This window comes from Phocoena phocoena, chromosome 3, assembly GCF_963924675.1.
Source record: "Phocoena phocoena chromosome 3, mPhoPho1.1, whole genome shotgun sequence".
NCBI classification, from domain to species: Eukaryota; Metazoa; Chordata; class Mammalia; order Artiodactyla; family Phocoenidae; genus Phocoena; species Phocoena phocoena.
The window spans coordinates 32310223-32454401 of record NC_089221.1 but is presented as its reverse complement, the minus strand read 5'-3'; the positions used below and the strand labels follow the sequence as shown (position 1 = coordinate 32454401).

Genomic DNA, 144179 nt, shown 5'->3' with positions numbered 1-144179 from the left:
ATATTATAAACTTGTTAATAAGGAATTATGGTAGTGAAGCTTTCTTTTTTTGAGACATACATTTAATTGGGTAGTCTTTCTGAACTAGAGTTCTTTTTATTTTTTTTAATTTATTAAGATAAGCTTCAAAATGTATAAAGTATATGTGAATGTATGAATATAATAAATATAAGGAGCTCTTATATGTCCCCCATCATTTAGTTTCCTGGTGCCTCCACCCCAGCTGTGATCATTTTTTTCTTCCAGTTTTACTGAGACGTAATTGACATACAGCACTGTATAAGTTCTTGAATGTAACAACTGTAAAAAAAAAAAAAAAAAACTGTAACATTACCAGAATTAGGCCTAAGCAAGGAACAATCTATTATATGTACTTAAGAAAAAATGTGATATTTTCTTTAACAGAACCTTAGAATTTTTCTCCCAGACTCCAGAAAATTTCTTAGTAATAAGACATGGCCAGCCTTGCAAGCTTCTTTAAGCCCAGGAGAGGCTTAAGGTTCTTTGGTTTTCATATTGATGTTAGTGCTATGGTTTATACGAAAGTGCTTTAATTAAAAATTGTTTTTGGATTAATTTTGATCTAGTTCAGGAACTTCATTGTAGGAGATCCTGTAGTTGATATACTGGTGATTGTTGCTTTAAGTTTTGTTCAGATAGCTACTGTACTTAATCATGAAAGTCCCTGATACTTGCTATTGGTATCATTAAATACTCTCTCTGTTTTGCATACCAATTTATTTTGAAACCAAAATGCTTCCCTTAACCACTTCCACTGCAAGGATAGTCTGTTTTTTTTTTTATCACTCCACTAGTACATCTCTTCCTGGTACTGAATAACTTGAAGAGAGACAGAATATTCTTCCTGTGTAAGCCCTTCCTAGTATAATTTAATTATTGTGTTCAAGGTGAATTCCAGGGACATGGAAACGTGTATATTCAAATATAACTGTTAGAATATAATTTATTTTTAAGTATTGAGTTTTGTATTTTTTGACTGTCCAATCCTTTTACTTTTCCATTAGTAGGCATAAAAAGATTGACTGTCTTAGCTGCTGTTTAATAGCTAGGAAAGTAGGAAGGTTATCTGAATGATGCAGATTTGAACACTTAACTTTTTGTTTTGTGATTCCTTCTAGTCAAGAGATTGCTCATGTTGTTTAATCCCTTACTTCAGTTAGACAAAACAAACATTGACTGCTTTTTATATAAGAAATGCTGAATTAAGTGCTGGAGGAGTAAAGATGAGGAAGATGTTACTCCCTTTTTAGGAGTTTGCTGGAACAGACATAAAGAAGTGATTGCGATACGGAACAATAAACTGAGTAATCAAACTGTACAAGGAACAGAAGTAGCCTAGAGGAGAGAATGATTAACTCTGGTGGGTAGAGAATCAGGCAGCTTCACAGAGGGGTTGACGTCTTATAAGAATTGTGGATATAGTGGAAGGAAATGTGGGCTCTCAAGAGAATATACCACACCTTGGGAAAGGTAAAGTCTGTAGGAAGAGGAGCTGCTCTGGAGGTCCCTGGTAGAATCTAAGAGATCATGGGACACTAGACCAGGGTATTGGAGACAGAAATGAAGTTGAATATATATTGGAATAGAGGAACCAACTAATTTGTTTTCTCCAGATTCTAAACTGACTTTGGAATCCTCGTACTCTGCGCAGGGAACTGTTATTTCTTTATTAGGATGACAGAGGCTGTCTAATGTGAATCCCCTTGTCTTCTCCCCTTTGTATTTCACCTATACTTACCTTCTGTTTTCCCGAGTCGGAGGATAAATCATCTCTGTTCATTTCCAAGGCTAAACTGGAAAGGAATTTTTTGCTCCTAATTCTGTTTCCCCTAAGATTCTTTGTAGAACTAAGATTTCTTGCTTCTTCATTTCTTCCTTCTTTTGGCTCAGTTTTCTCGTATTCAGCATTTCTTGTTGTATTCATATGGAGCAGGTACTTTGCTAAGCATGGAATGATGGTGAGACGCGTGGAATGATAAGGACAAAGATTTCAAAACAGTTATTTTTTCGTAGGCTCTACACACAGTTTTCTTCCTTAACTCCTTTAGTCTTGTAAACACAGCTCTCCCCCTGTACTTAAAATAGTTTCTTAAGGGATGCTAGTAACCTCATGCAAAATTCATTGGTATTTTTAAGTTCCCCATTCTATTATTAGGACTACTTACTGTATTAGTAGTTTTGTTCCAGGCACTAAAACATTATTTTTCTTAATCTTCGATAACTCTTTGAGGTACTTCTATTATCCGTATTTTACAGTTGAAGGTATAGGCTTTCAAATTCTAACAGACTGAAACTCAGAAAGGTAAGTTATTCAGGCAGGGTCACAGGGCTAGTGAGTGACTAACTGCAGATCATGCACTTGTAGCTACTACACTATTGCTATTCTTAAAACTCCTGGTTCTTTTCCTACCTCTCCTTCTCTGTTTGCTGGCTGGACTTCCAGCTCCTTAAGCAAGTGTGCCCTAAGGTTCTGTCCTTGATTTTCTTGTCTGCTCTCTTATTGATGCTAGCTCCCTGAGCACCCTTTTCACTCATGGATTCAAGAATCCATGAATTGAGATGGTTACAGTAATTACGTTTTTATTCATACTTTCTCTTCTAAGCTTGCAAAACATATTAGCATGTATGTCTGGTAATCATCTCAGAGTTGTGGTTTATAAAATTTTGCACTCCAACACATACCCACTTTTCACTTTCTAGGTACCACCACCATCCTCTGTTATTCAAGCTAGAGACCTATTGCTCATCTTCTTGGTTCATTTGCCACGTTTCCCCAGTTTGCCTCTGAAATCTCTCTCTCCTTCTATTCTCATTGTCATTGGTCTGGTTCACATCCTCATTATCTCATTTGGATGACAGTAAAATTTTTTTTCTCTTTTTTTCACTCCCTCTGCTATATGATTGCCAGGATTATTTCCCTGAAATTTGGAACTGATCTCATTCCCTTATATAAAACAAAACAAAACCGACAACAACAAAAACAAACAAACAAAAAACTGTATACACACACTTTACAGGTTTCATTTTTTGCTCACAGAATAAAGTCCAAATTTCCTAGCTTGGCATTGAAGGCCTTTTATGATTTATTCTAGAAGTATTTTCTTCTGTACTATCTTAACCATACTATTCTAAATCAGTCTGCCTCTCCACATAGTTCACTTGTGTAACGCACTTCCTCCCTTCTTTTCACACTGATTTTCAAAGGGGGTTGGGGAGAATTTGCTAGCCTAAAGTACCTACCTCCCCATTCCTGTTCTTTTCCCCTTGGAGATTGTGTTATGCCTGTGATTGAGAGTCCCTGCTTTAGTCAAGGATGTCTGTTTGTTCTTCCTTGCACATGGCATGCAGTGTCTATTTACTTTTCTTTGCATAGGTTGTTTTCTCTGCCAAGAATTCCATTTTCAGCACTCTTTAGAGAAATCCTAATTCTTTAAGGTCTAGGTCATATGCCACTTCTGGGAAAATCCTTCCTTATCATCCCAGTGGGAATTCATTGCTTCCTCCTCTACTTTTCCACATTTTTGTTTATTACTTTGTAAATATCACTTACCATTGCCTATTTAAGTTCCTTGTTCACTACTTCTCTCACTAGAATTTAAGCATCTTCCCCAGCATATATCATATAATAATAACCGAGACATTAATTACAAGGAGGAATGGAGAGAGAGATGAGAAAAGGAGGACAGTATTAAGGAGAGTAGAAGTAAAAGTTTAAGCTTGCAAACTTGAGGGACAATGAAAGCGATGGTGCCAAGAAATGGAGAAATCATTTTGGAAGAGATGATAATGAGTTCAGCTTTTCACTTTGAGTTTCAGATGATTGACTCTGTCAGAGATGTGTAAGAGGTAGTGAATGCTGAAATGGATGTTTTTGTAGCTGTTCTTGTGATCAGATTGTTCTCTGCTTTAGGGCCTTGAGAGAGGGAAGAATGTAAATGGAGGAAGAGCTGGAGATCTGAATGTTAGAGGATAAGCTGATTAGAGTATATGTCAGAGCATAGGAATCAATAAGAAGGAAGGGGTGAAAAACAGAGAAGAAAGTTAAAAATTAGTAAGATTGTGATCTTTGAAGCCAAGTGGAGAATTCGGGGTTGAAGAGATTGAGAGGCGTAGCACTGAAGTTGGGTTTTGGAGAACTCAGTTCTTCTCTTCTTTAATCTGAGGATGATCTTGCCATGCTACTTTCTCTGGGCTTCAGTTTCCTGATCTCTGAAATGCGTACTACTTTCCATGCGTAGCACTTTCACCATCAGTCTTTGTGATTCTCAGATATCACGATGTTTCTGGGATATTGAAAGGTTAAAGAGAAAGCCTTGTTAAATCTCTTGTTAAGTTACTGTGAGAAGGATTCCCATAAACAGCAATGAATACATGTAGCAGTATGGTGTTTCATAGCACTTTAAATGTAAATTATAGTCAACTCTCAATTTCCTTGTAAGTGATCATCTGCAGTGACTTGCTACCTCCTCCCCCTCTCAGGTCTCAGGCTACTGAAATAGGGCTGTGAAAAGCACAGTGGGGTCAGTGACTGGTTTGCGTGCCTGTGTATCTGTACTTCTATTACAAGCTAAATACAGTCCACTCTCAGTTACCTACACTAAGAAAAAGGTGAATAATGGTGGAAGATTGCTAAATATAATCTCAATAGCATTATTTATATATGGTTTGGGAAGATTTTATATTTTTTCCTCCCCTACAGTAGATTGATGTATCTTTCATTTGAATTATTAGCATCAATTTTTATTTCCTAAGCAAATACTCTTAGAACAGTGGATGTAAACAGGCTAAAATATTTATTAGGTAATCCAAATATGAATAGTTGAGAGTTGACTGTTAATGCTTTTTGGATCATCCATTGTTTTGTATTATCTGTGCTTTTCTGTTAGTGTGGCCAGGTTAAAGCTGAATAGCTACTTTAAAATTATATCACTATGATGAATGTACTTACAAGATTATATAGATGCCAAACTAAATTGAAAATAATTGTGTAAAACTAGCTGAATATAACATTCATGTGTTCAGAGTCATAGGGTTGAAAGAGAACCTAAACCTAAGCACCTTCTTAAAATTCCTGTTACAAAGTCCTCTAGCCATACAGATTGCATAAACTGAGCAATGTGCCTGGTAATGATGAAATTTATATATAATATAATAAAATTGAGGGTGTGCCAGGGCTTCAAACATGCCTGTTCAAGGAGTCAGTTGAGTTCAGTAAGCAGTATAGAAGAGCTTTTTAACCTTAATTACCTGGATTTTAAAGAATCTGGCTCCTTCAATTACTCTGCCATTTTTTTAATCCCAAAATGTTGAAGAATTTGGATTTGTAGTGGTTTGTTAATATCAAGACAGCATATTTTTAGTATATTATCAGGTTAGTAAGTGTTAATGTGAATCAGGAAGGCATAATTCTTGGCTTTAAGGAGTTTTATATTATATTTGGGATATACATGTAACAGGGCATAGTATTTGAAGCACCTGCCAGTTATCTTTATAAAGGAATCATAAGCCAGAGGAATTCAGAAAAAAATGGGAGATAGGTAAGGAATGACCTAGAGGAGAGTCCTCATAGAAGTGTTGACATCTGTTAGGACCTTTGCATAAAAGTGTAGTATTTGAATAGTTAGAGCCCTGGATCAGTCAGTGTTTTAAATAAAAATCATGCTTAATTTTGTGAACTAACATGTTCCTGGCATATTATTCAGTATTTGAAGATAATGTTGAGAAAAGTTGATGATGAGTTCTGTATATAAATCTCTTAACTATTGAAGACTGATTGTATTTTGGGCTAGGGCTTTTCAAACCTTTGAAGGTAGTGCTGGACTGGACTGAGAGATTTTAATGCATATTGTGAAGTAATTGTGTGCTTCTGATTAAGAGTATATAGATGCTTGGCTGCATTCCAAACCCAAGCATAAATGATTTTTTTCTTTCATTGTTTTGTAGTATATGTGTCTCCTCTCCCCTTCATTAATACTGCATGTTCAAAGGGCTCTATAAATTTGTATCAAACTTATTTCTAGATGTGTGCAATTTGGAAATAGAGACTATAAGTGGGATGAGTAGTGTTTTTGTTATTTTCCATGCTAAAATGACCGTATTTTCTGATTTCAAAATTTAAACATGTGGCCTGACAGTTTATATTTGAGAGAGAATATTTGAAATTAAGCTTATCCTGAAAAACATGGACTGTTTCATTGCCAAATCCAGACACCCTACCCTCTAGTTACTTGGGTAAAGGATAAACAGTGTTTGGGGAAATTAACACTCTATTAAAGGAGCAAAACAAGAGTTGAATTGCCACTCGCAGGGATTTTAGTAATCTTGTTCAGAACCCAGTGTAATTTCACATGTTTCTTATAATGAATAAATAGTGAAGAAACACAGAAGCTGTAAACAAAGAAGATTGCCAAGTAATTTACTTTTAGTTGCTAAGAAGAAACAACTTGCCAGATGAAAGTGTATTTTAACTGTTTTTAGATGTGTGTACATATATATTTTTATCAATAGTTTCATACTTTGAGAAATCACATCTTAAAATAGTATTGCTAGTTATTTCCATGCTTAATGTTCATCCCTATAAAACTTTTAATTGCCCTGGTTTTTTTTCCACTCATAATTCTGTATAATACACTCCCTAACCTTCACCACACCACCATCACCACAACCCCTTCCCCCAAGAAAAATGAGAAAAAGAAAAACTGACGGGAATAGAGTTGCAGAAAAAGTGAGAAGACTCCAGGTTGCAGGTAGGTGAGCTGTGAACTCGAACCTTTAGCTATACAGCAGTATCTGGGGTGGCAAGTGGAATATTGTGGAAAGTTTTATTTAACACGTGTAGGTAAGATTTTAATCATATCTGTCACATAACATTCGTATAAAATCATGGTAATGGGATATTTGAATACAGATAGCTATTTCCTATCTTGTTTATTTAGAGTGACTTGTGGTTTTACTTTATATGTTGTAATTTCTAATGGTATTTTCGAATGTCATAACTTGGTATAAAGCAGGTCGGATTAATTCTTATGTTGTATAAGATTTCGTATGTCATGTAAGAATAATTCTTAACATAAGATTTTATAACTTTTTAATGAGTTAAAAAGTTATAATTTTAGATTAGTGTAGTCTTAAAAAAGTTTAAATCACTTTTTATTTTTAATAAACCTTAAAATAGACCTTTTCTCCTTTGTCACGGGAGAATTCAGTGTTGTGTGTTCATGTTTCAACATTGTTTTGAATATATAAGTGTATACTGTTTTACCTAGCGTAACGGAAGAAATTTTTCAAAATGCTGGTTAGTTTTCAAAAGGAAATAAAAAGATTAAGAGATTTGGATAAACTATGGCAGTTGCCTTTTGCTATGTTATTGTTTCTTGTAATAGTTATTTTGTTTTGTTAAAAAAGTTTAGATTTAATTTTTGAGTCCTAGGAAAAATTTTTTACTTATATCAGTGATTGTGTCTCTATTATAAAAGTACCACAGGAAGAAGTGTAACTATTTTTAAAGTAAGTAACAATATTACCACTAAATATTCACCGGGGGTACTTGAATATGAGTAGATTTGGGGCAGATGTGTATGTATAAATATTATTTCTATTTTTAAGCATATATGGAAGCTACTTAAAAATTTTTTTTTTTACTTTTACTGTGCTGTAAAATACAAACTATATAACTGGACTTATTAACATTATATGGAAAATAGGGATAATTAGGTTGTGATTATGAGGAATTAAGGGGCCCTGCTGTCAGTAACATATACTAACTGTAGTGAATAAACTTGGTGATGATACATACTTTGAATTTTTATTGGTATCTTTTGGAGTGCTTGATTTTGCATCCTGGTTGTTTTCCAGATAGGTAATTGCTTCATAGCATAGTTCAAGGTAGGTGAGGTGTGACTCGACAAAGTTGTTATATATGTCTACAATATGGATAGTAGCATTATATGTATAAAGATAGATAGTAGGATACTAATATGGACAAAATAACATTTAATAACATGCACAGTCTAACACTGTAACTAAGGGCCTGAGCTTTGGAACCAGATAGATCTGGATTTGAATCTGGATTTGAATCTTGACCTTGCCTCTTAGAATTTTTTGACTCTGGACAAGCTGCCTTTTCTAATTTATTTATTTATTTATGTTATTTTTGGCTGTGTTGGGTCTTTGTTGCTGCATGCGGGCTTTCTTTAGTTGCGGTGAGCGGGGGCTACTCTTCGTTGCGGTGCGTGGGCTTCTCATTGCGGTGGCTTCTCTTGTTGCAGAGCATGGGCTCTGGGCACGCAGGCTTCAGTAGTTGTGGCACGCGGGCTCAGTAGCTGTGCCTTGCGGGCTCTAGAGCGCAGGCTCGGTAGTTGTGGCACACGGGCTTAGTTGCTCCGTGGCATGTGGGGGTCTTCTGTGACCAGGGCTCAAACCCATGTCCCCTGCATTGGCAGGTGGGTTCTCAACCCCTGCGCCACCAGGGAAGCCCAAATTAAAGTTATTTTAATCCAAGTCTACTTATGTGTGTTAGGTATGTCATGATGTGTATGGATTTTTTTTTCATTTGGTTGGGCAGTGGATTTATATGAGTGGTTAGAGTTTGGAATAATTACACTAATTCCAGCTTAAAACATTTAAAATCATTTTCTGAATATCTCTGTTTTTTCCTCTTCAGCCTGACCTTTTAATGTTTTAGCCATGAAAACATCTAGATAGGTGAATTTTTTTCATAATGACTATTTAAAGAAAAATTATAGATAGTCAAATCACCGTAAAGAGTTCAAAGCTACCAGTTAGAAAGTTGGAAAAACTAGAATTCCAATCCGATAAAAGTTTTGTGTTGACCTAATTAAATTGGTGGAATGGTTACAGAAATTGGCTTAGTATTTCTGTGGAGAAAAAGGGAGGATGGTAAACAGTTCTTGGTCTTCACTGCAATAATCTCATGTGGAAGACATCATTAATAGTTTTAAAGTATCTTCGTGTGATTGTTTCTCCATCTTACCCTTGTTTTTTTCAATTTCTCTCATCAATTTGTATTTCTCTTATTCTATTTCTAGTCTTCTGGTGACTCTTCACATTTTTCTTTTCCCGTACTTGATAGTGTTTTATATTCCTTGATTTAAAATAAATTTTAATTGTCAAGTTTTTTTTTTTTTTTAAATTAATTCTTCATTGAATTTTAGGTTTTTGTCTCTGAGTTGGTGATGCTTTGTTAGAAAAAGATTCCACTGCCCATCTCTTGGTATGCATATCCCGAAGAACTTAGAACTGAGTATTGCATAGGAAATTGATTAAATACTTGACAGCAACTTGGCAACATGTGCTTAGCATAGATGAGTAAAATAAAGAGCATTTTACTTATTTCAATATGCAAAAGCAAGAGTAAATATGAAAGTGAAACAAAAATATTCAACTATACTGAAGGTGAAGAAGTTTTGATGAAGTGCATTTTCTAAATGTTGGTAATTTTAAAGATATTAGTATTCACTCCATTTAAAATATTTTTATGCATCTACTCTTTGGAATTATGGAAAACAATGACTGGAATTCCCTGAAGGTGGGAACATTTAATAACCTTGGAATATCCTTGCTGATTCTGAGTCTAGACTGTTCAGTTCACTGAACAGATCTAAACAGAGTGTGGATTATTAGCTCCCAAAAGAATACTTGTTTTGGGACTTCCCTGGTGGTTCAGTGCTGAAGAATCCGCCTGCCAATACACGGGACACGGGTTTGAGCCCTGGTCTGGGAAGATCCCACATGCTGCGGAGCAACTAAGCCTGTGCACCACAACTACTGAGCATACGCTCTAGAGCCCGTGAGCCACAACTCCTGAGCCCGTGTGCTGCAAATACTGAAGCCCGTGCACCTGGAGCCCGTGCTGTGCAATAAGAGAAGCCACCACAATGAGAAGCCTGCACACTGCAACAAAGCATAGCCCCCATTCTCCACAACTAGAGAAAGCCCATGCGTAGCAGCGAAGACCCAACACAGCCAAAAAAAAGAAAGAAAGAATACTTGTTTTTAGTGGTGAATTTTGAGTGAGGGCTTGTTTGATTGTATTAGGAATGGTAAAATGCAGTAAATCTATATTTTGAACCATCTTTTTCAGGATTATATTAGTTATTGCTCTTGTTACCTACTGGGACATGAATTTTTTTCCAAATTATTTTAAATGATTTTTTCCTAGCCTAGAGCTGAACTAGTGTGGTAATTTTTTGCTGTCTACTATGATCAGGACTTGGTCTAAAATGATATTTTGATTATCAGAACATTTCAAATTGTGTGAGGGATTTATCACATGATGTGTTGTTTTAGCAGGCAATCTAGAAATTACATACTTCGAAGTAAATGTTTTCCTTCTAAGCAGTCCTCTTGGAAGGGCATGTACTTGTTCTAGTGGTGATGTCACTGTTCAAAACATTTTAAAAATTCTGCTTCTGAAGATTATTAAAGCTTAAAATTTAGACTTTTAAATTGGTATTTGGTTTGTCCTTTGGGATGAATTGGAGTTCAGGAAACGGTTAAATATAAGTTGGACTCAAATGTAGTGGGAATTCATTAACTCAGTGATTTATTCACTCATTAATTTGAAAAGAATTCATCGAGCATTTGCTGTATTTTAGCACTGTACTGGAATATGTGTGAGAAGATAATTTTTCTAAAAAATATACAACCACTATATGTGATGACTGCCATTATAATCTAGTCCCTGGCTTCCTCACAACCGTTGTCATTTCCTAACTCTTTTCCTTTTGTTCACTATATTTGGCAAAACAGCCTCCTTTTTATTCATTCCTACTCTTATTCTCTTTTTAGGGCCTTCGTACTTCTGTTACATTCTGTCTAGATTATGCTTCCCCTAATCTTGGGAGGCTTGCTCCCTCACTTTATTTAACTCTGTTCAAATATCACTTTATCAGAGAGGCCTTCTCTGATCACCTTATCTAAAGTAGCCCTCATCTGCATCACTTTCTATTCTTTTTTTTTTTCTTTCCGTACGTGTGCCTCTCACTGTTGTGGCCTCTCCTGTTGCGGAGCACAGGCTCCGGACGCGCAGGCTCAGTGGCCATGGCTCATGGGCCCAGCCGCTTCGCGGCATGTGGGATCTTCCCGGACCGGGGCACGAACCCGTGTCCCCTGCATCAGCAGGCGGACTCTCAACCACTGCGCCACCAGGGAAGCCCACTTTCTATTCTTTTATATTGTTTTCTTCTGTAGCTCTTGTCACTGCTGCCAATTACAGTATCATTTGTCTGTCTCCCTGGAATGTAAGTTTTGTGAGGACAAGCACTTTGTGTTGTTCACCATTGTATCCCCAGAGCCTAGAAGAGCTCCAGCACATTATATGTGCTTGATAAGTCTTTATTGGCTGAATAAATGACCATCAAATTTGTGTTTAGCTTGAGGGCTCCAGGCCCATTTTTTCATGGCTTACTCAACATCTTAACAATGTAGTCATGTATTTCAAGCTTTCTGTGTTTCATACTTAACTAATTATCTTACTATTCTAAAAATCTTTCTATATTTTCCATTTGGGTTTTAAGAGAATTACTTTAATGGGGCCATGTCACCCAGGAGGACACCCAGGAGACATTCTAGCCTCATTCTTTGTCCTTATTCTACACATCAAATCTGTGACCAGATAATAATGATTTTATCTCTGAAATACTGGTAAAATCTTTTTTTCCATTTCTGTTGCCATGCCATTCTTGAGGCCTCATTTTCTTTCTTGGGTGATTGCATTGGCTTCATAACTACTATCCCTGTTCTAGTTCTATCCTTTCCCAATCTACTCTCTTCACTCTAGCCAGAAACACATTTTCTACAAAGTTAATCTTAATTTCCTCAGCTGGGTGGAATATCTTCCTTCTTTGGGCTTCTACAGTATATTGTATGTTACCTTTCTTGTAATATTGTAATAATTTGTTCACTCCTGCCTCCCTCAGTCATAGTTGACAAATATTTATTTACCTTAACTGTGTGCTGGGTACTGTTCTTTTGCTGGTGATTCAGTGGTGAAAAACATTGAATCTTTCCCCTGAGGAGTTTATGTTCTAGTAAGGAGAACACAGACAGTAAACAGGTGAACACAGAATTTTAAGTATGAATAAATGCTCTGAATAATGTAAAATTGGAGTATGTGAAAGAGAGTTGATAGGTGGTTAGGGGGTTGGTCAGAGAAAACTTCTCTGAGGCAGTGATATTTAGTTGATCCAGGACTAATGGGGAGGCACCAAGTGAAGAAGTAGGGGGAAAGTCTTCAACAAGTAGAAGGAACATAAAATATTGATCCAAAGGCCCAGAGATAGGAAAGAACCAGAGAAAGAAAGTGCTTGAGGAGAGGAAGAGTGGAAGATGTGAGACTAGAAGAGGTAGGCAAGAAATAGTATAGTTGAAGTATAAGTATTACATGAGAAAACTTGTTCAAAGACCCTAGTATAGTGTCTGGTAAGTGCTAGGGTGAAAACCCAGAAGGCAAATGTTATTAAATAAATAATAGTGATTTATCCATTCTTTTAATCATGGACATTTGGTTGTAGTTTTTTGCTCTTATAAACAATGATTTTATATATGGTCCTGTACATGAATCCTGGTACTCATACGTAAGTTACTCTAGGTTATATAACTTGGTGTAGAATTACTGCTTATATGAAAAAATATATGTATATCATAGTAGCAATATGTAAGAGTTGCTCTTGATCCATACTTTTGTCAACACTTGGGATTATCAGACTTTCATTAAAAATATTTTATTATGAAAAATTTCAAACATACACATACGCAGAGAAAAAAATGTAAGGAACCCTCATGTACGCCTTATCCTACTTCAACTATTGTAAACATATGGGGCAGTCTTACCTCATGTGTATATCTTCCTCCTCCCTTTGTGGATAATTTTAAAGCAAATCCTAGGCAAGTATTATTTAATTTGTAAATACATCAGTGTGTATTTCTAAGGGATAAGGACTTTTAAATATATAACTGTAATACTATTAGCACAACTAAGTAAATTAACAATGATTTCTTTATATCATCTAGTATTTAGTGTTCAAATTTTCCTGATTGTCTTACAGATATCATTTTGAGTCAGGATTCATACACAAGGTTCACACACTTTTAATTTAATTTTTTGAATATGTCTGTCACATTGCTTCTCTTTCTGCATAATCTGTCTTTTCAGTCTGTAGTATTTCTTTTGCTTTGGTCTGAAACATCTTGAATAAAATGTGTTTAGATGGTTATTTGTCCTACTTTGAAATTCATTGGGCATCCTGATTCTAAGTATTTTTCATGTTTTTGAACAATTTTGAAAAATTCTTAATCTGACTTTTTGAGTAGTGCATCTCCTGCATTTTTTCTTGTTTAGGAATTCTTATTAAATGCATGTTAGACTTTCTCATTATCTTTCTTGTTTTTTAAATTTTTTCATGTATTTTGTCTCCTTTTTTCTTGGGGATCATGTTATAATACCTTCAGATGTATCTTTCAGTTCATTAGTTCTCCCCACAGCTGTGTTTATTCTGTTTATCCCCCCATTGAGTTTTTTAAATTTCAATCATGCTATTTTTATTTCAAGAAGTTCTGCTTGGATGTTTGTAAATTTTGAATCATATTTTCAGTCCTTTCTTTCCTTTAAACCAGAAGCTTGCAAGTTATGGCCTGCAAATTTTGCAAGTAAGGCTTACAGATGCTGCATTTGTAAATAGTTTTATTGAGACATAGCTGTGCTCATTTAAGTATTGCCTACAGCTGCTTTGGTGCTACGGCTACTGAGTTTAGTTGCGAAAGAGACCTTATAGCTTTCAAAGCCTGAAATACTTAGTCTGACCCTTAATGGAACAAGTTTGCCAAACTCCCTGCTTTAGATATATAAAACATAATTATTTCATTGTTTGTATTATGTATGTGGTACTTCTAATATTTATAGTCTTTTAAGATTTTTTTGTTTGTTTCTGTTGATAGTGGCTTGTTTTCACGTTTCCTTCTGTGTTTGTGATTTTTGCTTGTGCACTTAAATTTTTTAGGTTACTCAGACTAAGGGTGGCTACCTAGTTGGGTGGGTGGGTGGGTGGGTGGGTTGAGGTGGTGGTTGATGGTTGAATTTGCTTCTGCTGCCCAGGAATATGGTATACCAATGGCTACTTTAAATTAAAATTCTCATTTTGAGATTTTTTTTTTTGGATCATGCAAAAGAATATATTCCAAAGACACCTGTGGTTGGCTTAGAATCTCAGGGAAGTCTCTTTTTATTTGTTTTGTTTTTGTTTTCAGCTTTACCCAGAGATACTTTTCTTTGTTCTCTGCCCCTTTTGCATGAGTGTTCTTCTCAGTGTATCAGATTTTATGGCTGATGAATTCCTTGTCTTGGGGTAAGCCCACACTCCTCAAGTCATGTACTTAAGCTCTACAGCAGTGGTCCTCAAGCTCTAGTCTTGTTTTCGAGGTCCCCACGACCTCAGTAATTTGCTAGGAAGACTCATTATGGCAAAAGGATGCAAAGCAAAATTAGCAAAGAGGAAAGGTACATTGGACGAAATCTCGGGGAATCCAGGCACAAGAGTCTTGTGTCTTCTCCCAGTGGGGTCACATAGGACATGCTTCATTCTCCCAGCAATGAATTGTGATAACATGTGAAATATTGTCCACCAGGGAGGTTTGTTAGAGACTCAGCCCCAGGGTTTTTATTGAGGACTTGAGAAGTAGGCAGCCTCTGCCTGGCAGGTAACAAAATTCCAGACTAACAGAATGAAAGCAGACGTTTGGCAAAAACCATATTGTTTGCATAAATGGTTTAGGCCCAGTGAGCCACTCTTAAACCAGTTAGGGCTGTAGGAAACCTCTGCAAGTATTTTTCCGGATGTAAGCCAGTGACTGAACTGGTAAGCAGACATTTTTAAGGAAAAGCAGTTAGGCCTGTTAGGTTAACGTTTTCTGCATAAATGTACAAATGAAGCACCTGGGGATGTTGATTTAATGAAGAGTCAGATTGGGTAGGTATGGGAGGGCCCAAGAGTCTGCATTTCTAACATGCTGCCAGGTAGTACCCATGTCGGTAGTTCACAGATGTACTTTAGTAGCCAGGTAGTTGCCCTGAAGGCCAGAAGTCCTTCTTTCCAATAGTATTTTTATCATAAACACTAAGTCTTTATTCTGAATTGGTAGAAAAGTTTTTTGTTGGGGGTTAAATTCTCTGTGCTGACAAACAAGTTTTTTTTCCTGGAGTGATATGGTTTATTTCGTATTAAACTTTATCCAACTTGAATAAGGAGATCTAAATTTATACTTCAATATTGGCATATTTTGTGTCATTGGGAGAATGGAAAAAGTGACTTTCAATGACTTTGTTGTAGAAAAGAATGAAGGATCTGGACTGCTGGTCATATTAATTGTACAGACCCACAATCTCTTATCCACAACTTTGAAAAACCAAAAACTCTGAAAATGAAAGCTGTTTTTCAGAAATAATGTGACCTGACAAAACGTAACCTGACCTAAACTCATTTGGCAGCAAAACCTGACCACAATTTATATTATCTCAGTGTGTCTCCTCACATGTTCATCTAAAAAATATTATTGTATGTGAATATGTAATACTGCCCCAAACCTTGTTGGGATTGTTAAATCTGTGGTATATTACCTTTAAAATAAAAAAAAAAATTTGAATTCCTAAACCTATCTAACCCCAGCATGTCCGATGAAGGATCATCTGAAGGTCGTATAGTAGAAGTATGGAAAGAATTATGTTTAAAAGCACTATCAGAATGCATAAATAAATATAAAAATATTAGCAGTTAGGGTGGATCATATTCAGACCTCCTGTTCATGCAAGATATAACCAAAGAAATGCATTATATTGTTATATTAATAATAGTTCAGAGCTTTTAAAGGTTAAAATTCAAACAGCATTTGTAAATTTACTTTTAGATTTTGATTATTGGTGTTAATGCAATTATTTATGCATGCCCAAGTGGAATGTACAGAAGAATAACAAGTAGTAAATTTGTAACTAGAGGACTTGTTTGCACTTGAATTACACAGATCAGTTGTATATTATGGCATTTTTGCACAGTTAAGATCACCATTGCCCAATGTTCATGAAAAAGCTTAATTTATCATGTGTTTCCCATATGCATGGGACTCCAGAGTAGTCAATATGTTTTTGTCTTGATAATTTTAGGTGAGGTCTTTGATGTATATAACCATAAAAACATAAACAATGCCAAATACGGCAATATCAGCAAGGCACTGATTCAGAACTTAGTAGTATTATAAAAATAAGATACTGTTGTGATATAGTCTGTAGAAGAGGTGCTGAAGATACATATGCTAAGATGTCTCAATGATATTTGTTGACTACCTGAATGTGATTTTCTAGTTCAGACAATATTACTATTGCCTAAAGAAGGAAATTTTGGAAAGCTTTTTTTTTTTCCCTTAAAGGATGAGTTAATTTGATCACAGGACATACTGAATTCGACGTAGACAGACCACCAAACATAAAAACAGAGATTTGTTTCTTTAATTGAAGATAAAATGTAGAATTGAAAATTTGAGGCATTGTATTGAATTTGTTAGAGTTATGGAGACAGTGGAAAGAGAAACCTGAGGGCAAATGATACAACTTTAGGTAATATTAAAGAGTATAAAATAGGAGGAGGGAATGCAGACCTTTGAGAGAAGTACACAAGGAACAGTGAAAAATAGGTATGAAGAAGACCAAGACAGTGAATTATAGCAACCAAGGGAGAGAAGGTGAATTTGGTTAGCATTGGCCAGTAGTTCTCTAATGGAAAAGTCAGGGAGTTTGAAAAGCTGAGAAAAAGCCTTTGTATTGGGTAAATAGTAAACTCGTAGAGAACAACTTTAGTGGAATGGTGGCCTAGATACCTGATGGGTAGAATTTAGAAGATGAGGTAAGAATTAATTAACTTGAGCTTCAGAGAGATTTGGTAGAAGAAAGGTGTAATGTCACTTCAAAAAATGGGAAACAGTGGGCAGAAGCATTTTTTTTTTTAAAGGTGGGTAAAAACTAGTGAGAGACTTAGGTCAATGAGAAATAGTGAATAATTAAATGATGGAAGTACTGGAATTAGGCAGTAAGATGTAGAACCAAGAATACAAATGGAAAGGTTAGAAAATAACATTGTAATAGCATTTTTCAGATTTCTAACCCACACTCAAATTGTGTCTTGCAGCCAAAGTGTATTTGTACTCTTTGCTCCTTTATTAGTTTCTAAGAGGGAAGTCCTTAATTACATTCATAGAAGCCACCTGTCAGACAAGTGATCTGAACTATAGTCATGTTTCATAAAAAAGTGAAAGTAGCTGTACAAGCAAAATGTACAACTAACTTTGTAAATAAATCTAATAGGCTGGGTGTATATAACAATTAATTGCCTCAGCTTTTAGGCACAGCTGTTCAGTTCTTTTACAGGGTTCATTTACATAGTGAATTGTTTCAGAGAGAAACAGAATTTTTCTCTTACAATAAAAGATTTCTAATTAGGGGACTGTGGAAACCTAATGATTTAATAGATTAAGACATAGAAGTTTTAGCAGAACATCCAGCGATTGTAATCTTTATATAGTAATTGCTTTTAGTTATTTTTACTAACATTAGAAAATGTTCTAATTGCAGACAGTACTTTTCATACTGTTTTTCTGCAGAAAAATAGCATTAAAATAAATGCCATGACAAAGATTCTTTGAATCTTTTCTGTAGCCTGGCGAATGTCCTTTGTGTATTCTTTGTATATACTTGTGTATACTTTGTACGTGTGTACAAAGTAAAAGTGCTTTGTGAATTTGGTTACAGTTCTGTACTACAGTTATCTCTAAGCCCAAGCATTCTACTGATCTCTAATTTTATTGTGAAAAAGGGAAAGAGATGAACTCTAAGAAAGCACTTCATATTTTTTTTCCTAACAAGCAGCTCTTCTTCATTTTCCACCACAAACATCTAAGCCATCTTTACCAGGAAAATCTTTAAAAATTCACAAATTACTTACCATTTAAAAACAGATAATGATGGAATGATTAGAAGATTATTAGGTAAATAGTTAGGCTTTAGTTCTTTATCTAACTAGTACAACCTGGGGACATGATTTCTAGTGCTGGTATGAATGTAAATATCGATATAATGCTTGGAGGGAGGGGGTGTGTAGACAAAGATCAGGAAGGTGATTTTCTGAAGGTAAATGGCAGGCTCAAATTTCTACCTTTTCTAGACATTGTCATTTAAAATTTTTATATTTGACAAATTTGAATGGGTCATGGCAGTTACATTGCTAATTATATTAAATAGGTATGTTCTTACCTTAGAAGGTGAGATTCCTTTTCAAAGCAATAGAAAGACGTTACTTACGGTTAGGTTTTGGGGGAGTAAATTTGTTTTGGTCCTCAGAATTTGAAAAATAGATCCATTAAAGCAGTGTGATCTTTCTTATTTGCTCCTCTTTTATATACATCTCTTCTACAGTTATTGTTATTATAATCATAAGACAGTATTTCCATTGTAAATTCTTGTGTTTTAATATTCACAGTGTGACCTGGGGCATTCAATAAAATTTTTGCGGGGTGGTTACTGTGTGTCAGACATCATTCTAGGTATTAGGATGACACCATAATGGTGAACCAAAGCTGACTTATGGGGAGATAAATGTCAACCAATCATACAAGTAAATGTATAATTGCAAACTGGTGTGTACACTGAAGGTACATTCTCCTTTGAAAGGCAGAACAGTATAATGAGGTAGACTGTAGGGCGATTGCATTTTGGGGAGTGAGAAAGACTCTAGAGTCGGATTGGTTAGGTTCAAATCTTATTACCATGTCTGGTATTTGTGTGACTTCAGGAAAGTGAATTAATGTCTCTAAGACTCTTTTTAGCATGAGGAGGATAATAGCATCTACCTTCTATGGTTCGTATGGGGATTAAAACAGATTTTTCATGTAAAAATATTAGTACAGTATATTGTAGCATATAATGTACTAATAGTTATTATTTTTGTGTCTGGATATTATTTCACATTGTAATATATTCTTATTTGAAAATGATACAGAAGCATATTTCATAGAGTAGCTCTTATCTGTTCTTCAAAAGTTCAGATCAGATAAATCCAAAGAGATATCAGAATCTAGTTACATGACATTGTGGTAGTCTTTATAGCATGTTTCAAATTTCAGTGTGCATAAGAATGACTGGGGTGCCTCCTACAAATAGTACAAATGTGGGTTACTTTAAAGGCATATTGATTCTGGAATCAGTATTTCTTATAATTCATGTATTTCTTAGAAACACACGTTTGAAAACCACTGGTCTGTAAGTCTGTTTCCGATGCAGGCCAAATAGTCAATTATTTTGTCTCATCATTTTAAGGTATAACATGTAAGGTGTTTTTTGTTATTTTTGGTGTATATGCTTACTACAAATGGTAAAAAAAAATTCCCCTAAATCTGTACTTGCTCTAGGATTACTTATTAGTAAACAGTGTCATACATCAGTATATCCAATCTAGAATCCTGGATTCATCCTTGATTCCTCCTCCTACCTTTCCTTCTAGCTCTAATCCATTACTGATGAAGTTTCTTACATGGAAGGTTTTTGTAACCTCTATTTAAACTTGACTTTCTTCTCCCCTACAGTCTTTCTAAAACACAGAGTTGATCATGCCATCCACTTGCATAAATGCCTTCCTTAATAATTATCCATTGCCCAAAGATGTCTAAATTTCTTAGTATATCTTATAAGGCCATTGGAATGAAGCTCCACTTTCCTATATTTCCTATCATCTTGTTTTCTTGGGAATATTGAATTTCTTGCCGTTCCTTGAGAAAATACCATATTTTTTTCATGTTTACTTGTTGTGTACATTCTGCTTTTTCCTGTTGTATATGCCTAGAAAACTTATTGCTTATAGTCAAGAATCAGTTCCCATGTCAATCCATCCCCAAATAACTGTCTCACTCTTTTGCTCAGTCTTTCTTACCCAGTGTTTATTGAGCACCCACCATGTGCCTGGCATTGTTTCCGGGCCGGGGATGCATGTGTGAACAAGACAGTTTTCCTGTCTTCACTTGTCATACAGTCTAAGTGAAGTCTCTATCAAACACCCTCCTTTTATCTTATTCCCATAGTATTACTATGAAGTGTTATATATACCTCTATTCCCATTTAATTTTGATCTCCAGGGCTGAGACCGTATCTTGTATTTATTAATATTCCTCACCTAAGCAGTTGGCACAGTATATGGCTTCTGGTGAGCCCTGAAATGTACAGTTGAATAAAACTTAGGAATCTAAATATAAAGCTACTCCCAGGATAGATCAAAACTATACATTGTAGGAGACATTTGTACTTTCAGTTATATAAGTAATAAAATGACTAAAGCTAGAGGGGAAACCTGTGTTCCCACTCTACTGTCCCCACTATATAATGTCATTGTTATTTTATTCTTTACAGAAAATATTTAAGGAAAATTGGGAGGAATATTCTGTCATTTGAAACTTAAAAGTATTTTAAGCCATTTATTTTGTGATTTATTCAAAATAATGATTTGAAATAAAGGTTATAGACAGTATTCTAATTATTGATATTATATATCCATACAACTTTTAATTGAAGTTCTGTTCAAGTGAATTATTAACTATTTCCAGCTGACTTTATTTTTAATGTTTTATGCCTAGGTCAGACCTGGTCTGTATCTTACAGTTATATAATGACATGCTTGTAATAAAGCAATTAAAGACATGGTTTTGTTCATATAATTTTTAAATGATCACATCAGTGAACTGGTAGATGTCACTTGTTTAATTTATCCAGCCAAAGGTACAAATGAGAAGCCTCAAGGAGGACATTTCTGCCACCCCCCTAGTGCTTTTATCTTTTTCCCTTGAAATCATTCAAAATGAGCAATTCTTTGGGATTATAGAAAAAAAGACATATTTTTGTAAAAATAGAAAGAGGAATGTATAAAATGAGGTAATTTTTAAATCCAAAATTGAAGTGGAGGAAAAGAGACCTGAACCCCTGGGTCACTGGGAAGACAATCTTAAAATGTTGCAGATCAGCGGAAGCTGCCTTTACCTCTTCTTACAAAATTGTATTGATAAGAGTAGGATACTGGAACAGGAACCCAAACAAAACTGTTCTCTTCCAGCCTCTGGGAAAAGGAGATAGAGAAGAGATCTAGTTGTAAGAAAATTTTACAAACAGTCGTTGAATTTTAACTGTCTACTCTTATGGTGGTCATGTCATTTATAATACAACCTGGGATACTTTGGGGAGTGAAAGGAGGTGGTATTAATAATTACACTGGCACAATAGGTATAAGTTAGAACCTAGGCAGTTGAGATATGTGTTCTGTCATAACTGCTGCAATAGTGGTATGAAGAATGTATCAGAACATAAAGAAGGGAGCTTGTAGGTTAAGGAAAATCTTTACACATCTGAGTAAGACTTCTGAAGAGTGAGGATTTCCTCCAAATTGGGTAGGGAAACAAAGGGCATGCCAGGCTGAAGAAACCTAGTGCCATCTTGCTGTCTGTGTAGTCTTGCCTCTGTACGCATCATTCACTCTCAAGAGGTGCTTCATGTCCATCATTCTTCTAAAGTACCCCTACGAAAGTGTTCAGTTTTTAGTATAATAAACCTAACATTTAAGAAAGTTAGAAGGGCTTCCCTGGTGGCGCAGTGGTTGAGAGTCCGTCTGCCGATGCAGGGGACATGGGTTTGTGCCCCGGTCCAGGAGGATCCCACATGCCGTGGAGCGGCTCGGCCCGTGAGCCGTGGCCGCTGAGCCCGCGTGTCCGGAGCCTGTGCTCCGCAACGGGAGAGGCCACAATAGTGAGAGGCCCACGTACCACACACACAAAAAAGTTATAACTAAACTGATTTACTTGCAGTAGTAATTGATAGGTTTTCCTTGCCTATCTCTACTACAGTATTGATATTTAAAATATACCAATGATTAAAAAGGTTATCTGCTACAGTTGCTTGAGAGGAAAAATTATTATTTTCAGTATGTGAGGGTAGATAATACTTGTTTTGCATTCCAGATTGTTAATCCAGAGCAAATCGATGAAAATTACAAAGGGACAGAGTTTGGCATCAGTATAAGAGACAATATTCGACTACTCTATCAAAGATGGAATAGGCTCTCTTAGGAAGTTTTGAGTTCCTCTGATTATAGGTAAAAGGAAGGCCCTTTTTCCAGGATGCTATCATTGGGATAGATCCTTTCCCTACTAAATTATATAACTCTTTGATATTAATAATTGTTAGAATTTCAGGAAATGTTAGAGAGTTTGAAGCGGTGCTTCCTCAACTTTTGGACCTGTGGGTAATGGTGAGAAGGTGTACTCCCAGTGTCCTTGCTGGTAGAGGAGACAGATTTGCTTCTGGCTTTTACAGAGGTAATACCAACTGTAGTTATGCCATATACTTTTTTTTTTTGCAGTACGCGGGCCTCTCGCTGTTGTGGCCTCTCCCGTTGCGGAGCACAGGCTCCGGACGCACAGGCTCAGCGGCCATTGGTCACAGGCCCAGCCGCTCCGCGGCATGTGGCATCTTCCCGGACTGGGGCACGAACCTGTGTCCCCTGCATCGGCAGGCAGACTCTCAACCACTGCGCCACCAGGGAAGCCCTGCCATATACTTCTTTTTTTTTTTTTCCTGCCATATACTTCTAATCCTTTATGTCTGCTCACAGTAATCATAGATAATATTAAATGTATAATTAAATACATATCCAATTTATGTAGTCGTGTTTAATTTTATTAAATTCTTATGCACCCACCTTTTCTAGCTTGTTGCTTATTAGCATTTGTTCATGTATATTCACAAATAAATCACAGAAAATATTGCTCAACTGTGCTCCCACTCCTAATTCCTCTGACATTTTCAAGAAGGCAAATAAGACAATAAAAGTTTTACTTCAAAAATGAGCAGATCTTGGATCATAAAAGTAATGCACGGGACTTCCCTGGTGGCACAGTGGTTAAGAATCCGCCTGCCAATGCAGGGGACACGGGTTCAATCGCTAGTCTGGGAAGATCCCACATGCTGCGGAGCAACTAAGCCCGTGCGCCAGAACTACTGAGCCTGCACTCTAGAGCCCACAAGCCACAACTATTGAAGCCCGCATGCCTAGAGCCCGCGCTACGCAACGAGAAGCCACCGCAATGAGAAGCCTGCGCACTGCAACCAAGAGTAGCCCCTGCGTGCTGCAACTAGAGAAAGCCCATGCACAGCAACAGACCCAATGCAGCCAAAAATAAATAAATAAAATAAATTTATTAAAAAAATAAAAGTAATGCACTAAAACATGTAACCAAAATTCATTAATTTAGACACACTAATATGTGAATTAAGCATTTGCCTGGGCTAGCCACATAACTTTCACATGATTGATCCATAAAAATTGTTTTTGCTAAGCAAATAATAACTAATTTTAGTTATAGTTGCTACTATTTATTGAATATCTCTTCTGGGCTAGGCACTGTGCTAAGTAAGTTGCACCTAACACCTTGTAACAATGCCTTCTAGGTTAGGTAATTAGTATATTCACTATAGGTATGAGAAAATGGATGCCTGTCAGGTTTAGTGACTTAGTCTAAGGTTACATGGTTTGTAGGTGATTAAGCTAGATTTGAATCCAGTTCTTTTTTATTTCAGAGTTCTTTCTATTATTCCCAAATAGATGTATGCGAGTAGTTTTTGGTCATTAATTTACTATGTGTACTTAAAACTAACTTTATTTAAAAATCAATTTTATGTTGTATATTTTTTGACAGGTAAAGCTATTAATATGATTTATTGCAGTATGTTACAAAGCAGTATATATTGAAAACATTTTAAAATAAATGCATGTTTACTCACATATATACATAGACGTGTGTGCGTGTGCATATGTGCACATACATGGAGAATTAAGCTAAAGGGGGAAAGAATATATTTATGTATGTGTGTATATGTCTGTAGATGTATAGAGATATAGATGAAAGGTTTCTTTACTGTAGTTTTCTCTTGGTGGTTTTCTGTATGTATATATGTATATATACATGTATGTGCTTATATAATATTAAATTGCTGGATATTGACTATAGTTATTCCATTACCTCCAGAAAGAGTCATTGGGAACACTCATAGGACTTACAAGTTACACAATAAGAGGAAAAGAGCAACTGTAATTTTAGCAGTTCTTTTGTGTTTTGCTTCCTTGCATTTGAATGGTTGGCCATCATAGCCAGCTAGCCACAACTTTTTTTTCTCTTTTTCCTAGCCACATCCCCCCCCCCACACCCCCTGCTTTTTTCCCTTAATGCAGCTCTGGGCTAAACTACTGGGCTTCAGAGAAATCCTAGCGGATTATCTCATTTGTGCTTTATATCAATACTTCTCACGTAGCACAGTTTTGGAGAGGCTGAACTGGAAACATTAAGTGAGAATGGGAAGAAATAGAGAGAGGTAAACCTCTCCTTAAAGTCTCTCCCCGTCCCCGCCCCCAGCCAATAAAAAGCACACTGATCTCAGCTTGCTCATATAGTTTAAGTTCTGACTGTCTAGCATGGGAGTTGGCAATCTACAACTCATGAGGCCAGGTCTGTTTTACTGAAACATAGCGACATTCATTTACTTATGTATTTTCTACTATTGCTTTCTTGGTTACAACAGTTATGTTACAACAGAAAAAGAGAGTTTATGGCATAAAATACTTACTGTCTGGGCCTTTTTTAATTAAAAAGTTTGTATACTCCTAATCTAGCATGTAGAAGAAACCAGGGACTTCTTATTTCATTACCAGGGGAACTTTACCCTAATATTTCAAGTTAGAGTTCCTCATAGGAACATTGTAGCACATGAGCATTACATAGTATTTCATGTCTAAAATGGCCCTGAATACTATTTTTGAATTGGTCTAGGAAGTAACATAGTTTCTGGGAGGAAACATGTTCTGTCTTTCAGGAAATATATTATGAAGAAACTTTGAAATTCTTCCATATTACAATTCTAGTTGGGTGTTCCTGGTAATTAATTATATAAAAGAGAAAGGGGTAAAGAGGGCAAAGAAGAAGAAAGGCTGATTCATTTTGATTTGGATTGACAACAACACCTGCATTGTATGTTAGGTTCATTATATGTCATTATTCATCAGGCAAAGATTTGACCCAATATTGGCTTCTCACAATCTGTCAATTTTCATATTGTGTGCATAGGGGTTTTTGTTGTTGTTGTTTATCAGTTTTCTTCCATTTGTATGTAAAGTCCAGTAAGGAACGATCTGTCTTGCTCGTTGATGTATTTTCCCAGTACCTAAAACAGTACCTGACCATATAGGTGTTCAATTAATGTTTCTGAACGAATGAACTCAGACTCGAGATTTCATTTTTGTCACAAAATTGTGGCTTTTCAAAAATGTCTGCAATCAGTTTGTACTTAGAAAATAGGCAATAATTAGAAATATGCAAGCCTTTGTGAAGAATATATCTTCAGACTAATCATCTTAGCTATTAGCCCTATCACATTGCATAGTAGTAACTGTGTCCTTACGTTAGCGAAACTGTTTGATGCCTGACAATTTAATTATAAATTGATGTAAAATGGTTAGGTTATATATTTCCATTAGGTGGATTTCACACTGGCTTTATAGATCCTTAACTCTGGTTTTGCAAACTACTGTAGGTTCTGATTTACTGTAAGGGTTGTTATAAAAATTGTATTAAGTTCGCAAGTATAGTTAAATCATTTAAAAATCATTGGCTTACTCATAATTTTTCTTCCTCAATGTCTCCAAACAGATACCATTTATAACAAAAAGATATTACTGAGTACTAGCAGTGATCTATTCATGGTCCCTTGCAGTTTTTTTAATGAGCTCTGATCCCACCCAATGGTGAGCTGTTTTCATTCCATATTTAAGACAACCTAAAAGAGTCACTAATTTTAAAGTCATACGCTAAACCATTTAAAAGTAGATAGAATTTCATTGGAGTTTAAAAAAAATGGGAAATTTGTAGGAAATGCTCTGAAATCAAATGAATGATCTGAGTATGTAGTAATTTCAAAGTGATTGGCAATAACTGGGTTATGTAATATGCTTAGTGGTTTGACACTAGCCAATTTATGGTTGTCACGGCTTACACTGAGTATAATAGAATGGCGGAATGTAGGCAATACAAGGTAAATTTATAGAACAATGTGACCACTTTCATTTGCTGAGGAAAAGACTGATTCAAAACAAATAGCCTCTTAGTTCTGTGTTAACATCTAAATATCTCAAAGGAAGGCATAATGGCTCTTAAACTAAAATACCTGTAATGTAACAGGTTCTTTTTCTTCTTTAGATTGTGCTTTTGTTTAAAGCAAATAGGATGCTGAATATATTAATAGAAAAATAGCTTCAGGAATATTGACACTCTATTCCAGGGGTTGGCAGACTACCAACCGCAGGGCAATTTCTGGCTTTGGCCTGTTTTTGTAAAACAAGTGAGCTAAGAATGGTTTTTACATTTTAAAAGCTTTTTTTTTTTCTTTCAGTATTTTTTTTTTTGAAATAATCTCACACAGGTCATTAATCACTGCATAGTGCCGTGTTATATAGATGAGCCTTTTTAAAAAAAATTATTTATTTATACCTGCTGCATTGAGTCTTAGTTGCGGCACGTGGGATCTTCATCGCATGCAGGCTTCAGGCTTCCCTGTAGTTGTGGCATGCGGGCTGTAGAGTCCGTGGGCTCTCTAGTTGTGGTGTGCGGGTTCTTCGTTGCGGTGCATGGTCTTCTATCTAGTTGCGGTGCACAGAGCTCTCTACTTGTGGTGCATGGGCTCTAGAGTGTGCAGGCTTAGTTGCCCTGTGGCATCTTAGTTCCCCAGGGAACCCAGGGACCAGGGATCGAACCCATGTCCCCTGCATTGGAAGGCGGATTCTTAACCACTAGACCACCAGGGAAGTCCCTCTTTCAGTATTTTAAAGATGTTGCTTCACTGTCTTCTCATTTGCCTGTTTTCCACGAGAAATTTGTCATTCTTAATCCTCTGTATGTAACTTGTCTTTTTTTATCTGGTGGCTTTTAAGACTTTTCTCTACCAGTGGTTTTGAGCAATTTGATTATGATGTGCCTTGGTCTAGTTTTGGTCCTGTTTCTTGTGCTTGGGGTTGATTGAGCTTCTTGGATTTATTGGCTTATTTTGATCAAATTTGGAAAGTTTTCATCTATTATTTCCTCAATTCTTCTATCGCCTAATTTTTTCCTTTGAGGACTCCAGTTACACATATTGTAATTGTGTTAGGCTGCTTGAAGTTCCGTAGTTCACTGATAGTCTTTTCGTTTATTTTTTGTTCCCTTTGTGTTACATTTTGGTTAGTTTTTATTGCTTTGTCTTCAAATTCACAATTCTTACTTTCTATAAAAACTGTTATGCTTTTATTCCCATCCAGTATATTTACATCTGAGACATTGTAGTTTTCATCTCCACAAATTCAGTTTGAGTGCTTTTTACACTTTTCATGACTCTCCCTAAGTTTTTGAACATACAGAATACAGTTATAAAAACTGTTTTAATGTCCTTTTCTGCTGATTCTAACAGTTCAGTTTTGGGTCATTTTCAGTTGATTAATTTTTCTGCTTACTATGAGTCATAGTATGACTTTGCTTCTTTGTATGTCTGATGATATTTGAATGCTAATCATTTTAAATGTTGCTTCATTAGGTGTTCCCTATTTTTTCTGTTCTTATGATTCTTCTTGAGCTTTGGTCTGAGACACATTTTAGTCACTTGGAAACAGTTTAATTCTTTCAAGTCTTGCTTTGGAGATTTGTTAGGTGGGATCAAAGAAATGTTTAGTCTATATCTGATTGTTCCCCACCACGAAGCCAAGACTTTTCTGAATACTGTAACCAATGCCCCATGCACTATTAAGGTTTTCAATATGGACATTAGGAACAAGCACTGCTCCCTGCGCTGTGTGAGCACAAGGTACTCATCCCTTTAATTCTTTCAAGTGGTAATTTCCTCACAAACATGCACCAATCATTGCTATATTGACTACATAAGGGATCCCTTTGCAGATGTCCAGTGTTCTCTCTCTGTGCAGTGCTCTCTTCTGTAACACTTTTTGGTCTACTGGGACTCTGAGCTCTGTCTCTTCAACTCAGACAGTTTGTCTGGGTTTCTCCTCTCAGCACCAAGGCCTGGAAACTCTAAAGACAGTAAGCTGGGGCAGTTGTAGAGCATGCTTGTTTATTTCTCATTTCTCAGGGATTATTTTTCTTTACTTCTTGATGTCCAGTGTCTTGAACTATCATTTTATATGTTTTGTTCAGTTTTTTGGTTGATTCAAATAGGACAGTATTTTTGGTGCCTGTTACTATTGTGTCAGTACATTGTGGCCAGAAGTGAAAATTGTGCTTGGGGTTGGGGTTGAAATTTAAGAATGAGTGGTTGAATAATTCCAGGTGATGATACACAGAGTTGCACCATAGGTATAAGTGGAGTAGAGATGTGAAGGTCATTCAGTGAGTCATCCACATGGACTTTGAAGTCTCCTAAGTAGATAGATTTCAGAGAGAGTGTAAGACTTTAAAGAAGCCAAGAGCCAAAGTTGTGAAGTTTTAATACTACACGGTTTGTGTGTTTGGTTAAGAAAATACTCTTTTAAAATTATGTTAAATTTCTTTTGTCTGTTCTAGAACCTTCTGATAACTTAAGGGAGATTCTCCAAAATGTGGCCAAATTGCAAGGAGTATCAAATATGAGAAAGCTAGGCCATCTGAATAACTTTACTAAGGTAAGTAACTTCATTCTTTGTATTACCATCTTAAATTCTTTTTTCCTTATTGTACTTTTTAGATGCTTCTTAACCACCATTAACAAGAAATTCTTGAGTATTCCTTCAGTATTAGTGCTTTCCTCTGCTGCTTCTCATGGATTTTTGTCATATGTTTTTAAATTTAAAAGTATATTTGAATAATGGGAAGCATTATATACTTGTTGTAAAAAATTTGGTAGGTTCAGAAGCGAATAAAGTAAAAAAAAACACTGAGAAGTCCATAATTCAATCTCCACTATTATTCACAGAATGATGTATTTCTTTTGCCTTTTTATATTCATTTTTATGTGATACTATAGGATAAATATGTTTGTACATAAGTATGTGTGTGTTGCTTTTCATAGGTGTAATAATTTCCAGAGAAGTATTACAACTTCCTCTCTCTTTCCCTAATACTCTATTCCCATTATCTGGATCTCAATTAGAGCTCAAGATAAACGTAGGGGCCCTTGTCCCAGATAAATATTGACTTGATCTCTGTTAGCAGCCAAGAATTCCCAAGTTTGATAGGTGGATTGGTGTGCTTTTGAGCCTGGTAATGCTGGACAGCCAACTCTTGGAAACACTAAAATGCCGTTATTTGAGGTGATGCCATAAATAGAGAGCAAAATGCCTTCTTTGGGAAAGTTTTTTTCCCTTTTTAGTTTACTAAATATAAACTGTTATACATTTTATTTTATTTTTTTATAATTTTTGTTGAAGTAGAGTTGATTTATAATGTCATGTTTCAGTATATATGCATACACATGTACATGTGTTCTTTTTCAGATTGCATATATATATGCATACACATGTACATGTGTTCTTTTTCAGATTGCATATATATATGCATACACATGTACATGTGTTCTTTTTCAGATTGCATATATATATGCATACACATGTACATGTGTTCTTTTTCAGATTGCATATATATATGCATACACATGTACATGTGTTCTTTTTCAGATTGCATATATATATGCATACACATGTACATGTGTTCTTTTTCAGATTGCATATATATATGCATACACATGTACATGTGTTCTTTTTCAGATTGCATATATATATGCATACACATGTACATGTGTTCTTTTTCAGATTGCATATATATATGCATACACATGTACATGTGTTCTTTTTCAGATTGCATATATATATGCATACACATGTACATGTATTCTTTTTCAGATTCTTTTCCCTTATAGGCTATTACAAAATACTGAGTATAGTTCCCTGTTGTACATTTTAAATGTAGGAATAATTGTTTGTTATAACCCCTTACTACTCAAAGTGTGATCCATATACCAGCAGCATTGGTGTTACCTTGGAGCTTGTTTGATATGTACAGTTTTTGACCCCACCCCAGACCTACTGAGCGAGAATCTACATTTTAATGAATATCTCAGGTGAATTTGGGTGTACATTAAAGTTTGAGCGGCACTGTTTTAATCCTTCCAAAATGTTTAATTCTCTGCTACCTGGTAGTTAGACTGTGGCTTGGATTTGATTTTATTTCATAGAAATAGAAGGGGATAAGAATATAGTCACTATGTAACCAAGTTGTTTTTTTCAGTATGGTGTTGTGTGATAAATATTTACAAAATAGATTAGTTTTTTTTTCTTTTCATAGTTAGGGAAACATAGATATGCATTTATTTTTTCTTAGTGAAACTTGGAAATATTCTGGCATTTTATTTTTATATAACAGATGAGAAAATTATTTTGTATGAGGGATGACAAAGTGATTTTTTTAAAAACAACTTTCAAAAACACTGAATGAGTGCTTGTGAAGGGGTTTTCAAAAATATCCCTGTGACGCAGACCTACTAGAGAGTGGACTTGAGGATACAGGGAGGGGGAAGGGGAAGCTGTGACAAAGTGAGAGAGTGCCATGGACATATATACACTACCAAACGTAAAATAGATAGCTAGTGGGAAGCAGCCTCATAGCACAGGGAGATCAGCTCGGTGGTTTGTGACCACCTAGAGGGGTGGAATAGGGAGGGTGGGAGGGAGGGAGACGCAAGAGGGAAGAGATATGGGAACACATGTATATGTATAACTGATTCACTTTGTTATAAAGCAGAAACTAACACCATTGTAAAGAAATTATACTCCAATAAAGATGTTTAAAAATATATCCCTGTGTATATTTTCATTTTTATCCATGTAATGAAAGTCTTCAAATACATTTCTTCAGTGTGCTAGTCAGATAATACCAAGTTTTTAAGACCTAGAGTCGTTCCACAGTTGCAAATGGCATCTCCTGGTTTCACTCCCTCTATTAAATTTCCCAGTTTTATGTCATCATTCTTCACCCAACCCTAATAATAATACGTCTTACCACTTGCCTAGATTTAACTGTTAAAAACAATTAGTAGAGGTTTTTGTCCTGTTTGAACTCATGGTTCCTGTCACAATCAGGTTGACATCTAGATATGTAGTTCCGAATCTCTTGACAACTGGGATTCTGAAAGTTGGGAGTGAATGTAAGAATGGCAGTGATTTCTGTTATTCCACTTTGGCACCAGAATGGGTACTAAAGCAATCTTAAAAATCTACAGTAGCACTATGCAGTAGACATATATGTGAGCCACATATGTAATTTTAAATTTCTAGTAGCCACACTAAAAAAAAGTAAAAGTGAAGTTATTTTTAATATATATTTTCTTTAGTCCAGTATATCCACATTATTATCATTTTATGTAAGGATAAAACATTAATGAGATATTTAATATTTTTTCATGCTAAATCTTTGAAATCAAGTGTGTATGTTATGCTTATAGCACGTCTCAGTTCAGGCTAGCCATATTTCCATGTTCACAGCCACCTGTGTATGGCTAGTAACTACTAACCATAATGGACATTGTACATACAGAACTTTTTGGAATGGGAGTGGTTTAAACATCTATTTCTAGGAATCTGTTGGACACCTTTCTTTTTCCCTTGTCTATTCTCCATTTATTTCTATCTAGATCCCCGTTTCTCTAGGGTTAAGGTCAGTTGCCTTCTCTCCCTTTTCCCCTGCTACATTTCTTTGTTTTTTTGAGTTTATCCCATAGTATTTCACTAAGTTGTTCCCTCCACTTGGTCTCTCCTTGATTTGTGTTCTCCCAGTCTCTTCTCCCGTTTCTCCTTCCCTCCACTCTCCTCCTCCCCTTTTTTGTTTTGCCATATCCTTTGTTTACAGTTTTCATATTTCTCTCTGAAAAGGGCTTGTAGCAGCCCTCTTATATGCTGTTTTAAATTATTTATGGATTTAAAAATCAGATAAACATACTTACTGGAATTTTTCTACAATATGAGGGACTAAACCTTGGGTCAGGGTGTGAGGGGGGCTGTTCAATTATTAAAATCCATGAACATGAGACTTGATAAAAACTCACTTGGCTGCCTGGTGATACAGTGAGGAAAGCATGAACTTCAGATCAAGTAAATGGGGTCTTACAGCCCAGCTCTGACCCTAACAAGGCAGTCTTGGGCAGATTTCTTTACTCAGAGATAATTTTGCTGCAGTTAGAAGCAAGGTGTCAGTACAGTGCCGGTACATAATATATACTCCATAACAGGTAATGCCTTACAATCTAGGGTTTGTTTTTTGTTTTCTTTTGCATTTTTTGCCACTTTTCAGGAATTTTTGTTGACTCTAAAAAGGTGAGTCTGCTTAATAGCTTGAGTTGCAGGTTGGTAAGCTGTTACTGTAACAGGGTTTTTCAACATGAGCAACATTGACATATTGGGCCAGATAATTATTTGTTTTGGGAAGCTGTCTTGTTCATTGTAGTGTGTTTAGCTGCATCCCTGGCCTCCACCCACTAGATACCAGTAGCGCACCTCCACTAGTTGTCACAAGCAGAAATGTCTCAAAGCATTGCTGAATGTTTCCTAGGGGACAGAGTCATCCCCTAGGTGATAAATAAAGGTCTGTAGGTTTTATTATAAAATTTCTCCAAACACCTAGCACAAAATAAATGCTTATTGAATTTAATCATAAAATAATGTGTCTTTGAATTCCATTTTGTTAGCGAGCTACGTTAATAAATATTTACAGAGCTGGTATTCTTTTAAAATCTGTAAGTTCGTTAATTTACAGAGTAAAATTTATAAATTCTTAGGAATCTCTAAGAATAGCTCTATAGAATAAGAAAATAAGAAACAGGATTATGATTCCAGGAGACTGGTTAGACAGGAGTTAGTTGGTCACCCTTCACTGTTCCTATAATAGGTTATATGTGTGTCTACTAAATTTTATCTGCTCTTTTGTTATCATTATTATTTATTGTGTGTGACTATCTTATTAAACTGAGTTTATTAAATACAAGAAATATGTATTTAATTTTTTACTCTTATATCCCTCTCCCCCAAATCCTGGCACATATCAAGTGTTTAATTAAAGGTATTGTATTACATTGGGATGATTTTGCAGTTTAAATAAGAGTTTTTGTTGTACTAGCATTTGTTTTGTTATTAAGTAACAAAACTAACTAGGATTAAGTTAATTTAGTAGATCAGTGGGGCTAAAATGTTTTAGAGGGTGGTCTTTATCTACAGAATTAAACCTCCTTTTAAGGTATGAAGAGAGGGTGCTAGTGTTGTGATCCTAGAACCATGTGAATGTCACACACCCATGCTTGCCTTCTGACATCATTTCACTAGATAAAGTAATGTGTGTAACAGGCTGCTGATGAATATAATCTTAGTATTCTATTTTTAAAACTGACAACATGCTCATAATCTAAAGACCTGTTTTTAAAGATGAAAATATTTTAGCTCTTTTACATTTTAATGTTCTCTTTTCCTATATTTCTCATATATTAAAAGCTCCAGAGGAATCTTTATTTTGTTCTGTTTTTAAAAACTTCAAAATTATATAAGTTAAATATAAAAATTTAAATGGTACTAAACAATATATGGTAAAAAGTGAAATTCCTCTTTCACATCTCCTTCCCATCCACCTCCTTACCCTGACAAAAATACCATTTCTCACAGGTAACCACTAGAAAGTATTTATTCTTCTCTGGTATAGTTATAAATATGTGTGTGTGTGTGTGTATTTCAGTGAGTTGTGAGAATTAAATAAGCTAAACAAAACGAAGTATCTAATATAATGCTCAGTTTATTTACCATTTATTATATGTATACATAAAGGTTTTTTTCAATGAGATCTTGAGATTTATTGATTTGTAGTTTGTGTCTTTTCCACTTTCCAATATATCATAGAGTCCTTTATTTTCTATAAATGTAGATCTACTTTTTAGTAGCTGCTTATGTGTGTTGATAGATGTATGTGTGTGTGCATATCCATCCGTATGTATGTATGTGTATGTGCATCCAAGTATACATACATATGCGTAATACATATACCGTAATTTATTTAATCATTCCATTAGAAAATAGAAGTTTTTCCTCCTTTTTGCATTTTAAATTAATGCATTCGTAACACTCTTGTGTAGAATAGAATTTTAAAAGTGTAATTATTTAGCCAAGAACATTTGTACTTTATATTTTAAAACCGACTTATAAATTGCCTTCTGAAAAGACTATGCTGTGGAATTCTAATTTGTGATAAGATTTTTTGAAGTTTGGATTATTCTTTCGGTTGCTCATTGAGGAGAACTGTTTAGTTAACCTTCAGAGCCATAAAAGTAAAATAGGAATAGCATTTAACTGCCCAGTTTTAACTGATCATTATATATTTTTTAAAGTTAATAATTTTAATAAGCAGCTCAGACATTTCTATTACCTAGAGACGGTTTAGACTTATATTTTAACTTTGTCAGAATATAATATTGTTGATAGCCCCCTTTGATTATTTTAGTATTTGTAAGAAAATTCTATGGATTAATGATAACAAATAGATTGATGTTGCACATGGATTCTAATAGGCAAAATATACCAGTGATATGTTATCAAAACCTTTACCTCATTCATTCATATTATTTTTTGGCCATGCTATGCGGCATGCAGGATCTTAGTTCCGCAACCAGGTATTGAACCAGTGCTCCCTGCAGTGGAAGCGTGGAGTCTTAACCACTGGACTTCCAGGGAAGCCCCATATCCCATTTAAAAATAAGATACTATGTAGCAGTATTTGTTTTGTTTATATTAAAAAAATTAAAATTAATAGTTATGCTCAAAATAATTGTGGACTTCTGATGATATTGAATACTTAAGTTGGTTTATAAGTAACAAATGTAACAAACCTAATTCAACTGAGCTAAAGTATCCATAAAAGGAAGTTATTTACTCTCATGATGAGGAAGACCACATGTCAGGTCTTAATTTCAGGCAGAATGACCTACAGGTTGAAAAAATGTTAATTACATTCTGTCTCTCCATTTCTCAGCTCTTTTCTTTTAGGTTAGCTTCATCCTCAAACACTTTCCATATGACTAAGATACATCATATTTATAGCTTTCAGTCATAAAAGGAGAGGGTAGCCCTCTCTTACAACTTCTACATGAACTCTGGTCCTATTTAGTGACATTAAGCTAGGTATTGTGACTGATAGTCATAAAAACACATGGGGTGGGGAGTGACTGAACTCCAGTGAAATATGTGATGTCTAATAATTTAGCATTTTAAGTGACTGTTAGGATGCTAATTCTTGCATTTTGAAAGGTCTTTAATGATTTCTAAGCATCAACAGTAATTTATTCTTAATATTAACAAACCTATGTGGTAGGGCAGGCATTGTTATAAGATAGAATTGAAGAAACTGCTACCTAATGATTGAAGGTTAATTAGTAATTCAGTCAGTAGTTGAGGCAGGATGAGATTCCCATTGTTTAAATTTACCAATTCAGCGTTCTTCTTACTATTTCTGCCTATCTCTTTCCCAGAGTTAAGAGTTGAAGGGTTTCAGCTCAATATCAAAAAAAACAAACAACCCAATCCAAAAATGGGCAGAAGACCTAAATAGACATTTCTCCAAAGAAGATATACAGATTGCCAATGAACACGTGAAAGGATGTTCAACATCATTAATCATTAGAGAAATGCAAATCAAAACTACAATGAGATATCATCTCACACCAGTCAGAATGGCCATCATCAAAAACTCTACAAACAGTAAATGCTGGAGAGGGTGTGGAGAAAAGGAAATCTTCTTGCACTGTTGGTGGGAATGTAAATTGATTAAGCCACTATGGAGAACAGTATGGAGGTTCCTTAAAAAACTAAAAATAGAACTACCATACGACCCAGCAATCCCACTACTGGGCATATACCCTGAGAAAACAATAATTCAAAAAGAATCATGTACCACAGTGTTCATTGCAGCTCCGTTTGCAATAGCCAGGTCATGGAAGCAAACTAAGTGTCCATCAACAGGTGAATGGATAAGGAAGATATGGCACATATATACAATGGAATATTACTGAGCCATAAAAAGAAATGAAATTGAGTTATTTGTAGTGAGGTGGATGGACCTAGAGTCTGTCATAGAGTGAAGTAAGTCAGAAAGAGAAAAACAAATACCGTATGTTAACACATATATATGGAATCTAAAAAACGAACAGAAATGGTCATGAAGAACCTAGGGGCAAGACGGGAATAAAGACGGAGACCTACTAGAGAATGGACTTGAGGACACGGGGAGGGGGAAGGGTAGGCTGGGACGAATTGAGAGGGTGGCATGGGCATATATACACTACGAAATGTAAAATAGATAGCTAGTGGGAAGCAGCCTCATAGCACAGGGAGATCAGCTTGGTGCTCTCTGACCACCTAGAGGGGTGGGAAAGGGAGAGTGGGAGGGAGACGCAAGAGGGAGTAGATATGGGGATGTATGTGTATGTATAGCTGATTCACTTTGTTATAAAGCAGAAACTAACACACCATTGTAAAGCAATTATACTCCAATAAAGATGTTAAAAAAAAAGAGTTAAAGGGTTTGATTTGTAGGGTTTGTTTATTTAAATCAGTAGATGAGTAAGGTAGTCCAGTCAGTCAGTACAAAAATTTTTTATTAAAATAATTTATTCTTATTCCTAATATTTTGAAACTTAACAATAGATGAACTGGTGATTAAAAGTGAAAGCGTAATGTGTCTTTTATAATCGAAAATTTAGAATCTTATCAATGTCTTCTCTGATTTCTTTAAATTAAATCTTTATTTATTTATTTTTGGCTGTGTTGGGTCTTCGTTTCTGCGCGAGGGCTTTCTCTAGTTGCGGCAAGCGGGGGCCACTCTTCATCGCGGTGCACGGGCCTCTCACTATCGCGGCCTCTCTTGTTGCGGAGCACAGGCTCCAGACGCGCAGGCTCAGTAGTTGTGGCTCACCGGCCTAGTTGCTCTGCGGCGTGTGTGATCTTCCCAGACCAGGGCTCGAACCCGTGTGCCCTGCTTTGGCAGGCAGATTCTCAAGCACTGCACCACCAGGGAAGCCCTTCTCTGATTTCTTATTCCTGATATATGTGAATTACTTACATACAGAAAATTTAGTCTCTACTTGGGATAATTCTAATTGAAAAGGGATATTTTCATTTAAGACTGATTAATAAGACCCCCTTCTATAATTCTGTAAACAATATGACAGCACAATTTAGCCACCATTGAAAGCATAGCCCTAATGTCTCTTACTGTCCCTGGAAAATAGGCAGATGATTATGACTAATATGCTGTGTTTCATTGCAAAGTGTTTTTTAGTTGTTACTGGTGATTTTCCAGTTTCCAACTGAGTGGACATTTTTCTCAGAAACGTTTCTTGCAGTTCAAATACATTTATATTGGGTAGCAGAAAATGAAACTCCTTTCTAAATAATTTCCAAATTGTGTGTGCTTGTTGGAAATCATAATAATAACTTTGAAAAAATTTTTACCTTTTCAACAAAACTGCTAATTATAGCAAATGTTAAATAGTGAACAGTTATACATTTTGTGGTTTGAGAAGGGGAGTAATTTTGAAATTATGTTTCTCTGAATCTGTAGTTTTCTGCAAGGATATCTAAGTGTGAAAAAGAAAATGCAGGAAAAGAGAACCAAGTGCATACTTAGGGGAGAAACTAACCCTTGACAGGGTAAGATTTTTTTATACTTCTACATTTCAAAGCATTTCATTTTATTAACAAACTGTAGCAGAAGAAAGGAAACACTGCCTTTTTAGAAATGGAGTTGTTTTAAGAAAACATTTCTCCCATTTTAAAAGCACAGTATCTTATATGTTAATAATAGAAAAATGAAGCTTAGAATTTTTTTTTTAAGTTTATGAATTAGAATACATCCAAGGTCTAAGTGATAACACCATGTTAAGGAGCCCTTTTATTTTTCTTTTTCATTAATATATGGTACCATATAGTGACAGTGCTAGTAATCTGAAATATCTGGGGAATCTCGAATACTAAATTATTTTTCGTAGTGTAGTGATAAGGTTCTTTTTGTGTGTGTTTTAATCCTTTGAAATGGGCAATATTTGTATGTGTGTTTTTAGTTAGCTGTTCTGGGAAAAAAATAATAAATTCACTTACTCATTTTATGTGTTCATAGCCAGAGTGTGATTCTCCAGACTCTTGATTCATACCATTTTTGAGGCTGGAGAAATGAAATAAGATGGTAATGTTCAGTTATTCTATTTTTAAATTCATCCCCTGCCCCCATGTAAATTTTTTTTGTTTTTTGTTTTTGTTTTTTCTTTTCCCATGTAGATAATTTTAGTACTAAAGTACAGTCACATTTCATTGGGCTCTGGACTTAGACTGGTTTGGTTTGATTTCTGGCTTTACCACTTGATAGCTTTGTGGTGTTTGGAAGTCATATTACCATCTCTAGCCTCAGTAGTCTTTATTTACCAAAATATTACTTACTTTCTAGGGTTGACAAGATTAATAGTCAATAAATGCTACTTCTGTTACTATTTATGAATACTGTACTGTATGTATAACCCTTCCCAGATTAGGTAAGTAATAGATATTCATTGTAAACATTTATAAAATACAGAAAAGCACAGAAAGGAAAATAAATCACCTATGATACTTCAAATTTTTTTCATTATTTATTTATTTTGAATTTTGTTTTTTTTATGCAGCAGGTCCTTATTAGTGTACTTTCATTTTTTGATGTTAAAATGTTGATGTATAGACTTCTTTAAAAATGTACTTTAAAAATGTATATATTTTTTAAAATGTATATCTTTTAGAATATTTTCCCTAACTCACCAATACATTATGCAGGTTATTTCTTGTGTTTCAGTATTATGTAATATTAACATCTGCATAAGGTTCCTCCTTTATGAACATTTTGTTTCTAGTTCCTTATTATTGTAAATTATGTCTTAAGGATCTTGTGCTTGAACCTACTTTATATTTTAAGTTATTAATATAAATCACCAAAAGCAGGTCCTGATTTTGGTGCATTTTTCCAATTTATTTTACAATATGTGTTTAGTTTATAATTCCATCAACAGTGCATTTTCTTATCTGGTATAATCATGTTAAAAAACAGTTTCTTGCCAGTTTGGTAAGCTTTATTTAAATGGCATTTTCCAATGTATTTGATTCAGATTTTAGGAAATAGGAAATATGTCATGTTTATTTATCAGTTTTATTTCTTCAGTAAATTCTCTGTGCATTTTATTTACCTCTTCTGATAAATCTTTCTGCAGTTTGTTTAGACCTTCACATTATAAGGTCCTGCCCATATTACTTTGCTGTGAGAGTGGAGTGTTACGAGCTGAATTGTGCTCCATCCTCCACCCCCTGCCCCCAAGTTTGTTTGTTGAAGCTCTATCCCAGTACCTCAGAATGTGTCTCTATTTGGAGATAATTCCATTAGAGAGGTAATTAAGGTAAAACGGAATTACATGGGTGGTCCCTAATCCAATATGACTGATGTACTGATAAGTAAAGATAAAGACACAGACACACATAGAGGAAAGATCATGTGAAGACACACAGAGAGATGATAACCATCTACAGGCCAAGGAATGAGGCCCTCAGAATAAAGAAACTCTGTCAAGACACCTTGATATTGGACTTCTAGCATCCAAAATCATGAAAAAATAAATTTCTGGGTGACAAGCCACCAGATTTGCTGTATTTGTCACAGCAGCCCTAGCAAACTAATATAGGGCCTAAACCTTTTGCCTATTATGTTTTTCCAATTTTTTTTTTTTTTTTTCTGCAGTATGTGGGCCTCTCACTGATGTGGCCTCTCCCATTGCGGAGCACAGGCTCCGGACGCGCAGGCTCAGCGGCCATGGCTCATGGGGCCCAGCCGCTCCGCGGCATGTGGGATCTTCCCGGACCGGGGCACGAACCCGTGTCCCCTGCATCAGCAGGCGGACTCTCAACCACTGTGGCACCAGGGAAGCCCTCCAAATATTTTTGACTAATATGTTATTTAACTTTTAATTTTAGGTATGCCATTGGTTTTCTAGAGATATAGAAATTTTCCTGTCTTGTCCCAAAGCTTAGGAAATCTTACATTATTATTATTTTTTAAACATCTTCATTGGAGTATAATTGCTTTACAATGGTGTGTTAGTTCTATTGATACACGTATGTATAAAAAGTCTCATCCTTCTCAGTATTTAAGTACTTACAACATTGTATAACAATACAATAAAAACAAATAAAAATTTTTTCATACTCTTTGACACTCTAAACCTTCTTTGTTTATCATATTGCAGAATTTTAAGGAATTTATAGGATACAGTATAATCATTTTGGATAAAGGCCTGTGAAGGAAAGCTTTTTAGCTTGTTTTGCCTATTTACCTATTTACACAGCAGTTTCCTGCCACATAAAGTGATCATTTTTATAGTCTTTTCCCCTGCTGTGAAAATGTTACAGTATCTGAGGGTTCCTGCATTCCTATCCCCTACCCTGTTCTATTTGCAACATCTTTCTTCTTTTTGTTTTTGCCTCTGAAGAAGAAATTGGACAGGAAGTTTTACAAGGATCCTACCAATAGAACAGTGAGTTTATATCATCAGTTTTTTTGCTACAATATTGTGCTTTTCACAGAGGCAGATGTGCTGGTCACTTTGGTTGGTTTTTAACTTCATAACTTCATACTGAGGAAGAGTAATAACAGCACTTGAAGACCCTTCTGATCCTTCATGTTAATGAAATGATCAACTTTCTCTTTAATCCTTTTCAGTTAGGCCCAATAAATAACTTGCGAAGCTTTATGTAACTTTTAGATAAAAGTCAGTTTTCAAAACTCACACTAGATCAACATGATATGTTGTTATCCAGGTGGGGTGCAAATAGCTAGTATTAGATCAGTATTCTTAATAAAAAAAAAAAAAAAAAGCCTGTTTGAAGGCATCAGGCAACTATTCTGGCTGTAAGTGGGATAGGAACCAAGACTTCAGAGAAGAGAGAATCTTGTGGAGATGATCTAACTTCTCCAGCAACATTTACCTGGGGGATACTGGCTAATGTGGAATGTGGACAGGAAGCTGAATATTTAGACTGTAGTCCCAGGAGTACTATTGCTGAAACATGGGAAAAACAGCACAGAACTTTTGATGGAGACCATCAAATGGGAGAAATCAAGTAAAAGGAGATTCTCCCCTCAGTACATTTATTTGTTGAATCCTGGGATGGGAAATATAAAATCCTAAGCAGAAAATCTTTGAAAATCAGGGTGGACTTTCTAGTGTTTTTATAAAACAAAAATGAGACATGTCATCCTCTTGAGATTGGTCCCCTGAACAACAAGCTTTCAGTTGAAACCTGGGGGAAAAACCAGAGGTAGACTGAGTATTACCAGGGCAGCAGCCTAATATGGACTCACCATTGTCTATTGGCCTGACAAAGAAAAGGATGAACGCTTTGTGGAGAAAGATAATGTAGTCAGGAATCTCAGTGCTTTGTGGAGAAAGATAACGTAGTCAGGAATCTCTGCAAGTTTTTATGTACAAAGATTATAGGATCCACCAAAAGACAGGACTACATGACCAGAACAAATGGAAAAACAGATAATAAAAACAAACTCAGAGATTATCTACATCATTCATTCCATTTAGATGATAAGCACTTTAAATATTTAAAATGTAGTTAATGTATCAAGAAAATAGAGGAAACTGGAGAAAATAGGTGAAAAAAGATTTTTTCATTATGATATTGGATGTGTACAAAGTTAAATGGAAACATGATAGGTAAAATTAAAAATTCACTAGGTAGGTATAATAGAAGATTAGACTTATCAGAAGATAAGTAAATAGGAAATACCCAGCTGAAGGACAGAAAAAAGAAAGGAGAAAACAGAAAAGAGGACTTAGAGATTTATGGTATACACAAAAAGATTGAACATTTGAATTATCAGAAAAAGAGGAGAGAGAATTGGGCAAAACTACTTTTGAAGAGATACAGAATTTTCTAAAACTGATAAAATATATCAACCTAGAGATTCGGAAATTTCTGTTTTCCCTAAGCAGGGATGCAAATAAAACCACCCTTGAACAGCAAGAGTGCTGAAACCAAAGATAAAAAAATCTTGAAAGGAGTCTGACAAAAAGGATAAGACCTTCAAAGGAGCCAACAGTAAGACTCATATCAGACTTCTCAACAAACAATGGAAGCCATCTTGAAATTGTTTTAAGAAAAGAGCAAACTTAACAATTTATATAAATCTAGCAAAATGTCCTCCATAAACATAAGTGGGAAAAAACCATTTCTGGACAAACAAAAACAAAAAAAATCCATTGCCAGCAACCTTGGCTATAAAACAAATGAAGATACCAATAAAACAGATCAACAACAATGAACTGAGGATTCTTTAGGCAGAAGAGAGAACATCCCATAAAGGTACCACTGGAGTGAAGAGTAATAGAAGTGGTGAATTTGAGAGTAAATATAAATTGATATTGACTAAATATTAACTAAAAATAAAAATAGTGTCTTGTGGGGCTTAAAAGATAGAAAAAACAAAAAGTGAAAGATGAGAGGAGTAAATGGAGTTGAAGTATTGGGGTCTCATATTATTGAGAACATGGTAAAGTAGTAATTTCTGTTAGACTGTAATAAGTCAAAAATGCATGTTGTAATCTCTATGGTAACCACTAAAAGAATATAGTTTTTTTTCATAGATTTATTATTTATTTTTGGCTGTGTCAGGTCTTAGTTGCAGCATGTGGGATCTTCATTGAGGCCTGCGGGATCTTTTGTTTCAGCACGCAGGCTTCTCTCTAGCTGTGGCGTGTGGGTTTTCTCTTCTGTGGTTGTGGTGCGTGGGCTCTGTAGTTTGCAGCATGTGGGCTCTAGTTGAGGTGCATGAGCTCAGTAGTTGTGTCGCGCAGGCTTAGTCGCCCCATGGCATGTGGGATCTTAGTCCCCTGACAAGGGATCGAACCCATGTCCCCTGCATTGCAAGGTAGATTCTTTACCACTGGATCACCAGGGAAGTCCCAGGAATAGTTTTTAAAACAGTAAGAGTATGGAGGGGGAAAAAAGAATAATAAAAAACAGCTGGTTAATTCAGACAAAGGCAAGAAACCTAGAACTGTCAGGTCAAATAAATGATAGGATGATAGAAATAAGTCATATTTAGACAGTAGACTCATATATTTTTCAAAATTTTATTAGAGAAAAACATCTTTTTATTGCAGTCTAAAAAGGTAATGTATGTAAATAAGCAAAAATACATGCTTATGTTTATGCATACTTGTTTTTCTGACAGCTGCTTTGTGATATTGGCCACAATGAAGAAAAACTGGGTTTTAACTATGAGGATATCATAATTTGGTAAGTATAGTTCAGTTGCCTTCCTCATCCCTTCTGGATTTTAGTAATTTCAGTTTTAGTAATTTTAAACTAAAAATAGATTATAACACCTTGTTTTGATTTTATAGAAACAGTTCTTTGAATGTTAGAAAAATTCAGGATCTCCAGCATTTTTAACTGTTATCCTATTATTCTTACTGATATTTTGTAATTGTCAAATATAAAGAACCAAAGCTAATGTTTTCGAAAAGTACCTGGACTTCTACAGTCTAAACTTCTAAGTTAAATCGCAGAATAAAAGTTCTCATATTATTTCTAAGAGCAAGAAGAACCTGTACAGTTATCTCTAGATCTCACCTAAGACACAGTGTGCTATGGCAAACTTGATTTGCTCAAGCCCACGAGAGGCTTAATGTTACAGTTTCATAGCCATCGTTTTGGCATCGTTTAAAATTGGTATAGGGCTTCCCTGGTGGCGCAGTGGTTGAGAGTCCGCCTGCCGATGCAGGGGACACGGGTTCGTGCCCCGGTCCGGGAAGATCCCACATGCCGCAGAGCGGCTGGGCCCGTGAGCCGTGGCTGCTGAGCCTGCGCGTCCGGAGCCTGTGCCCCGCAACTGGAGAGGCCACAACAGTGAGAGGCCTGTGTACCGCAAAAAAAATAAATAAATAATAAAATAAAATAAAATAAAATTGGTATAAGTAGTTTCTTCCTACTGTCATTTTAAAGTATTTTTATTTATTGGTTTAAACCAATGATTCTTTGGGAGAAGTGAAACAAGTAGGTAGAGGTGGATAGACTGTAGAGGCATATGTGATACAGCTTGAAAAAGGCATATTTAATTTCCCACTGTTTATATAAAATAAACTACAGAAGGTAGAACAAAACGCTTAACATTTTCTTGATTGGTAGGAATATACCAAGGAGACAAAAATTAAAAAATAACATTAGTGAAGTTCCATGGCTTACAGTGAATGATTTTTATATATGTAAAATGACAAGTAGCTTTGCTTATTTCAACTGAAGAAGGATTTGGTATCATAATTTTATGTGTATTTGAAACTCATGCAGCAAGAGTTTTTGTTTGTTTGTTTTCATATAGCTTGCGGTTAGCTTTATTGAATGAAGCAAAAGAAGTGCGGGCGGCAGGGCTACGAGCTCTTCGGTATCTCATCCAAGACTCCAGTATTCTGCAGAAGGTGCTAAAATTGAAAGTGGACTATTTAATAGCTAGGTAATTTTCTTAGAGCTCCCTATGTTTTTATATGTTTTTTAAAATTGTGTATTAAGTTTTAGCATACCTACCATAAAGTATACACATTTTTAGTGTAAAGCCTGATAATTTTTACAGGTAGATACAACCGATTACCCTATTATCCTGAGTAAGATATGGAACATTTTCAGCATCCCAGTCAAGTTCCCTTGTGTCCCCAGTCAGTAGGAAACATTACTCTGGCCTTTTTCATCCTAGACTAGTTTCTCCTATTCTTGAGTATCATATATTGGAAGTATACATTACTCTTTTCTTTCCTCAGTGTTATCTGTGAGATTTATCCATGTTGATTTAAAAATAAAATTTCTGTGTAGTATTTTATGTTGTGAATAGAGCACAATTTATTTAATCCATTCTGTTGATTTTTTCTTGGTTGTTTTCAGTGTTTGGCTATTTTGAATAAAGCTGCCCTGAACATTCTTGCACAAGTCTGTTGGTGGACGTGTGCACTCATTTCTCTTAGGTATATATGTAGGAGTGGAATTGCTGGGTGATAAGTTTTATGTTTAACTAACTTTAGTAGTTACTGCCTAACAGTTTTCCAAAGTGATTGTACTGATTTACACTCCTATCAGAAATGTTTGAGAGTTCCAGTCCCTCCACATCCTCATCAGCATTTGCTCTTTTCAGTTTTTAATTATACCTTTTTCTGCTGTGGTTTTCATTGTGAGTTTCATTGTGGTTTTAATTTCTGTTTCCCTTTCATTTGCTTGCTGACTATTTGGATATCCTCTTTATCTTTTGCTCATTTATAAATTGGATTGTCTATCTTTTTGCGTAGGAGTTCTTGGTATCTTCTGGATATGATTCCTTTCCAGTATATGTATTGAGAATATCTTCTCCAAGTCAGTCTACCTTGTCTTCTTACTCTTCTTAATTAATAAAATCCAATATAGCAGTCTTTTATTTTATAGTTAATGTTTTTGGTCTCTTTGGACGATAATATCCTATTTTTTCTTCTAAAGTTTTTATTCCGTATATGTTGAAATAGGTGTTAGGTCACAATTCATTTTTATCAATATCCAATAAATATTAGAGGCATTTAGTGAAAAGATTCTCCTTTCATGTCTAAACTAGTTTCATTTTTGTTGTAAGTCAGGTAAATGATAAGTATGTTTCTGTTTTTGCTTTCCCTATTCTCTTTGTTTGGTCTATTTGTCTATTCTTGCTCCGTTTTCTCCCTGTCTTAAATGACTGCATCTTAACAGTAAGTGTTGATATGTATTAGTATAAGTCCTCCAGCTTTTCCTCTATTTTGGGTTCAGTATTTCCATGTGAATTTTAGAAAATCAACTTGTCTATTTCCATAAAACTTTCCGGGATATCTATAGTAATTGCATTGAAGCTCTGTGTTAATTTGGGGTGAATTGATATCGTAATAATATCGAATCTTCCAAACCTTTATTTATTTGGAACTTTAATTTCTCTCAACATTTTGTAGTTTTCTATGCAGAGAGGTCTTGCACATATTTGTTAGGTTTATCATAAGGCATTTATTAGATATAGTATTAATGTAATTAAAATTTTTCTTTTTCATAGTTTTTGCTGCTAATATATAGAAAAATAATTGTAAGTTTTAATGTTTTGTTTTTGTATATTCTTATCTCGGTGATCTGACTAAATTCACTTTTTATTTCTAATTGTTTTTAAGGTTATTTTAGAGTTTCTGTGTACATTAGCATTAATTGCAAATGATGACCCTTTTATTTCTTCCTTCCCAATCCTTATATTTTTCTTTTCCTCACCATATCTCACTGGTTAGAATATTGCACTGACTAGAAATGGTAATTGGATAACTATGTTTTGCTCCTGAACTCAAGTTGAAAGTGTTCAGTATTTTGCCATTATTTATGATACTTGCTGTAGACTCTTAGTGGATTTCTTTATATTCCTTGTTTGCATTCCTGAAGTAAACACCACTTTTTAATGATGTCTTTTTATTTCACATATAACTGTATTGGGTTTGCTAATATTCTGTGGAAAAATTTTTGCAGTTATGTTTATGAGAGGTATTGGCCTATGTTTTTCCATTGTTCTAATATTCTTTTTGGTTTTGGTATCAAGAGTATGTTTATAAAACAACTAAGGAAATGTTACCCCCTTTTTATATTCTCTGGAAGAATTTATGTAAGAACTTATGTAAGATATTGCTGTTTACCTTACATGATTAGTAGAGTTCACTGGCGAATCTGTCTGGCCCTGGGGTTTTCTTTTTTAGGAAGTTTTAATATCATGGACTCAATTTTTTTTTTATTTTGGCTGCGTTGGGTCTTTGTTGCTCTGCGTGGGCTTTCTCTAGGTGCGGCGAGCGGGGGCTACTCTTCATTGCGGTGCGTGGGCTTCTCATTGCAGTAGCTTCTCTTGTTGCGGAGCATGGGCTTTAGGCACGTGGGCTTCAGTAGTTGCAGCACGTAGGCTCAGTAGTTGCAGTGCGTGGGCTCTAGGGCACGAGGGCTTCAGTAGTTGTGGCACATGGGTTTAGTTGCTCTGTGGCATGTGGGATCTTCCCGGACTAGAGCTCGAACCCGTGTCTCCTGCATTGGCAGGCGGATTCTTAACTACTGCGCCACCAGGGAAGTCCCCCTGTCAGTTCTTGCTTTATATATTTTGAAACCTTGTTACTGCATTCATATTTAGAATTGTTAAACCTTCTCATTGGCTAATCCTTTCCTGGTTATGAAATGTCTCTCTTTATTCCTAGTAATACTTCTTTTATGAGTGTTCATGTTATCTAATGTTAATATAGCTATACTAACTTTATTTTATTTAGGGTTTGCACAATATATCCTCTTCAGTCCTTTCACTTTCTTTTTTTTTGTTCTTACATTTAAGTTTCTCTTCCGTTAACATCATATAGATTTTTTAAAATCTAGTTTGACCATCTTTGTCTTCTAATTGGATTAGACTATGTCTAGTGGTTTTTTATATGCAGGGTCTATGTGCTTTATCTAATGTAATTATATTTATGAGTTTGTCATCTTGCCATTAGTTTTCTCATATATTTGACTTTGCTGTCTTGCTGTTCATATTCTATTTGTCACGTCTATTCTTTGGTCTTGCATTGCTCCTTTTTTGTTTCTTTGGGAATAATCAAGAATTTTTTTCCTCTTCTATTAATGTCTTGGTTTTAAAGCCTTTTCTTCTATTAGCAGTTGCCCTAGAGATTACATTTATCCTTGATATGTTAAGGTTTACCATTTTTATTACAACCAGAACAATGCAGGAAACCTCTTCCAGCTTGACCATCAGCTCCCCTCTGCCTTATTTCTACATATATTTGTAACCCCACAGGATAGTCCTGTTACTGTATTAAATTGGAACTAGAGATACTTACTTATGTTATTTACCCATTCCAATATTCTTCCTTCTTGCAATTCCACCCTTTTATCTTGGGTCACTTTCTTGAATTTCCTTTACTATTTTCTCATAGTGTAGGTATACTGGAGTTGAATTCTCTCATATTTTATTTGTCTATAAATCCTCTATTTCCCTTCCCATTTGAAGGGTATTTTTTTGACCAGTTACTATTTTTCAATGCTTTAAATAAGTTATTGTCTTCTGGATTTTGTTTTTTTTTTGTTGAACAGTAAGTTGTCTCTTCTTGTTGCTTCTTTTTCTCCTTTGGCTACTTTAAAGGTTTTTTTTCCTGTTACTTTCTCTCCTATCCCCTGGTACTCCAGCTGCAGAGTGTTGAATCTGTTCACTGTGCCACATGTCTCTAATGCCCTTACTGTATTTTCAATCTTTGTTGTTGTTAATCTTTGTGCTTCAGTGTTGTTACTTTCTACTTACCTGTTTTTGTTTTTTTTTTTTGCGGTACGCGGGCCTCTCACTGTTGTGGCCTCTCCCGTTGTGGAGCAGGCTCCGGACCACAGGCTCAGCGGCCATGGCTCACGAGCCCAGCCGCTCCGCGGCATGTGGGATCTTCCCAGACGGGGGCACGAACCCGTGTCCCCTGCGTCGGCAGGCGGACTCTCAACTACTGTGCCACCAGGGAAGCCCCCAGTCTCTTGAATTTTTAATTTCAGTTATTGTATTTCTGTGATTTATATTTTACTCTTACTTAAACATTCTAGGTCTCTGCTTTATTTTCTTGAGCATAATAATCATAGTTATTTATGACAGTTCCAGTATGTGAGTCACCTGTGTTCTGTTTCTATTATCATTTTCTTTTCTTGGTTTTTGGTTACTCAACCCTTTGTTTGTTTTAAAGCATACCTCATATTATATGTGATTGGATGTGAACATTGTATGTTAAAAGTTTTTGGCTCTGGATCATGTTATTTTTCTCTTAAAAGGGTTAAGCTTTATTCTGGAATGTTGGCTTATCACACTGATTGTGTTAAAATTTGTTTTTTTTTCCTTTGCCTTTGCTCTAGGAAGTGGCTATATGGAGTCTCAAGTGAAAATGTAGATATTTAGCAGAACCTCTTCATCCCGACCAGCCTTGAGCCCTAACATCTTTCTTAGAATATTATGTACCTGCTAAAATGTCTGCTCAGTTCCTTGGCTTCTCAGCAGTAGCTTTTTGCTTGGTTTCTTGGACTTTAACTCTGCATTTGTACAACATAGAAATTGGCAAGTGTGTTGGAAAGGGGATGGCATGCAGATTCTTGCTTATACTCCTGTTTTCTTTTCTTTGAGATTTTTTCCCCTCAAGTCCCAGCCACTTTGGTTGCCCTAAAGTTCAGTCTGTCTCTCCAGTACAGGAAGATTTTTGCTTTCTTTTAGGATTCTGTTCCCCTAAAACTGGGGATTGGCAGGTGTCCCCAGGGACAAAGCCTGAGTGGATATGGAGCTTGTGCTTCTCTTTCCAGGGAGTATTATCCATTGCCCTTTTAACAGTTGCTTTACAAAGTACTATGTTTAGCCTTTATAGTTATTTTTGGCAGGAGGATTGGTCTGATCTGTTGTGGCCAGAAATGAAATTATATGTCTATTTGCTTCTTATTAAAGTTGTTTTAGATTAATTATATTCAGATAGCAGAAATGCTTTTGAATAGCAAACTATCTATGTATTGATATATAAAGTATTAATTAGAATTGTGAACTGTCTAAACATAAGTAAAAATGAATTATTCTTCCACATATACCAAAGACTCTTTAGAAATTGAATAATTTAATAAATTTTATAGAGAAATGTCAGTTAAGTGATATATGAGCATTAATTTTTGAAGTACAGTCACATTTCAAATTATATTTTGGTAAAATAGAATTATTGTGGCTAATATAAGACTTTTAACTTAGTTATAACATGTAAAATTTAGGCTCTGGTTAAAATCACAATTAAACTAAAACATAGACTTTGAAATATTTCTCCTTCACAATTTTTATAAAGTATCTGTGAACTTTATCAAAGATAGGTGAATATTTTTTCAGTAGATTTCTGATATTTTGCTTTATAAATATGTTTATTATTTCTGTATAGATATATATAATTCTGTAAATTACGGTATTCTTCTTTCCTGGAGTTTTAAGTGAAATAGTTTTGAAATGTTTTATTACAATAAGTATTTATCACTAGAGATATTAAATAAATATTTGCTGGTACTGAAAAATAACTTGTATTAACATTTACAAATACTATATTGACATGAACATGGGTCTGATCATGGTATTATACAAAAAAATTGTTTAATAAGATTTTTATCAATAATTAAATATTTTATGTATTATTTAGGTGCATTGACATACAGCAGAGCAACGAGGTAGAGAGGACACAAGCACTTCGATTAGTCAGAAAGGTAGGCTCTGTGTCTGAGAATAAAGGCAGATTTATGATTTTCATGTTAAGCATTTTACATTTTTAGATTTAGACTGTGAAATCTTTCTGTTAAAATTGAAAGACTGAATTCTCATTAAACATTTTTATTTTGTTAAAATGAGTTAAATAAGTATTAAAACTTAAAGATAAGCATAAATATGTTGTGTAATTATTCTATGTGGGTATAGCTAGGGCAGTATTTTTTATAAAATGTTTATTGTAAAGAATATTTTTTCCTGCAGTAGGCATATAAATGAAATTACTGCTTTTATATGTTATTGGAGAAAGAGGATTACTTGCCCCCAACCCTTATTTTTTCTTAATTATATGCTTGGAGTTAATTCTATTAAATGAATGTCAAAAATAATTACAGGCTGATTGTTTTGAAGATGAATTTGGATACATCAGTAGGCACTTGCAATAAACAATTCAGGCCATTGTACAGGATAAAAGGTCAAAATCTAAACTCCCCAAGAGAGGGTGTTGAGGATAATCCATAATGCTTCTAATGAGAGAGGCCTTCCAGGAGTTTTTTTATTGTTATTTAATGTGATGTGATGCCCTAATGGCAGAGGAATAGAGTAAACTGAGAGTTAATTTGGTTAGGGTACAGTTTGTGTAAGAATTTTATCATGTTTCATCATAAAGTATCATGTTTCATCTTAAAAATTCATAAAACTGATGCAGTGTATGTTTGTTTTAATGTAAAAACATCTAAGATTATTTAACAGTTAACTTTTTTAGCTCTTCTCCTTTTTTCCCACCTTTGAATACAGTGCATGCTCCAGAATTGCAGACTGTTGAGTTTGTGCATTAACTAGATCTCCTTTTTCCTTTTTCTTCCAGTTGTTCAGCTTATGGTTAGTAATAGTACCCACAGGTGAGCATAGTAAGGAAGAAGTAAATGGATGAGTTGTCTTAAAAGAAGTTTGCAGTTCTAGTTAAGAGTGATATTGGAGATAGATTTAAAAAATGTTTGTTATAGGGTAAATTGTTATGTTGGCACCGTGATTTGACTCTTCATATTTAAATATAAAAATTAGGTTTATGATTTTTACTTATACGTACAACCTCTTCTACTGCATGATTTTGAGAATTCAAGATAAGAAAACAAAATTTGTTTCTGAAGAACCTAGAATAGCTCTTTGGTTATTTGAGTTATATAAATGTCAGTATTTATCATACTAGGAATTAAAAGTGAGAAATTAAAAAATATATTAACATATTAAAAAATAACAAACTCATTACAAGTAAACATAAGTAACATATTTTTATAAAAATAACTGTTTTCCAAAGATAAAGTTAATGAGTAGAGTGGCATTATTTTAGATTTATACAAATTTCTGTAGTGTTTGTCCTGATAGAAGATACCTGGATTGTCATATTTGCTTTTGTATTCAGTCTCTTGTGATTTCACATGCAGTGGAGCCTCTGGAAAACTTCCATATGTACTTGTGAGAGTAAAAAAGACAAATAATGTCTTTGAATTACTATGAAAATAGTTTTCACTTTGCAGAATCTGAAAATATCGTCAGGACCCTCAGTTTTCTGGACCACACTTTGAGAGTTGCTGCCTTAGAAACTGCGTTCAGATGAAAAAAGAACCCCAAATGGATTAAATTAAATTCAGCTTCTTTGAATTATTCACTAAATATTTTATTTCTGTTTTGTACAGTGTTTTGTACAAGTTACAGTGTAATTTATAAAATAGCCCGGTAAAAATAAACAGACCCTTGAAACAATTCAGAAATGCCATAACAAAAATGTAATTTTATTTTGTTATCTTTTGAAGAAGGCAGATATCATTTGTGGATTCAAGGGCGGGAAAACTGCTTGTACCTGGTGGTAAAATACAGGCTCAAAGGTAGAGTTATGTCACAGGATTCCTCCTTGGGTTAGCTAAAAACAGAGTAAAAGGGAAAGCAAGGTTGCTGAATGAACAGTGGCCTCTATTGGCCAGAGGAACTATAATTTCACTAATACTTTTAACAATTGAAGCACATATTTCTTTTTTTCCAGCAACATTTTGGCAACTGAGCTAGTAGAAATTAATGTTAATAATATAATTGCTAGGTCACTGTGGGTTCTTTGTATGCGTTCAGAACAGTTTTAAAATTTTCTGTGAAAGTAATAATGTTTTTTAAAGGAAAAGCAAAAACATTTGTTGCTTTAGGATAACTTGCTTTATGAATAATTAAGGAATACTATGTTACTTTTTCTTCTCTTTCACCTATTTCATTCATTTAGGAGATTTTGTTTGTTTGCTTGGTTTTTTTTCAGTGTCTCTGATTTTTTCATGTCTCTTTCTTGCTCTAATCCAGGCAGTCCTTCCTAATTCTTGTCTCTCTCATTATCTGTATTATTTTCACACTAGTCAGCTCTTGCTACTCTTTATCCAACTTAAAGTTTTCTTACTGCCTGCCTAATTAAGCCATTATTTTCTTCATATATCATTTCTATATTCATGCAATATGAGATTAATATATCACAGATTTTTTTTTTTTTTATAGCTGAAAGGGATTCATTTAAAGGAATCACTTGCCCTTGATACACAGCAAGATATTGTCAAAGCCAGTGTGAAAAGCCCAGTTCTCCAAATTTCCAAACCTACACTGGCCCACAAATCCTTTTGGTATTAAGCACAACCTGCTTATCTTGGCATTCAGAGCCCACTTTTGGGGCAACCAATTATGACCCATCTCATTATGCCATTATATGTGTAGACAAGCTGCCCTCCACCACTGCTGTGATCACTGCTTCTATCCTATTCTTCTCATTTCCACCCCTTTCTATATTATATTCATCTTGCAGTCCCAGCTGAAATTTTAAATATTTCCCTTAGAGAACTCAATATTTCTCTCATTCTTTTATAGCAGTTCTACAAATTTATTACCTACTTATGATCTTTGATTTGTTTTATATATGTCCTATCATGCAAAAAAGATGATTAAACTTTTATTTCAGCAGAGACTAAATTCTATGACTTTTCCCTCATTGATTACTCACTGATTTACAAGAAAAGTATTCTGATTTACACAGAATTTAAGAGTTTCTTTGTGTATATTTTCCCTGAAAAATAACAAGAGTGATTTCACTTGTAAAAACTTTAAATTACTGTTATCCATTTCATAGCTCTACACTTGAGATTCATAGAATAGAATTTTATACTTGAGATTCTAGAAATCATCGGATCCTATACATCCTCATTTACAAATGAGGAAACTAAGGCACAGAGAGGATTGGTTTGCCAAGGTAACAGTTTATTAATGGCAGATTTGGCCCTGGAAGCCGGTTGGTCTGGCTTCTAGCCAACTCTTTTAAAAATACATTACATACGTCTTATTGTCTTGGGAATTTTTCTTACAAGCCCCTTGTAAGTATAGTAATAGATCAATAAGTATTAAAATATAAATTAATATCATAAGAAGTTAGAATTTTCTCACTGAGGAAGATCAGTTTCTTATACCTCTTTTCCCTTTCCTCTTCTTTCTTCTCCAACATTTTTGATTAATGAAAAATACTGTTTAGAAACAAATGTGAAAGGTTTTGTAGATTCTAAGGTTATTAGACATCTATTTTATGGTTGTGGAACAGTATTCTATAATTTCATTTGAAACTTGTCATATCACATAATGCGGCTTAAATGATGTAAACCATTTACAAGTACTCTATCCAATATAGATCTCTCCTTTGAACCTCTATAGGATTTAACTGGATATTAGTTTAGTTATATTGTGTCCCCTAATTTTGTCAGAGTGTAAGTCTTATTTTTCAACAGGATTATAAATAGTAACACCCAGGACAGATTAATTATCCCCAGTATTTATCACTACCCAAACAGAATAAAACATTTTCTTCTACTCCCACTCCAAGGACCTGCTATTTTGAAATACTTCATCTACCAAATAGTCTTTTATTTATTAAAGAGTAATTAACTACATAATTTTTCCTTCTGTTTTCCAAACTGAAGATACATGTTATCTGTTTTCAGTATTCCAAATATGTTATTGCCAATTAAACTTTTCATTTAAAATGAGATTCAACAAAAGTTTTTGTCACCAGAGACATACTGTTTCCATCACAGTGTTTGAAATATTAAAAATAGATTATGGAGAGACTGCTGCCTGTCTTGAAGTAGCAAATAACCATGAGTGAGCTGCCCATGACAGGGACCTGAGGGCAACCTCTAAGAGCTGAGGGCAGTCCCCATTACAACCAAAAAGAAAATGGGGACTTCAAAAAAAATAGATTATGGATTCTTAAGTTTGCCTTTCAGTATAGCAACAAGTGAGAGACATAGGGAGATGATGAGACATCAGTTGCAGCAATCAAAGTAAGAATGAGGACCCAAGTCAGAGTTTGATGGTGGAAAGAGTTGAGTTAATGAAGTAAATTGATAGGATGTAGTGGTGATAATAAATGGGGAAGGAGTCAGGAATGTAGTAGTACAGTAGTATGTTTGCAGCTGTTGTCACCACTGATTTACTTTGTCTAGTTACTGAAAAGTTGTTTAAAATAGAGTTCCTATCCTAAAGGAGCTTAGAATCTCAGAAACGTTATATCTTGGTAGTCAACTAATTTATAGTCTGGACTATTAGGGAAAAAAAGCCAACACTTTTTTCCATCGTAATGATTATTAACATTTATTGCATCAGTTATTAGTTATATTAGTCCTTTGACATGTTCATTTGAAGGAGAAGATTAAAATTAGTGCCTGGATCTTATAAATATTCTACGGTCTTAAACACTTAAGTCTGAATAAAATAGGTTTGAAAAATGCATTATGAAGTAACTTCTTTTTCTGATTTCTCCCTGTTACAGATGATTACTGTGAATGCTTCCTTGTTTCCTAGCTCTGTGGCCAACTCATTAATAGCAGTTGGAAACGATGGACTCCAAGAAAGAGACAGAATGGTTCGAGCATGCATCGCCATTATCTGTGAACTAGGTCAGAATTTTCTTTGAGTAATGAAAATGTAGTATTTTAGAAAGAATATATAACACTTCTTAATGCCTTTAATACATTAATTCTTTAGGTATTGGTAAAAAGATATGAAAAAGTAGGACATTCCTGATAAGGAAGTAGTGGACTTGTTTAACAAATCATTTCAAAGTGACATTAAAATTCTATAAATTTTAAAGTTTTACTCATCATGAAATTTAATATATAGGAATTGTCCAGATTCCAGTAATTAGAATAAAATCTCTTAAAGTCTGGCTCTCAGACATTAATTAACCACATTGTATCTTGATGTGAGTGCAAAACAACAATTCACTCTACATTAAAAAAGAATTCTAAATGAAAAAGGATTTAAGAGTTAAATGGGGAAAATATGGGGGGGAATGGATGACTATCTGATCACGTAAGGAAAAGGAATTTTGAATTATCAAAAGAAATCAAACAGATTTCAGCAGCTGTAGATTTTATTATAAGGAGGTAAGAAAACATGTAGTACCAGAACAAAGGAAAAAATAAATGTAATAAATAAGTTCTTTACCATGACAGGTAAAGAACTTACTTATATACAGATCAGTAGGAAAAATAAGTAATTCTCAAAGAAATGCATGGCTAGTCAAAGTATTTTAAAAGTTCAACCTCACTTATAACCAAAGAAATATAATTTTTAATGACAAGAGAAGATAATATTTTTCCCCACCAAAAGCAGAAGTGGTATAGGTTACATTCACTCTTGATATAATAAATAAATGAATAACAAAAGTTTAAAGAAACAAAAGAGCCAAGCCTTATCATTGAGAGTGTAAAAATACTGTCCACAATACCTGTTGATTTAGAGAAAAAGTCAGAAATTTGATTAAGGAAATTCTGAAAAATAATAAAAATTTGACTACATGTCAATGTATGAGATGCTTGGAAAGTTATATACTCGAGTTAACTTCTCACTATAAGATGCTTTTATAATTAAGCAAAAAGTAATGAAAATAAGTGAGCGAACCCAAAAAATAGAAAAAGAAGAAAAAAAATAAATTTTAACATAAGCAGGAGGAAAGCAATAATGATTCTGAGTCTTAGAGAACAAGATAGATTATTTAATCTAATCTGTGTTAATGGAAGAAGAAAAAAATGATACACAGGCAAACATACACTATTGTTTGAAAAATGCAAAAGTCAGAGAAAAGATTAATAGAATGAGAAAGAGAATTAATAGTTTTAAAAATTATGAGATAATTTTTTTATATATTTGAAAATCTTATTGAAATGAATGGGTTTTCAGAGAAAATTTTAATATCCATTTGACTCAAAAGAGTAGAACACGTGATGGATCAAAAACCATAGAAGTACTTGATGAATTAATTGCCTCCAAAGAGTCATTTAGTTAGTTTTGTCTTAAAAAAATTGTTTCAAGGAACAAATAATTCTCATATAGTATAATCTAATTGAGAGCATTAAAAATATGGAAATTTACCAATTTTAATTTAAATGAAACTAGCATTTTATATACATAAACACACAGATATGCACATACACACAAATACACGCATACATAAAATGGAATAATTAGAATGCTACTATGTTAACATTGTAGAATATTCATCTCAAATCACCACTCATACTCTTTTTTAATAAATTTGTTTATTTATTTATTTATGATTGCGTTGGGTCTTCGTTGCTGAGCGCAGGTTTTCTCTAGGTGCGACGAGTGGGGGCTACTCTTCCTTGCAGTGCGTGGGCTTCTCATTGCAGTGGCTTCTCTTGTTGCGGAGCATGGGCTCTAGGCACATGGACTTCGGTAGTTGTGGCATGCGAGCCCAGTAGTTGTGGCTCACGGGCTCTAGAGCACAGGCTCAGTAGTTGTGGCGCATGGGCTTAGTTGCTCGGTGGCATGTGGGACCTTCCCAGACCAGGGCTCGAACCCATGTCCCCTGCATTGGCAGGCGGATTCTTAACTACTGTTAAGCCACCAGGGAAGTCCACCAATCATATTCTTAATAGTGGATCTCTACAAATACTACATCATTTTAAAAGCTCTTAATTAGCGTTTTAACCAGGTTAGCAAGACAAAATAATAAATGAGTTTTACATATTGGAAAGAAGGCATCATACATAGTAGATGATATATCTAGAAAACTCTGAATCAACTGAAGAACAACTTCAGTAATTCAGTACAGCGGAAACCTGAAAATATAGATTTAATAGATTTATTTTGTGTTTCAGCAATAATCAGTAAATATAATGGAAAAAAATGATACTATTTCCAAAGTAGACAAGAAAACTATATATAACAAATAAAAATAAGAAATGTGGAAGACGTGTGTGTGTTTAGGGGGTACTTTTCAATTTGTTTAATTGATTTTCAAGAAGGCAGAGCTAATCTATAGGTAGAAATGAGAATATTTGTTGCCTTTGTTGTGGAGGGAGACTGATTGAAAAGTGGTGTGAAGGAACTTTCTAGGATGATGAAAGTGCTATACCTTGATTGAGGTATTGGTTACAGGGGTATAGATATTGTTCAGAATTTATTGAACTGTACCATTAAAATCTGTGTATTTTACTGTAAGTAATTATACCTCAATTTAGAAAAAATGGAGAAGAAACCTAAATCTAAAGTTCAACCAGAATAAACAGGAAAAATTCAACTATGAAAAAAACATTTTTGAAAAAGATTAAATGGAGGAGAAAGCAAAGATTTTTTTCTCATATTTTAAAAAAGTTAAGCTGGCTTATTAAGAGAGAAAAAAATGAAAAAGAATCAAGGGTTGCAGACCCTGATACATAGAAGACTTCAGTATATCAAAAGTATGAAAATCAGTTGGGAAAGCATGCTGGGATAGTTGAATAAACATTTGGGAAAAAATGAGCTTATCAATATTAAGCCAAAGTCTGTTTCCTGACAGATTGAAAACTGAAATGTTAATCATGAACTCATTTAAAACACACACTTGGGTGTGCGTGCATACAGAGAAAATGCCTGATATTTGAAGTAAGGGAGGAGTTTCTGAGCTTAAAATCTAAAGTTAAGTTACAAATCAGATAAAAGATTTGAAACAGATAAAAGGCTAATATTCCCATTATATAAAGAACTCCTTGCAATTGATAGGAAAGAAGAACCATTCAGTAAAACATGAACAAAAGATATGAAAAAATTCAGAGACATTAAGAAACAAATCAGAGTTTTGGAAAGTATATTCAGTGACTCTTATTAGGTAATTTATCCACGTGTCCTTTTAAATGTCATTGACTGGAAAGTTTTTCAAGTCAGAAAGCAAATTAAGTATTAAAATCCCAGATTTCTGATTACATTTTATTAATTATCCCCTATATAATATATTAAGTTTTTCTTTTTTATTTTAGCACTTCAGAATCCAGAGGTGGTGGCCCTTCGAGGTGGACTAAACACCATCTTGAAAAATGTGATCGATTGCCAATTAAGTCGAATAAATGAGGCTCTCATTACTACAATTTTACACCTCCTTAATCATCCAAAGACCCGACAGTATGTACGAGCTGATGTAGAATTAGAGGTAGGAACTTTAATATTCTTTCTAGTTTTAAAATATGACTTTAAATACATACTCTTACTTTGAAATTTTAAAGTTAATATGCAGCACAGCATTAATTATTAAACCTAAATTAACTAATAAGCTTGGCTTATCCCAGCAGTATTTTATAGCTCATTCAATTTGGACTGAATTGAAAAAATTCTCAAGTATATTTCATCAACATGTAAAGTGAAGTTTATTTTTTTTTTATAATCTATGAAAACTTGACTGAGCAAATTAGAGCACAAGTAAGGTTTCACAGACATTTACGTATTTATTTAAGAAGACCATTTCTTTTTAAGGACTATAGTATGTTAATTGTGTGTGAATAGCTCCTGCTAATTATATACTATTTATTTATTAAACCATGCTAAAACTCTCTGAACTTGGAGACACTTGTTGGCAACTAAAGACCATATATAATTGAAAGAAATAGAATACATATCTTTTTTAAAATACTCTACAATTTCTTTTTTATTTTTACTAATTCAGTTTTTTTTTTTTTTACAGTTGGTCTAAAATAGTAAGGCTACCATATGCCCTTTTCTATAATAAGTATGTAGTAGAGGTTGGAACAGAATTTTCACAAACTGTATTCTTTTTTTTTTTCCCCCTCATTTTTGGCCATGCCCCGTGGCTTGTGGGATCTTAGTTCCCCTGACCAGGGATTAAACCTGGGCCCTCGGCAGTAAGAGCATGGAGTCCTAACCTCTGGACCACCAGGGAGTTACCACAAAATGTACTGTTATAGTTTATTTGTGTGAATGTATTACATTGTTGTCCATTGCAGATATCATTCAGAGTAAGTTTAAACCAAGGCTTTATTTGGGTATGAAATTATGCAAATTATAAAAGATTTATTGTTCCCTACTTTGCCTGTTTAAATCATTTTATGAAACTTGTCTTAAATGTTATAGTTCTGGTTTTATTAGGGCTACTAGAAATATTTTGAGATTACAAAATTGACATTAGCCTGTATCATTAACTAACAAATTTATGTACAATATTCTCCTTAATAAGTGATTTTAAATACATTATTCATGGGAATCCAGTGGGAATAAGCTGGCATTTTTGATATTTCACAGTGTATTTCGATTTAACTTTTTTATTTATCAAGTGGAGAAAATGATATTTTAAGATTGGAGAGATGATTGCAATAAAGGAAGATATTGTGTATAGGCCTGGTTTTTATTCCTATATAATTGTGCAGCAGATTAGTAAAGCCTTTGTGTAAATGAAAAAAACTCAAAAAGAGTATGGTAGATATTTAAGTACACGACTATATTTGCATAAGTTCTTTAAAGCCACAAATGTTCTTTTTTTCCTTAACAAGATCCCCCTAAAGTATCATAGTGATTGAGAGCATAGACTTCGGGCTATACAGATCTGGTTTTGGTTTTTTGTTCTGTAACCTACTAGCTTTATGATTTGGGGCAAGTTATTAGCCTCTCTTGGATCCATTTTTTCCTAGGTAAAATAAAAGTCATGATTTTTACCTTAAAGAATTATTGTAAAGAATAAATACTATAATAATAATAGTAGTAGTAGTAATAGCAGCAACTAACACTCTTGTAAAGCTTATAATGAGTTAGGCAATATTTCCAGGTGCTTTACACATATTCATTCTAATCTACATAGATGTTTTATTTAGTACCTGGCACATAATAAGTATTCAATAAATACTGATTGCCTTGGATATTAATCATTATCATCTTCTACTTTATCATTATCTTCATCCTAGAGTCTGCTGTTACAAGAATATTGTCCTCAGTTTTATTAATTATATTTATAAATTTTCACTCTAACTTGATAACTTTGGTTTTTCTTTTCCACATACAAAGGAGCTATTTTCATTGCTACTGTCTCATTAGGCCCAAATCTTTCTTCTGTTAAAAAAAAAAAATCCCTTTTAAAATTTACCCTGGCTTCTATTTCTATAAACTGTAATATATTTTGACCTCACACAGGAAAAAAAAAAGGTACATTTAATATGATAATGTTATTAGAATAGGCAGTCAGTAAGGATTGTAAAATTGTAATTTTAATTTTTTATAGCAAATTTTAAAAACAACGTATTTTTTAAACTTCAGAGTAGGATAGTGTAGTTCATAGCATCTGCTATGGAAAACTAGAAAAGTTGAATAATTATGGAAATCATATATTTAAAGCAGTATAGAGCTGTGAAAGCAATAAGGACCAGAGGGAGTGAAAAATCTAGAGATGCCATTGGGGGCACTATAGATTTAGGCCACAGACTAGAGGTTAAGAATATGACCTAGACCTAGGTAGAAGACCAGACTATTTGGCAAGCATATGTGTATGTGAGTGACAAGCCTAGAGATGTGAGAAGCCCCCAGATCAAGTCTGATTTACCCTTCTAGAAGTTTGCTGAGATAAGAATCTGTGGAGAGCAGAAGTTAAAATGTTTCCACTGAGGAAAACACAGTGGAATAGGCTATGGTCTCCTGTGCATAGGACACAGAGGCCTCCCAGGAAGGGGGGTCATGGGCAGAAGTGGAAAGGCCTCTAAGAACTAGTGAATTTACACTGATTATATGCAGTTGCTTTTTTTCCCTGGGGTCACTTACTGATCAGGACATAATTAGAAGCTGAAAATCCAGGTACGCTTTTCCTAGGACCTGAAAAATCAGAACAGCTTTTGGCAATTATGTAGTATTCAAGTAACGAACTGGGTATTTCATAGCTGATTTCCTGTTCTTGACATGTCCCAAATTCTGAAGTAATTGTGGATGAGTGCCTAAAGATCTAAGTTCAAAACTTATGAAGTGTGTAGAAAAAAATCCCCAATTTCTCACTGCTAAGGAGAAAAAAAAAAAACTTGCTAAAGTCTCTTGAAAGTTTTGGAGATCCATACTTTAGAAACACAAGAAAACCAGAGGTACACTCAAATCTTAACAAAATTGCAGCATAGTCTCAATTTAACTCAGTTGGTGACTAGGATAAGCTCATCAGTCCCGTTAATCTACCTGACTAAAAGAGGAAAGGATAAACCGTCTCTGATGGAGATAACATCACTTGGAACCTTTAATAAAATTTACAGTGTCTGACATTCAGTCAGAAATATGATTGAGTGTCATACAAAAAGACATGACTATGTAACTGAAAACTCAGAAGAAAAGAAATTCCATAGAAGCATGTCTACAGGTGATCCAGATATTACAGCTAGAGGGAAAAGACTTTAAAACAAGCATGATTAACTTATTAAGGAAAATGGAGAAGAAGAAGAAAATAGATGAAATAATGGAGAATTTCACCATATAATTGCAGTGTGCAAAATGAATCAAATGGAACTAGTACAGAAAAATATAAAACCTGAAATTCTGAACTCAGTGAAATTAAAAATCCATTTTGGATGAGACGCTATCATTAGTAAATTGAAATAAAAATCAATAAAAATATCAAGTAAAACATTGGGGGCAGGGGAAGAGAAAGGAAATGAACATAACAAAAGGGATAAAACATAATTGTTGTCTTTGGAGAAGAGAGAGAAAATGAGCAGAAGCAGATATCCAAAGAAGCAGTGGTCAAAACTTTTGTTTCTAAAACTGATGAAACTTCATAAAGCTCAGAAAACTCAAGATAATACAAAGAAAACAACATGTACACACATCATGGTAAGGTTGTCAAAAACCAAGATAAATAAAAATCTTAAAATCAGCTTGAGATAAAAGACTCTACTTTCAAAGGAACAACTCTGACAGCTGATTTCCCAACAGAAATAATGGAAGCAGAAGACAGTAGAATGGCATATTTAGAGTGCAGAAAGAAAATAATGTCAACCTACCTAGAGAAAATGTCTTTCAAAAACAAAGGTAAAATAAAGATTTTATAGACTAAAGAAAAACAACCCAAGGAAATTTAAAGAAACACTATTCTTTCTTCGATTCCTTGCCTTTATGTCATGAAGACAGTAAAGCAGCCTATGGTGAGGCACACGTGGGAAGGAACTGAGACCTTTTGCCAACAACTAGCACGTTGTGAGTAAACCATCCTGAAGCAGATTCTACAGCTTCAGTCAAGTCTTGAGATGACTGCAGCCCTGATCAATATTTTGACTACAATTTTATGAGGCACCCTGAGCCATAACTGCACAATTAAACTCTTCTAGATTCCTGACTCACAGAAACATTGTGAGATAATAAATATTTATTGTTTTTTAAAAAATGAGACAGAGTACAGGAAGATGGCGGAAGAGTAAAACATGGAGATCACCTTCCTCAGCACAGATACACCAGAAATATATCTACACGTGGAACAACTCCTACAGAACACTACTGAACGCGGGCAGAAGATCTCAGTCCTCCCAAAAGGCAAGAAGCTCCCCACGTACCTGGGTAGGGCAAAAGAAAAAAGAATAAACAGAGACAAAAGAATAGGGACGGGACCAACACCAGTGGGAGGGAGCTGTGAAGGAGGAAAAGTTTTCACACACTAGGAAGCCCCTTCGCAGGCGGAGACTGTGTGTGGCGGAGGCGGGGAGCTTCAGGGCCGCGGAGGACAGCACAGCAACAGGGGTGCTGAGGGCAAAGCTGAGAGATTCCTGCACAGAGGATCAGTGCCGACCGGCACTCACCAGCCTGAGAGGCTTGTCTGCTCACCCGCCGGGGCGGGCTGGGCTGGGAGCTGAGGCTTGGGCTTTGGTCGGAGCGCAGGGAGAGGACTGGGGTTGGCGGCGTGAACATAGCCTGCAGGGAGTTAGTGCACCATGGCTAGTCAGGAGGGAGTCCGGGAAAAAGTCTGGACGTGCCGAAGAGGCAAGAGACTTTTTCTTCCATCTTTGTTTCCTGGTGCGTGAGGAGAGGGGATTAAGAGCGCTGCTTAAAGGAGCTCCAGAGACAGGCGCGAGCCGCGGTTAGCAGCGCGGACCCCAGAGACGGGCATGAGACGCTAAGTCTGCTGCTGCCGCCAACAAGAAGCCTGTGTGCGAGCACAGGTCACTCTCCACACCTCCCTTCCGGGGAGCCTGTGCAGCCCGCCACTGCCAGGGTCCCGGGATCCAGGGACAAATTCCCTGGGAGAACTCACGGCGCGCCTCAGGCTGGTGCAACGTCCCGCTGGCCTCTGCCACTGCAGGCTGGCCCCGCATCCGCACCCTTCCCTCCACCCGGCCTGAGTGAGCCAGAGCCCCCGAAGCAGCTGCTCCTTTAACCCCGTCCTGAGTAAAGAACACATGCGTTCCGGCAACCTACATGCAGAGGCAGGGCCAAACCCAAAGCTGAACCCTGGGAGCTGTACAAACAAAGAAGAGAAAGGGAAATCTCTCCCAGCAGCCTCAGAAGCAGCGGATTAAAGCTCCACAATCAACTGGATGTACCCTGCATCTGTGGAATATATGAATAGGCAACGAATCATCCCAAATTGAGGAGGTGGACTTTGAGAGCAAGATACATTATTTTTCCCCGTTTTCCCTCTTTTTGTGAGTGTGTATATGCATGCTTCTGTGTTAGATTTTGGCTGTGTAGCCTTGCTTTCCCCAGTTGTCCTAGGGTTCTATCTTTTTTTTTTTCTTTTTAAAAACATTTCTTTTCTTTTTAAAAGCATTTTTTTTTTCTTTTTAAAAACATTTTTTCTTAATAATTATTTTTTATTTTAATAGCTTTATTTTATTTTATCCTTTCTTTCTTTCTCTTTCTTTTTTCTTTTCTTTCTTTCTTTCTTCCTTTCTTTCTTTCTTTCTCTTTCTTTCTTTCTTTTCTTTCTTTCTTTCTTTCTTTTTCTTTCTTTCTTTTTCTTTCTTTCCTTCCTTCCTTCCTTCTTTCCTTCCTTCCTTCCTTCCTTCCTTCTTTCCTTCCTTCCTTCCTTCTTTCTTTCCTTTTCTTTTCTTTTTTTCTTTTCTTTTCTTTTCTTTTCTTTTCTTCTTCTCCCTTTTATTCTGAGCCATGTGGATGAAAGGCTCTTGGTGCTGCAGCCAGGAGTCAGTGCTGTGCCTCTGAGGTGGGAGAGCCAACTTCAGGACACTGGTCCACAAGAGACCTCCCAGCTCCACATAATATCAAATGGCGAAAATCTCCCAGAGATCTCCATCTCAACACCAGCACCCAGCTTCACTCAACGACGAGCGAGCTACAGTGCTGGACACCCTATGCCCAACAGCTAACAAGACAGGAACACAACCCCACCCATTAGTAGAGAGGCTGTCTAAAATCGTAAGTCCACAGACACCCCAAAACACACCACCAGACGTGAACCTGCCCACCAGAAAGACAAGATCCAGCCTCATCCACCAGAACACAGGCACTAGGCCCCTCCACTAGGAAGCCTACACAACCCACTGAACCAACTTTAGCCACTGGGGACAGACACCGAAAACAACGGGAACTACGAACCTGCAGCCTGCAAAAAGGAGACCCCAAAGACAGTAAGATAAGCAAAATGAGAAGACAGAAAAACACACAGCAGATGAAGGAGCAAGATAAAAACCCACCAGACCTAACAAATGAAGAGGAAATAGGCAGTCTACTTGAAAAAGAATTCAGAATAATGATAGTAAAGATGATCCAAAATCTTGGAAACAGAATAGAGAAAATGCAAGAAACATTTAACAAGGACCTAGAAGAACTAAAGATGAAACAGGCAACGATGAACAACACAATAAATGAAATTAAAAATACTCTAGATGGGAAAAATAGCAGAATAACTGAAGCAGAACGGGTACGTGACCTGGAAGATAAAACAGTGGAAATAACTACTGCAGAGCAGAATAAAGAAAAAAGAATGGAAAGAACAGAGGACAGTCTCAGAGACCTCTGGGACAACATTAAACGTACCAATATTCGAATTATAGGGGCTCCAGAAGACAAAGAGAAAAAGAAAGGGACTGAGAAAATATTTGAAGAGATTATAGTTGAAAACTTCCCTAATATGGGAAAGGAAATAGTTAATCAAGTCCAGGAAGCACAGAGTCCCATACAGGATAAATCCAAGGAGAAACACACCAAGACACATATTAATCAAACTGTTAGAAGTTAAATACAAAGAAAACATATGAAAAGCAGCAAGGGAAAACAAGAAATAACACACAAGGGAATCCCCATAAGATTAACAGCTGATCTTTCAGCAGAAACTCTGCAAGCCAGAAGGGACTGGCAGGACATATTTAAAGTGATGAAGGAGAAGAACCTGCAACCAAGATTACTCTACCCAGCAAGGATCTCATTCAGATTTGATGGAGAAATTAAAACCTTTGCAGACAAGCAAAAGCTGAGAGGGTCCAGCACCACCAAACCAGCTTTGCAACAAATGCTAAAGGATGTTCTCTAGTAGGCAAGAAACACAAGAGAAGGAAAAGACCTACAATAACAAACCCAAAATAATTAAGAAAATGGGAATAGGAACATACATATTGATAATTACCTTAAATGTAAATGGATTAAATGCTCCCACCAAAAGACACAGACTGGCTGAATGGATACAAAAACAAGACCCATATATATGCTGTCTACAAGAGACCCACTTCAGACCTAGAGACACATACAGACTGAAAGTAAGGGGATGGAAAAAGATACTCCATGCAAATGGAAACCAAAAGAAAGCTGGAGTAGCAATTCTCATATCAGACAAAATAGACTTTAAAATAAAGGGTATTACGAGAGACAAAGAAGGAGAGTACATAATGATCAAGGGATCGATCCAAGAAGAAGATATAACAATTGTAAATATTTATGCACTCAACATAGGATCCCCTCAATACATAAGGCAAATACTAACAGCCATAAAAGGGGAAATCGACAGTAACACATTCATAGTAGGGGACTTTAACACCCCACTTTCACCAATGGAAATATGATCATCCAAAATGAAAATAAATAAGGAAACACAGCTTTAAATGATACATTAAACTAGATGGACTTAATTGATATTTATAGGACATTCCATCCAAAAACAACAGAATACACATTTTTCTCAAGTGCTCATGGAACATTCTCCAGGATAGATCATATCTTGGGTCACAAATCAAGCCTTGGTAAATTTTAGAAAATTGAAATTGTATCAAGTATCTTTTCTGACCACAGCACTATGAAACTAGATATCATTTACAGGAAAAGATCTGTAAAAAGTACAAACACATGGAGGCTAAATAATACACTACTTAATAACGAAGTGATCACTGAAGAAATCAAAGAGGAAATTAAAAAATACTTAGAAACAAATGGCAATGGAGACACGACAACCCAAAACCTATGGGGTGCAGCAAAAGCAGTTTTAAGAGGGAAGTTTATAGCAATACAATCCTCCCTTCCGAAACATCCCGAATATACAACCTAACCTTGCACCTAAGCAATTAGAGACGGAAGAACAAAAATACCCCAAAGTTAGCAGAAGGAAAGAAATCGTAAAGATCAGATCAGAAATGAATGAAAAAGAAATGAAGGAAACGATAGCTAAGATCAATAAAACTAAAAACTGGTTCTTTGAGAAGATAAACAAAATTGATTATTAGCCAGACTCATCAAGAAAAAAAGGGAGAAGAGTCAAATCAATAGAATTAGAAATGAAAAAGGAGAAGTAACAGCTGACACTGCAGAAATACAAAAGATCATGAGAGATTACTATAAGCAACTCTATGCCAATAAAATGGACAACCTGGAAGAAATGGACAAATTCTTAGAAATGCACAACGTACCAATACTGAATCAGGAAGAAATAGAAAATATGAACAGACCAATCACAAGCACTGAAATTGAAAGTGTGATTAAAAATTTTCCAACAAACAAAAGCCCAGGCCTAGAAGCCTTCCCAGGCGAATTCTATCAAATATTTAAAGAAGAGTTAACACCTATCCTTCTCAAAATCTTCCAAAATATAGCAGAGGGAGGAACACTCCCAATCTCATTCTACGAGGCCACCATTACCCTGATACGAAAACCAGACAAGGATGTGACAAAGAAAACTACAGACCAATATCACTGATGAACATAGATGCAAAGATCCTCAACAAAATACTAGCAAACAGAATCCAACAGCACATTAAAAGGATCATACACCACGATCAAGTGGGGTTTATTCCAGGAATGCAAGGATTCTTCAATATATGCAAGTCAATCACTGTGATACACCATATTAACAAATTGAAGGAAAAAAACCATATGATCTTCTCAGTAGATGCAGGGGAAGCTTTCGACAAAATTCAACACCCATTTATGATAAAATCCCTGCAGAAAGTAGACATAGAGGGAACTTTCCTCAACATAATAAAGGCAGTATATGACAAACCCACAGCCAATATTGTCCTCAATGGTGAAAAACTGAAAGCATTTCCACTAAGAACAGGAACAAGACAAGGTTGCCCACTCTCACCACTCCTATTCAACATAGTTTTGGAAGTTTTAGCCACAGCAATCAGAGAAGAAAAGGAAATGAAAGGAATCCAAATCGGAAAAGAAGAAGTAAAGCTGTCACTGTTTGCAGATGACATGATACTATACATAGAGAATCCTAAAGATGCTACCAGAAAACTACTAGAGCTAATCAATGAATTTGGTAAAGTAGCAGGATACAAAATTAATGCACAGGAATCACTTGCATTCCTATACACTAATGATGAAAATCTGAAAGTGAAATCAAGAAAACACTCCCATTTACCATTGCAACAAAAAGAATAAAATATCTAGGAATAAACCTACCTAAGGAGACAAACGACCTGTATGCAGAAAATTATAAGACACTGATGAAAGAAATTAAAGATGATACAAATAGATGTAGAGATATACCATGTTCTTGGATTGGAAGAGTCAACATTGTGAAAATGACTCTACTACCCAAAGCAATCTACAGATTCAATGCAATCCCTATCAAACTACCACTGGCATTTTTCACAGAAGTAGAAAAATAAATTTCACAGCTTGTATGGAAACACAAAAGATTCCGAATAGCCAAAGCAATCTTGAGAACGAAAAACAGAGCTTGAGGAATCAGGCTCCCTGACTTCAGACTATACTACAAAGCTACAGGAATGAAGACATAATGGTACTGGCACAAAAACAGAAATATAGATCAATGGAACAGGATAGAAAGCCCAGAGATAAACCCACGCACATATGGTCACCTTATCTTTGATAAAGGGAGGCAGGAATGTACAGTGGAGAAAGGACAGCCTCTTCAATAAGTGGTGCTGGGAAAACTGGACAGGTACATGTAAAAGTATGAGATAAGATCACTCCCTAACACCATATGCAAAAATAAGCTCAAAATGGTTTAAAGACCTAAATGTAAGGCTAGAAGCTATCAAACTCTTAGAGGAAAACATAGGCAGAACACTCTATGACATAAATCACAGCAACATCCTTTTTGATCCACCTCCTAGAGAAATGGAAATAAAACCAAAAATAAACAAATGGGACCTAATGAAACTTAAAAGCTTTTGCACAGCAAAGGAAACCATAAACAATACCAAAAGACAACCCTCAGAACAGGAGAAAATATTTGCAAATGAAGCAACTGACAAAGGATTAATCTCCAAATTTGCAAGCAGCTCATGCAGCTCAGTAACAAAAAAACCAAACAACCCAATCCAAAAATGGGCAGGAGACCTAAATAGACATTTCTCCAAAGAAGATATACAGACTGCCAACAAACACATGAAAGAATGCTCAACATCATTAATCATTAGAGAAATGCAAATCAAAACCACAATGAGATATCATCTCACACCAGTCAGAATGCAAAAAATCTAGAAACAATAAATGCTGGAGAGGGTGTGGAGAAAAGGGAACACTCTTGCGCTGCTGGTGGGAATGTGAATTTGTACAGCCACTATAGAGAACAGTATGGAGGTTCCTTAAAAAACTACAAATAGAACTACTATATTACCCAGGAATCCCACTGCTGGGCATATACCCTGAGAAAACCATAATTCAAAAAGATTCATGTACCAAGATGTTCATTGCAGCTCTATTTACAATAGCCAGGAGATGGAAACAACCTAAGTGTCCATCATTGGATGAATGGATAAAGAAGATGTGGCACATATATACAATGGAATATTACTCAGCCATGAAAAGAAACAAAATTGAGCTATTTGTAATGAGTTGGATAGACCTAGAGTTTGTTATACAGAGCAAAGTAAGTCAGAAAGAGAAAGACAAATCCCATATGCTAACACATATATATGGAATTTAAGCAAAAAAAATGTCATGAAGAACCTAGGGGTAAGACAGGAATAAAGACGCAGACCTACTGGAGAACGGACTAGAGGATATGGGGAGTGGGAAGGGTAAGCTGTGACAAAGTGAGAGAGTGGCATGGATATATATACACTACCAAACGTAAAATAGAAAGCTAGTGGGAAGCAGCCGCATAGCACAGGGAGATCAACTCGGTGCTTTGTGACCACCTAGAGGGGTGGCAGGGAGGGACACGCAAGAGGGAATAGATATGGGAACATATGTGTATGTATAACTGATTCACTTTGTTATAAAGCAGAAACTAACACACCATTGTAAAGCAATTATACTCCAATAAAGATAATAAAAAAAAAATGAGACAGACTCAGAGGAAGGTTAAAGTGAATCCTTAAAAGGAAAATGATCCGAGACAAATGAGGAAATGCAGGAAGGAATGAAGCGTGGCAAAAAACGTACACATGACAAAATATAAAAGACTACTGATTGTCTAAAACAATATTTGTAATGTCTTAGGTATTTTAAATCATTTTAAAATTAAAATTCAGGCCACAGTAATGCAGTCAGCACAAGGCTGGGCCAGGGGGGTTGGTAAATGAGATACAGTGGTTTAAGTTCTAAAATGAGTGAGCCTAACTGGGTTGCTATATACAAGGACAATACACAAAAATAATTTGGATTTCCTTATACTAGTAACAAAATGAACATAATTTATAAAGTAAAAATAATTAAATAATGTTCAAAAATATGCAAAACAAGTCATAGTGTTAGAAATCAGGATAGTAGTCCTGTGGTGAGAATGAAGGGGAAAATAAGGAGGCTTTGAGGATTATAGGGAACGTGCTTAGTTTGAGAAAAATCCATCAAACCTCACATTCATGATTTGTGCACTGCTTAATATGTATGTTAAACGTCAGTTTAGAAATTCAGTTTGTACATTTAAAAAAATCACTCAAATATATTCCTTGATGATGAGTTTGAAGAAATAAGTCTCTCAAGCAGTGTACCCAGTTAGAGATACAGAGAAGTGGAATTAATTTTAGCTTGTTACAGGAAGAATACATTTTATAATAAGGACTCTTTTTCTTCTTCTTTTTTTGCCTTTTCTTTTTATTAGCGAATTTTAGCACCCTATACTGATTTTCACTACAGACATAGTCCAGATACAGCTGAAGGACAGCTTAAGTAAGTACCATGCGTGTTACTGTTAAAACGTTTAGATTTGCCTGATTGTACGTAGAGCCAGAGAAAAATGAGTTTAAGTAAATTTCCTATTTCATGGAGTTATAGTTCTCTCATAATTAGCTATGGTTTAAAAAATTAAAAGTAAGCATCGGGAAATTTAAAGACTTGGAATTAGTTTCTTATTTTAAAAAATGTAAGATAGGTAGGAGTAGAAACCTAGATCTTTAATAATTTTTCTATTGTACATGTTTTTAGCGCAATTACATTGAGAGACTAAAAGAATTAATTGTGAGTAGAATGAAGAGTGGCCTAAATTGAGTAAGCAGAAAAATATACTGTGTAGAATTTTGAGAGTAAGGTTCATAGGGAAGTAAGAGGAGATAAAGATTATTTTCTAGAAATGAGGCAGGATAATTTTCAATTTTTCTGGAGAGAAATGAACATGTTCACTAGGTATTCTGGAATAACTATATTTAAATTGATTTATGGATCAAATAATGAACTTGTCTGTGAAGATTTTGCCGCTGACACAGTTCCAATAAATATGCTATCAGGTGTAGCATAGTAGGATTGTTGGATTGTAGACACACTTATTTTGAGAGATAGTATGTTTTAAAAATTCCTCACTAAGTTTGGGAACATTGTGAAATGGGCAGATTTTTGTTGTTTTTCATTTTTCTCCTGAATTAAAAATAGTGGTTTCATATCTTTAATCGCCTCCGTCACTGTGGACTCATTGCATGTTAACATATCATGACCTGAGCTAAGAAATTAGAATAGTCGTTCTCTGTTTAAGACTTCTCAGACCTTATTCTTGCTAACTAAGTTATGAATTGGGATTCTTAAGCCCCTTTCTTGGCTTCTCCTATCACACTTGGGCATGCTCTTTATTGATGAAGAATGTATGCATTTTCTATTGCTGCATGACAAATGACTACAAATATAGCAGCTTAAAATAACATCAGTTTATTAGTTCACAGTTCAGTAGGTCAGAGGTCTGGCATAGTTCTTATCTGGAAGTTCTGGTGAAGAAGCCATTTATTTCTAGGCTCACTCAGATTGTTGGCAGAATTCACTTCCTTGCTATTGTACAACTGAAGTTCCTGTTTTCTTGCTGACTGTCAACTGGGGCCTACTCTCAGCTTCTAATGGCCACCCTCTTTTCCTGGCACATGGTACTCTCCATCTTCAAACACAGCAGGAATTCCTTGAATCTTTGTGCTTTGAATCTCTCTGACCTTTTTCTTCTGCCTCCAGCTAGAGAAAGCTCTCCAGTTCGATCAAGCCTACCAGTTGATCTCCCTATCTTAAGGTCTGCCGGGCTATATAACATAAACATAATCACAGTCATGGCAATGATATCATATTCACAGGGATCCAGGGATTAAGACCTAGAATCTTGAGAGGATAGGGGCATTTTTAGAATTCTGCCTACCAGAATAAGCAAGAGACAAACCTGGATATTTTTTAGAGTTGAGGAGGGGGGAGTACATTCCACCAAAATCCTTTCTTTTCTGTGTGGTTCAATACTTTGCTTTCCTTAAGTTTCTGGAGTATGGGCAGTTTCTGGAGCATGAGTACATTATAGCTAGGGAATAAGGAAATGGGTGGTTTTTTTTTTTTTTTTTTTTTTTTTACAATACTACTAATTTATCAAATAGGTTAGAGATTGGATTACCAGGCAATCAGTATAAGTATGTCACAAACATTTTTAAGAGAAGGAGCACCAAAAGCTTAATCACACAGTTGTCTGATTCTCATTTCTTCCACCAACCCCCCTCCCCATTTTAGTTTCTGTTATAGTGTCATGTTGATTAGTACCACAGAGCTTAGTGTGGTTGGTTTGTATGTGTGGGGGATGTTTTTAACTTTCATTTCTCTTTTGTAAACTATCTGCTTGCTTACCATTCTTTAATTTGATTTTCTGTCATTGTTCTTTATCCCTTCTGTTTTTTTCTTTCCCAGTTCTCTGGATTTCTGTATTCTCACAACTGTTAAGAACTTTAACATTAGGGAAGTAAAAAAGATGGCACAGAAAAAAAAATGGACTGTTTACAGGGTAGAGATGGTTGAGGTGGCATAAATAAAGAGTACAAGGTTGCTATTAAGTATTAAAACTGGCCGTAGACCATATATGGAATATGTTTAACAATGTAAGTAATACTGTTGGTTAATTAATTGTCATAAACTATTACGTAGAAGGGAACAAGTGAGATGATTGGATACCAGTTATAAAAGAAGAAAGTAGCTGGTAGTAGGCCCCAGCTGACAGAAAGAAAACAGAAACCTCAGTTGTATAACACCAAGGAAGTGAATTCTGCCAACAACCTGAATGAGCTTAGAAATGGATCAATAATAATATCTAGTTATTTAGTAATACCTCGATGAATATCTGAGTTGTTGAGCTTGCTTGGTAGAAATGCTCAAATAAATTTGGGACAAGATTTTTGAAGTAAAGAGAATACATGTGGTAAAAGTAAGAGGTTTATGTGGTAATTTTCTTTGCTAAGGGGCAGTATTTTGACAGAGATGCTTATTAAGCAGGCTGGTGTTATCTCTAATGCTCAATTAAAGGTGTTAATGAGCTACCTAAGAATAGTTTTCAGAAAGAGCAGGAAAAGTAGAACTCAGTGGGAAAGCGGAATTTATAATTTGTTTTAAAAGATGTTGTGAATTTTAAATGGGGGGACGCGTGATCAGTACATAATTGGGTAATTTGCTTTGAGGTAGATCTGATCTTTATTTTCTTTTAATATATTGTTGAATTTCCTATGTAAATATTTAAATGTTAAGTAATGATAGCTCTTATTCTGATACAGTGGTAGGAAAAACTCACTTTTTATTTTAACATTTAATTTCTTTGACCCCCCCCCCCTCCCCCCACCTCACCCAACAGAGAAGACAGAGAAGCAAGGTTTCTAGCAAGTAAAATGGGAATCATAGCAACATTCCGGTCATGGGCAGGTAAGTTCCTCTGTGCTGCTTTATAACATCCAATAAGAAAAGCTTGGCTATTTTTTCAAATGTTAAATTATTATTGTAGCATCTGCTTTAGATGTTAACCTAGTCTTTCTTTATATGTTATCATTAGAACCAAGAGGGGTTTGTACACAAGTCTTAAAATTGACCATTTGTAAGTCAATATGCTAATGATAACCTGGGCATTAAAATAAACTTAAATAAGATCTATACCAAAAAAAATTTTTAAGAGTGTTAGTTGAATATGTAACTAAAGTTTGTTCCTAAAAATGTAATGTAGAATGTCATAAATACCAAATAAGCAAGATAGGCCATTAGTAATCCCAAATTACATTCTTTTTCATTATGGTTTATTACAGGATGTTGAATATAGTTCCCTGTACTATACAGTAGGACCTTGTTGTTTATTTTATATATAGTAGTGTGTATCTGTAAATCCCAAACTCCTAATTTATCACTCCCCCACTCCCTTTCCCCTTTGGTAACCATACGTTTGTTTTCCCTGTCTGTGAGTCTGTTTCTGTTTCACAAATAAGTCCATTTGTATCATATTTTAGATTCCACATATAAGTGATATTGTATGGTATTTGTCTTTCTGTCTGACTTACTTCACTTAGTATGATGATAATCTCTAGGTCCATCATGTTGCTGCATATGGCATTATTTCATTCTTTTTTATGGCTGAGTAATATTTCATTGTGTGTGTGTGTGTGTGTGTGTGTGTGTGTATCTCACATCTTTATCCATTCATCTGTTGATGGACATTTAGATTGCTTCCATGTCCTGGCTATTGTAAATAGTGCTTCAGTGAACATTGGGGTGCATACATCTTTTATTTATTTATTTAAATTTATTTATTTTCATGTTTTCTTTTTTTTGAATTTTATTTTATTTTTTTATATAGCAGGTTCTTATTAGTTATCTATTTTATACATATTAGTGTATATATGTCAGTCCCTCTTGCAATTCATCCCCTCCCCACCCCACTTTTACCCCCTTGGTATCCGTACGTTTGTTCTCTACATCTGGGTCTCTGTTTCTGCCTTGCAGACTGGTTCATCTATACCATTTTTCTAGATTCCACATATATGCATTAATATACAATGTTTGTTTTTCTCTTTCTGACTGACTTCACTCTGTATGAGAGTCTGCATGTATCTTTTCAAATTAGAGTTTTCTCTGGTTATATACCCAGGCATGGGATTGCAGGATCATGTGGTAACTATTTTTAGTTTTTCAAAAAACCTCCATACTGTTTTCCATAAGGGCTGCACCAATTTACATTCCCACAAACAGTGTAGGAGGGTTCCTCTTTCTCCACAACCTCTCCAGCATTTATTATTTGTAGACTTTTTAATGATGGCCATTCTGACTGGTGTGGGGTGATAACTCATTGTAGTTTTGATTTGCATTTCTCTAATAATTAGTGATGTTGAACATCTTTTCATGTGCCTATTGGCTATCTGTATGCCTTCTTGGGAGAAATGTCTATTTAGGTCTTCTGTCCATTTTTTGATTGGGTTGCTTGTTTTTTTGTTATGAATTGTATGAGCTGTTTGTATATTTTAGAAATTAATCCCTTGTTGGTTGCCTAATTTGCAAATATTTTCTCCCACTCCATAGGTTGTCTTTTCATTTTGTTTATGGTTTTCCTTTGCTGTGCAAAAGCTTATAAGTTTCATTAGGTCCCATTTGTTTATTTTTGCTTTCCTTTTTTTTCTTTTTTTAAAATTTTTATTGGAGAATAGTTGATTTACAGTATTGCATTAGTTTCAGGTGTACAGCAAAGTGAATCAGCTATACATATATCCACTTTTTTTTTTTTTGCGGTACACGGGCCTCTCACTGTTGTGGCCTCTCCCATTGCGGAGCACAGGCTCCGGACGCACAGGCTCAGCGGCCATGGCTCACGGGCCCAGCTGCTCCGCGGCATGTGGGATCTTCCTAGACCGGGGCACGAACCCGTGTCCCCTGCATCGGCAGGCGGACTCTCAACCACTGCGCCACCAGGGAAGCCCTTTTTTTTTTTTTTAGATTCTTTTCCCATGTAGGCAATTACAGAGTATTGAGTAGAATTCCCTGTGCTATATGGCAGATTATTATTAGTTATGTATTTTATAGGTAGTTGTGTGTATATGTCAGTCCCAATCTCCCGGTTTATCCCTCCCCCACTCTTATCCCCTTGCAACCGTAAGTTTGTTTCCTACATCCATGACTGTACTTCTGTTTTTGTAAGTTCATTTGTAACCCCCCTTTTTTTTCTAGATTCCACATATAAGCGATATCATATATTTGTCTTTCTGTGTCTGACTTACTTCACTCAGTATGATAATCTCTGGATCTCTGTTGCTGCAAATGGCATTACTTTGTTCTTTTTTTATTGCCGGTAATATTCCACTGTATATATGTACCATGTTTTCTTTATCCATTCCTCTGTTGTTGGACATTTAGGTTGCTTCCATGTTCTGACTATTGGAAATAGTGCTGCAGTGAGCATTGGGGTGCATTCCTTTACACTAACAATGAAAGATCAGAAAGAGAAATTAAGGAAACAATCCCATTTACCATCGCAACATAAAGAATAAAATACCTAAGAATAAACCTACCTAAAGAGGCAAAAGACCTGTACTCAGAAAACTGTAAGATATTGATGAAAGAAATCAAAGACGACACAAACAGATGGGAAGATATACCATGTTCTTGGATTGGAAGAATCAATATTGTGAAAATAACTATACTCCCCAAAGCAATCTACAGATTCAGTGCAATCCCTATCAGATTACCAATGACATTTTTCATGTAACTAGAACACAAAATCCATATGAAAACATAAAAGACCCGAATAGCCAAAGCAATCTTGAGAAAGAAAAATGGAGCTGGAGGAGTCAGGCTCCCTGACTTCAGACTGTACTACAAAGCTACAGTTATCAAAACAGTATGGGACTGGCATAAAAACAGAAATATAGATCAGTGGAACAGGATAGAAAGCCCAGAAATAAACCCACTCACCTATGGTCAATTAATCTATGACAAAGGAGGCAAGACTATACAGTGGAGACAAGACAGTCTCTTCAATAAGTGGTGCTGGGAAAACTGGACAGCTACATGTAAAAGAATGAAATTAGAACACTCCCTAACACCATACACAAAAATAAACTCCAAATGGATTAAAGACTTAAATGTAATGCTGGACACTATAAAACTCTTAGAGGAAAACATAGGCAGAACACTCTTTGACATAAATCACAGCAAGATCTTTTTTGATCCACCTCCTAGAGTAATGAAAATAAAAACAAAAATAAATGCGATCTAATTAAACTTAAAAGTGCACAGCAAAGGAAACCATAAACAAAACAAAAAGACAATCCTCAGAATGGGGGAAGATATTTGCAAATGAAGCAAACGACAAGGGATTAATCTCCAAAATGTATAAACAGCTCATGCAGTTAAGTATCAGAAAACCAGATAACCCAATCAGAAAATGGGCAAAAGATCTAAATAGACATTTCTCCAAAGAAGGCATACAGATGACCAAAAAGCACATGAAAAGATGCTCAGTATCACTAATTATTGGAGAAATGCAAATCAGAACTACAGTGAGGTATCACCTCACACCGATCAGAATAGCCCTCATTAAAAAGTCTACAAATAGGGCTTCCCTGGTGGCGCAGTGGCTAGGAGTCCGCCTGCCAGTGCAGGGGACGTGGGTTTGGGCCCTGGTCCAGGAGGATCCCACATGCCGTGGAGCAACTGAGCCCGTGCGCCACGGCTACTGAGCCTGTGCTCTAGAGCCCGCAAGCCACGACTCCTGAAGCCCACGCACCTGGAGCCAGTGCTCTGCAACTAGAGAGGCCACCGCGATGAGAAGCCCTTGCACCGCCACCAGAGAAGGCCCGCGCGCAGCAATGAAGACCCAACGCAGCCAAAAATAAATAAATAAAAAAATAAATAAAATAAAAAAAAAAAAAGTCTACAAATAATAAAGGCTAGAGAGGGTGTGGAGGAAAGGGAACCCTCTTGCACTGTTGGTGGGAATGTAAATTGGTACAGCCACTGTGGAGAATGGTATGGAGGTTCCTTAAAAAACTAAAAATAGAACTACCATATGACCCAGCAATCTCATTCCTGGGCATATACCCGGAGAAAACCATATTTTTTCTTTTATTTCTATTGCCTAGTAGTCCAATATTTCTTGAAAAGAGGGATTATACATGTTTTACCTTTCCATGGAATAAAAAGCAAACATTTTTCTTAAAATAATACCAGCACTAAATGTGTTATTTTGTATTAATGATTACCTCTTCTTTTTTAAAAAAAAATTTTATTATTTAATTTTTGGCTGCATTGTCTTCGTTGCTGCATGCAGGTTTTCTCTAGTTGTGGCGAGCAGGGGCTACTCTTTGTTGTAGTGCACGGGCTTCTCATTGTGGTGGCTTCTTTTGTTGCAGAGCACGGGCTCTAGGCGCCCAAGCCTCAGTAGTTGTGGCACGTGGGCTCAGTAGTTGTGGCTTGTAGAGCGCAGGCTCAGTAGTTGTGGTGCATGGGCTTAGTTGCTACGCAGCGTGGGAGATCTTCCCAGACCAGGGCTCGAACCCGTGTCCCCTGCTTTGGCAGGTGGATTCTTAACCACTTCACCACAAGGGAAGCCAACCTTTTCCTTCTTGACTTTGCAGAATAATTTAAGGGATAGCATACAAAGGAGTATAGCAATAAATAGAACAGGAAAATTTACTTGAACATTTCTGAAAACTTAAGTAACCAGTTAACATCTTTTCCATAAAAATGACTATCCCAGCCCTAGCCAATATATGTACAAGGACTTCCTCTGGCCTCTCACATTTTGGTAAAAATCCCAACCTTGCTATACCTCATGACTGCCTTTTTCCCCTTATCCTCATGGACAACCTAGGATTCTATGAGGGCTCAACCATCACACATCGTTTTTTATACTTTACTAGCCTCCACACACTCTTTCGACATAGAAAACCAACACAGTCCTCCTGCCAGGGTTAACCGTCAGTGCCCTTGCCTTAGAAATCACGTATAACTTTATTTTCTGTAGCTACAGCTACCGTCCTTCACCATTCTTCATCTTCCTTGCCGTTAAAGTTTCTTTCTTCCCCCCAAGAATGAATTCTATCCAACTCTGACCACCAGTACAGCCTAGCTACTGTCTTTTCATTCTCCCTACTGTAGACTCTGCTCTCCAGTCACTGTACCTCTAATCTCTGCCAGTCTCTTGTTTCTCTTAAACGTTTTTCTGCTGTGCTTCAGTTTGTCCTAGAGTCCTTTAATGCACTGATCCATCATTAGAAACTTAAAAGGTCAGAGTGTTCTTCCCTTCTATTGAAGTAAGAACTGGAATATTATTCAAGTTAGAATTCTGAAAACATTTTCTCACAAAAATAATTTCCTAAATAGTATTAGATTCTGTGATACTGTGTTTGGGTTAAATGAGCTTTTGTATGTTTGTAATGTTATTTCTATCATATATTTCAAAATCCAAAAAACTGACTGAAAAATGAACTTTTAGAACACAGTTTCTTCTTGAGTTGCAGAAGCCTGTTTTCCCTATTAGTGCAGACTATGATTGCAGATTATTGTATCTTAATCTATAATCTCTCAATTTACTGTCAGACATCAAAGTTTGAGAAACACTATTTTGGTATTTTAAGTAAGTCTGTCTATTATGTTTTAATTTGAACCTAAGTGCAAAGAGAAGATACATATTATTCATAGATATAAGTACATGTGCTTAAGTAGAAGTAACGGAACTTCAGAATCCTATATGACTTTTTAAAAATGTTTTCCTTTACCTTTAAAAAATGTTTTCCCTAACATTTTATTATCAAAAATTTCAACTATACAGAAAAATTATACAGTGAACACCATATACTCCTACCACTTAGATTTTGCTCTATTTGCTTTATTACATATCTACCCATCTGCATAGTCCTCTGAGAATTCATCAGTCCTCATGTTATTCTAATGCATTTTAAAGAAGTTGCAAAATTAAGTTCTGATTCCTAAACACTCCAGCATGCACATTATTACCTAAAGTTCACTATTTGTTTAGGGTTCTTATTTGGTTATTTTTGTTTGTTTCTGAGGTTATTTGGGGGGGGCACTTTGAGGTAAAATTTACCCCTTACAGTGAAATGCACAAATCTTGAGTCTGCAATTTGATGAGTTTTGACAAATGCTTATACCTGTGTATCCAAACTCTTTTTAGGATGTAGAACATTACCATCATCGCAGAAAGTTCTCTCATGTCCCTTCCTAGTTAATCCCTGACCCCACTCCTGTAAGAAGCAACCACTGCTCTGTTTATTTTTTATCACAAATCATTTTTGCCTGTTCTGAAACTTCATTTAAGTGGAATCATAGTATATGTATACTTTTGTGTGTAGGCTTTTTTCACTCAACTTAATGATTCTGATTTCACTCAGCATAATGCTACTGATTCATGTTGTATATATCAATAATATGTTCCTTTTTATTGCTGAGTAGTATTCCACTGGGTAAATATATCACTGTTTTTAGCCTTCCTCCTGTTAGTGAATACCTGACCTGTTTCCAGTTTTTTGTTTTTTGTTTTTTGTTTTTTGTTTTTTTTTTTTGCGGTACACGGGCCTCTCACTGTTGTGGCCTCTCCCATTGCGGAGCACAGGCTCTGGACGTGCAGGCTCAGCGGGCATGGCTCATGGGCCCAGCTGCTCCGTGGCATGTGGGATCTTCCCGGACCGGGGCACGAAGCCGTGTCCCCTGCATCGGCAGGCGGACTCTCAACAACTGCGCCACCAGGGAAGCCCCTGTTTCCAGTTTTGATTGTTCTAAATAGAGCTACTATGAGCAGCATTGTAAAATTTTTTTTCAGATATAAGCTTTGTTTCCTTTTGGGTAAATACCAAATAGAATTGCTGAGTCACAGGGTGGATATATGGGGGTTTTTTGGCTGTGTTGGGTCTTCGTTGCTACACGCGGGCTTTCTCTAGTTGTGGCGAGCAGGGGCTACTCTTCTTTGCAGTGCGCGGGCTTCTCATTGCAGTGGCTTCTCTTGTTGCAGGGCACAGGCTCTAGGTGCATGGGCTTCATTAGTTGCAGCACGCAGACTTAGTAGTTGCAGTGCTCAGGCTTCAGTAGTTGTGACGCAGGCTCTAGGGTGCGTGGGCTTCAGTAGTTGTGGCACGTGGGCTCAGTAGTTGTGGCACGTGAGCTCAGTAGTTGTGTTGCGGGCTTTAGAACACAGGCTCAGTAGTTGTGGCGCACGGGCTTAGTTGATCCACAGCATGTGGGATCTTCCCATACCAGAGCTCGAACCCCTGTCCCCTGCATTGGCAGGCGGATTCTTAACCACTGCACCACCAGGGAAGTCCCGATACATGTTTAGTTGTATGAGAAACTGCAAGACTTTTTCTCAAAATACTGAAGCACTATTTTATACTCCTATCATGTAGGTATGTGAGTTCCAGTTGCTCTACATCCTTGCCAGCATCTGGTGTTACCAGTTTTTAATTTCAGCCACTCTAGTGGGTGTGTGACAGTATCTTATTTTGACTGTAATTTGCATTTCCCCAGTGACTAATGATATTGAACACTTTTGTGTTTATTGGCTACTTACTGATACATATCTTCTTTTGTGACATGGTGTTAATATGTTTAAAATTGTTTGAGTAAATTCTCTCACTTAATATTTTGATCCATTCAGTTTATTTGAAGACTGTTGGTTATACTCGTCTGTGCATTCGTTAAGTTTTAGACTTAAACTTTTAAAAGGCAAATGCCAAGCAAAGTTTATCAGTTTAGGTTGAGAAAGTGTTAAATAAACAAGACATTGTCTTATTCTCTCCAATATCCCTGAGAATCACTCATCAGCAAATGGGAATAATAGGCAGTCAGATTCATGAAAACTTTTTGGGTATGAAACAAATAGAAGAAGTAATTTAAAGGATAAAATTATTGATATGCTCTAATTAGTTGGCAAATTCAGAGAATGTTTGAAATATACTATCAATTATGATAATCAAATAATGTAATAGTGTAATTTAGCATGGAAAAATGTCACATTTTGTATTATGGATACATTACTATAGAAAATTTTTTTGAAATTCAAATCAGTTATTTTTTTTTCTTTATCTTTTTTAGGTATTATTAATTTATGTAAGCCTGGAAATTCTGGGATTCAGTCTCTAATTGGAGTCCTTTGCATTCCAAATATGGAAATAAGGGTAGGTAAAAGTTATGATTATTTCATTCATGGAGTTTTAGTGGAGGAAATTAATTGGAAAAAATTTATTTCAGGTAATGCTTTTTCCTCATGAATTGTTAATCTGTATCACAGAGCATTTTAAAAATACATGAATAAATATTTACTACTTAGTTGAACCCTAAGAATATAATATGAATCATTTGAAACACTGCTGTTGTTAGGAACTAGGGCTGTATTAAAATTAGATTAAAAATGTGAAATTAATTATGCTTTATTCAATAAAAAGTGCAAATAATACACAGGGGCATTCTCATTGTAAAAGGTTCAAGCAATATAGAAAAATATACTTAAAAAGTAAATATAGTATTTATGCAACTTATGCCTTCTAACTTGTGTTTTTATATGTTATGAGTAGTGGTTCTGATTAAAATTGGGGTATTTATATCCTTCTTTTAGACATAGTCCTAAGTTATTAGTGTATAGGAATTGTATTAAACAACTAAAACAAATTGAAATTAGAGGAAAAAAATGAACTCTTCATGTGGTTCTTCCTTTTCCTCTTTAATGTTTTTGTTTTAATTTTGTTCAAAGGGACAAAATTTGCCCCTTTGTTTCTTATTATTAGTAGTAAATATTAGCTAGAGGTGCCTTGCTTAAAATGTGAACTAAAAATAAAAGCATTTAGACCATGGAAGGATGTAATTATAGATGGAAAGGTTCCAATTCAGTTGACTTCTTACTCAGCAAATGGTGAAAGAACATGGTCCTTTGAGTCTGGCCGACCGAGGTTTGACTCCTTTTTTTATTATTTATAGCTCCATGACCTTGGGCAAATTATTTTTAACCTTTAAATGTATTTCTTCATGTGTACAGTGGGGATAATAAAAGATTTATTGACAAGATTACATCATGTATATGTAGTAAGCATTCAGTAGTTATCTCTTCTGTAATATAGGCCTGATAATGGTAGTTTTCTAAAATACAGTAGTTCTGTTTTTATCGATTTTTTAATCTGTGAATAGGACATTTAAAAAATTGCAAACAAAGATTTATTCCATAAAAACAAACGAACTGTATTTATTTGTACTTGCAGCGAGGTCTCCTTGAAGTGCTTTATGATATATTTCGTCTTCCTCTACCTGTTGTGACTGAAGAGTTCATAGAAGCACTGCTCAGTGTAGGTAAGTATTGAAGTGCATTCACTACTCATATATTGTAATTTTTTAAATGGATTATCTAATGGAGACAGAGTTCCTCAAAGGAAAAATACTGAACTAAATATCATTTTCTTACTGCCTATTTGTGGCCTGAAATCAATATAAAAATAAAATCTCAGATAAATTTCTTCTCCATCACCCTAGCTTCTGAAACGAGCAGTGAAATTAATAGAAGGATGGACTAAGAAAGGAAGAGAGGAGTTAATAAGAAACCTTATGTGATTCTCACAGTGGATTATTTGATTCTTATTTTATTTTAGCCCAAATGACTCTGAGTCCCTCAGTGAAGGAAGTTAAATCTGTGTTCATTTACATAAATCGTTTTTTTCTGTATGCCTTCTTGAGTCTGTTTTTTTTTTTTTTTTGCGTTACGCGGGCCTCTCACTGTTGTGGCCTCTCCTGTTGCGGAGCACAGGCTCCAGACGCTCAGGCTCAGCGGCCATGGCTCACGGGCCCAGCCGCTCTGCGGCATGTGGGATCTTCCCGGACCGGGGCACGAACCTGTGTCCCCTGCATTGGCAGGCGGACTCTCAACCACTGCGCCACCAGGGAAGCCCTCTTTTTTTTTTTTTTAACGAACGTTTAAGAAAATTATCTGTAGCCTGCTTAGCTGATGGTTATTTGAAGTGTTTCATTGGTATATTATTTTCTTCTAACTATCTAAATTTAACTATTTTAGATCCAGGTAGATTCCAAGACAGTTGGAGGCTTTCAGATGGTTTTGTAGCAGCTGAGGCAAAAACTATTCTTCCTCATCGTGCCAGATCCAGGTAGACTTTAGATATAGAAATAGTTCACATTTATTACAATTACTATTTTTATGTTAAATTTTGTAGTGTATGGAACAATATTTAAATTTTTCTGTGCCGTGCTTATTTCCAGGCCAGACCTCATGGATAATTATTTGGCACTGATACTATCAGCATTTATTCGTAATGGGCTTTTAGAGGTAAGAGTTATAAACCTTATTTTATTTATTTTATTTTCTCTAACAGAATTCTTTCAGAGCAACAAACATATATGATGCATAATTGTATTCATATATAATATTTTGCAACTATGATATTTTCTTCTTATTTTCAAAGGGTTTGGTTGAGGTGATAACAAACAGCGATGACCATATCTCAGTTAGAGCTACCATCCTTTTAGGAGAGCTTTTACATATGGTAAGTTTAACAACTTCTGATTATGTTTCATACTATTAATGTTTTAATTTATGAAACAGGCTATTTTAACGATGTTACTTTGTATTATCTCAAAAAATAAGTTTGCATTTATTTGAATGTTTATCTTTGCATTACAAAGAACCCTTGATACTTTGTATCTTATATATATAGGCTAGATTTTTAAATGGAACAAATATAAAAAATACAGAGAACTGAATATTGCCTTTTTATACTCACTTTTGATGCTGACATTTTGAGTCCTAAAAGTCTTTCTCTTAGAATGACTTCCTACCTAAAAAGCATGAAATTACAAAACTATAGGTATTACTTCAGTCAGCTAAATAGAATTGATATATAATAGTCAGTGCCTGAATTTTAGAAAACTTTGTGGAAAAAAATCTAAATATAACTGCCTCATTAGAACACATACTTCTCTGTAAACTTGTAGGTTTAGGTTTAGAGGGTGGGAATCTGTTTTTTTGGCCACGATTTTATGACATCAGTAACTTCTGGAAACAAGGAGCTAGCAAAGTAATCTGATCATTCTCTACTCCCAGCAGATCAAGCAGTGAGGGTACTCTGATTATTTGCAAATTAGAAATTTATATTTCTGTCACCAATTAGTTAATAAACACTAAATAAAAAGAACCACTTTAAACTCGTTAAGTAAACTTATGGCAAATCTTTTAAAATTATGTTATGGTTTATTATTGGCAGAATATTTTTTGTTTTTGTCGTTGTTTTTGGTCCCCTCCATCACCAGGGTTTTTTTCTACATAGCAGTTGGGCTTTGTGAGTGAGCAAAAGAGAATTAAACAGAGTTTAATGATAACTGTCTTGTTTATCAGTGAATTGTTTAGCCACTTGCTCTGTTTTCCTTCAGTCTGTCTATGAGATAATTAAGTAATCTTGCAGAATCTCAGGTGTGATTATTTTTATTTTAATTAAGATATCATTTCTGTAAGGATATCAATATCTAGAATTATTTGCCTTTATGTGAAGGAATCTCTTTAATAAATTTCATCCATTCCCTTCCCCCATACACCAGAATTCTGTGATTCCCTTGAAATATAAAAGCTAGTCATTTTGAGTATAGCAGTGTTAGTTCATTGCTTGTTATTCTTACATCTTCTGGCTTCCACATTTAATGAATTTATCTTTATTGGTAGAAAGCAGATTGGTTGGTAGGACTTCATTTGGAAAGCAGAAGACAAGTTTCTTATTTAAAGATTGTTGGACTATGAGACAAACCTGTTTTGAGAAGGTGGTTTTTAAACCTAAGAAGTCAACTCATAAGTTAGGATATTGCATCCAGCATTTTAAATGCTACTTTTTTTTTTTTTTTGCGGTACACGGGCCTCTCCCTGCTGTGGCCTCTCCCGTTGCGGAGCACAGGCTCCGGACGCGCAGGCTCAGCGGCCATGGCTCACGTTCCCAGCCGCTCCGCGGCATGTGGGATCTTCCTGGACCGGGACACGAACCCATGTCCCCTGCATCGGCAGGTGGACTCTCAACCACTGCGCCACCAGGGAAGCCCTAAATGCTACTTTTAACATAACATTATAACACTGGATCCAAGTTTTGACATATAGTCCTTTTAGATTATTTAAGTGAGTTTAATTGGGTACCACTTAAAATTATAATTTAATGTTATAATAAAGGATGTATGAAATTTAGAGTTCTATTAACATAATATGAGCCTGTATCTTTGTATTTGTGATAGCTCATCCTTGTTGAAAGTAGATGAGATAAAAGTTAGCTATAAGTATATATTAGAAAATGAATAATTCATGAGTAAAACCTTTTAGCATTATATCTGTGGATAATCTGTAACATAAAATAATCAATTTTTCAAAAATATTATGGTTCATTTTAGGCAAACACAATTCTTCCTCATTCACATAGCCATCATTTGCACTGCCTGCCAACCCTAATGAATATGGCTGCATCCTTTGATATCCCTAAGGAAAAGAGACTGTAAGTATCAGAGCTCTAGCAAAGCTTGTGCCTATATATTTAATACCCACTTAGATGACCTTATATTCTTTATAAGGAAGTAGTATATATAGGTTATGCCTGGGAATTATTTAGGGAAGCCTTTGGATAAGAGGAAAATTAACAGTTTTTAAAAATAATTTGTATTTTAGGCTACAGAGTATTTTACTTTAGTAAAATCAACCTTTTCTAGCATGTTTCTGGACAAGGACATAAACTTTCTACCAGATCAGTAAAAATATTGGGATTGAGAGTTTTTTGGACTGTTTTATGTTTTGAGCAACAGTTCAGTCTCTTTTTCAATGTCTGAATTATTTCAAATTAAAGCACAAAGACTAACAGTGTATTCTTTTGTATGTGTGGTTAAAAATGTTGGAAAAAGAAAGTTGGAATTTATATATTTAGGCTTCATTATTTTTTTGTAATGTTTTGAAATGTAGTTCATTAGCTATTTAGAACTAGGAATTTTTGTTAAGTTATAATATATTTCTCAAAAGTTTAGTTAGCTTTATTAATTCAAAAGTACACATAAGGGCCTCACTATAAATAAATAATACTCTTTTTATTAGCTTTAAATCTGTCAGTGAAAATACTATTATTTAACAGACTGAAGTTGTATTATAAACTGAGGGCATTAAGGACCATCAGTTCTGACTCTTAAGCTAACATCGGTAGTGGTGGCATTCAACTTTTATTTTAGTAGTTTCTTGATGGGAAAATGTACTTTCCCAAAGCCTGGTAGACCTGAACTCTCTGGGTCAGATTATGGCCATGTTATTTAGTGTTCATCAGGAATTCAAATTTACCTTCAAAATTCCAGTAATAATCTAAGAATGATTTTTTTAGCTCGGTATGCTGTTTACTAATAAGTACTTGCTAATCTGGACACATCCCAAGGTTTTTAAATTTTAAATCTGATTTGTATTTACCAGAATTTCTTAAGTTGAGACTTGATTGCTACCAAATTCTAGAAAACTGTATTTTATGCACCACAAAAAGGGAATTTAAAATAATTTCTAGAGACTTCCTGGTGGCACAGTGGTTAAGAATCCACCTGCCAATGCAGGAGACACGGGTTCGATCCCTGGTCCGGGAAGATCCCACATGCCACGGAGCAACTAAGCCCATGCACTTCGACTACTGAGCCTGCTCTCTAGAGCCCAGAAGCCACAACTACTCAGCCCGCATGCTGCAACTACTGAAGCCCGTGCACTTAGAGCCCATGCTCTAAGGGAAGCCACAGCAGTAAGAGGCCTGTGCACCGTAATGAGCAGTAGCCCTCACTCGCTGCAACTAGAGAATGCCCGTGCACAGCAACGAAGACCCAACACAGCCAAAATAAATAAATAATTAATTTTCAAAATAAAATAATTTTTAAAAGGATCCCATTTACAGTTGCAGATTAGTGGGGAAAATAGAGAATGTTCAGTTGATACTGGAATCATTGGTTATCCAACCTCATATCACAAACAAAAATCAATTTCATATGGATTAAGGACTTAAATGTGAAAAGCAGAGTTTTAAAACTTTAATAAGAAAGTAAGGTCACTAGGTTCTGACCTTGAGGAAGGAGTTCTTAAAACTAACATACCAAAAGTACCCACCACCATAGAAGAAAAGATTAGTAAGTACGTTTTGTTGAATCTAAATAATTAGTGTTTCTTCATACAAATCAGCAGTGTTCTTGTTGTTTTTCTTTGTGGTTCCAAATTTGGTTAAATAATTTACTTTTTAGTAACACTCTCTAGCATAGATTTATGTAAGTTTTAATAGAATAATTTACCAAAGTGGTCTCTTTAAAATTACGCTAGCCTTGTATTAATTGTACTAATTTTTTTCTCATTAGGCGAGCCAGTGCAGCCTTGAACTGTTTAAAACGCTTCCATGAAATGAAGAAACGAGGACCTAAGCCTTATAGCCTTCATTTAGATCACATTATTCAGAAAGCAATTGCAACACACCAGAAACGGGATCAATATCTCCGAGTTCAGAAAGATATATTTGTTCTTAAGGTACTGATGTGAAGATGCAATTTTCAATTTAATTTCCTAATTCTTAACCACTGTATTTTAGTAGGCATACATGCTTGAGTTTGCAGTTTTATTCATGCATATGGATTTTCAGAAGGCTTCTAAGTTTTATAATGACTAGGCAGTGGAGCTGAGTTTTTATAACTTTTTCAAGTTAGAAAATCTTGATAATCTTCCTTAAATGAAAAACCTTCCATTTTGTTTTTAATATTTGAAGTTAGTTTTTTGACGTGAGGCCAATTTGTCTTAATTTTTCATATTTCTGGTGATTTTAGGATACAGAGGAAGCTCTTTTAATGAACCTTAGAGATAGCCAAGTCCTTCAACATAAAGAGAATCTTGAATGGAATTGGAATCTTATAGGGACCATTCTTAAGGTATGATAGGATACATCTTGGTGATGGCTTGATTGTTTTCATTTTCTTATTCATTGTACTTCATCATAATTATATGTTTAGGAATTGATAAATACATAATATAACGTATTATGTTTTTCTAGTGGCCAAATGTAAATCTAAGAAACTATAAAGATGAACAGTTGCACAGGTATGTAAGAACTGTTTTGCATTTAAAGAACTTAGATTTGAATTATATTATGCCTGATACCTACTAAAAGTAATAATTGATATTTTAAAGATACATACATACATTTTAATAGTTGGTATTCAGTAGGTACATATATATTTTTTTTATACATAGTTTGTATTTTACAACCAAAAAGCATCAGCGAATTCTTTTTCTGGTTATTTACATTCTGGTTTTAGTTTTGGAACAAAGAAATACTTGAGATTAAAGTTTCTCAAATCGAGGAATATCAGCCGTGTACTTATCTTAGCCCTAATGTATGAGAATGACATAAGGGCATAGTGTTTCCCTTTCAAAATGATGGCCATTTAAAATATTCCAATTCTACTTTCTTTTGAATCTGACTTTGAAGGGTTATTCATTCTTGTTTTTACACTCCTTGTAACCAACCACACCTTCCATAAAACATGCTAATGTTTATAGCATATACAGTACTTCAGGGTATTGTGCTCTTTTCTAGTACCCCATGCATTTTTACTCCTTCTGAGTTTAGACTAACCAACCACCAGTGTTGATCTCATTGGATAAGAGGGGCTTTACTTCATGTTTTTGAGAAGTTCATATCATTGGCATTATAATTGATTGAATTCATCTACTCAGTGATATTTAACTTAATATCTGTATTAAGTTTTGAGAAATATATAGAACATAAGAATTACATTGGGGTAAAGAAGCATAGCACTAACTTTTCAGACTCCTTGAGAACAGAGGTGACGTCTCATTCAACTTTGTTTCTCCAACTCCTGGATCTGGCACCTTTATTAGATTGGATTGTAGTGCTCGAAATTAAATTGAACTAAATTCCATGGAAGCTTAGAAGATAATGTTGAAAATTATAACATTGAAATATAATCCATTGCTTTATAAATTCAGTTGCTTAAATTTTACCTGGAACTTTTATGGTTGACTTTTTTGCCTAATTGTGAAAAACTGATAAAATCATAGTGTGGTAACATTTGCTTACAGTTTAGTATAAGATTATTTTATAGAGCCATGGGACAAAGTTCTTGATAAAGTACAGTAGAAAAGAATTTATATACTCTGGATTAAAAGAGAGTTGAAAAGAAAAAAAGACCTGATAGTAAAATAAAATGTGTGCATTTCAAAAGAAAAAAAAAAAAGAATGAAAATTTATATCCAGGTGGCTTCCTCATATTTCTCCAGCTGTATCTTCTAGCTATGTTATATATGCATTTTTCCTGCTAGCATCTTTCTTCTCCACTATTTATGTCAGGCATCTCACCATAAAATTCTTATTTCACAAAGATCTTTTTATAATGAAGGGGATTTTTTGTTGTTTTTTATGGTTGGTTTGTGTGTGGAATGTACCAAATGTGTTTATTAAATTTCTTGCCATTTAGCTCAATGGTTTAAACCCAAAACATATTCAAAACCTTATTACATCATAAGTTGTGGTTAAGATTCTAAAAGAATTATTTGGTTTATTACTTTGTTGCTGATTTTTTATTTTGATCTTAGGTTTGTACGAAGACTACTTTATTTTTACAAGCCCAGCAGTAAATTATATGCCAATCTGGATCTGGATTTTGCCAAGTCCAAGCAGCTCACCGTTGTGGGTTGCCAGTTTACAGAATTTCTTCTTGAGTCTGAAGAGGTAATAAGCACTTTGTATATTTTCCAGAGTAAACGTTTTTCACTGAATTTGCCCCCTTCCTTTTATTTCTGAAGAGGCATAAGCTATATTTAGAAACATCGAGAATGAGACCAAACCTAGATTTTTATCCTGACTTAGTCACTAGCTATTTATGTGACTTTGGACAATTAATTTACCTTCTAGAAGACCTGGTTTTCTCCTTGTAAGATGGAAAATAATACCATCTCATGCAGCACTGTGTTGAATGGGATTAAAAACAACAGATACTCAGTGATTGATATCTGTTATTAGTAACTTCATCATTATCATTAAATTTTTTGGACTTTATTAGAGTTGATTTTTCTAATTGTAGGCACTAAGTCCTTTTCTAGCAATATCATAATGTATTTGCTTTCAGGATGGGCAAGGATACTTAGAAGATCTAGTAAAGGATATTGTTCAGTGGCTCAATGCCTCATCTGGCATGAAACCTGAAAGAAGTCTTCAAAATAATGGTTTATTGACTACTCTTAGTCAACACTACTTTTTATTTATTGGAACACTTTCTTGCCACCCTCATGGAGTCAAAATGCTGGAAAAATGCAGTGTATTTCAATGGTGAGCATTCCTAAATTCTGTTTCAGTATATACCTAAACTATTTTTAATGTGATCAGAAAGGGCATGCTTTGTAGTCTGTGTACCTGTGTTTGGTAAGTTTTTATTAAAATACAAAAAATATTTAATTAGAGATGTCTTGATGCTCTACTCCGATGCTTTTTTTTAAAATGTGATATTTATTAAGTGCTTTCTTTTAGAAATGCTTGTTTATTAGGGATTTAAAAATATTTGTTGAATTAATGAATCAATACAGTAATTTCTAGTAACCTTCATTATTTTCAATCCTTATTTTAGTTTACTTAACCTTTGCTCCTTGAAAAACCAAGATCACTTGCTGAAACTGACTGTTTCGAGCTTGGACTATAGCAGAGATGGATTGGCTAGGGTCATACTTTCCAAAATCTTAACAGCAGCCACTGATGTGAGTATAACATAGGCAATAAAACTATATATTTCATAACCAGTTAATTCAGTATTTTATAAATTTTGGCATTATAAATTCTAAGACTATGGGATGGAAGTTTAGTTTACTTTAAAATTTTAGTTCCTCCAAAGAACTTGATACAGTACACATATTTTTATATAAAGGGAAAGAAGCAGCTAGATTGAAACAGAAGTATTTTACTTTACTCGGAATAAGGAAATATTCATATCAAGGGCTATACCATCAATTCCAGTCTTTCTGCCCTTTTCAAGTAGCAGAACTGTCCCAAAACAAAGTCGAATAGACTGTCCATAGTGAAGTTTGGGTGGTGGTTTCTTTCTTTCTTTTTTTTTTTTTAATGTTCTTATTTATCTTTATAGGCCTGCAGGCTGTATGCAACAAAACATTTAAGAGTATTATTGAGAGCTAATGTTGAATTCTTCAATAATTGGGGAATTGAATTACTAGTGACCCAGCTGCATGATAAAAACAAAACGATTTCTTCTGAAGCTCTTGATATTCTCGATGAAGCATGTGAAGACAAGGTAAAGTTTCATTATTTTATAATAAAACCCTTAGACATGAATTTTTATTAAAACATTCAAATTTGATAGAAAATTATGTGAAATTATAATGTATATAATATAGTGGTTTTAGAAATAGAGAATTTACTATCTTCATGCAGTTATTAATTTGCCTGATAATTATTTCTTTTAGGCCAATCTCCATGCTCTTATTCAGATGAAGCCAGCTTTATCTCACCTTGGGGACAAGGGTTTGCTTCTCCTCCTGAGGTAAATTTGAAGAAAATTTTTCTTATAGTTATGTTTTCTGTTGTGTTCTCTCTGGCAGTGTGTATTAAAGCTGGATTCAAATCTGTAAAGGAAGCACTCTAAAGAGTTTAGCTGTTAACTTCTGAAAGAGGCCTATTTTAGAATATTGGACATCCTTTACTACTGAAACTCTGTCTTTTCATTGTTTTTCTTAATGTTTCTTTTACATTTCCATGTGTCCTCATTCTTTTCATGACATTTTCTTTACTGTGGTTGGATTCATGTGTTTTTGCAAAGATTATGAAAATTTATTTGTATTTGAAATTACAATGAATAAAAATTGACCTTTTAGTTTTAGGAAGGAGCTGTTCTTAAAGTCTTTTACCTCCTTAAACATATTTTGTTTGAGATGTTTTAGCTCCTTAAACATTTTTTGTGAGACTTAATGTTAAAGTATTGCCTGTTTTAATTTACAGATTTCTCTCCATTCCAAAAGGGTTTTCCTATTTGAATGAAAGGGGTTATGTAGCAAAACAGTTGGAAAAGTGGCACAAGGTAACTTACTATTGAATAAGTTTCAATTTGTATCTTTTTATCTTGGGAAATAGATTGTGAATTTAGAGGATTTTTAAAATATTGTCAGTATTTTGAAACTAAAAAAGTTAAATATTTAAACATTCATGTGAAGTCAAGTCTTAAAATTCTGTATAATTATTTGTATTTATATTTGTCCACTTTTTAAACTATAGTTATTTTAGAGAGAACTATTGATTTTGTGTAAATTCTGTTGAAATTTTGCTTTCAATTTAATTGATATAATCTATTGGTATCGTTTGTCAACCCTACTTACCATCATTTCTTTTATTCTTGGGTTCCTTTCACACCCCTTTTAAGCTGAAACTAAAACAATTTTCCTAAATGAAGATTAAAAAACAGTTCTACCAAGCAGATATAATCATCTAATTAAACTTCATTTTAAGGTGTACTTTTCATAAATCTGAGAGCAAACTTCTTGCTGTTGTATATAATAGGGAAATCTAGGAAGAAGGGAGTAGTTTGAAGGTATTAGTTAACTTCCTAGCTTTTCTTTAGGTGGTCATCACTGTGACTTCAGTTTCATTTGACGCATTGTAAATTGTCAAAGCATCTTAGAAACTCATGGATTAATCAATCCTAATGTAAATGATTTTCAGATTTTCCATTATTTCAGATCATTATTTATATTGTCTATATTGAACCATGTTTCATAAGATATTCTCATTTTTAAAAAATACTATAGCTATAGTTATAGTTACCAGAGGTGGGGTGTGGGGAGAGAGGGAATTGGATGAAGGCAGTCAAATGATACAAACTTCCAGTTATAAATAAGTACTAGGGATATAATGTACATAATAAATATAATTAACACAGCTGTATGTTATATATGAAAGTTGTCGAGAGAGTAAATCCTAGGAGTTCTTATCACAAGGGAAAATTTTTTTTTTATTTCTTTAATTTTGTATCTGTATGAGATGATGGATGTTCACTAAACTTATTTTGATGATCCTTTCACGATGTGTGTAAGTCACATCATTATGCTTTACTCCTTAGACTTATACCGTGCTGTATGTCAATTACATCTCAATAAAATTGGAAGAAAAAAAGGGAAGAAAATACTATAACTATAAAGTGTACAACTTCAGGCCTGAAGTCTTTCAGTAATTGGTGAATTAGAAAACTAAAATAAAGATGTGATAGTTTTGAACTTCCCTGGTGGTCCAGTGGTTAAGAATCCATCTGTCAATGCAGGGGACATGGGTTCGATACCTGGTCCGTGAAGAGCCCACATGCTGTGGGGCAACTAGGCCCGTGCGCCACAACTACTGAGCCCACACGCCGCAACTACTGAAGCTTGTGCACTCTGGGGCCCGCATGCTGCAACTACTGAAGCCTGCGTGCCTAGAGCCTATCCTTCTCACCGTAATGAGAAGCCCCGCACACTGCAATGAAGAGTAGCCCCCGCTGGCTACAACTAGAGAAGGCCCACGTGCAGCAGTGAAGCTCAGTGCAGCCAAAAAAAAAAGAGAGAGAGATATGATGGTTTTATTTTCTAAATAGAAGATGTTTAAGCTAGTTACCGTAATAAGATTGGTCACTTTATTATACAAATTATATTAGGAAATTGCTTAGCAAATCTGGTACAGCACTTTCAGATAGTAGGTACAAAATATTAACTGATATAACAAAATCATGTGTCGTGTATAAGGAAACAGAAGAAGGGTTAATGATTCCGCCTCAGGGATTAGCAAAAAAAATGTTGGGCTGAGGAGAGGATGTGATATTTGAAGTGGTCTTGAGGAGTAAATAGTCAAATTGGAAGAAGGATGTTCAAGGATGAGGGGGCAGAACAATAAATCTGTATAGGTTATTGAAACTTCACAGACTTGTGAGGAAAGCCATATTCCAGTGCGGTTGGGGCTAGGATAAGTGGGGTGTGGCAAGATGAGGATGGAATGGTGAATTAGAACTAGATTGAATTAGAATTAGAACTAGGCTTTTATAAGCCACATTATGTCATACTAAGGGATTTCAATTTTGTAGGAAGTAGGGGGAATCTTTACAAGTGTAAAGAATATTCATAGTCAGAACTATACTTTAGAAAAAGATCACAGTGTAGTAGCAGAAGTATGGTCATCAAGGTAAAGAAATCTAGGAATACTGAGACCAGTTTAGAAGCAAAATTGATAAGAGCATGGACTTTAGTGGTGGTTAGGTTCCATAGTCAGGGACACATTTTCTGGACATTTTTGAAATAAGATGGACAGGATTTGTGAACTGATTGGATGTAATGAATGAGGGGTCCCACTTGACCCTTAAGGTTTCTGATTTGAATGACTGAATACATAATGGCTTACCATTAAAAGATTGTGATTACAAAAGGTGGTTTGCAGCAATGAGGATAATGAATTTTGAATAAGTTGAACTGGTATTGCCTGTTGTATGGCAAGTGAGAGTATCCAGAAAATATTTGGAAATGTGCATCTGGAGCTCAGATATGAGCTGAAGATAGAAGTTTGGGAGTTGTCAGTGAATAGTAGTAGTTGAAATTTGAATTGAGTGAGATCACCAAGGAAAATGTAAAGAACAAAGAAATAAAACTGGAAATTGCTCCCTAGAGAACACTCTGCTTTTTTTTTTTTATCTTTATGCTTTCTTTAATATATAACTTTATTTATTTTTAATTTTTGGCTGCATTGGGTCTTCACTGTTGTGTGCAGCTTTTCTCTAGTTGCAGAGAGCGGGGGCTACTTTTCGTTGCAGTGCGCGGGCTTCTCATTGTGGCGGCTTCTCTTGTTGCAGAGCATGGGCTTTAGGTGTGCGGGCTTCAGTAGTTGTGGTACACGGGCTCAGTAGTTGTGGCTCACGGGCTCTAGAGCACAGGCTCAGTAGTTGTGGCGCACAGGCTTAGTTGCTCTGCGGCATGTGGGATCATGCCAGACCGGGGTTCGAACTCGTGTCAGGTGGATTCTTAACCACTGTGCCACCAGGGAAGCACAAACACTCTGCCTTCATGAGGGGAATAAAAGGACAGGGACATTGAGGAAAAAATTATCAGCATGGCTTCACTAAAGGATGCTTCAGGAAGGAGAGGCCAGTGGTATATATTCTTGAGAGAGGTCAGGTAAGGTGAACACTAGAAAAAAAGCCTGTTGAAGTTGACCAGTCATTGGTGAATTTTGCTAGTGCAATTTCAGTAACAAGTTATAAACAGATGCTGAATTGCAGTTAGTTAGGCAGTAAATGCGAGATGTAAAAATAAAGACAGTATAGTCTACTCTCTCAAATTAGAGAAAGGGAGGGGAACTAACTTAGTGATTGCCTACAGTTAAACTTAGTGCCTTTCAAGTATTACCTCACTTAATCCTCACAGCAACCCTGTGAAGTGTTTTTGTATTATTTCTATGTTGTGAATGAAAATGTGGAAGCTAAGATGAGTAAACTAATTTATCCTAGGTCACAGAGCTTGAAAATAACAGAGCAGGGGCACTTTTTGATTCCAAAGCCCATGCTCTTTCCACTATATTTGATTTCCTCCCAGTAGCTTGCAGCATGCCAAGATGAAGTTGAGACTGTCGCTTTTTCTAGGTAATAAAGCATCCAGGCCTGAATAATATTGAAAATTCACTCATTCAATTTAAAACTTTCATCCCTAGCCCAGGCTTGGTATAGACTTAGAAACCTGCAATGGAGGGAGGATATGGTTCGTTTCATCACTCTGTTATTTATCTCCTCTCCATTTACCAGGTGCAAATTTGGAGCCTCTCCAGCTTTAGAGCAGGAGGAGGAGGGGGTACAGGGTCATGGACAGTCTTACTCAACTGATGCAACTGTTATCTGAGGTTGTTAGCTTTGAGCGGGGCAGATTTCAGATGTTGATTCTTTTACTCGAGGGTTATGTTCATGAATTCCTCAAAGACCTCATTCTGGGGATCTCTCATTTGCAGTTCCCTTGACTGGATCAATGGCTCCTCTGGCTGCCTACTTACAATACCTCCTAGTAGCTAGAGGTTCACCCTCATTTGGGGTCTTCTTGCTCCTCCAGTAGGTCCTTTTTGGGCAGAATCCTCAAGATGATCCACATCAGAAACTCAGTGCATTTCATAGCTATAAACCATACCCCTCAACTTTGCTAGTGTTTTCCACATGGATGCCACTGGTCAAAAGACTAACCAAGCAATACCATGTGAATGTAACTATTCCTGCATAAAGCTCAAAATACTTTCCTTAATTAGAATTTTTGTACTGAGATGTTCATGTATAGGGAGATTATGGTAGTATAGTATATAGAGTAATATAGTGGTTGTAGTAGCAGTAGTAGAAATTTGGTATGCTGATAATGTAATTAAAATCTTGTATTACTTTTGCAAAGTAAAGAAGCTAAAAGAAAAGCAGGAAAAGTAAGTTTTTAGAGTCTCTAAGTAGGGAGTTAAGGTAACCCACCAAATTTAAGTAGTCTAAAATGGTTTAAAATGAAAAATGTCTCCTTGCCCCCTTTTTCTATCTTTTCTGAAGATAATGTCTGTTAATATTTTGTATGCACTGAAAGATGTTTTATACATCTATAAGTATATATTCTTCATATAAAAATACAAATGAATCCATTCACAGCTGTAAATAAAATTGTATTTAATTTTTTTGTTTAGCAGTGTATCTAAGAGATCTTTTCAGAGCTGTGCATTTAGAGCTGTCTAATTCTCTTTAATGGCTGCATAGTAAATTATAGCAATGTACCCTAATTTTTATAATCACACCTGTATTATGGGCATTTAGACTGTTTCCAACTTTTTTAGTTTTGTAAACAGTGTTTGCTGGATATTCTTGCATGTATATCTTTGCATACTTGTGCAGGTATATCTTTTGAACAAATTTCTAAAGTATAATTGTTGAGTCAGAAAGTATGTGAATGTAAAGTTTTGATAAATACTGCCAAATTGCTTTTCAGAGTTTCTACCAATTCCTTCTAAACAGTTTAAAGTGGAGATCTTTGCAATAAAGATGGTGGTGTGATTGACTGTCTCGGTTTAAAGAATTTAACTAGAAAATTTCCAAGTTTTAGTTGGAAGTATTTTTTACATTTGACCTGATTTAAAGGGAGAGAGATTGTTTCTTACCAAACGGTGCTAAAATGGTAGAACTCAGTTAATTTCCTTTTAAAATTTCTGGTGAATATCTTCAGGGTTTAATATTAAGAAGCTAGTTTTGGGACTTCCCTGGTGGCACAGTGGTTAAGAATCTGCCTGCCAATGCAGGGGACACGGGTTTGAGCCCTGGTCCGGGAATATTCCACATGCCGTGGAGCAACTAAGCCCGTGCACCACAACTGCTGAGCCTGTGCTTTAGAGCCTGTGAGCCACAACTACCGAGGCTGCATGTCACACCTACTGAGGCCGCATGCCACAACTACGGAAGCCCTCACAACTAGAGCCCCTGCTCTGCAACAAGAGAAGCCACGGCAATGAGAAGCCTGCGCGCTGCAACGACGAGTAGTCCCCACTCGCCACAACTAGAGAAAGCCTGTGTACAGCAACGAAAACCCAACACAGCCAAAAATAAATAAACAAACAAATAAATAAAAAGCTGTTATTTTTATTTTTTAATGGGGACAGGAATTCAAATATGACAAAAAAATTTTTAGCTTACTTGTATGGACCCTAAAATATTAATTGAAAATGAGGAAAAGCGTATAAGCAGAAAGCTTATAGGTATGGATGTGATAGAACATTTGCATTCATAATACCTTGTTCTATCTACTCTTTTCAAAAATTTCTTAAATTTCCTGAACAGATGTTCATTTTTCTCATATTTATGCTTCCAAAGATTTGTTAGGTACCTAACATATTAGAAATTTAGTGAATGTTGTTATGATATATATAATTAAAACAATATTATCTTCTAGGAATATAATTCAAAATATGTTGACTTAATTGAAGAACAACTTAATGAAGCACTTACTACTTACCGAAAGCCAATTGATGGTGACAACTATGTTCGTCGGAGTAACCAAAGGTATATAGTCCAGTTAATGGAATAATTTATTGCTAGTCCTCAAACATAAAATTTAAAATCAAATTATTGTAAATCATTACTTTTTAAAGTTTTCTGAGTTGTTATTTTGTTTCTTACACTGACATAGGAAAAGTCTTTTTAAAGCACAGCATTGAATGTTCAAAAATTCAGTGGCATTCATAACTTGAATACCCTGACTAATATAGCATAGTGTTCAGATCCCTCCATGTCCTTACCCTAGTGTGTATTTCTTGTCTTAGTTCTCTTAGCATTACTAAGAGACCAGCTAAACTATTATTTTTCTAGAGGAATTCTCATGCCTTTCCACCTCCGTATTTTTATTTATGCTGAGTGATTATGTCTAATTTTGTTTATCTAGTACTTTATTATAAGTCATTTTTTAAAATTAGCTTATTTAGAATGAACCAATAGGTATATCAATCATTTTTATTATACTAGATTACAGCGTCCTCATGTCTACCTACCTGTACACCTTTACGGACAACTGGTACACCACAAAACAGGCTGTCATTTGTTGGAAGTACAGGTAAAAACATAATTTGCTTATTTTAAATAGCTACAGTAGTAGAAAAAACTTAGTATTGCTAAAGTATTATCTTTTCAAAAACTTCTCAAAAGCCTTCAGAAAGTCAGTGGCATAGTTGCTTTTAAAGCCATCCATCTTGTAATTGACTTAGCATTCTTTGTTTGCAGTGCTTAGAGATATTACTGGCATGCATGCATTTCCCTGACTTGCATATGACTATTTGCATAGCTAATTTGTTATGTAGAGTAAGTAATCCAGTGAAGGTCTGAGTTCTTTCCTTTCTAGTTCATTGGGGAAGTTCATCTCCTTAGTGAAAACATACTGAAAAACTGAGTTTCTTCATTCCTCTTGTTGGGAAGTTAAACTGAACCTGAAACATATTCAGTTACCTTTGGTGAGCAAAAACAAAGTATCAGTTGCTGTTTGTTAGTGCCTCACTGTTTTCATATATTTCATGTAATGTAAGGCTTAGACAAGCAGTTGTTCTTTGAGTATAGTATGCACGCCAGATTTTGGCTGGGAATATGTCTTGCTACTAGGTGTTTTCAATAAATGTAACCCTTATTTTAAGAATGGTATTTGTATTTGTGTTTCTGAACAATAGTAACCTAGCAGTTTAGTTCCTTTTCATATCAGTGTTCATTTCAGGAGCAAAAGTTTTGCATAAATATACTCCACAGTTTCATGTATTTTTATATTGTCTGTGAAGACTATTGAGACTATATTTTTTTAATTCACTGAAAATTTAAATGATTTTCTCAGTATCATTACCTACATAGTATGATAAAGTCTAGGTGTTAATTTGTTATTTTCTATCTAAAAGAAATAATGATCGTTAATGGCTAACATTTTTCTAATACTAAGTCCCAAGTACTTTGTTACACTTATGTAATAATTCATTAAATCATTAAACTTTATGAAACAGAGTTTAGGAAATCAAGACATGGGGAGATTAAGTAACTTGCTCAAGGCCACTTAGCTAATAAGTTCTAACTCTAGTATATGAATTCAGAGCCCATGTCCTAATGCTGCTTCTTAAGAAATTCGACATAAAATTATTTTAGGATTTTAAATATGCAGAAATTACTAAATACAAACCTTAAATTGGTTTTAAGATACAATAAGAAAATATGTTAAAGACATACTGTTAATCATATGGTATTTTTTTCCTCTCTCCAGAATATTATTACAGAACTCTGTCACAGTGTCCGCACACCAGATTTGGATAAATGGGAAGAAATTAAAAAACTGAAAGCATCTCTATGGGCCTTGGTTTGTAATAAACACTTCTGTAAGATCTTCTTAATTTTTAGATTTTACTCATTTTCCTGTTAATATTAAATAAATAAAAATAATTTTATTTGGAACGTGTTCTTAGTATTCTAAAGCAAAGATTGTTCCTGCCCATTTAAATATTATTTTATGTTGGAAAATAAATGATTAAACTGTTAGTTTTCTTGCTGAGACAGATGGAACTTTAATTCCTAAAGTTCCTTATGTGAGGTTTTTTTCACAGTTCTTTCTCTCTTATAGACGTGGTTAAATTTTTTGGTTTTTTGGGTAGCTTTCCAAATCTCTTGAAGGAGTTAGTCTTGTAAATATATTTGATATGTGATTTCTTTTCTTTTAGGGAAATATTGGCTCATCAAATTGGGGTCTCAATTTGCTACAGGAAGAAAATGTGATTCCAGATATACTAAAACTTGCAAAACAGTGTGAAGTTCTTTCCATTAGAGGGTGTGTCATTTAACTCACATCTTTCTGAAGTATATATTTTTGTTCACAGATGAGTATGAGGGAAGAGTATTTTATGATTGCAGTTTTTCAGTGCATCAGGTTAAACATCTTAAGGAACTCCTTGTTTATTAATATTATTGATATTTTATTCTTATCATTGTAATATTGACATTTACCTTGCAGATAAACAGAGTATAGTGTGTCCAAATAATCTAGTAGTGCAAATATTCCAAATTTATTTCATAAAAGCTAATGTATATATATTTTTTCCCTGATCACAATATGTTCTTTTAGATTTTTTCCTTGTAATTAATATTTTTATTATGAAGGTTTTCATGTTATTTTTAATGGCTATTAAAGAAAGCGCAAATGTACATATAGCAAACTAATATTTTATGGTTGCTTTAAGAAATCTCAGTTTGGAATTATAAACTGTCATTACTGTATCTTTTACTTACAGGACCTGTGTATATGTGCTTGGGCTCATAGCCAAAACCAAACAAGGCTGTGATATTCTAAAATGTCACAACTGGGATGCTGTAAGGCACAGTCGCAAACATCTGTGGCCAGTGGTTCCAGATGATGTAGAACAACTCTGTAATGAACTCTCATCTGTTCCAAGCACTCTGAGTTTGAACTCAGAGTCAACCAGCTCTAGACATAATAGTGAAAGTGAATCTGCGCCATCAAGTGAGTATTGTGACAGGGTCATAATAAAGTTAGCCGAAACTAACACTTGTGATATCGAAATTTAAATGAATTTTACATTCTTAATTTACTTTTCTCTGAGATAATTTGGCAGTAATAGTGTCTTGGAGAATGCATATCTTTTCACAACAGGGAATATAGTTACCAGCCTACATTGTTCTCTCCCTTTGCTTTCTAAATAGGCCTTGGAAAAGGCTTATAGAGTTTACTTACAGAGTTAAATAATAAGCCATGTCCCAGAAGACCCATTCCCCTTTTTTGCAATTTCTAATAAGTAAATGTTTATTCATCTACTTTCTTCATTTACCTAATTCTTTTGTTCATTTTTCAGATATAGGGTTGTTGAACTAGAATATATTTAAGAGATATTATATTCATATACTCATCTTTGAAAGAAGAGCTAAATTTTAAAATTAGCGAAACTGTTAAAAGATGGAGTATCAAAAATCAATTAAATGAAAAATGGTTTGCGGTTTTAAGCCCTGTGCTAAATGCTACTAGGTGCAGAAAATTTTAGACACTTTTTTTTTTAAAGAAGATAGTGCAATATTTATCAAACCATATTTCACCAGATCTAAGATACCATAAATTATAATATGCACCACTGTTTAAGAAAAAAAAAAATGCTGCCTATTGCAAGATGCATGCTGATTTTAGAGATTTTAAGTGTGAAAAATGTGCATCTTAGAATTGGCAAAATATGGAAATACAGTGCAGTGTGCAAGTTTAAGATTTTATTTTGCCTTCTTTCAGAATATATTTGAAGTAATTTATAACTATTCAACAGAAAATTAAAAATAAAAATAGAATAAAATCCCATAGATGTCATTAGGCACCTGGATTGAGTCTTTTATTAGAGGCCCTGAATTTAGATGAGTTTCTTAGTTTCTAAGGCAAAGTGAGAAATAAATATAATTGGTTTAAACATGAATTTAAAATGTTGTGACTCGGTTCTTTGTAAGTATAGTTTGCTTAAGATTGGACATTCATTTCTTATAAGATTGATTTTTCTTGCCTGTTGTGATTTGAGGAATAAACCACCAGGAATCTGTACCAACTGAGTAAATATCCAGGGTCAAGTCTCCTTTTTGCCTTTAATTTTATCTTGAATATTTGGAGGGTTTGGAAACTCACTGAGATAACAGAAACTTTATGCAAGCTGTGACATAATGAGTTCTGTAGTTTTTCTTTGGAAATAACAGAAGATCATCTAATGACAAATTTTATATTTTATTCAAGGACAAATTCTGGGTCTCAAGGAAGCTCTTTTTATGTGGCTCAGCAGTCTAACTCTTTATTTTTGAAAAATTTTTCCCCAGGTGACTATTAAAAATTTCCTGAATTATGTCACTAATAGTTACTATGATTATTTGTCCTTTTTTATCTGCTTTTATTAATCCTTTGATCATAGGTATGTTCATAATGGAAGATGACCGGTTTGGCAGCAGCTCTACTAGTACATTTTTCCTTGATATCAATGAAGATGCAGAGCCAGCATTTTATGATCGATCTGGACCTATGAAGGATAAAAATTCATTCCCTTTCTTTGCTTCTAGTAAACTTGTGAAGAATCGTATCTTAAATTCGCTTACTTTGCCTAATAAAAAACATCGTAGTAGCAGTGATCCAAAAGGAGGGAAACTGTCATCTGAAAATAAGACAAGCAACAGGCGGATCAGAACGCTTACAGAGCCCAGTGTTGACTTTAATCATAGTGATGATTTCACACCCATATCCACAGTACAGAAAACATTACAATTAGAAACTTCATTTGTTGGGAATAAGCACATTGAAGACACTGGTAGTACTCCAAGTATTGGAGAGAATGACTTAAAATTCACCAAGAGTCTTGGTACAGAGAATCACAGAGAAAACACAAGCCGAGAGAGATTAGTTGTAGAAAGTTCAGCGAGCTCACATATGAAGATACGTAGCCAAAGTTTTAATACAGACACTACAACAAGTGGCATAAGTTCGATGAGCTCAAGTCCTTCACGAGAGACAGTAGGTGTAGATGCTACGACTGTGGACACTGACTGTGGAAGTATGAGTACTGTGGTAAGTACTAAAACTGTTAAGACAAGCCACTATTTGACGCCACAGTCTAACCATCTCTCTCTCTCTAAATCAAACTCAGTGTCCCTGGTGCCTCCAGGTTCTTCTCATACACTTCCTAGAAGAGCACAGTCCCTTAAAGCACCCTCTATTGCTACAATTAAAAGTCTAGCAGACTGTAACTTTAGTTACACAAGTTCTAGAGATGCCTTTGGCTACGCTACACTGAAAAGATTACAGCAGCAAAGAATGCATCCATCCTTATCTCATTCTGAAGCTTTGGCGTCTCCAGCAAAAGATGTGCTGTTTACTGATACCATCACCATGAAAGCCAACAGCTTTGAGTCCAGGTTAACACCAAGCAGGTGAGCAAATATACATTTTAAAATGAACAATAATGTTTGCATTTTAACAGACTTAAATGTAAAGCATTAGCCAGGTTTTACATCTACGTAAACCTCAGAACTGACCTATTATAATTGTTTACTATAGTAGGCTATAAGCTCCTAGTTACCCGATATGATTTGAAATGGATTCTTGCAGCTGCGAGGGGGGAAAAGAAACTCCTTTAGGTCCTGAAAATAAACATATATGCTTTACAATGACACATAAGTCACAAGCTTTTTTTTATTTATTTCTCGCTTCTGCAAGGATCGATTTTAAAAAGAAGCATGTCGGGGGAATCAGGAGCTTAAGACCTACAATAACAAACAACCTTTTCAGGTAGGTCAATTTAAGGCTCCAAAAGTTGACTTTTTTTTTTTTTTTTTAAGATAACTGAAAATTTCAGTATAATTCTTTTCAGTTTAAGTAGCTGTGATTATTAAGTAGGAACCAAGTGAACATTAAATGAATTACTTGGCCCTCAGAATTCAGCAATAGCAGTTTGCCTGTGCTCAGGAGCATTTGGGAGATTTCTATGCCATATCTAAAGATTATATCAAGCTGGTCAAAGTAGTAGATTTTACCTATAAAAGATATGCAGTGTTAAATTTTATTGTTGCAAAAATTTCTATACCTTCCTTTTTTGTTGGACCAAATACTTCTAAAAACTTTCTTTAGTTTTAGATTGTTCATTTTCATTTATTAAATGGATTAGTATTTGTCAAGTACTGAGACTAGTGCCTAGCACATATAAGCACTCAATGAAAGTTAGCTGTTATCATCATCATCATCATCACTATTATTATTGATAGTTATTTCTTTCATGTAATCCATTTGGCTCTTATATAACCAAATTCTTAAGTTTTTAAGCAATTTTGTTTCAGGAATGTTAACACATTTAGTAGAAGAGATCCCTTGTAGCAAATAATAAATTATATTCCCTTTGGTAGAATTTCATAAATTATGCAGTAATGTCTTATCTACCTGACAGCCTCATCCCTCCCAACAGCTCACTAGTATAAACCTATGCAGTGAACTTCACAGATTTTATTCAAAGGAAGTACCTCTGACCCACATTCATAGTTTGTTGATGTTTATTCTAACAAGTTTGTATATCAGATTTTCAGGCCTATGGAAGCAACAGTTATAAGCTTCTACTGGTAGGGACACTGTGACAGGAAAGGAGAGCTGATAAAATTGGTGGCAAAGGAGGAAACTTTTATACTACAACGAAGTATTTGGAAACTCAGAGACTACAGCAGCTAGTAGCATTCAGCCAGGGGCAGTAATGTAGCACACCAAAATAAGCAGTAAGGGTACCACCATCTTAGAGCTCAGTACAATAACCAAAGTGCTGTTAACTCTGAAGCACCCAGTTAGGGTTATTCTGTCTCACTGAAGCAGGCATTTCTATCTAAACTGATTAAAGCACAGATAAAAAGTTTCATTGCTTAAATATTCATTAGAATAAACCAGAAACAACTATTCCAAATCACTATTTCCTAATCATTCTGGGTTCTTAGGATCTTATTTCCTGTATTCTCTGTTAGATCAAGAGAAGGATATTTGGAAATCTTACTCCTGGAATAAAATGCCAAGTTATCAGCACTATAAAGGATTAATAGATGTTTTTAATTTCTTGGGAGGGGAAAAAAAAAGAAAAAGCAGTCAAGAGAAACAGAAACAGCTGTACAGAGGCATGAGGCTTAACAAAAATCTCATATTGGTCAAATCTGTCACTTATTCTTCAAACTGTGTTTAGTACTTAACTGTGTACTGGGTTCCAGGGAGGAAAAAATTGTGTAGACATTAGTCTTCCTATTCCCACTTGTTTCCTTTGGTTAGTTCAGAGAAAATGAAAATGATGGACGATAACTACACATTTACTGTAAAATAATAGTTTGGAATCTAGGCTGAGAAGATTTTTTTCTTTCTTATAAAATTAGAAGAGTAGTCATACTGATACCTATGGTATAATGGTTAGCATGAATCCAGCATTCTTAAAAACCATATCTTACTGAGTATTTCCTTGGGGCATAGCAGAAAAAACACTGAAGTAGGAATCCTTAATCTTGAGTTATAATCCTGGCACTGAATGAGTGAACTTGGAAAAAGTTCCATAAATTATGCTATAATGTCTCATCTGCTTGGAATTCAAAAGTTTTGCAAGCCTCATCAATGCAGAACAAACCCAGGCAAACCTCTCAATTGTTTACCATGGTAAATCTGTATGGTAAAGTTCATGAATTTTGCAGTATGTAGGCCTCAATTGCCTAATCTAGTGGAGATTGGACTAGATCAAGTGGTTTTAAGCTTTTTTTAAATGTCGCTTTTTAAGTAGAGAAACCTTTCTTCACAAAAACATTGCTATGGAAACCCAAAACGTAGAATATGTAAAAACAGAGCTATTCTGGTTGAAATAGGTATTGTGGAGGTGAGTATTCCAGTAATTTCTTCCCCTTCACTCCAGTAGTCTTTGAAGAGTTCTGTGGAATCACAGAGGTATAACAGAGTACAATTTAAAAACTACTGACCTATTTTATAAAATTTGTAAATTTCAATTATGAGTGGTTTTTAGGTGGAAATTCGTAGAAATCAGTGGGTTTTGCTATGATAATTTTAATAGCTACTATTTATAAAACATTATTTTGTGTTCTTTTCAAAATAATTCTTCATTTTAATACCAGGGTATGTTATTACATTTTAAATGACTTGAGTTTTCAAATAGCAGTATACATATAGTGTGGAACCTTGTGTACTGCCTTGTATATACAAAGCAGGCGTATGATAAATATCTTAGCATGTCTGTTGCATGAATAAAAATCTGTATAAGAAAGGTGTATCTTATGGAAATGTCATTATTCTATGTTATGGAATCACTGGTAAGGAATGCATTGAGGAAATATCAGTGCTTCATATAAAACTGTCTCTTGTAATATTTATATATGATACCATTTTTACTGTTTTTTTTTAGATGTGTACTTTATTTTAATTCTTGGCTGTGTTGGGTCTTCGTTGCTGCGCACGGGCTTTTCTCTAGTTGTGGCGAGCGAGGGCTACCCTTTGTTGCAGTGCACAGGCTTCTCATTGTGGTGGCTTCTTTTGTTGCGGAGCACAGGCTCTAGGGTGCACGGGCTTCAGTCGTTGTGGCATGCAGGCTCTAGAGCTCAGGCTCAGTAGTTGTGGCGCACGGGCTTAGTTGCTCTGTGGCATTCCCCGACCAGGGGTCAAACCCGTGTCCACTGCATTGGCAGGTGGATGCTTAACCACTGCATCACCAGGGGAGTCCCATTTTTACTGGTTTGTGTCTGTCTTCTGTGTTACAAAATCTTATGTTGATAAAGTAATTACCACACAAAGAATAAGTGATTATCCTTACTTTAATAAAAATAATCTTAAATAGAATTAGTAGACGTGCCCTTACTTGTATGATAGCAAATCTAGCAGTCTCAAATGGTTGTGAAGTTAGTTCTTGGATAATACCTCTGTTTTCTGAGGTCAGTTTTTAATTTATTTTTTACTGCTAGATGTTGAAAGTTATCTTAATTGCTCACCTTTTCACTTTTACCTGGGAGACTGTAACAGTTGTTTTTGGTCAACAGTCAACATTACTGACGACCCTTTATATATCAATTTATAAGAGAGAAATATTTTCAAGTATTCATATGTTCTCAGTAAATAAGATGGCACTCTTTAGTACTTGACTAGCTTCCTTTCTTTTATGAAGGTATGAAAATAAATTATAATTCTTAATGTGATTGCTGTAACAAATCAAGAAACTAATATAGTTTTTTTAATGGTATTATAGGTTCATGAAAGCTTTAAGTTATGCTTCGCTAGATAAAGAAGATTTATTAAGCCCTATTAACCAAAATACCCTGCAGCGATCCTCCTCAGTGAGGTCCATGGTGTCCAGTGCAACATATGGTAGCTCAGATGACTATATTGGTCTTGCTCTTCCAGTAGACATCAATGATATATTCCAGGTATCATAAATTCTATTGTTTTCTTATGAGTTGGTTTACGGTTTTTTTCATATTCTATAACTGCTTATTAGAAATTATAATTTAGAGCAAATACTAATTTGGGGGAAGGTGGTATTTTTAGGCAGTGTTATTTAAAGAAATTTTACCATGAGAATTATTTCACTTTTCTCAACTATTCTATACTCTTTTATTTAGCATCTCTAAGTCCCCAGCACATTATCCTTCTCCTCACACTAAATCAGCATCTTGTTTGATTTCTTTACCAGTATATTCTCTATAGAAATTTTAATGCCTAATCTTGCTTTTTAGTCACACTTGACTTATTCCTTATTGTTTTTTAAATGAGATATAACTGACATATAACATTGTGTAAGTTTGAAATGTACAATGTATTCCTTGTTTTATTTAATCCTTGATCCTATTTATCCCAAACATGGCAGCCACATGTTGTGCTAATCCCATGAAATACTCACAAATCTCTAGAAGGTAGATAGTACTAAAGAATACACATTTGTTTAGAAGTGTAAAAACATTTTAGATAAATTCTAAAATAATTATTTTAATATCCATTTAAGTCACCAAGAATAGATAAGGACCTTAAGGGTTGTATGCTATTTTGTCAAGTTTTGGTGATTTAACCTTCTTCAGTATCTTTTCATTATAGGTTCATGTGCTATAGTAATTCTGTTTAAATTACATTTCGTTTAATTATGCTAATATACATAAAGTGAATTTTTATAACAGGACTTACCATGACATATCTATTTTAGGTAAAGGATATTCCCTATTTTCAGGCAAAAAACATACCTCCACATGATGATCGAGGTGCAAGAGTGTTTGCCCATGATGCAGGAGGTAATGCATGGTTTTTGTTCTCTTTATATTAAAAAGAAAATTCTTTTCAGTAGGATGACACTAAAAATTCAGGTATACTTACTTTTGGGTCAACTTAAAAAATTATAGCAAAATAATTGTTTGAGTCAATTTAAATTAAACCACAGTATTTTTTTGCGAGAGACTTAAAGTGTTTTTCCAACTAACAAGCCTCTCAAGAAGACAAAGACCAGATCAGTTGCTTCTGTTTTAAACAAACAATACATGAAAAAATTTTAACACTTACACTCATAGGTCTAAGCAACAGCTGTTTGGGGAAAGGAGAGAGAGAAAAATGTACTTATACATTACATGATTTCTCTTTGCTATGAGCTGTGGTATTTTAATTAATATATGCGTATCAGCCACAAATTTAAAGCTTTAAAATCTTGATGATTTTTTCTTAACAAGGACCTCTTTAGACTCAGAATTATTACTTTTCTTTACGCAAATATTAAGAATTGATTACACAAATATTAAGAATTGAAATGATAACCTAATTGTATAATCTTAATTTTTTATTTTGTATTTAAAACCCCATATTAAAGTACTATATCTGCTGATGTTAATTATTTTCATAATTTAAAGCAAATTATCCTGTTTTTCTCCCCAGTTAAGGTTAGATTTTGAATCATAAAAGGAGTTCTGGTTTTCTTCCCTAATTTCCCTTCTTTAAAATTTCACATAGTTTAAGGCACCTTGAAAGAGGTGTCATTGATACCATCTTCATCAGATTATGTTTTATATTTACTTATGCACAGGTCTTCCATCTGGAACTGGAGGTCTTGTAAAAAACTCTTTTCACTTGCTACGACAGCAGATGAGTCTTACAGAAATAATGAATTCAATCCATTCAGATGCTTCTCTGTTTTTAGAAAGCACAGAAGACACTGGACTACAGGAACATACAGATGATAACTGCCTTTATTGTGTCTGTATTGAAATTCTGGGTTTCCAGCCCAGTAACCAACTGAGTGCAATATGTAGTCATTCAGGTGAGTGATTATGTCCTTCAAGATGAACCCACCTGCCTTTGAATCTGCTCCAGTCACAAGTCATCTCCCAGCCCGATTGATCATCCCTCTTACTCCATTCGCATTACCTCAGCCTTAGTACGGTCACTCAGCATCTCCCTGTGGGAATGTTAGTAAGTTTGTCTCCAGTTTTTTCCCCTTCCAATTCATCTTTCATACTACTGCCTTGGATTAGGCTGTTGACAGTTTTTTTTACTGCCTATTCAAGTCCAGCACACAAGACTCTGTGTGATCTGTCTACTGTTTTTTTTACCATTCTCCTATCTTATAATTGATACACTGCTACTGACTAGATGTTTTTTGAACAGACTGCTCTTTTTCATGGTTCTAGGCATGAAGAGTGTGTTTTCTCTACTGTTCCCTCTTGCGCCTTCTCCTCCTCACACACATGCAAGCTCACACACAGTCCATTTGGCAAGCCCACCTCATCCTCAGAGTTGGGGCTGTTTTATCTTCAAAGCTTTCTGTGACCCTCTTAGTCGTATGTTGACACTTCTTCCTCTTTACTTTCATTGCTCTTTGTACATAGATCTCTTATGATAATTATTGCTTGGTTATTTTTTTCCCTTCTACTCAATAAGTTCCTTCAAGGTATGGTCTGTTGTGCCTTTTCATTTTTATTTTCTAATACTCAGCTGCTTACTGCTTTATATACTAGGCACTCAATATTTTTTTGGTGAGGGAGTGAATGAATCAGATCCGGATTCAGCTTTTTTATAAGTATGTGTAGATAGCTTTTCTTGGTGAATATCACTTAGACACCCTCAAAAAAATCTAGTGATAACCAAAGTTCTCTGGGTCATTCATCCACGTTTCTCCATGGCATCCTGATTCAGAACTTCCCAGCTGATGGGTTGCAGCACACTGTGGTACCACATCCACAAATAGGATATGGATGTGCTGAGAGATTAATCCCCTCCGTGGCTCCATGCCCCAGTCGGGCCTGGGTTTGACAAACCCTTGGACTAGGCACTTACCACTGTGAACAGTCCTGTCCAGGGACCCAGAGTGCTATAATTATTTTCATTTTCTGTGAGCGAAAGGTTTGGGCATTATTGTTCTGATGTATTGTACACAGTAAAGAAGATGCTATTTAAAATCATTTGTCTATACATTGTTTATGATATTTTAGTTCTTCTAAGTTCTGTTTCTTCATTTACTCATTCAACAAATACTTATGAAGCACTTACTGTGGAGTTTTGCTATGTAAGTGTTTTCTCTTTATTTATCAAACGAGATAGGGAAGCCAGCTCCCTAATTACCCAGTCACAAGACAGTCCCAGCTAGTTCTAATCCATTTGTGATTACTGAGCTAGTAATCAAGTGGCGTCACATCAAGTGTGGGACTTGTGGAAGACTTGCTGCAGTCAGCAAGGCTCTCACCTTGGCACAGGATCAGAACCCCTCCACCTGTTCTAGTGATACGAAGTGGGGAGGAGAATAACTCTTAATTGGGAAGTGATTACAGTTTACTATTGATACCCCTCTTGGAGGTATGAAGGGAGGCAGGCTAATTGTTAAAAAGTCACTGAACCTCTATGGATTTATGCATTCAACTTAATGTTTATTACATCACTACTGTGGATCAGGCATTAAACTAGATGCTAGGAAAACAACTGAGAGAGAGAAAAATAGATATTATTCTTACACTCTTTGAGCTTTAATCCAATGGAGAAGGAAATGGATTGACTGACCACTCGATCAATCAGTACACAAATATTAATATAAATACTGCATTTGTAACAAACGCCATCAAGGGTAGGTACATGGTATTAACAAAGGAATATAACCAAGTAGGCAGATCAAAGAAGAGACTTCCGAAGAATTGCTGTTGAGCTGTGGTTGAAAGAATGAATAGAACCTAAGTGAAGACAGGAGTATAGAGAATTTTGAGGGAGAGGAAGCAGCATGAGCAAAGGTCTTCTCTGATGGGAGCAAGTATGGGAAGTAGGAAGGACTAAAAATACACCTGTGGGAATAGAGCTCAGAAAGCAAAGGGAGAGGAAATACAGAATCAGCCTAGAAAAACGGGTAGGGACCAAGTCCTGCAGAGCCCTTCCTACCCAAAGTGTGGTCAGCAGACCAGCAGCATCAGTATCACCTGAGCACTTATTAGAAATGCAGACTCTGCCCCACACGCAGAATCAGAATCAGCATTTTAACAAGATGCCCAGGTTATTCATGTACACATGAATGTTTGAGAAGCACTGGTATCAGCCATATTAAGTATTTTGTGTATCAGAAAGGAGATGTCTTTATTTTCCTTGGCAGATAATTAAAAAATAGTTCCTATACTATTTTTTTAAATTGAAGTATAGATAATTTACAATATTTGTGTTACTTTCAAGTGTACAGCAAAGTGATTCAGTTGTGTGTGTGTATGTATATTCTTTTCTAGATTCTTTTCCATCATAGGTTATTACAAGATATTGAATATAGTTCCCTATGCTATACAGTAGGCCCTTGTTGTTTACCTATTTTATATATAATAATGTGTATATATTAATCCCAAACTCCTAATTTATCCCCCCCATCCCCTTTGGTAACCATTGTTTGTTTTCTATGTCTGTGAGTCTATTTCTGTTTTGTAAATAAGTTCATTTGTATCATTTTTAGATTCCACATGTAAGTGGTACCATATATTTGTCTTTCTCTTTCTGACTTAATATGATAATCTCTAGGTCCATCCATGTTGCTGCAAATGGCATTATTTCATTCTTTTTCATGGCTGAGTAATATTCCATCTTCTTTATCCATTCATCTGTTGATGCACATTTAGGTTGCTTCCATGTCCTGGCTATTGTAAATAGTGCTGCTATGAACATTGGGGTGCATGTATCTTTTCCAATTAGAGTTTTCTCTGGATATATGCCCAGGAGTGGGATTGCAGGATCACATGGTGACTCTGTTTTTAGTTTTTTAAGGAACCTCCATAGTGGCTGCACCAATTTACATTCTCACCAACAATGTAGGAGCATTCCTGTTTCTTCACAGTCTCCAGCGTTTACTGTTTGTAGACTTTTTAATGATGGCCATTCTGACTGGTGTGAGGTGATACCTTGTAGTTTTGATTTGCATTTCTCTAATAATTAGTGATATTGAGCATCTTTTCATGTGCCTGTTGGCCTTTTCATTGCCATCTATATGTCTTCTTTGGAGAAATGTTTATTTAGGTCTTCTGCCCATTTTTTGATTGGGTTGTTTGGGTTTTTTTTTTTTTTTTGATACTGAGCTATATGAGCTGTTCGTATATTTTGGAAATTAATCCCCTGTCAGTAGCATTGTTTGCAAATATTTTCTCACAGTCCATAAGTTGTCATTTTGTTTATGGGGTGTTTTTTTTGTTTTGTTTGTTTTGTTTTTTGCTGTGCAGAAGCTTTTAAGTTTAATTAGGTTTATTTTTGTTCTTATTTCAGTTACTCTAGGAGACAGATCCAAAATATACTACTGCAATTTATGTCAAAGAGTGTTCTGCCTCTGTTTTCTTCTAGGAGTTTAGGTCTTTAATCCATTTTGTGTTTATTTTTGTATATGGTGCCAGGAAATGTTCTAGTTTCATTCCTTTACATGTAGCTGTCCAGTGTTTCCAGCACCACTTATTGAAGAGACTTTCTTTTCCCCATTGTATATTCTTGCCTCCTTTCTCGTAGATGAATTGACCATAAGTGCATGGGTTTATTTCTGGGCTCTCTATTCTTTTCCCTTTGTCTATATGTTATATTTCTGTTTTTGTGCCAGTACCATATTGTTTTGATTACTGTAGCTTTGTAGTTATAGTCTGAAGTTGTCCCCCCTCTACTATGTAATGATCATTTTAAAGGGATGTCAGGACTTGAACACAAGACTTTTCATTCTTTGAAACTTTCAGTCTGGTGGTAGTGTTGGTAGTGGTAGTTGTTCAAAAAATGTTAAAGCTCAATGGAAAGGCTATTAGGATATTTCCTAACATTTTATTCTGTGTCTACCACCTTTACAGATACTTGTGCATTGTATTTTTTAGTGTGCAAGGCAACATGTTGGCCTTTCAACATTTAGTATTATATGTTTCTTTTGGGTCCACTTTTATGTATACCACCACATTTGCCCTAGTGTAGCTAACCAACTGAGTGGGAAACCTTCTAAGTGTTGTAGACCAGTCCATCTGTGAAAGAGAGAGCACTGGAAAAAAAATCAGCTAACTATAAAAGATAATGGCAAGAGATCAGTTTGAATGTCTAGGTTATTAAACTGACAAATTTGTGAGGAGTGGGTAGAAACTACATGGGGTAGGGGAGGGCCCTAAAGAGACAGTGGTGGTTTTCAAAATTATTTTAGCTGTAAAACCCATGTTTCAATCAAAATCTATACAAAAGCTCAGTGGTATGCAGATGAGGATGTAAGGGGAACAGTGGGGTGGCACTCCATCTACTAGCCTTGCCCAAGTATAAAATTGGGGGTAGAGGAGGCTAGGAAATGCCAGGGCTTCAAGAAACACTGAAGACCCCTGGTGTAAACAAAGCAGAGTGTGAGTTTTGGTATCAAGGAGACTTAGGCTCAAAGCCAAACTTTTCCATCTTATTAGTTATCTGATCTTGGGCAATCTACTTAGTTTCACTGAGCTTTTAATTTTTTCTTAAATCTCTAAATAGGAATAACGATACCTGCCTTATGGTGTGGTTTTGGTACTTACTAACATGTAAGATTAACATTCAGTAGGCTCTCTGTTAATGGTAACTCACAGTAAGTTGTTTATGTTAGAAATAATATTCTTTCATAAATTCTGATAGGTCAGTTAGAATGATCTTACTGTGCCCCTAAGGAAAATCTCCTTGTTCATTTCATTTTACATCCCTGCTGCCAAGGGGAACTGGTGATCAGGTGGGTATATCTACCAGAGACAGAGCTCCTCACAGAAATTCTTAATGTTTTTCATAAAGAATTGTTTCAGCATTTCAGATAAGCTATTTGGCGACTTGACTACTTTCTGATAGGAAAAATTGAGCTTATGATTTTTCTTAATTAACCCATATGGACTTACGTGATTTTTTGCTTAGAGCTTTTTGTTCTTTCCCACATATAGTGGCTGGAGTCAGCCTTATGCCCAGATACAGGGAATAAAGAAGGTATCCAGTTTCTTAGAGTCTCGTCTGTCCTATGCTTCATGTCTCCATTTTTAATTAAAAGATAAAATAAGGCTGAGCTAGAATATTGTTAATTAAAAAGAGAGGAAGCAGTAAAAGCAAACAACTACAGTGAAGAAACTAAACATCAATCACATAGATAAAATGGTTCAGTTTATGGACATAATACTTCATCCAAATTAAAAATAATCTTGAAATAAAATGTGTTGAGTAAAAGTATAAGTATCATTGCATTGAATACTTTTTAAGAGAAGATAGAAAATAAAGGTCCCTAAAAGTCAGTATCATCAATATAGTATGCACAGTTTTGCCTTCAGCGGAGTCCTAGACATCACCTTCCATGCATAAGAAGAAGGAGGCCAACTAGCTGGTCCTTTCCCAGTTTCAAGAAGTTTTGGTTCTCCTTATTGTGCCAATTTATAAATAGTGCCTATATTCTACCCACTTGTTCTCTGAAGTTTCCATTTAGCACATGTAATTATTTCATTAAAAAATTTATTCATATGGTTTATAGCAGGTTTTACACAAAAAAATACCCCATGTAGTAAAAGCCTTCTGTTATCACTATACTTAGGATGCTTTTTCACGTCTTCCAGTGGGAGAAACTAATTCTTTTGGCCTGGCTTAGTTAGACTCATGATTTTTTTTTTTTTTTTTTTAATGAGAATGAATGATATCTTTAGAAATAAGATGTGGTTGTAACAGGTTAGAAATGTTAGGAGTCATCACTGGTTGAAGGTGAGGCTGAAATGAATTAGTTTATAACTTTTCAGAAACATGTTGATTGAAAGAAGTATAATTTTCTTATTGTTCCTTGCACTGGAATATTTTGTCATTTTACTCCCTGGCAAGCTCATCAACTGAGTCTAAAATAACATAGTCATCTCTTACCTGGTTATTCAGCATTGCTGGTTTTTAAGTACATCTTTAGTTCTCAGATCTTTTGGCAGTAGTTTTATATTTTAAATCAATGTATAATTTAAGTACCATACATTACTTTTAAGTGCCTGACAGATGCATGATTTCCTTAATATTAAAGCTATGCTAAATTGATTTTCTGAGGAACCAAAGCATATTCCGCTTAGTACTATGTAAATATTAATCTTAGGAAGTGCTTAAAGATGAGATGAGGTGGTGATATCTATTCTGTTGAAAACAGCATAGGGAGAGGTAGTGTGTGTTTACATTGGTCTAGTTTCCTGGACTTTTTAAAAAGCTTTTTTAAAAGCTCTTTTTAATACTCTGACAATGTGTTGTAGTGGAAAGAGGACTGAACTAGCTATCAAGAGGTCTCACCTTCTGGCTGAGTGTGTCTCTTCTCTCTCAATCTCTTTTGTAGCTACTGAGGTTGCATGATTTTCTGGGTTGCCCAATGTTACTTCCTAAAAGGATAACCAAAGACTTTCTGATTTCCATTTGCTCTAATCACTTCAAGTGCTCAGGAAATTTTTAAATAAAAAACATTGATGTCATTTTAACAGCACTAAGATGTTTGGTTGACCTTAAAATCCCATCTAGGAGTATACCTTAGCAATGCATGGGTAGTATAGTAAATTTAACTCTAAGGAAGGAACTGATAAGCCCAGGGAACTGTGATTCTAATATTGGTAATTATTAAATGGTGGGAACAACAAGTGATAGAATAATAGATACAGTATAATCCCACTTATACACCAAAAGAGCAAGAAAGAGAAATTTAAAATAGCAAATATGTGAATTTTTATATATTTAAGAGAGGGGTATTTAGTTTGGGGGTGGGAGGGATGGGAGAGGGGGTAGATAAGGTACCTTCATTTTTTCTTCTGTATACATCTTTATTTGAATTCTTTAAATAAACACATATTTATGTATTTTTTATAATTTAGGAGTATAAAATTTTATGTATAAATGTCTTTAGAATTTAACAAATTTTACTATCTGAGTGGTCTGAATTTACTTTGAAAATCTTCATCAGGGAAAATAATTATTGAAGACTGGAAAGAGATTACAAGGAATCATCTCTTCTTTAGTATACAGTGCAAGCATAGGAATTAAGCCATTATGATCTGTTAATTGATTTAATTTTTTCTTCAGACCTTCAAGACATTCCATATTCTGATTGGTGTGAGCAGACTATCCATAATCCCTTAGAAGTAGTTCCCTCTAAATTTTCGGGCATTTCTGGATGCAGTGATGGAGTGTCTCAAGAAGGATCAGCCAGCAGCACCAAAAGCACAGAATTGCTACTAGGTAAGTTTTCAGATTTAAATCCAAGTCCTGTTAATATAACTATACTTAGTCTGTTGTTGTAGATACATACTGTTAATTAAAGTTGTCTCATAACTATGAAAAGTCAGTTTTACTGATGTATGTTTAGATAACTGTTGCACCTATATCAGCTGCTGATACATACCCTCTTAGCTATCTGCTTTCATTAGAAAGAATTTTGCTCCCAAAATGATTATCAGGTCACATGCAATTTATCTCAGTTTTATATATTTGGTAGAGTTGAAAAAACAAATTCCATGAGTTATAATACTTTTCTATTGTGATATAGATAAAATATTTTAATCTTCTCTTCAGGTGTTAAAACAATTCCAGATGATACACCAATGTGCCGTATACTCCTTCGCAAAGAAGTTCTGAGATTAGTCATTAATTTGAGTAGTTCAGTTTCAACTAAATGTCATGAAACTGGGCTTTTAACGTAAGTAAGCTATGAGCATGAGTATTCTTTGTTCTGCTTTTTATGGTGAAAAAGATATTTGAAATACTTCAAAAGTTAGACTAATTAGCTTACATCAGTGGTTCTCAACTGCATGGCATATCTGAGTGAGACTAGATTTTCTTTACATACGTCAACCAAACTAGCGTACGGTTACAAATTGAATGCAGAAGCAGGTATGTGAATCCAGCTGTCTTCTATTCAGCCAGACTTTAAAGAGATCTGTAAAAATGTAAAACACTACCAATCTTCTCACTTTTTTAGTTTTGGAAAATATAGTTTTTTTTCATTACAGTATATGTATTTATGTTAACATGTAATAATTTTATTTTTTAAATGAATTAATAAATATTTTGAAATTTTCTGTTTTACTTTCTTGTATGGTAATTATTGATGGCTATCACCCACAAAAAATAAAATTTGTGGGGTTCTCAAGTAATTTTTAAGAAAGTAGGGGTATCCTGAGACCATAAAGCTTAAGAAAAGCTGGCATACATAAAAATAAGTGATATTTTCTTGGTTTAATTTTTCCCTATTTTTACTCCTTTCTTTTAATAAAAGTTGCAGAATTTTTATTGCTTTTCTAAATCACAGCAACATGATAAAAGAAAATTCAGGCAATCTTCAACATCTCTGATTTGCACTATTTAAAGCAGTGGTCCTCAAAAAAAAAAAAATGCACCTCAGGGTCTCCTGTGGGGCTTTACAAAATAATAGTAACAGAGATGCCAGGGTCCCACTGCAGACCTCCTGGTCAGAAGCTCTAAGTATAGTGTGTCCTTAATCTGTGCATTACCCCACACCACCACTGACTCTGAGATGCTCTGCCAGCTAAAAGCCACTGTTAAAGTTTGAAAGATTTAGAGAGAGAGCCCAGTCAAGGATATTAATAATTTCAGTCTAACTTTAAAAACTTATTTCTATTTTAAAACTTAGTTTTGAAAATACTTGAGTTATCCTAGGCTAATAAATAAATTTTGTAATTTCTCATGCCAGTGATAAAGAATATTTCTGACTTTCCAGGAAGTATTTGTGTTTTTATCATTTTAAGAGATAATCCCAAACTTAAAATAGCTAATGTAAGTGTGAGGTAGGAATATTTACTATTTTATATTCTTATGCCATCACCCAGATGTGCCACTTAATCAATATTTGGAGGAAAAAGATATTTTAAAAGTGATATTTTGAAAGAAAATAGCAAAGTCATTATTATAATTTTTATCACATCCTAGTCTTTTCTTCCATTTTAGAATTAAGGAGAAGTATCCTCAAACATTTGATGACATATGCCTTTACTCTGAGGTTTCCCATTTGCTGTCACACTGCACATTTAGACTTCCATGTCGGAGGTTCATACAAGAATTATTTCAGGATGTACAGTTTTTACAAGTAAGTAGGATTTGTACTTTTGAACTTTATCTTTCAAAAATAATTCTCTTTGAATTAAGTTAAAAGATTATATCTGTTGATACACTAGAAAGTCATTAATAATTTACCACTTCTTTTCTAGATGCATGAAGAAGCAGAGGCTGTCTTGGCAACACCACCAAAGGAACCTATAGTTGATACATCTGTTGAATCCTGACCTCATATTTATGATGTATATAGATGTATACTATATATATTCATATTTGTGGACTTCTAAAAGCCTCAGAAAATGCCGATTGACTGGGCAGCAGAGATAGGAGTATCTTCTCTACGCTGTTTCAGCAATTACTGGTACATGAGCAGTTGGAACTGCGGACTTCCCTAACCGAAACAACTTCCTCTCTCCCCCGTTGAGCCCTTTTAGGGGTTCATTGTTCATTACCACAGTTTTAAGAGTTTTAGTTACCATTGTATGCAAGAGCCAAGCACTGAATACCTACATAGGTTTTCTATTTTTTCATTTTAAGAGCATAATAACAGTGGAACAATAATAAGATATGCAGAAGCACCCTTCACACCGTTATTTCTGAATTCTTTTTTTAGGGTAAATATAAAGATGCCTTGTTTGTTAACTAATTTGTGGAAACTAGGAATCAGTGTCTCTGAGGGTGCATCCTATTAGCACAATGGGGTGTGCTGTAACTGCTGGTATTAGAGGGGGATCTTTGGCCCTTCCACTTTTTTCTTCATGTTTATAACACTACTTCAGAGGTTTGTAGCCTCACAGCGAAAGAAGAGCCTCAACAACCAGGACTTATAAATTATTTTTACATTACTAGACTTACATAAAGTTTCTTGTTTTCCATCTCTTCAGTTTTGTTGCAATGTGTTATTGTAGGCTATTTGAACTAATTAAGGTTTTTCACTACAGTTCCTGATTAAAATCAGAAAATTATTTTATAATTCAAAGTATTTTCCATTCATAGAATGCATATATTTTCAGTGGACTTCCATTTTCATCAGCTGCCCATATCACCATTTTAAACCGTAACTTGAACAAGCACTATTAATTTAGACCTAAAGCAAAAGAAAGCATTAAATAAGATCTTGCATCTCTTGAGGAAAAGATAAGTTTGCCTACAACTTATACATTCCATGGGAAAAGAAAAGCCATAGTTCCTTTTAAAAAATCATTAATGAAACTTACTATTACGATTAAAAATTGTAGTGAAAAGCCTTAAGTACCAAATTTTAAAGCAGCAGTAATTTAATTTTTATATCAGTGTTCTTGTTTTGCACAAACTACATGCAGTGATAGGTGAGTTTATGAGTACAGTAATTGCCTTTATCACATTTGCAAAATTAAGTTGATGAGGGCAAGGTTTTGTTTATTTGTGTGTTTCATTTGTGTATGTCTAAAAACTATTTGGAAATCTTTACAGGAATTAAACATATATGCAAATTTGTATATAAAAAAGCATGGCCATCCTCATTAGAATGCTTGTAAATGAAAGGATTATCTTTTTTGAGGTCTATATATAAATAGAAAAAAAATCCAGCTGGACTGATTAGGACCCTTTTTAATTCATTTGTTTAGACCATTTTTACAGTTATGCATCAGCTCTGACAGTCATAGTACATGGATTACTATCTTCCCATATTACAGATCCTTTTTATAATGGGCTTGTTCTTTGAGATCTCTGTAAAGAACCCTGTGAACTAGAAAATGTAACTCACAGAGATTTTTTTTTTTTTTTTTTTTAGTATACTGGCACTGAAAGTTCCAATTGGGATGAAGCATTTCATCTCACTTCATAACACCTCTTTGACTGCACTTCAGTGAATTGTTCTTATGTGCACTGTGTAGCAACTTACATTATAACAAAGCAGATAAGGGCTGTAAGCTTCTGCTTATGTTAAAAAGTGGTTCTTCAGATTTTCTTTCATAAAATACAATTGAAGATAAAAGAAATGCTTTTTTTTTTTAACTTTAATTTATCACTGAACCCAAGTGTTTATTTAAATGTTAACAGTACTTCTAAGAACGTTGCCTGTCACCTTGGTCTTTGGTCTTGGATGATTAAACTGCCTTCCAGAGAACCAATGTCAGAGATACTAGACCAAATAGTGATTAAAAACTCCAAAGGAGGTGATGTAGTAATCTTATGAATAATGGGATTAACATATTTTAGACATTCATTTTAAACACTACCTCAGTTAATATAAAATCTGTGGTTTAATCCCTCAAAAGTTAACAGTAAATTTTTTGTTACACACACACACACACACACACACACACACACACACACACACACACACACACACACACACACACACACACATCCCTGGACCCCACCTCACTCATCCATCCTGAAATGAAGTCTTCATTACTATTAGCCTGAACAGTTTTTTTGATTATTACTTTGAAAGATGTGTGTATATATCATAATATTTGCCTATAGCACTTAGTTTGGGGAGACAGAGCTTTGTGGTTCTCAGTAATCTATGAAAAAAAGATGTCTATACTTAAATGTATAGTGCTATTTGGTTTATTCATGTTTCACTGACAGGTCTAATATGTTTCCTTTAAGTACTTATTTGTATAAAAGTAGACTTCTGTGATGAAAAATGCTCACATGCGGTGCCAAGTGATTTACTTAAGTGTTTAAAATATTAAATTATAGCAGAAAAGGTTAGGAATGTTGTCAGTGGTAATAGAAATAATTGAGAAAAGCACCTATATGTAATAGATATTACCAGACTATAAAATACCAAAATAATGTCAATACTGTAGTTTTCCAAGATTTTAGAATTAATCTTAGTCCATATAAATTTGTACTACTGGTAATTATTGAATAATTTGGAGGAATTGGGGCAGTTGTGCTGGTTGTAAACTGTGAATTTCTAATTGTAAAGTGAATTGTCATTTCTAATTGAAATTTTTTTCAAGAACAGATTTCAGCTTCACATACTAATAAGTAAATACTGATAAATAAGGAAATTAGAAATTAGTATTTGTAATTAAATATGGTCTAAAATTTCTTATACTTTTACTTCCTATTTATGCTTAGATTGACTTGAGGAGGGAAAAAGTCTTTTCTCCCTAATAAAAAATTTTCTAATGAAGATTGGTAGCATAAGGGCATTCTGTAAGACATTGACTTTGAAAGAGGCTCTTTGAAGGTATATACTTTATTATGGTAGTTACTCTAACATCAGGTGTGTAAGTCCTTTTGAAATGGGGTGGCTTTAATAGTTTTGAGCTCTTTTATCCAGAGCTTGAGGTAATTAAAGCTGAGTTTTTCTGGGCATATTACAATGGCAGAGTGTTCAGCAGTGAGGTGGGAATGCTTATTTAGATTTGTCTCCTGCTATTTATATAAATTTTTTTTCATTCCATTCAGAGGATGCCTTTTATTCCCACATTAAAGCACAGATCATTAAGCAATAAAAAGCAATCAAATTGTCATCCAAATTATAACTGCAGTTACTTTTGCATGGTAAGAGTGAGGTGCTAATTTTGTGTGAGAGGAGCTTTGTAAACTACCTTGGGAAAGGTCCTTTGGAAGTAAGGTTTTTCCCCTTTTGTCCTATGCTTCCAGTTTGGTCTCAAATTTACAATCCATTGAACATGGGAAAAAAGAAACAATTGAGAGAGTTTTATGAGAAGAGCTGTTGGAGTAAAAGAACATTTCACATTTTCCAAAATGTAAGTTGGGAAAGGTCTCCCTTGTCTCCCCATTCAGGGAATACATTATTACCAGCTTCATTTCAAGAGTATCACTACAGTGAGAGTTTGATTATAAAAGCATACCGGTAAAATTAATAGCAGTGCTTATCAGACAATATTGAGATCTGTGAGAATCTTTCTAGGAGCATTTGTTTTTTCTTTTAGTTTTAGGTTCCCAGGGTAGTTTTCATTCATAGTAGTGTTTTATGACTCACACAGAATGTGGATTTTCTCCCCTTTAGAGTATTTTTGTAATATAGGTGGATAGCTATGCCACAGCATGCATAAATTGCACATTTTGTTTGACCTTCTTTATAAAATATTTAATTTGAAAAATATAATTTATGCCAAAAAAGTATATCTTGTAATTTTGCCACTAAATAGGTTGATTTAGCACAAAATGCAAAGTCTTGGGGCAGAGGAGGGGGGAGATTAAAACTTTCATAGATAATAGTTGAAAATGTTCCATTATTGGCCTGTCAGAAACCCTAAAGCTGCATTGTAAAACAAATGGTGTAAATTAGTTTTGAAAAGTGGTAAGGGATTGTGAAAAAAATCTGACTTAATGCTCCCTAACCACAAAATTTTCTTTTTTATTTAGTAATACGCTGCTACATATTTGGAGGTTCTGGTGTTTGTAGGTCACTGAACAGACATTGAAATCTGATTTATATTGTATAACTGTAACATAGAAAGAAAAAGTATTTATATATTTTCCGTAAGAATATTTCATTGAGTTGTGTATAATTTAAATAAGGTTTGTCCTCTAATGGTTTTGCTCACCTTGATTTTTTTTTGTGGTTTTCTTGTTTTTGTATAATGTGTACAGTTTTATGTCAAGGGCATTAAAAGCCTCCTGAAGCATAATCTTATCAAAGGGATACATTCTTAATAAAATGTACTTAAAAATTCTTAAACTTGTGTCATTCTATTTGAAATTTTAAAACCATCAGTGTCGATTTATGTACCACTGAGGCTGGTAAAAGTGACTTTTAGGTACCATAATTACGAATCTGGTTCAGTAACACATAGTGGCTTGTTCCAAATGTTTTAAAATAGCTATTTATACTTTCTAAACACTTCATAATCTAATCAAATATCTTTACAGTTTTTATTTTTTAACTGCAGTTTATTGTAAAGGGTTTGAAAAAGTGGATCGATCTATAGAACAATTCTGATTCTTTTAGTGATTAATATACAAAATGAGCAATGATGGTATGATGGTAACTTTTCTGTATAAGCTATTTGATTTCTCACACAGAAACTGGCCTGGATCAGGTAAGGTAACCTACAGCCACCTAGTGGCAAAAGAAAATACCACAAGGGGAATTACAAGCCTGGAGAATAAAATTCAATGTCAAAGCTAGGGTCTGTTACAGTTGATTAAATGTGGTAAAATGTATTCAGAAATAGATTTGTTTTGGATAGTTTGGTTTTTAAGCACATGTGTATCATTTTCATATTGCCTTCTACTATTGTTTTTCAACAAAAACGTAGTTGGCCCCCAAATAAACTAAAAGCACACTTAACCATCATCACACAGCTCACCTCTGAAAACTGTGATGATATAGCTGAACTTCAGACAGTTTGTTTCATTTTTAAAAACTCTTTGGTATATAAAGTACTGTCCTAGAGAAAGAAAAATATCCTGTGATATCCCTTATGTGTGGAATCTAAAAAGAAACGATACAAATGAACTTATTTACAAAACAAACAGACTCACAGACTTAGAGAACTAACTTATGGTTACCAGGGGGGAAGGGTGTGGAAGGAGGGATAGTTAGGAAGTTTGGGATCGACATGTACACACTGCTATATTTAAAATAACCAACAGGGACCTACTGTATAGCACAGGGAACTCTGTTCAGTGGCAACCTGGCAGCCTGGATGGGAGGGGAGTCTGGGGGAGAATGGATACATGTATAGGTATGGCTGAGTTGCTTGGCTGTGCACCTGAAACTATCACAACCTTGTTAATTGGCTATACTCCAATACAAAATAAAAAGTTTAAAAAAATTTTAAAAAGTACTGTCCTACTCCATTTGGGCTGCTGTAACAAAATACCACAGACTGGGCAGTTTATAAACAACAAATTTATGTCTCACACTTTTGTTGGCTGAAAGTCTGAAATCAGAGTGTGAACATGTTTGGGTGAGGGCCCTCTTTCAGGTCCCAGACTTCTTGTGTCTTGTGTCCTCACACGGCAGAAGGGACTAGGAAACTAGCGTCTCTTATAAGAGCATTAATCCCATTCATGAGAGCTCTAGCCTCCTGACCTAATCACCTCCCAAAGGCCCCATCTACTAATACCATCATCTTTGGGTGTTAGGATTTCAACATAGGAATTTGCGGGGGGGGGGCATCATTAAAACCATAGCAACTAATTTTGTATTGATTTCAAAAAAACCCAAAATGTACTAAAACTTTGTTTCTTTAATGCTTAGAAGACAAAGACAACTACATTTGCTTAGTCCTTTAAATTGAATGTATTTAGTCATTGTAAGTATTATTTTAACTGCTAATTTTGAAGGCTTTTAATCATCTGTTGTATCTCTTCGAAGGTTTTAATTTTTTTTTTTTTGGCCGCACCTTTTGGCATTCTGGATCCTAGTTCCCCGACCAGAGATTGAACCCGCATCCCCCCTGCAGTAGAATTGCAGTCTTAACCACTGGACCACCAGGGAAGTACCTCTTCAAAGATTTTCAAAGTCCTACTTTATGCAAAATGTTTAGTATGTTTTGTAATTTTTTTGAAAGTCAGCTAATCTTTCCACAGAGCTCTTAGAAGAAATATTTGATGTTGTCTAATTCAACTTGATTTTCTTAATCATATTCTAGTGGAGAATTAGTTTCACTAGAATTAGTGTGAGTCAGGTGTTGGAATGTCAGCAGGCACTTTCAGCAGGTCCATAGCTCTGCTATGTGACTAGGTCCCTGCTCCCAGCCTATCTACCTGCAGCTGAGGACCAGTCACCAGGCCCAGGCATTATTTATTTGTAGGTCATTATTTGCCAGTTTTTCCCACCATCAAAATATCCTGATATTGCTAAGGAATATTACTAGGTTTTAGATGTGATTTTTTTTTTAATTCTTTAAATTTTTTATTTTATATTGGAGTATAGTTGATTTACAATGTTGTGTTAGTTTCACATGTACAGCAAAGTGATTCAGTTATATGTATACATATATCCATTCTTTTTTAGATTATTTTCCCATGTAGGTTATTACAGAATATTGAGTATAGAGTTCTCTGTGCTATACAGTAGGTCCTTGTTGATTATTTTATATATAGTATTGTGTATATGTTAATCCCAACCTTCTAATTTATCTCTCCCACCCCCCCACCTTTCCCCTTTGGTAACCATAAGTTTGTTTTTGAAGTCTGTGAGTCTGTTTCTGTTTTGCAAATAAATTCATTTGTATCAGCTTTTTTTAGATCCCACATATAAGTGATACCATGTTTGTCTTTCTCTGACTTACTTCACTTAGTATGATAACCTCTAGGTCCATCCATGTTGCTGCAAATGGCTTTATTTCGTTCTTTTTTATGGCTAGCGGTCCATTGTATATATGTACTACATCTTCTTTATCCATTCCTTTGTTGATGGACATTTAGGTTGCTTCCATGTCTTGGCTATTGTAAATAGTGCTGCAATGAACATTGGGGGGTGCATGTATCTTTTTGAATTACGGTTTTCTCAGGCTATATGTCCAGTAGTGGGATTGCTGGGTCATATGGTAGTTCTATTTATAGCTTTTTAAGGAAGCTCCATTCTGTTCTCCATAGTCGTTGTACCAATTCACATTCTCACCAGCAGTGCAAGAGTGTTCCCTTTTCTCCACACCCTCTCCAGCATTTATTGTTTGTAGACTTTTTGATGATGGCCATTCTGACCTGTGTGAGGTGATACCTCATTGTAGTTTTGATTTGCATTTCTCTGATAATTAGCAATGCTGAGCATCTTTTCATGTGCTTTTTGGCCATCTGTATGTCTTTGAAGAAATGTCTATTTAGATCTTCTACCTATTTTTTGATTGGGTTGTTTGATTTTTTGATAGGTATGATCTTTTAAAAGGTATTATGGCTATATTAGAAAAAGTAAAGCCTTTTTAGAGAAACAAATATTTACAGATGAAATGATTTGCTTCAAAATCATATCAGGAGGGAGACTGAATAAGAGTACAGATGGACTAAAATAAACATGGTTTAGTGGCTGTTCGGATTGATGACAATACATAAGGGTTTGTTAAACTCTTCTCCCTTTGTATATATTTGAAATTCTCCATGAGTTGTTTTTTTTTTAATCATCATAATTCTGACACATGAATACAAATTTCGAAGTTTCTGAATAACACTTCTTAAAATGATGCTGTTAAATGGCATATAGGTTTCAAATACTAAGTTATTTGGTTATTTACGAAGATGGGAGAAGAATGTTTACAGCCAGAACTATAGTCATAGTGATACCGTAAGGACAAAGTTATACAGCCCAGCATTTCCTATTGGTATGTCGTTCTATTTCAGAAAGACATCTTCGTTTGACTCAGACCAATGATTCTCAAAGTCGAGTGTGCACCTGAATGCCTGGGAACTTATGAGATATATGGATTCCAGGCCTTGGACCACAGAGATTCTGGTTATGAGATTTGGACTGGTACCCAGGAATTTACATTTCTAGTAAGCTTATTTATCGGCTATAATAATTGTTAAGGTTTTCATTTCATTGAGGTAGAGAAAACAAAATAATGCAATGGTGAAATATTTTAATTAAAGCTTATTGCAACAAAAATGCCTTCAAGGTTTTATGGATTATTTTTTTTAAAGAAAATCTTTATGAAAGATAACTATTTACAAATCAATCATCACTGTCATTGATGTTTCTATGTACTTTTATAATTGCATCATGACAAACTCAAAGAGGCTAAATGATAACAATACTGGCCCCCGAGTCTTCTCAGAACTCTTAATCAAGATACTTGTTTGTACTATGTTAGGTGTACATAGCCCATTATTCGGCCAAAGGCTTAGTTATATAGAAGGAAAAAGTTGAAAAGCCTGAACAGAAGTCCGGGTTTGTGTATATTTAGGTCAGTTGACAGCCATCTTCCTTTCAGCTGTGGCTCCTTCTCTCTCATTCTTCATAGTGTGGAATGGCACAGCGCAGGGCATTCGGTACCAGAAGCACAGGCAGCGTCATGTCCACAACAAAGAAAAAGGAGCCCCTGATTATGCTTGTTTAGAAGTGTGATAAGTAAACATTAAGGGTTGTCGGGCAGAAAGAAGTGAAAAGAACTCTAGCATGATTGAACACCTACTATGTACCAAGGTATGTGCTTTGCATATATTGGTTCAAAGGGACAAAACTGCTGCTGAGCCACTACAGGAGTTCCCACTCCATTTAGCCTTTTGCAGTTATATCTAAATGATGTTCAACAATGAGGTTTCACTTTATTATGTTAGCATAATAGGAATATAAGGAGACAGTGAAGGCATTATCTTGACCCAGACAGCCTACTGCAGAGTCCAAAAGATGCTTACTGAAAATAGGTCATTTATATACCAGAGTTCTTGAAAAAAAAGAGGAACCATAAATGTGAATGGAATTAATGACATTATCCTTTTATCTGTTCTGAGGTAGTCATCAAAAGTTGTGGAAGAAGACATGCCTACTAAGTAGGAGTGCTATAATCTTAACACTGAGGCAGGGGTTCCATGCCAGTCCCACTCTTTAACCGTGGTAAACTAAACAGGACAATTGTGGGGATCTCATCGATTCATTCACATGTCTTACCTATTAGATAAGGTCTAATAGGAAGAGTTCATTTTACTACATCAATGAACTACAAATTATCATCACTTCAAGGTAAGTCTAAAATCTGTTTTGGTCTCAAATATCTGCGACTTCATTAAACACACCCAGAATAAATTAACATTGACAATTTATGCTCCAGTAACGAATCTTCTGTAGCCTTTATTAAAGCCTGAAATCTAGTTCCTTTACTCTTGAGATATTAAATGTGGGGTAAAACTTAATGGAAATACTTTCCTACTAAAAACTGAACTTCAAGGACCTGTCCAGTACTGAGTGGATGGGGTCTATCCCTATGTCAAGTGCCCAGTCTGCTGTTGCAGAGGTGAACGTGGAACACGCAGCAGCAAGGTAAGCCTGTTCCCATGATCCTGCCATTTCTACAGTGAGCCTGCTCCAAGGATGAATGTTAAGTTTCATAGCTTCTGACCTTCAGAACCTAGCAAGATTATATAAATCAATCAGACCTGACAATGGTGATGACAGCTCACTGGGATTAAGCCCTGAGGTATCTGGTGATGGAATGGTGCCGGCTATGCTGCTCCTAGGGTCTGTGTAGCGTAAGGATCTGCTTAGCGGCAGTGTTCCCCTTGACCTAAAAGGGTAGTGGAGGAGAGGCTGCTGTTCTCACTTGGGGGAGCGGAGGCAAGACCCAGGGGTATGGCCGTTTGCATTTTATACTCTGAACAGAGTGCTGGCTCTGGTGGATTTGTTGGCAGGCTGTCCTTGTCTCCAGAGGTGGGTGAAGCCAACTGGGACACATAGTTCAAATTAGCTTCTCCGGCTGGGATTTCTCCCAGGGAATTCATGTAGTTTTGTTCCAGTGCCTTTAGTAAATTTTCAGGTGAAGTCAGTGGTCCCAGCTGATGTGGTGGGGCTTGAGGGGTTACTGGGAAATGTCCACAAGAAGCAAAGTCAGAAGCTGCCTGATTATAGGTGAAGTTCTCAAAACAGATGCAAGGTCCAGGGCCAGAGTAGTTCTTCTCCGTCGGAAGGAGGTAAAGGCAGGCAGGCTTAGTAAATTCAGTTTCTGTGGGTGACTTCCTAGTGCCCAAGAACTGTATCTTACTCCCTTCGGGCTTGTTGATAACTTCAATAGCATCTGGAACACAGTCGTTGACATACATTATTGTTAGATGAGGATTCTCCTGGAACAGAAACAAAAAATGTGCAAAGATAATGTGTGTGTGTGTATCACAGTATATAAAGTATGTGAAACGCACTTAGAGCTTCAGTTTTTGTTGCTGTATCCTGGTCACAAGTTAACTGGAGGTGATGTTGAAAACCAAAAGATATCCCGACAGAAGAAATCAAAGTTGTGTTCAACCCTTTCATGGCTATGGGAGCAGAAGAGGCTTTTGCTTTGTGACATCTTCCTGAGAAGGTCTAGGAGTGTATGATTACTATAGCCCCAGCCCTGGGTTGGTCTTTAACAAGCATATGAGTATCCATACAATTTCCCAGCATTTACCTTGGATTTTATTAATGACAGGACACTGCTCTTGTAAGGGTTTGGACTATCAGGATAACACTTCTCCTTCAGCCTAGAAAAACAGTGAAAATTAGACGGAATTTTGCAATATAGCGGCATGGTTAAGAGTGAGAACGCTGGAGTCAGATTCCTGGGTTCTAATCCGTGCTCTATCAATCACTCATTAACACTGTAACCTTAAGCAAGCTTTTTAACCCTTCTATGCTTTAATTTCCTTACTGGTTCAATGGAGATCATTACGGTGGTGATGGTGGTGTTGGAAGCATTAAATGAATTGTTATATGTAAAGCACTTAGAACACTTCCAAGTACATGGTAAGTGAAATATAAATATTAGCTCTTGCTATGAACAAATTTGGCAACGTTTTAAAATAGTTGGTTTCCTTATTATTATTATTTTTGGCTGCGTTGGGTCTTTGTTGCTGTGCGCGGGCTATCTCTAGTTGAGGCGCGTGGGCTTCTCATTGTAGTGGCATCTCTTGTTGCGGAGCACGGGCTCTAGGTGCGCAGGCTTCAGTAGTTGCGGCACGCAGGCTCAGTAGTTGTGGCACGTGGGCCCTAGAGCGCAAGGGCTTCAGTAGTTGTGGCACATGGGCTCTAGGGTGCGCAGGCTTCAGTAGTTGTGGCACACAGGCTCAGTAGTTGTGGCTCACGGGCTCTAGAGCACAGGCTCAGTAGTTGTGGCACGTGGGCTTAGTTGCTCCACGGCATGTGGGATCTTCCCGGACCAGGGCTCGAACCCGTGTCCCCTGCATTGGCAGGCAGATTCTTAACCACTGCGCCACCAGGGAAGTCTAGTTTCCTTATGTATTGATTTATTGCTTATCTGTTGATAAACAAGATTGTTTAAAACTTATCATATTTCCACCAAATCCTCCTTTGTTCTTTCCTTTTCAGCACTTTTCCTCATATTATCAGGTGTGACTTCTACCTCCTTTCTAGATTTTTCTTTGACTCCTTCTTGGATAGAAACCTTCCCCGCACACTTACCACTGACTTTTTAAGTAGCAAATTATCATGACGATCAAAATGCAGAAAATCATGGGCAGGATGATGTGTATCAGTGTATGGGCTGGAGAGGAAAAAGAAAGGGATATTTTTAATGACTGCTTTTCCCTCAAAGGAATAAAAATAGTTTTACATATCTTTTATTCCTCAAAACTCCATTTGTGCAAGGTTCAATATGAGTTCTGTCTGACTGCTGGGGGACAGGGCAGTGAGACCAACCAGCCAACACAAGGAACCATTTGCCCTCAACACTTGTGACTCAAACCCATACCTCTCCTGACAGACTGGATCATTACTCCCCATTCTTTACTCCCTCCCTGTATGAGAATTACACTCCACACACTTGACTTGTGGGCTCAGCCACGTGAGTTGGGTTTGGCCAATGGGAGGTGAGTAGTGGTCATGCTGGTTGGTAGCTGCGTTCAGTGTGCTTGTAGTTGGCTTGCTCTCTTGTGTTCCTGTGACCCACTCTGAGAAGAGTTGGTCCCTCAGAGCCACTGTCCCTTCAGCCTAAGCCTCAGGGTGAACCTACATGGAACAAACCTGCCTGAAGCTTGGAGTCCCACCTGGCCCAGCCTACATGAGCCAAGCCAGAAGCATGAAAAGAGAGATTTATTTTTGTATGCCATTGAGATTTTGAGGTATTTTATTACACGTCAAAATTTGACGAATGCACCCCTTCTAGTTAGGCTCTGAGAAAATTACCTAAGTCATCAGCCGGGATAATTATTCTATTTTTATTTCTCAGATATGTCAACCTGTACTTCATTTTCATAAATGCCCATCTTCCTGGTCTCACTGCTTGCAAATCCGCCAAAGAATATTTCAGCTGGGTTGGTAAACATCCTCTTTTATAAAAGCAAATCGCACAAAGGGGTTTGGAGGCTGACAGTCATTCACATGTACATATATTCCTGTTCAATCCCTTTGCCTCCCTGCCCTCCTCATCCCCCTCCACAGCTGTCCTGCAGGAATGGGGCCTGACTTGTGGTGCTGGTGGATAACGCTGGAGTTTTGTCAGGGAGGGCAGGCCCAACCCAGTGCTCTGAGGAAGCACAGGGCTCTGGAGAAAAGGACATGGGAAGGTAAGAGGGTGGCAGAGAAAGCACCTCGACAACTGGCCTAAAATTATGCCTGACACCAGGTAAGGCGAAAGAAACTCCTCCTGACACCACTAAAGAACACCTTGCTCTTGGGCTCCCCTGGTGGCGCAGTGGTTAAGAATCCACCTGCCAATGCAGGGGACACGGATTCGAGTCTGGGAAGATCCCACATGCCACAGAGCAACTAAGCCCGTGCACCACAGCTACTGAGCCTGCACTCTAGAGCCCTGTGCCACAACTACTGAGCCCACGTGCCACAACTACTGAAGCCTGTGTACCTAGAGCCCGTGCTCCACAACAAGAGAAGCTACTGCAATGAGAAGCCCGCACACCACAGCGAAGAGTAGCCCCTGCTCACCACAACTAGAGAAAGCCTGCATGCAGCAACGAAGACCTAACACAGCCAAAAATAAATAAATAAAAATAAATCAGTACACATATGTTTAAAAAACACCTTGCTCTCAAGAGCAGTACTTTTGATGACTACAATTGGTTTTAAAATTTGGTTAAATTACAAATTTGTAATGTATCTGAGAAGCAGCCTGGGGAGCTACCCACAGTAGTTTCCAAACTTCAGACAGGCTTTGCTAAACTTTTTGTTGAAGTATATAATGTGTGCATACAGAAAAGTGCTCCTAAGTGTACAGCTCAATGAGTTTTCACAAACTGAACGTACCCACGTAACCAGTACCCAGATCAAGGAAAAGAACATTACCAGCTCCCCCGTGAGTCCCCCAGTGTCCCCATCCAGGCATCTTCCCCTCCCACGGTAACCACTAGCCTGCCTTTCAACCACATAAACAGCATTTGCCTCTGTCTATACTCTGTGTGTGGAATTGTGCAGCAAGAGCGGGGCCCGGCTTCTGTCACTCACCATTGCATTTGTGAGTCCTCCACACTATCTTTCTAACTGTGGACTGTCATTCTCACTGCTGCAATTATGCAGCAACTTGGTTTACTTTTTCATAATAATCAATATAATCGAGTCACAGCCAAGGCTAAGGAGGTTTCTCATGAGTAAGGGAGATAAATGAAATCTAGAAAATATACTTGAGATAAAGATAATCATATGTATTATATGTGTGTGTGTGTGTGTGTGTGTCTTACACATACTCATACACACACCTCTACCAGCCAAGTAAATACTGAAGCTGGAAGAAAAACAGCCTGAAAATAAATTTAAAATTAACTCTAAAATGGCAAGCATGCTCAAGTAATGTGAGTTGTTGACTGAAATCTTAACCTGACTATGAGAGTTCTGGCCTTTGGCTTAGAGACCTGGGGCCATGTTTCAGCCCCAACCTGCCACTGTGGTCGTGGGCATCCTCATCACCAGTCAGGCAGCCAGATCCAGTGGTTCTACCTGACGAGCCCACCCCATCCCCAGAGCCCCACCTTATGCTACTTGGCAACTCAAGCAGATATTTTAGCCTAATTGTTTTTCATGGAGACGTATCTTGAGAGGTCCTTTCCAGCGTGGACCTCCTATGATGCCTATCTGCTACCTACTTTCCCCGCTTTCCTCCGTCAGTATCTGTTTTCTCCCACCACCTTCCTCTTCGTTGGAGGGCAGGATTTACCAGCAGAATCTTATTTACCAGTAAGCTGCCATTCTTCTCCCTTCCTCTTCTTTCTCCATCTTTCAAGACAAATGCATTTTGAAAGGATGGCTCTCTTTATCTCACCCTTTCCCCATCAAATCTGCAAACACCGGGTCCGTGAGCCAACACTGCTTGCCCCACCGTACTTTCTAGTACCCCCAGAGACGCAAGGTCAAGAAGCCAGTAATTTGCCACTGAGAGAAATCAGCCAGAAGGCTGGCTGCAGAGAGCAGTTCTGCTGAGAAGAACACCCCCACCCCTCTTGCAGACAGAACTCACAAGGCTCTTCCCAAGTCAACACTAAAATACACCATCAGTGATTTTCAAACTATTCTGGGACTGAGTTCCAGAGAAGTGCCTCAGGGGCCAGAGAGAGGCAAGAGGAAGATTCCAGGTTATAGATCAGTTGGATTAGCTTCACTCTTATCTATTTTATGTAGTGGGATTCTGCGTAACGTTTCCTTTTTTTTTTTTTTTGGTGAGTTTCATCTAGAGAAAGAAAGAGACAGACACAGAAAGAGAAGAAAGGTTTAAAAATTCCCAATCTAGACAAAACCCATGCCCGTGGTGTGTGTCATCTGTCAGTTTACCAAGAACCGCTAAGAGTTTTGATTTGGAGAAACTCACAGTATTCATCCGGAGTTGTGACCTTTGTGAAGGCATCCAGGGGACCCTCGCCAACACTTGTGTAAGGAGTGACGATAAACTCATAGACGGATTCCGGCTGTAGATTTTCCACAACAAATGTCTTTTGTTCCGGGTTGTCAATTGTGTATTTGCAACAAACCGAATCCTCTGTGAGTTAAAAAAAAAAAAAAGTTTTTTTTTTCAAGAAGAAAAAACTATTAAGAGCGTGATAAAGATCTTGTGAGACAGTGGGGCACTAATACTCTTGTTGACTTGGCACTGCCAACATTTCTAAACCAACCAAAAATGAAATCATAATTTCATCACAATGGGGACACTGGTAAAATATTCGGGAGACGGCAAGCAAGGCAAGCACCCCACTAAACAAGGGATGTTCCTGATCCAGGGGAAGCACTCAGACCTGCCAGAGAGAGAGTAAGAGCCTGCCAGTGCTTCTTAGATACACATTTTAAAAAACTTTAATGAAGTCAAAGAAAAAATGAGGTTAGCAAGAATGTTTCCTAAGTGGTAGGTTTTCTTAAGGAGCTGAGGGTATTTCAGGTGCTTCTAAAAATACTGGGCCACATTGTTTTTAAGTAAGTTAAAATCCTGGCCCCCACGGTCTTGTCCACCCTACTAATTTGTTTAAGAACACCATTCCATCATAAAAGCACGTGAGCACAGATTTCAGCCTGGCCACAGTCAGAGACGGCCGGCAGCCTTTCCAATGATTTCAAATAATGAGACCTTGAAGCGGTAAACAGACCAAAAAAAAAAGTCACCTGGAAGAACTGTCTTTTCAAATGCCGGGTGGCACTGCTCCCCCGCCTTGGGTTTCAGGTAGACATGGTATCCTTGTATAAAGCCAGGTTGGGATTCAGTGGAATAATCCTTCCAACTCAGAGTGAAGGAGTGGGAGGTCAACTTACTCATGACCACTTGAGGGTTGTCTGAAGGAGCTAGGAAAGGAAGTTGGGACAATGTAAGATTTACGATTTGGAAAGAGTCTCGGTGCACTGGTGTAAACTGGAAGCAGAACCACGGCCCACTCTGTAGGCGCGTGTGCCAAGAGAAGGAGTCTCATCTTTTTCTCCAGAGGATGTACGCCCTGACTTAGCTCGTGAGAGCTGGGAAGGGGTTGAGCAATCATCTTGTTCAAGCCTTACATCTCTCAGGTGTAGAAATGGATGCCCAGAGAGACTCAGTAACTTGGCAAGGTCACACAGCAAAAAAGAAAGGCTTTCCTAGACTTCATTCTGAGTCTGAATTCTCAACAGTGTTTGGGAGGAGGAACTGAAGTAGGGAGGAAGGGAGGAGGAGGAAGGGTTATGTTTGAAGAGGTATGGGCAACTTTGAAGAACTCTAGTTCCCAAGTGGTAGCAGTGCACAATTGTCCAGGTGTCACGGGAGAATCGGAAAGCGTTTATTCTGAGGCTTCCCTGAGAGCCTGTTTCAGCACATACGCTGGTGCACACCTGGCCTATGTCCGCCAAAACAAACAACACACCCTTCCTGCCTGTCTGGGGTAGCTCCCACCCAACGAAGAACCCCAAGAGCTGGTCTGATTGCTGAGAGGCAATCAAGGACACAGCTGCCCAGCTTCCAGTGGGTGTGAGACCCTGGATGCCGAGAAGGTGAATTAGCAACCACATGGGAGGATCAAAACTCCCCCCCACTGCTGGTGGGATCATGGTACAATTTCTGGGGGGGCAGCGATTTCACAGTATCTACCAAAAGTCTTAAAAATTATAAAATTGTATTTAAGAAGTTCAAACCTTTTGGCTCGAGTATTCTACTTCCGGGGCGTTGTTGAAAAACCATTATCAGAGCAATGATGGTGAGTCAGATAGGGCGTAAGAGATTTGGCCAAGAGAGAAGAGAGAGATTGAGTATTTGAGACTGCAACATAACTGAAGGTGAATTTTATAGTTTTTAATTGAGAAATGTTTTTGTAATCATCCTAAAAGTCCAACGACAGGTGATTTGACATATGCAAGCCATGAGGCACTTTGCAGTACTAAAAAATGATACAGTTAAATATTACTTAGTGACATGAGTCAAAAAACACTTTATAAAACTGCACAGAGTAGTAATAAAAAAGATCCCATGTTTATTTAAAAGTGTATATCTGTACTGAAAAAGGATACACATAAAATATTAACTCTGGGTATTTGCCCTTGGGTGGTAAAATTAGCAATCATTTTGTCTTCTTTTGCATAACATCTTGTAAGTTGTCTTTAACGAAAATGTTTTCTATTTGTATGATTAAAAAATAACTTTTTAAAAAACCCCATTGCCAGAATAAGCGGGACACTGAAAATTAGGAAAGGTGCTGTATTCTTCCTAAACCCAAAGTGAAGAGTTTCTGGATTGTTCTGAACAACGGACACATTAAATGCTTTAAACTTACCCAGTTCCTCCAAGTATCCTGCTTTTTTCTCTAATAAATGAGCCATCCTTTTGGTAGAAATTCCATAAATTCTGAAGTTGTATCGAACCCCTGGTCTAAAATCACCTAGAGAAGAAAAGTCAACAGATTTTCAATAACACAGGATGCCATTCTCTTTACTTCTGAAAAGAAGAAGAATGAAAAATGAATTTGTGTCCCGTTAAGAATTTCCTCCTCAGGGTTTCTGCCCTTCATCGCCACCATCTTCCCTCCTTCCCCTGAATCCTCCAGCATTTCCGACGAAGTCTGGGCGACTGTCCTCTACATCGTCCTCTTGATCAAGAGCTCGCAAACATGCCCTTATCCACGTGCATGCAACTGGGCGCAGAATTCAACCAGACACAGAAAACCATGTAAAACTCTCCTTTGACTCCAAATCCCCTGCCAGCGACTGGCCTTCTCTCTGCCCATGAAGGGCAAGCATCTGGAAGATTTGCTTCCAGTACCTCACTTTCCCCTCACCCCACACCTCTGAACCATGCCACTGACACTGCTCAAGCCAAGGGAAGACTCCCCTCCTCACTCCCCACTAGCCGCTGAATGCCCTCCTGGAGTCTCATCAATCACCCTCTGGACCCGGACAATTCCCACATCTTTATCTTGAGCCCAGCAGATGGCGCCACCAACACCCACCCACCCCCACCCCCACCCCTAATCAAGCCACAAACCTAGGCTCCTTGAACTGCTACACTAGTAATCTCGAAATGACAAATCCAGTGTGGGAGGAAAGAGACCAAGTTCTATATGTTCCATTGAAACTGAAGTTGATAATCGACTCCCATCAGCTCTACTCCCATGTTTCCCAAATCCACACACTTCTCTGCTTTTGTAAAAGCTCTCAGGACAACTGTTATAATGTCCCTCTGCCATTCATTTGAGACTGCTGACTCACTGCTGAACAAATTCATGAAACTCATGAACACCTCTTCCAGCCTGTGGTCCAGATAGTCTCTGTAAAAGTAGATATAAAGGTCAAAACTTAGACCACATCACTGCAAAATTTGAACTCCAAGACCCACGCTGGATTTGTAGTTATCAGTTGAGCACAAAGTATCTGAGAGGATCCAGAAACCCCTGTTGAAGTTGCTGCCAGGTGAATGGAGCAGCATGGTAATACAGAAGGTTCTTCTTACCCGAGCTAATGACTGTGCTTGTGGTATTGGGGCCTAGGTTTTTCCACTGGAGAACACAGGGCAGGTCCTGGGGACCATCACACCACTCCACAACATAGCCTGTGGCATCTCCGGATTGGGGTTTCCAAGACACAGAAAATCCATCCTCTGTGCCGTTAACTCTTCCTTTTTCAACCTCTTCTGTACATACAAAGAGGGCAATGCTTCAGATTTAATTAATCATACATTTTGCAAAAATATCTAAAGAAGAAAATAAACTTGAACGTGCAGTGTATCTAGCAGGTAAAAGCCCTACCTCTGCAATTGCTACGGGGCTTGGGTTAGGGGCAGGAGGGATCTTCTCCTGCCTCTCACTCCAAACAAATATTCACACCTGCCCTTCAGATGCCCCCTGTCCTGATCTTCTGAGTCCCAAAGGGACGTCAGCCCCTAAAACAGGGATCAGCAAACCACCGCCAGCAGGACAAATCCAGCCTTGGAAGCTTGTTTTTATGACCCTTAAGCTAAGACTGGTTTTAAGATTTTTAAAGAGTTTTTAAAAACAAAGAATACAGAATATAGATTGGAGACTGTCTGGCCTATAATGCCTAAAATATTTACTCTCTGCCCCTTTACCGAAAAAGTTGTTGACCCTTGACCTAGAACTGTGTCTGGTACTTGATCTGCTTTCAAAACTCATCTGTTGAATGAATGAATAATTTGGCTTAATTGTCCCACATAATGCTGGCTGCTCCTGAAGTAACTACTGTCTCCTAGATTTTAGGGACAGAAACTGAGGTGAGTGTGGAGAAAAAAAGGAAAGAACAATTCAGGTATGTACTAAGCCAGATTACGAACGGATGTGCACGGTACGTATGACCTAGGATACCACCTCAACGTATTTTATGCACCAGGGTAGTTTTCCTAAGGTCTGACAATTGGAAAAAAGGTGATATTGTCTCAATGGACTACAGTTCTACTGATTTCAAGCGGGTCAGCCTAGATATTGAGGGATGAGAATTTCTCCTATTTCCGAGGCTAACTCCACAGCCTGCCGCTGTTCAGAGGGCAGTGGTCCCTGGTGGTCACTCGAGTGAAATCAGACTCTGATCAAGCGGTGGACCTGCAAGCAGCTGTTCAGAGAGGCAGCCAGTGTGGCGCAAATGTTACATGGGACAGACTTAACACTCAAAATGTACTTGTTGCTTCTCTGCAATTCATATTTAACTGGGCATCTTTAATTTATCTGGCAATTCTAATTAGAGCTGAACATTGATGCGAAAGCAGGATGCTATGACATTTTCTAGGGCACCAAATTATCACCCAGCTGGGAACACTGAAAGGAATGTGCAGCCCCAGGCATGAGGCGAGAGGTTCCCCAAGAAGGCCTGTGCCTATCCTACCTACATGGCTTCTCTGTCTTCCTTCATCAGAGAGACAAATCTCTTTCATATTAAAACTGACATTTTCTACTTCACTTATTCACACTGACTAAAATTTCACCCCAAACTTAGAAGCATGACTCTTACTAAGCTGCTTCTTTAAAATTGCAAATATGTTTTGAGGAGTGGAGGTAGAGGGAAAGAGAAAGGGAATCTGTCTATTTTCTTTTTCTTCAGTCATTCACACTCTAGTGTGAATTGGCTAAACCTCCTTGGTCTGTCTCAGAGCACATCAGTGCCTTTATCCACTCTAGAGACTTAAGAATGTGGACCACATCAGGAAAGCTGGATAGGGCTTCACAAGGTGAAGGAATGGGTTCTAAAGGCAGGGCATGGGGAAGGAAGGTATGATAGGAACCCACAGATAGGGATGACCCCATAGAGATAATAGTGTTTAGCAGAGTTGTTTGAGCTGAGCCTCATTGGAGGCAGTGTTTTTTTAATCTGTCAGCTCCCCCAGGGTGAATGAAATGCCCACCTTTCCCGTTCGGCCCTAATAAAGACAGAATACAACTATTCACTTCCTTCTCTAATACAGTTCTTGACAAGCAAAGATTAGGTTAAGTGACTCCTTAGTTTGTCTCCTGTGGCACAATCCCAATTTCTTCTTCTTACTTGACACACGGGATAGTTCTTAAACAAAGTAAATAAAACAAAATAATAACACCCTCTAATCTAGCCCACTTAACCTAAATTTAAGCCTAATTTGAATGATAGGTATAAAGCAACATGACATAACCCTACAAGCAGGGTCTGAAAATTTTTATAGCAGTAAGTGAAGGGTGACATTATTGCAAGGTTCATGAATGACCTTAGGGTGTCTGTTGGGTCATGTCCAAGTGTGCAGTGTCTCAGAGTGTGTACTGCGGGGGGCGGGGTTAGTGCAGCCAACCTCTTTCCACAGCTCTCCCAAGAAGGAAATTTACACCATTATTAATTGTACAGGTAAGGTCATTTCCACCTTGTTTGGTCTCTCACAGGCTAAGGGTTTAGCCAGTTATCACCATTTTATTCCACAGCTTTGGCAAAGCCCTTCTCGAAAGATGATGCTAGCTCTCCTCGTGATGTCCAGAAATGTTCCTGGGCTCTTTATAGGTGGCCAAGACTGACAAAATATTCTGCCATATAATAAATGCACCTCATGTTTCATAAGCCACAAAGCACTTTCATACCATCTCTAACTCTCAGCTGGGACTGTTTGTCGGTGTTGCATTTATTTGAATAAATTTGAGACAATTTCCCAAGTTGGTGGAAGAATCCCTGAGATATGGCTGAAATCTTCTTCCCACACAAAGGAGGACTGCGCCGGAAACCCGCTGACATGCCTGAACCCAAAGAAAATGACGGACAGCGTTTGGCAGCTAGATCTTTTGTCTCCCCAAATTACTGTCTTTCTGATTTATCCATCTCTGCCTAATAACACCATCAACACTTTTCTAGAGAAGAAAAACAAAACCCAAAACACTCACCGTTTTCAGGGTCTCCAGAAACGACAATTACGGAAGCAGGAGAAGGGCCCACACTGTTGTGAGCTGTGACATGGATTTGGTAAGAACACTGATCGAGGGTTAGTTCTGTGCTGCTGGCGGGAGCAGGGATGGAGAGGACCTCGAACCTGGATGGCTTGTCTAGATTTTCTACAATTACATTATAGAACAGGATCTTCCCGTTGGCGTGCACTTTTGATAGTGGCTGAAAAAAATATTAAACAATCGTTTCAAAATGGGCTTTCCTCTGAAAAGAGTTTCTGTCCCTTGATTGAACACACACACACACACACACACACACACACACACACACACACACGCACACACACACACCGGGCTAATTAAAACAGCTTAAGAGAGAAAATAACCTTCTAAACCAAGCTTGAAATCAGACATTCTATTCTAACTAAAATTGAGCAGAGAATAGGATCATTTGGGGGAGATCTCAGAGTATACTGTGTCCAGAGAGGAGTGACCAAGTCAGGAATAGAGAGAAAGGGGGACTCTTTAGCCTGGATTAAAACACACTCAGTGAGTATGGAGTGGGAAAGACAGGAGTAGACCCAGACGGGAGGAGCCTGAACCTCCGGCCTACCTTCCCGAGGACAGACAGTGCCCCTGGTGTGTGCACCCCCAGACATGAGATTGGACTGGGGCAACTGTTAGCTTGGGGTGTGGACAAAACCTGGACGTACAGACTGGCACGTCCACATGTGTGTGCATGGGGGTCCTCCCTGGTGGGGAGGACCGGAGTGGAGATGGGAAAGAGAGTGGGGTGGCCTGCGGCCAAGGACCAGCTCCCTCAGCACGGCCACGCTTTAGCATCAAACACTGAGGAATCCGAGAGTTCTTAACGCAAACCAGGCCTTCCACGTTGTCGTGAAGGCACGTCAGTTAAGATAGAAAGACAAGATTAATTTTATATTGCAGTTTTTTAGCTTGACTTATAACTTTTAAATATAAATACTCTGAATAGTTAAATATTTATAACTTTTAATTATGGTATATATTTCTCCACGTACACTCATGGACTGGGCCCTGCAGATGTTAGGGGAAGGCCTGAGGAGAAGTTAGGAGATGCAGTTCTAACAAGCAGAACTGGCCACCACTGTGCAAGAGGCTGCTGAGGAAGGAGTTACTGGTCCGGCGCTGGGGACACGGATGTGGAGCTGGGATTCCTCCACTGGGTAACAAATTCTACTGGATTCATGTTAACAGCCCTCCCCATCAGAAGACTGCACCAATGTCTAGTTTCAGTGAAAGATAACTGCCAAGCAAAAATCTGTCTCTTTGAACGTCTGTATCTCACCTTCCAGAATAAACTCACAGTAGGATGTCCCGACACCATCTTCAAGTTTCTCCAGACATCGGGAGCCTCTGAGGGAGCTGAAATTAACCAAAGAAAAGCTCTAGGGTCACAATATGCACATACAATAATACATTCAACCTTTCTCTAGTTTCGTCAACAAAAGTGACCACGGCCTGTCCTGCCTGAGCCTGCTTCTCGCTTTTTCACTCTCTGTGATTTCTACCCACTTGGCCGCGGCCATACTGGTCTCGCCTCACTAGGGGCACACAGTAGGTGCTTTACAAAAGGGCTGCTACATCTGAATGGGACATCACATGGGGCCTTTGTGAACTCAAGCCTCAGAGCTTCTGGAAGCCACCAAGGAATTTTGGAATCCTTTGTCAGTCCAATTCTAGGAGGTTAGTCAGGTAAATTTCCCATATTTGGAATTTCTAGGAGCAGCAGACTGTCGCTATTTCCTTGGCCACTTGTGAAGGTGGCAATGGACACACTCAAGTGGAGAGCCCCAGGGGAAGGCTGCACTCTTCCCCGAGTTCCTAACTGCACACAGGCTGGCCTGTCGCTGCAGTCAGAGCCTGGGACCCCTTCCTTGTCACCCTCCTCCCCATGCACACCCAGCCCCCCAAGTTCCTGGCCTGGGCCAGCTGCCTGCATGTGGACCCTCAGGGCACTGGCTGCATACCTCTCCCCAGCATATGCCTCTCCCCACTCTGTTCTAGAAGAGCTTGCTTCCTCGTCTTTCTTGCCGGTAAACGGTAGGACCAGTGATTTATGATTTGCTTCAACACATCTCTGTTCAAGAAGCATTGTTTTGCAACATAACACGTACAGATTTAGTTCTCTGTTTCATAAAAATATAGTTTACAGTCCCCAATAATTGAAGTTTAAGAAAGTCCTTTTTTTCCCCCTTAGTTACTGACACTTTCTACTCAACATAAAGGTGACCATATATTTTTAAAATCTATTAGAGGCAGATTTCAATTTTCTCAGCAAGTC

The 144179-nt window shown here is 36.0% G+C and overlaps 1 protein-coding gene across 3 annotated transcripts; it reads left to right on the top strand.

Moving 5' to 3' along the window:
- Positions 1–28712: 28712 nt before the first annotated feature.
- Positions 28713–120231, top strand: RICTOR (RPTOR independent companion of MTOR complex 2). 3 transcript variants are annotated; one of them, XM_065873394.1, is made up of 37 exons: positions 28713–28802; positions 43456–43520; positions 44602–44733; positions 50453–50516; positions 55358–55484; positions 58848–59017; positions 71294–71361; positions 74258–74325; positions 82486–82568; positions 83643–83730; positions 84446–84536; positions 84649–84715; positions 84852–84932; positions 86809–86909; positions 88774–88939; positions 89233–89334; positions 89457–89503; positions 91022–91157; positions 91555–91754; positions 92050–92176; positions 92560–92724; positions 92897–92973; positions 93429–93507; positions 99389–99498; positions 99958–100045; positions 101225–101317; positions 101676–101782; positions 102243–102472; positions 103902–104910; positions 105197–105268; positions 108738–108915; positions 109686–109770; positions 110550–110783; positions 118016–118171; positions 118505–118628; positions 119897–120035; positions 120157–120231. In XM_065873394.1, the coding sequence occupies exons 1-37, from the start codon at positions 28767–28769 to the stop codon at positions 120229–120231; spliced, it is 5040 nt and encodes a 1679-aa protein (XP_065729466.1). In that variant the 5' UTR covers positions 28713–28766. The 3 variants fall into 3 exon arrangements, with proteins under 3 accessions (XP_065729466.1, XP_065729467.1, XP_065729468.1); XM_065873395.1 differs by lacking the exon at positions 105197–105268; XM_065873396.1 differs by lacking the exons at positions 28713–28802; positions 43456–43520; positions 44602–44733; ... (3 more) ...; positions 71294–71361; positions 105197–105268 and having other exon boundaries at positions 74292–74325; positions 110664–110783.
- The last annotated feature ends 23948 nt before the right edge of the window (positions 120232–144179 follow it).

What these genes read in the sequence shown, in the direction of transcription:
- RICTOR (XM_065873394.1), top strand. Translation starts at nt 28,767, where the DNA reads ATGAGAAAGCTAGGCCATCTGAATAACTTTACTAAG. An exon ending in ATCTGAATAACTTTACTAAG is followed by an intron (nt 28,803 to 43,455) that starts GTAAGTAACTTC and finishes TTTTTCTGACAG; the next exon opens with CTGCTTTGTGATATTGGCCA. An exon ending in AGGATGTACAGTTTTTACAA is followed by an intron (nt 120,036 to 120,156) that starts GTAAGTAGGATT and finishes CTTCTTTTCTAG; the next exon opens with ATGCATGAAGAAGCAGAGGC.